At 45.2% G+C, this 144,179-nt stretch overlaps 1 protein-coding gene across 1 annotated transcript; it reads right to left on the bottom strand.

Moving 5' to 3' along the window:
- Positions 1 to 76,884: 76,884 nt before the first annotated feature.
- Positions 76,885 to 116,145, bottom strand: ZFP64 (ZFP64 zinc finger protein). The gene is made up of 6 exons (XM_075347845.1): positions 116,008 to 116,145; positions 106,527 to 106,760; positions 99,377 to 99,529; positions 95,118 to 95,180; positions 92,372 to 92,623; positions 76,885 to 78,598 (listed from the first exon to the last, which is right to left on the bottom strand). The coding sequence occupies exons 1-6, from the start codon at positions 116,069 to 116,071 to the stop codon at positions 77,361 to 77,363; spliced, it is 2,004 nt and encodes a 667-aa protein (XP_075203960.1). The 5' UTR covers positions 116,072 to 116,145; the 3' UTR covers positions 76,885 to 77,360.
- Positions 116,146 to 144,179: the final 28,034 nt, after the last annotated feature.

The following is a 144,179-nucleotide window of genomic DNA, read 5'->3' as shown; positions in this document are numbered from 1 at the left end:
TGCAACTTGGCTAGATGGGAACCTACACTTGGTGAGTTTTGGACAATGCAGAATTTCTGCACATATTATGTAAATTAGGTTACTTGCCCTTATTTATTGTGTTTCTTTTATCGCATTTTTGTCTCAATTTGGTATGTCATTTTTTAAAACAAAGATCAGTAAGGCTATGTGCGCACGTTGCATAATTACATGCAGTTACGCTGCGCTTTATAGCGCAGCGTAACTGTATGCGTCCCCTGCATAGTCTATGAAGATTATGCAGGGGCCGTGCGCACGTGGCGTCTTAGAGCGCAGCGCTTCGGCTGCTGCCTGAAGTGCGCGTTCTAAGAAGTAACATGTCGCTTCTTCCGTGCGCTTTGCCGGCAGCTCCTGCTCTGTCTATGGCAGGAGCTGCAGGCAGAGGGCATGGAATCGGCTTTTTTTTTCACTACAGACATTTTCTGCAGCGATTTGAAGCGCACGTGTGCTCTTCAGATCGCTGCAGAAATTTCTGCAGTGACTGTAAGCAACGTGCGCACATAGCCTAATGGATGATTCTGCGCTGCTCAGCTCCAATAAGGTCCAGGACATCAGGATCATAAAATGTGGTTTATTGTCAATGCGTTTCAGTCAATCTGACTCCTTCCTCAGGACAACCACATGTATAAACCTTTTTATAACCAGATTGTTTGTGTATACTGCTGCAGCTATTATATGAGCATTTTACCTCTCTACCTTTAAGGTGGCTTTACACACTGCAACATCGCAAACGACATCGCTGTAACGTCACCGGTTTTGTGACGTAATAGCGACCTCCCCAGCGACATTGCAGTGTGTGAAACACATCAGCGACCTGGCCCCTGCTGTGAAGTTGCTGATCGCTACAAATCGTTCAGGACCATTTTTTGGTCCTTTGTTTCCCGCTGTGCAGCAAAGTCTCAGTGTGTAAAGGGGACTTAAAACACTGGAAACGAGTGATGTGTCACAATATCTGTCAATCACTATTCTCTGTCAGTCGGTCTCTCCCTCTCGGTCTCTATTCTCTCTCTGTCGGTCCGTCACTATCTCTGTCCCTCTCTCACAGTCTGTCGGTCATTTTCCCCTCCTCTCTCATACTCACCGATCCCCGGCGCGGCGCTGCACGGCATTCAGACTGCTGCGGCGGCTTTTACTATTTTGAAAAAGCCGGACGCTCATTAAACAATTTCGTATTCCCTACTTTCCCCGCCCACCGGCGCCTATGATTGGTTGCAGTGAGACACGCCCCCACGATGAGTGACAGGTGTCTCACTGCACCCAATCACAGCAGCCGGTGGGTGTGTCTATACTGTGCAGTGAAATAAATAATTAAATAATTAAAAAAAACGGTGTGCGGTCCCCCAAATTTTAATACCAGCCAGATAAAGCCATACGGCTGAAGGCTGGTATTCTCAGGATGGGGAGCTCCAGGTTATGGGGAGCCCCCCAGCCTAACAATATCAGTCAGCAGCCGCCCAGAATTGCAGCATACATTATATGCGACAGTTCTGGGACTGTACCCGGCTCTTCCCAATTTGCCCTGGTGCGTTGGTAAATCGGGGTAATAAGGAGTTATTGGCAGCCCATAGCTGCCACTAAATCCTAGATTAATCATGTCAGGCGTCTCCCCGAGAAACCTTCCATGATTAATCTGTAAATTACAGTAAATAAACACACACCCGAAAAAATCCTTTATTAGAAATAAAAAACACAAACAAATTCCCTCATCACCAATTTAATCAGCCCCAAAAAGCCCTCCATGTCCGGCGTAATCCACGGACCTCCAGCGTCGCATCCAGCGCTGCTGCATGGAGGTGACAGGAGCAGCAGAAGACACCGCCACTCCTGTCAGCTCCACGCAGCTAATGAAGACAGCCGCGCGATCGGCTGAGCTGTCACTGAGGTTACCCGCTGTCACTGGATCCAGCGGTGGATCCAGCGGTGGATGCAGCGGTGGCCGCGGGTAACCTCAGTGACAGCTCAGCTGATCGCGCTACTCACCGCCGCTCCGGTCAGCTCCACACAGCAACTGTGGTGAGTAGCGCGATAAGCTGAGCTGTCACTGAGGTTACCCGCTGTCACTGGATCCAGCGGTGGATCCAGTGGTGGATGCAGCGGTGGCCGCGGGTAACCTCAGTGACAGCTCAGCTGATCGCGCTACTCACCGCCGCTCCGGTCAGCTCCACGCAGCAACTGAGGTGAGTAGCGCGATCAGCTGAGCTGTCACTGAGGTTACCCGCGGCCACCGCTGCATCCACCGCTGGATCCAGTGACATTTTTAATGATACCATTTTTGTGTAGCTGCGATGTTTTGATTGCCTGTTATTGCATTTTAAAAAATGTTGTAGTGACCAAAAACAGTAATTTTAGTGTGTGGAATTTTTTTCTTGCTTCGCCGTGTACAGATCAGATTAATTGATGTTATATTTTGAAAGATCAGCATTTCTGAACTCGGTGATATTATTTTTAATGGGGCAAAAGGGGGGTGGTTTGAACTTTTCGTTTTTACATTTTTTAAAACTTTTTTTACATTTTTATTTATTTTACTAGTCCGTCTAGCAGACTTTATCACTGCAGTGTCCGATGGCCTGTGCATTTCTGCTGATCAGAGCAGCATTGCTCTGATCAGGAAAAATGCTGCTTTCCTGTGGGTGTTGGTGCTCGGTTGGCTTGCACAGGAAGTGAGTCATGTCAGCATCAGGGGTTCTCCGCCGACCATGCACTACTATGGTATGTTGTGATCACGGGGCCACGGATGCCAGCAGGAAAAGGCGTGATTCATGACGCAACAATTTAAATCGTGCAGTTAGTGTTTGACAGCTCAATTTAAGGGGTTAACAGGCACAATTGGATCTCTGATCCATCTGCGCCTGTTAGCCACACATCTGCTGATCAGATCAGCAGACAAGTGTGGGGATTACTTCAGGCTCGCTACCGGAGCCAACGGCAATCGGAGGGAGGCGAACAATGACGTACCAGTATATCCTTGGTCATTAAGGGGATAAGTATGAGATTTCTATAAATCCCATAGCCTTTTCTTGAACTATAACATACTACGTTTTTCATGCTGCAAAAATACGCAGTGTCAAAAACTCACCAAAAACTCCTGAGCCTAAAGGTCTAAATTCTCCTGTCTGTTTTTAATGTTCGCCATTATGGATGGAGTTTGGGGGTTTCCAGATGTTTCAGGCCGATTCACCTTCACTTTTTAAAAAGTTGCAAAATTTTTTGCATTAATGTACTTCAGTCTCTCCCAGTGGAGTGATTTAATGTACGTCTGACTTTTTGATGGAAAAGTTTTGACATTTTAGTGGAACATGCAATTTTGTTCTGTTTAAATATTGCAAAAAAAGTTAAAAGGAAAAAGAACATGAACTTTATGAAGAATTTGGTGCAAAAAAATCCATTAACAAATAGCAGGAGACAACTATAGAAAAGTGACTTGTCAGCAATTAAGTGATGAATCCAGACCCATAGTTTTATGGACTTATATTATGAAACGCTAGCTGAGACTTGAAGACAAATTGACTGGGGGGAATAGAAAATAGAAAACAAGACAAAACCACACGTCCCCACCTATAGATAAATTCTCAGTAACTTGTGCGGAAAACTCATATGTGATCGGTATAAGAGCACAGTGCTGCGATTTGACCCCCGATTACAAGAAACCAGACCCCAATGTTCTCCTGTGTTCGTAGAAAGTCACCAGCTTGTGTGTAAATCATATTCTATGCACAGGGGCGGACGTATCATTGGTGCAACGAGGCCCTAGAGGTTGGGGGTCCATTACCACTTCCAAAGCAGGCGGAATTGTGAATTTTCATGAGTTATTGGACTGAAAATGGCCCATATATTGTTCTTGCACAGAGACCCTTTTCTGCCGGTGTCCGCCAGTGTCTATTCACACCATATTACCAGTCGTTCTAATCGCATATGTTCTGTTCATTCAGGCATCCGATTTTCTCACGTAAGAGAAAAATGTACCAATTATTCAGATCAAACTTTAATCAGAGTTTAATCAGATTGTGCTTCGAGTGTCTTCAGTTTTTATCATATGTGAAGGGAAAAAAAAGTTTCTCCACCTTCTCTATTCTAACAGTCTACAAAAATCAGAGAAAATGTGGATGTCATCCGGATGTGGACAGATTTTATTCACCAAGACATAGACTTGCAATATCAACATGTGGATCAAAATCAGACACGACTGTGATTTTCCGCCAAACTGTGAGATCCGTGAAACACACTGACATGTATGGCCCCATAGACTATCACAGGTACGAGTGCTATCCATCAAAACCACGGACAACAGTTGTATGTAAAAAATGGACGTCTGATCGAGCACTAAAATTCTGAGCTTTTGTTATATAGATTGTCGGATTTTCTCTTAGATTGTGTAATCTTTTAGTGAAGAGCTGATTTTTCTTGTCTTTTATTGTACATATGTCTCATTTCTGTCAGGTCATTTAATATGTTACATAATATATCATCACTTAAATAAAAATAAATAATTTTAATAACAATGTTTTATCTGAGACTTTTGCCTCCTATTTTCCATACATCCCTATTACATCTGAATGCAGGGATCCGAAAACTATATTATTATTATGATTATTACTGTAGTATTATTATTCTAATTATGATTATTATGATTATTATTAGTAGTAGTACATTTTGAAAAATCCACCACATAACAATTCACAAATCTATTACCAACTTTTTCTGGCGGTTGTTTCGCACAAATAAAAGCAAAGAGAGCACCACCTAGTGGCTGCAATAAGTAATGTCCTATTTCTCTTTATACACTGAACAAAAATATAAATGTAACACTTTTGTTTTTGCTTAAATTTTTCAAGAGCTGAACTCAATTTTATTATTTTACCTGGGAAAAACATGGAATCTGAAGGGGTTGTCTTAGTAATGGACAACCCCTTTAAGATCAGATGGAATCAACAGTGGATTTACATTTGGAGTTTGCTACTTAAGGCCGCTTTACATGCGTCGATTTATCAGGCGACCGCATGTGCGACGTGACATGCCCAGATCGTATTTACGATTTGCCGGTATCACTTATTGGTCGCTTATTTGCTGTCACACGTAACGATTTCAAAATCGACTCATCAGCGATCAACGATATATTGTTGGACCCAGGCGGTCGTTTGAATGTTGTTCGATGTTGGCAGGGTGTCAAACGGAGCAATATGTTGGCTGCTTCCCCAAAACGAAAAATTTTTTAAAAATGAACGACGTGTCAACGATCCACGATTTTGATACTATTTGCGATTGTTCAGAGTCGCTTGTAGGTGTCACACGCAACGACGTCGCAAAACGATGCCGGATGTGCGTCACGAACCCCGATGACATATCTCCAGATAAATCGACGCGTGTAATAGGCCCTTTAGTTAAAGGGAACCTTTCAGCATATTTTTATAAAAGGAAATAGTGATATGCCTACGTTGGCTTGTTCATCTTTAAACTGAAGATCCTTCTTAATGATATTGGCTGTACAGTATGTTTGAGGTCTTTGTTCTGATTCAGAATAAATTTGGAGCCAATCAAGACGCCTCCCTGATGGTATGACATGATAGATAAGTATCAGCCTGTATTTCTCAGCATTGAGGACACAAAGAATTGGGTAACGATGAGGATGGTACTTGGACGGCTTCTTCCAGCACATTGATACTCCTCAGCCCGAATTACATATGGCTTCTACACCAGAAATCTCATTACTTGTGTCAGCTTCGTACTTAAAAGGGATTATTTTTATTGAGACACAAGCAGATATACATTCATACCATTGCTGCCATGTGTATAAACAGGCTGACAGGTCTCCTTTAAAACAAAATTACAAAACTGGTGTAAACATCCTCTAAGTAAAAAACAATCTCCACAGTTATAAAGTTTAGTCTATACTATAGAAACCTCAGCGCAGGGTGACGTGGGTGACTGGATTCGTTTTTGGCCTGGTTTCTGCACATAAAGTCTCGTATGAACCACATATCACACCTCAGATCTGTTATGGTGATAATATGTTTCTGCATAATATTCTCAGAAATGTCACAGCAATTAATATTAATATTGCACTCTGGTTTTATACCAATATCCTGAGCACATGAACTAAAGAAGCATTACACAAAATCGCACCAGGGGTGCATATACAGTTAGGTCCAGAAATATTTGGACAGTGACACAAGTTTTGTTATTTTAGCTGTTTACAAAAACATGTTCAGAAATACAATTGTATATATAATATGGGCTGAAAGTGCACACTCCCAGCTGCAATATGAGAGTTTTCACATCCAAATCGGAGAAAGGGTTTAGGAATCATAGCTCTGTAATGCATAGCCTCCTCTTTTTCAAGGGACCAAAAGTAATTGGACAAGGGACTCTAAGGGCTGCAATTAACTCTGAAGGCGTCTCCCTCGTTAACCTGTAATCAATGAAGTAGTTAAAAGGTCTGGGGTTGATTACAGGTGTGTGGTTTTGCATTTGGAAGCTGTTGCTGTGACCAGACAACATGCGGTCTAAGGAACTCTCAATTGAGGTGAAGCAGAACATCCTGAGGCTGAAAAAAAAGAAAAAATCCATCAGAGAGATAGCAGACATGCTTGGAGTAGCAAAATCAACAGTCGGGTACATTCTGAGAAAAAAGGAATTGACTGGTGAGCTTGGGAACTCAAAAAGGCCTGGGCGTCCACGGATGACAACAGTGGTGGATGATCGCCGCATACTTTCTTTGGTGAAGAAGAACCCGTTCACAACATCAACTGAAGTCCAGAACACTCTCAGTGAAGTAGGTGTATCTGTCTCTAAGTCAACAGTAAAGAGAAGACTCCATGAAAGTAAATACAAAGGGTTCACATCTAGATGCAAACCATTCATCAATTCCAAAAATAGACAGGCCAGAGTTAAATTTGCTGAAAAACACCTCATGAAGCCAGCTCAGTTCTGGAAAAGTATTCTATGGACAGATGAGACAAAGATCAACCTGTACCAGAATGATGGGAAGAAAAAAGTTTGGAGAAGAAAGGGAACGGCACATGATCCAAGGCACACCACATCCTCTGTAAAACATGGTGGAGGCAACGTGATGGCATGGGCATGCATGGCTTTCAATGGCACTGGGTCACTTGTGTTTATTGATGACATAACAACAGACAAGAGTAGCCGGATGAATTCTGAAGTGTACCGGGATATACTTTCAGCCCAGATTCAACCAAATGCCGCAAAGTTGATCGGACGGCGCTTCATAGTACAGATGGACAATGACCCCAAGCATACAGCCAAAGCTACCCAGGAGTTCATGAGTGCAAAAAAGTGGAACATTCTGCAATGGCCAAGTCAATCACCAGATCTTAACCCAATTGAGCATGCATTTCACTTGCTCAAATCCAGACTTAAGACGGAAAGACCCACAAACAAGCAAGACCTGAAGGCTGCGGCTGTAAAGGCCTGGCAAAGCATTAAGAAGGAGGAAACCCAGCGTTTGGTGATGTCCATGGGTTCCAGACTTAAGGCAGTGATTGCCTCCAAAGGATTCGCAACAAAATATTGAAAATAAAAATATTTTGTTTGGGTTTGGTTTATTTGTCCAATTACTTTTGACCTCCTAAAATGTGGAGTGTTTGTAAAGAAATGTGTACAATTCCTACAATTTCTATCAGATATTTTTGTTCAAACCTTCAAATTAAACGTTACAATCTGCACTTGAATTCTGTTGTAGAGGTTTCATTTCAAATCCAATGTGGTGGCATGCAGAGCCCAACTCGCGAAAATTGTGTCACTGTCCAAATATTTCTGGACCTAACTTTACAGTAGCTTGGTGGATTATTCTGCTGGTATCGGGGGTTTGACTTTAGTTTATTGAGTATGTTGGTCATTAGTGGGTAAAAAATGGTTTACATTACAGGAGGGCAGAATGATTATAAAATAGATGTTCATAATGACAACACATGGGCATTAAAGGGAACCTGTCAGGTGCAATATGCACACAGAACCACGAGCAGTTCTGGGTGCATATTGCTAATCCCTGCCTAAGTATTTCTATAGATCCTTTATTATATGCTTATGAGGCCAGGGACTAGTCACAAGGGCATTAATTCTTGCATTCATTCTGCCCTCTTAGCATGTTAGCACGCCCCTGTGGGCATGCTGTGAAGCCGAGAGGTTACCTTCAGAATACAGCAGGCCAGAAATGAGGAACGAGATCAAACTACGGCTAAATGCTGATAGGTCAGGAACTACCTGAACTCAGTTTGCCTAACAGAAAGACACCAGGAAGAACTAGAGAGAGAGTGTAGATTACAAAGTGCAATAAGGACCTGTCTCTGGACCAGCACACCAATTAACAATCTTAGTTATATGTCTATCCCCTTCCCTTCCTCTCATACATATGAACAAACAGTAAAGTACCCCGTGGTGAAACACCAGCTAGAAGCAATACAACCATAGTTGAAGTTCAGTTCTGCAGCAGTGACTGCAGCGTATTTTAATCGTTTTGATTCCAAAATCACTACCACACGAGTGTACACACTTGTCCGCTAAAACAGAAAGATATGTGTGGGGCCTGAGCTCAGGACTTACAGTACTAAGGGATGGATCCAGGGAGGTTTCCAGTACAAAGGGGAAGTCTGGGCAACTTTCTGCTCCACAGCAGGTCCCTATGGCATCGGCAATCGCAAGGACAGGTCACCTCAGGGCAGAGTCTGCAGTCAGGTTGAAATTGCCTCAGGAACGAATCTTCTCAGGGCAGTAGTCGCAGTCCAGTAGAAACTCGCGAAAATTGTGTCACTGTCCAAATATTTCTGGACCTAACTGTATACATGAGACTCACAGATATAAGTATATCCCTATAAACAAGGTATCGTAGTGGTTTTAGAGAGTGCTTACCCTCCAAGAAAGTGATAGATATCAGCCAACACCTCCTGAGTTGTGAGTAAAGCATAAAGCATTGAGGGATAAGGGCTAAAGACTTAAAGAATAACTAAACTTTTTTATGTACGGTAATTATTAATCAGTCTTTGTAAAGTTATAAATCTTATTAATTTACTCCAATATCTTATTTTGTTTCCTTTTTCTCAAACTCCATGGTGAAAGTGCTGTTTGAGCTGCCTTGTTCGTGAACTTAGTAGCTGATTTGAACTGCAAAAATCTGTACTCCGGTGTGAGCATTTCTGCTTCCCTTCCCTATGCTCAGACATTATTAATAAATAGTGATGCGTGAACATTACCATGCTCGGGTGCTCAGTACTTGTAATGAGCAGTTGATGCTCGGATGGACGAGACTCGAGTACCTGAGTATAATGTACGTCAATGGGAAATCCTCTGGAAAAATGCTCGAGTTCCCCATTGAATTCCATTATACTTGTGAATTCGAGTCACACCCATTCGAGCAACAATTGCTTGTTAACAGTACAGAACACCTAATCACTAATCACTATTTATAAACAGTCCCTGTCTGAACATAAGGAAAGGAAAGAGAGAAGCCCAAAATGGTGTTTGGATATCAGCTAGAACTGCAGTTCAAAACAGCTACTCTGAGTGCATGAACAAGGCAGCTCAAACAGCACTTTCAGCATAGAATTTGAGAGAAAATGAACTCAGAAAATGTAAAGAATTATACTATAAATATTCTTAATTTGACAAATAAGAATATTTAAAAAAATAAAAAGTTTAGTTACTCTGTAAAGTATCAAGTTGAAAGTATGACGAAGATATAGGCAGAACAGTTAAAGGGAACCTGTCAGGTGCAATGTGCACCCCGACCCAAGAGCAATTCTGGGTGCATATTTCTAATTCCTACCTAGTAGTCACAGCCTATACTAGCATGTAAAGAGATCTTTAGAAAGATTATTTCTAAATATCCTTCATGATATGCTAATGAGCACAGAAGTTGGTCGCAAGGGCATAATTTCCCCCTACTAGTCTGCCCTCTTAGCATGTTAGCACTATGAGATGGCTGCTGATCCAGCTGCAGTGTCTCCTCCCAGCCTCCAGAGGGGTGTCTGCACAGCTCCAGTGTCTCCTTCGGTCCACCAGAGGTATGTCTGCATGATCTGGGAAAAGGATCCTGTGAGGGACCAGTGAGAGGAAGAGAGCGGGAAGAGAGAGGAAGATCCAGAAATGAGGTGGCCGTCTTCCTCGTGCTCTGGTCTGGATACCTGGAGTGAAAGCGACAGCCTGCCGATTGCCGTGTGAGCAGAGGGCACACAGCTGCGTGTGAGCATTTATAAACTGCTGCCAGAGAGAGAACTGAGATCGTAGCAGTTGCCCTGGTGTCCTCAGCCGTGCTACTGGACTGTGACTACTGCCTTGAGTTGATCTGTTCCTAAGGCTTTCTACTGGACTGCGACTACTGCCCTGAGAAGATTCGTTCCTGAGGCAATTTCAACCTGACTGCAGACTCTGCCCTGAGGTGACCTGTCCTTGCGATTGCCGATGCCATAGGGACCTGCTGTGGAGCAGAAAGTTGCCCAGACTTCCCCTTTGTACTGGAAACCTCCCTGGATCCATCCCTTAGTACTGTAAGTCCTGAGCTCAGGCCCCACACATATCTTTCTGTTTTAGCGGACAAGTGTGTACACTCGTGTGGTAGTGATTTTGGAATCAAAACGATTAAAATACGCTGCAGTCACTGCTGCAGAACTGAACTTCAACTATGGTTGTATTGCTTCTAGCTGGTGTTTCACCACGGGGTACTTTACTGTTTGTTCATATGTATGAGAGGAAGGGAAGGGGATAGACATATAACTAAGATTGTTAATTGGTGTGCTGGTCCAGAGACAGGTCCTTATTGCACTTTGTAATCTACACTCTCTCTCTAGTTCTTCCTGGTGTCTTTCTGTTAGGCAAACTGAGTTCAGGTAGTTCCTGACCTATCAGCATTTAGCCGTAGTTTGATCTCGTTCCTCATTTCTGGCCTGCTGTATTCTGAAGGTAACCTCTCGGCTTCACAGCATGCCCACAGGGGCGTGCTAACATGCTAAGAGGGCAGAATGAATGCAAGAATTAATGCCCTTGTGACTAGTCCCTGGCCTCATAAGCATATAATAAAGGATCTCTAGAAATACTTAGGCAGGGATTAGCAATATGCACCCAGAACTGCTCGTGGTTCTGTGTGCATATTGCACCTGACAGGTTCCCTTTAAAGCCCATGTGTTGTCATTATGAACATCTATTTTATAATCATTCTGCCCTCCTGTAATGTAAACCATTTTTTACCCACTAATTACCAACATACTCAATAAACTAAAGTCAAACCCCCGATACCAGCAGAATAATCCACCAAGCTACTGTACAGTTAGGTCCAGAAATATTTGGACAGTGACACAATTTTCGCGAGTTGGGCTCTGCATGCCACCACATTGGATTTGAAATGAAACCTCTACAACAGAATTCAAGTGCAGATTGTAACGTTTAATTTGAAGGTTTGAACAAAAATATCTGATAGAAATTGTAGGAATTGTACACATTTCTTTACAAACACTCCACATTTTAGGAGGTCAAAAGTAATTGGACAAATAAACCAAACCCAAACAAAATATTTTTATTTTCAATATTTTGTTGCGAATCCTTTGGAGGCAATCACTGCCTTAAGTCTGGAACCCATGGACATCACCAAACGCTGGGTTTCCTCCTTCTTAATGCTTTGCCAGGCCTTTACAGCCGCAGCCTTCAGGTCTTGCTTGTTTGTGGGTCTTTCTGTCTTAAGTCTGGATTTGAGCAAGTGAAATGCATGCTCAATTGGGTTAAGATCTGGTGATTGACTTGGCCATTGCAGAATGTTCCACTTTTTTGCACTCATGAACTCCTGGGTAGCTTTGGCTGTATGCTTGGGGTCATTGTCCATCTGTACTATGAAGCGCCGTCCGATCAACTTTGCGGCATTTGGCTGAATCTGGGCTGAAAGTATATCCCGGTACACTTCAGAATTCATCTGGCTACTCTTGTCAGCTGTTATGTCATCAATAAACACAAGTGACCCAGTGCCATTGAAAGCCATGCATGCCCATGCCGTCACGTTGCCTCCACCATGTTTTACAGAGGATGTGGTGTGCCTTGGATCATGTGCCGTTCCCTTTCTTCTCCAAACTTTTTTCTTCCCATCATTCTGGTACAGGTTGATCTTGGTCTCATCTGTCCATAGAATACTTTTCCAGAACTGAGCTGGCTTCATGAGGTGTTTTTCAGCAAATTTAACTCTGGCCTGTCTATTTTTGGAATTGATGAATGGTTTGCATCTAGATGTGAACCCTTTGTATTTACTTTCATGGAGTCTTCTCTTTACTGTTGACTTAGAGACAGATACACCTACTTCACTGAGAGTGTTCTGGACTTCAGTTGATGTTGTGAACGGGTTCTTCTTCACCAAAGAAAGTATGCGGCGATCATCCACCACTGTTGTCATCCGTGGACGCCCAGGCCTTTTTGAGTTCCCAAGCTCACCAGTTAATTCCTTTTTTCTCAGAATGTACCCGACTGTTGATTTTGCTACTCCAAGCATGTCTGCTATCTCTCTGATGGATTTTTTCTTTTTTTTCAGCCTCAGGATGTTCTGCTTCATCTCATTTGAGAGTTCCTTAGACCGCATGTTGTCTGGTCACAGCAACAGCTTCCAAATGCAAAACCACACACCTGTAATCAACCCCAGACCTTTTAACTACGTCATTGATTACAGGTTAACGAGGGAGACGCCTTCAGAGTTAATTGCAGCCCTTAGAGTCCCTTGTCCAATTACTTTTGGTCCCTTGAAAAAGAGAAGGCTATGCATTACAGAGCTATGATTCCTAAAACCTTTCTCCGATTTGGATGTGAAAACTCTCATATTGCAGCTGGGAGTGTGCACTTTCAGCCCATATTATATATAGAATTGTATTTCTGAACATGTTTTTGTAAACAGCTAAAATAACAAAACTTGTGTCACTGTCCAAATATTTCTGGACCTAACTGTATATGGAGGACTCCTCCACATATGATGTCAAGGGAGAGAAGGAACGTAAGGAAGAAAGGAGCGCTCGGCCGTGTGTCCCTCTGTATGAAGGAGTCAAGGGAGATAGATGTCAGACAAGCGGTCATTAGCCTGACAGTTATCTGATGTGTATGAGGGGGGCTTTATTTTTTTTTTGAGCTTGTGCCGATACACAGTAGCCAATCTGAAAAAGCAGAGCTCCAGTGTAAGGCCAGAATCACACTTGCCAGTGCCTCGCGTGTAACTCGCGTGAGTCTCTCATTGCATCACCCGGCATGGCCGCACACTCTCCTGACAGGAGCGGGTCGGTTGCATGTATCTCTATGCAGCTCAGACGCTCCTGTATGCATAGTGTGCGGCCATGCCGGGTTCTACCATGAGAGACTCACGCGAGTTACACGCGATGCACTAGCAAGTGTGATTCTGGCCTTAAGCATAGGACCAAAGTTCAGACTCTTAATAAACAATGCATGTAAGCTGAAATCACTAATAATAACTGTGCCTTAAAGGAAGTTTGATATTTTCATGTTGCAAAACCCTTGGTATCAGTGATATGTCATTTACCGCTACTTGCTCTAGTTTTGATAAAAATCACAGTTTTATCAGCAGGATATTGTCACTAGAGGACTAGAAAACCTGCTCCCATGTAGTCCTCCACATTCATGAGCTCTGTATAAAGGACCCCACTGCTGATTGGCAGTTTTCTGCCTATTCACTGTGTACACAAAAACTTGACAATCAGTAGTGTGGGCAGGGTTGTACAGAGCTCAGCATTCAAAGAACTGTTATATCTAACGAAGAGAAAACTATGATTTTATTAAAACTTCAACAATCAGCCGAATAAGTGATACATTGCTGAAATCAGGGTCTCTGCCCTGATTATCATGCTGGGGTAGCAAAAACCTGGTGACGGATTCCCTTTAATAAAGCAAAGTTCAAAAACTGATTAGCGCCCCCCCCAGAGCTGCTGTAAGGTACCTCACCCTTCTATGCATCCTGCTCTGAACGCAACAATGGCAAGAATCCAGAAATAGCTGTCTATAGACAGGTGAAGAACAGACTGTGTACAACTGATGATGACATTTTTTTTGGTAAATGATTTTTAATGGCTATTAGGGGTTGGACAAGGGTAGTGCAATGATCAGTGGGGCCAGATGCCATGATGTCCTCACGTCAGCAGTGTCCCTGAGCGTCACTCCACTATGTCAGTCTGCCCAGCATCACTTCTGGAATATTGGACTGCGGCAGCTATATTTCTTATTTTACGGCCATTTATTGGATACAAAAGTGCAGCCAGATACTTTATCCTAACTCTTGCTCTGTCACAGTCGCACGATTTACATGGAGCGTGAAACCGGACAATCCTGAGAATAGCTCATGAGGCCATTATTACTGAAAGCTAATCAATGGCACGCTGGATGGAGAGCACTTTACAGACGCTCATCGCTGCAGAATAGTTTTGTTAGCAGTTTTGCCAGAATAACGAAATCCTATTGGAACGGTAATTGTTGATAGGAATGATATAATACAAAGTATTTGATTTTATCTTCGCTAATTAATGCCCCAACACATGACGCAAAGCTGAATGAATGGTGTTTGCTATTACGTATGCTAAAATTACACTAATCCCTCAGATCAGAGATGTTGTGAATTTACCTTTTATTTAGATTTAGGGACATTCTCTTGTAATATACTACTAAAGTTGTTTTTTTTTTACATGGGGCAATAATTTCCCTAATGATCAACTACAATCATTGCCCGGTCTAGCGATAAAACAATGAACAATAAGTTACTAGATCACATCTCTTATAGTGACATAAAACCATCATTCATCGTCAGCACATCCCCTTATATAAACAGGTATTTGCCTTTCACTGGCAATATAAACCATAAAAGAGAGGGCAATTTAAAGCATTTATATATATATATATATATATATATATATATATATATGTATATATATATATATATATATATATATATATAGTATATAAATATATATATATGTATATATATATATATATATATTAAGCTCAGTGTATGTATGTGTGTATGTTTGTATGTATATATATGTGTGTGTGTGTGTCCGCTAAAGGAATTTGCACGAAATTTTGCACAGACACCCCATGTGACTCAGGGAACGTCATAGAGTATGTTTTGAAGGGAAAATTTAACACCGCGCTTTACAGTTTCTCTCCAAAATCCTGCCTCCATTAAACTGAATAGAGGTGGGAGCTACAGGCTATTAATAGCAACTGTTAGTGGTTGCTATAGGAACAAAATAAACTGTTAGTATAAGAAGCTTATGTGTGAGGTAATATGATGTCGGTGGGGAGACGGATAGAGAGAGACAGAAAGAGACAGACAGAGAGAGACAGATGGGGAAAGAGACAGATGGGGAAAGAGACAGCCCTGGAAAGAGACAGCCCTGGAAAGAGACAGCTCTGGAAAGAGACAGACGGGCAAAGAGACAGACGGGCAAAGAGAAAGACGGGCAAAGAGACAGACAGGCAAAGAGACAGACCTGGAAAGAGACAGACGGGGAAAGAGACAGACGAGGAAAGAGACAGACGGGGAAAGAGACAGACCTGGAAAGAGACAGACAAAGACAGATGGGGAAAGAGAGAAACAGACAGACACACACATAGAGACAGACACAGAGATAGAGACAGACAGACTGATACAAATACAGACAGAGAGATAGAAACAGACAGACACAGACAGACAATGAAAGACACAGACAGAGAGACAGACAGACAGCGACACACAGACAGAGACTGTGAGAGAGACAGAGAGACAGTTACTATCCCGGGCAACGCCCGGGTACTACAGCTAATAAATATATATATATATATATATATATATATATATATATATATATATATATATATATATATATATATTGTAGAGATACAGCTCCTTCAGTTGCATTTTGAGGCAGGCACAGGGACCAGTTTCAGTAAAACACTCGGGCTGGTTTATTTAGACATCACTCATGAACCATCCAGGATAACCAAACCAAACAACAGCCTTTTCCGACACAAAGTAAAAATATGACAGCAAATAGTCCATACAACAGTGCGGGTTTACCCACTCTGGTTAATATCCAGCTCTCATTCCTTAGCAAGCAAAAAAACAACTCTGGAGATCTGCACACCTCCACACACAGACACCTAATGAATCCACCTGGATTTTCTTATGTCCACCATACCATGCCTTGGGATGGGCATATGTGAGCAGCCAATCTCACACATCTCTCTGACTGCTCATAAACCCAGCCCTTGTAAGCCCTATTAACCTTCTCAGTTCTATAGGTACTGGAGCTAGCTTCCAAGCTTATATCATCAAGGATAACCACCTCTGTGATACATACCTCCCCTCCATAACAAATATCCAAAAAACTGACCCGCACATCCAACAAATGTGAACAGGTGCTAGCCGAAAAAACATAGCAACTATAAAATGCATACAGGTGTGTGGCGCCCCTGACCTGGTCAGGCACCACTGAGTACTGCACCCATGCTGGGAACAGTACAACACAGGTAATCCAGAAGGCTGACCGGGGTGTGGTACACAGGCGCATAGTGATCAGGTCTCACACATGTACCCATGAGAGGACCCCTGGGGATCCCAGGAGGGGGAAAAGCCTTAACCTTCACTGGAATAGTGGAGGGGGCCAAAAGCCTCCATCTCCTCTCAAGGGGTGTGGTAAGAGAGTCTGGTTGCTAGGTGGCGTAGGCAAGAACAGGAGAGGAGGGGCAGTGAGCCAGAGCAGTGTAGAGTCCAGGGAGCTCGAGTGAGGAGCAGATCCCTGGGGCTGTGCAGTCTGACAGCGCCCGCGCAGTGGCTACTGACGGGGGAGAACGGTCACCTAGGAGTGCTACCCGAAACCCATCTCCAGCTAGAGAGAGAGCACAGAGTGGGAAGTAAGGAGACTGCTAGGGAGAACCAGGCCCAAACGGGCGGCAGATCCCGAAGCGGAGATAGATCCAGCTTTCTTTTGCTAAACCTGCCGGTGTGGGGCTCTCAAAGCCCACACCACAACACCACAAAAGCCGCAGCCACGTAGCCACAGTTAGGGCCCATAGCTCACAGGAGGCAAGCAGCTGGAGTGAGCTGGTCCAGGCCACAAGCAAACGGCAAACGAAGGGGAGTGAGGCTTCAGCAACTTCCCTGGGTGACCCCCATAGGGACTAAAAGTCGGGGTCACCCCAAACCACCAAGGGCTAAGGAAGGCGAGTTGGTAGTCACCATCAGAAGTCAGCCTGAAGGATACCTGGTTCCCGCCTGGTTCATCCCAGCTACGCCCGGGTTACTCACCCTGCCACCTGAAGTGAGTAAAAACCCTGAAAGACATTCTGCCTGTGTGGAGTTATTCTGCGCCTTGTGGTTCTACGCACCTACACAGGGCCCTGGGGCTTGCCTCACTCTCAGGAGGCTATTCCAACTAACTGCACTCACCATCAGCCCCAGGCGTCCCTCAACCTGCAGTGGCGGTCCCCCCCACTGACCGCAATACTGAGAGTGGCGTCACGACAAGAAGAAGATCTCCTACCTGTGACCAGAGACAGCCGAGTGGAGTCCCTGAAGGTAATGCACCGACACAACACCTGTGGGGCTTCACATCTGGCGTCACGAACAGGATAAGGACTAGACCTGTTTAGACAGGTGACCATGTGCCTGGGCGGTCCGCTTGAAAAATTGGAAGCGCCGCCATATTGCCACCATGAAAAGCGCGCTGAAAAACAACAGCAGCCCGCGCTGGAAGAAGTTACCGCCCACGAAGAGGTGTGGCTACCCAGAGATCCCCTGCAGAGTTCTGACCTCGCAAGTGAAGAGAGCGGAGGCGTCCAGAGACGTCGGGACAGAAAGGGAGCCAGAAGCCTGCTGCTGGGAGAGGAACTGCTGAAAGAGGCAGATTGGAGGAAAGGTCTGGGGAAGTAGATGGCCCAGATCTGGTTACCAAAAGGACCGGTGACCTGCCTCCTGAAAGGGTTTGGGTGGGTTAACGGACTTGTGGGTGGAGGGTGGTGATGTATGGTACCTGGTGCTTTTAAAATGTTTTACATGTTTTAATGTTTTATGCATTTTTAAAATGTTGTCTTGCAGCCCGAGGACGTGCTGGTGATAACTAAGGGGGAATGTGGCGCCCCTGACCTGGTCAGGCACCACTGAGTACTGCACCCATGCTGGGAACAGTACAACACAGGTAATCCAGAAGGCTGACCGGGGTGTGGTACACAGGCGCATAGTGATCAGGTCTCACACATGTACCCATGAGAGGACCCCTGGGGATCCCAGGAGGGGGAAAAGCCTTCACCTTCACTGGAATAGTGGAGGGGGCCAAAAGCCTCCATCTCCTCTCAAGGGGTGTGGTAAGAGAGTCTGGTTGCTAGGTGGCGTAGGCAAGAACAGGAGAGGAGGGGCAGTGAGCCAGAGCAGTGTAGAGTCCAGGGAGCTCGAGTGAGGAGCAGATCCCTGGGGCTGTGCAGTCTGACAGCGCCCGCGCAGTGGCTACTGACGGGGGAGAACGGTCACCTAGGAGTGCTACCCGAAACCCATCTCCAGCTAGAGAGAGAGCACAGAGTGGGAAGTAAGGAGACTGCTAGGGAGAACCAGGCCCAAACGGGCGGCAGATCCCGAAGCGGAGATAGATCCAGCTTTCTTTTGCTAAACCTGCCGGTGTGGGGCTCTCAAAGCCCACACCACAACACCACAAAAGCCGCAGCCACGTAGCCACAGTTAGGGCCCATAGCTCACAGGAGGCAAGCAGCTGGAGTGAGCTGGTCCAGGCCACAGGCAAACGAAGGGGAGTGAGGCTTCAGCAACTTCCCTGGGTGACCCCCATAGGGACTAAAAGTCGGGGTCACCCCAAACCACCAAGGGCTAAGGAAGGCGAGTTGGTAGTCACCATCAGAAGTCAGCCTGAAGGATACCTGGTTCCCGCCTGGTTCATCCCAGCTACGCCCGGGTTACTCACCCTGCCACCTGAAGTGAGTAAAAACCCTGAAAGACATTCTGCCTGTGTGGAGTTATTCTGCGCCTTGTGGTTCTACGCACCTACACAGGGCCCTGGGGCTTGCCTCACTCTCAGGAGGCTATTCCAACTAACTGCACTCACCATCAGCCCCAGGCGTCCCTCAACCTGCAGTGGCGGTCCCCCCCACTGACCGCAATACTGAGAGTGGCGTCACGACAAGAAGAAGATCTCCTACCTGTGACAGATCCAGCTGCGTGGAGTCCCTGAAGGTAATGCACCGACACAACACCTGTGGGGCTTCACAGGTGCACATTGAAAAGCCAAAAATGTACAAGGGAAAATATGGCACTGCATTACTGCAAAAGAGAGATATTTAGTTTATGTATTGCCCAATGCATGTAAGCCCGGAAACCAACGGCAAGGTATATCTATGTAATCCGGGAACCTAACTTAAATGCCACTATCTAGGTTAAAAACATCCGTATCTGGTCAAAATGCCATCATACCACACCTTGGGATGGGCATATGTGAGCAGCCAATCCCATACATCTCTCTGACTGCTCATAAACCCAGCCCTTGTAAGCCCCATTAATCTTCTCAGTTCTATACATACTGGAGCTAGCTTCCAAGCTTATATCACTAAGGATAACCACCTCCATAACATGTCCGGATGCCATCTTAGAATATCTATATATATAATTGCCTTATTCTGTCTGTCTGTCTGTCTTGCTCCAAAATTGTGTCCTTACGGTCCTGCAGCGGCGGAACACACACACATGCACACACATAACAACAGACACACACACACATCAGATCACACTCACTCTCACACACACCTCACACACACATCACATCGCATCCACGTCCTGCAGCGGTGGAACACACACACACGCACACACATAACAACAGACACACACACACACATCAGATCACACTCACTCTCACACACACCTCACACACACATCAGATCGCATCCACACACTCACAACTTCCAGTGATATCGCTTGCTTCTTGGCGGCGATACTGTGCGTGCAGTGACCTTCCAGGACCTGCCAGAAGATCATATGGCCAGAAGCATGTGGTATCTCCGGATGTTGTGAGTGTGAGCGCGTATGTGCAATATCGTCAATGTGTGTGTGTGCGTGTATGCGATCGGGTGTGTGCATGTATATGGGGATGGAGCACGATGGGGAATGCGCAGCATGGGGGATGGAGCACGATGGGGAGTGAGCAGCATGGGGGATGGAGCACGTTTGGGAGTGCGCAGCATGGGGGATGGAGCACGTTTGGGAGTGCGCAACATGGGGGATGGAGCACGATGGGGAATGCGCAGCATGGGGGATGGAGCACGATGGGGAGTGCGCAGCATGGGGGATGGAGTACGATGGGGAATGCGCAGCATGGGGGATGGAGCACGATGTGGAGTGCGCAGCATGGGGGATGGAGCACAATGGGGAGTGTGCAGCATGGGGGATGGAGCATGATGGGGGGTGCGCAGCATGGGAGATTGAGCACGATGGGGGGTGCGCAGCATGGGGGATGGAGCACGATGGGGGGTGCGCAGCATGGGGGATGGAGCACGATGGGGGGTGCGCAGCACGGGGGATGGAGCACGATGGGGAGTGAGCAGCATGGGGGATGGAGCACGTTTGGGAGTGCGCAGCATGGGGGATGGAGCACGATGGGGAATGCGTAGCATGGGGGATGGAGCACAATGGGGAGTGCGCAGCATGGGGGATGGAGTACGATAGGGAATGCGCAGCATGGGGGATGGAGCACGATGGGGAGTGCGCAGCATGGGGGATGGAGCACAATGGGGAGTGTGCAGCATGGGGGATGGAGCATGATGGGGGGTGCACAGCATGGGAGATTGAGCACGATGGGGGGTGCGCAGCATGGGGGATGGAGCACGATGGGGGGTGCGCAGCATGGGGGATTGAGCACGATGGGGGGTGCGCAGCATGGGGGATGGAACACGATGGGGGGTGCACACCTCCCCCCAAAACACACACACACACACCGCCACACACGCACTGCACAACACACCACACACACACTGGGAACCACAAACACCGCCCTACACAGACACCCACACACACAGACAACGCCGCACACACACAACACCCAACACACAAACACCGCGGCACACACAAATATACGCACATGCCGCACAACACACACATTGCACAAAACATACCTCCCACCAAAACACACACACACACACCCCACACCCACACAAACCGCGCAACACACACACAACGCTACAGACACACAGCGCTCTACAAACAACGCAACACACACAACGCAACACACAAACAACACCGCTCTCACCCCCCGCCACACACAGACAACACCCATAACATGTACAGCGCTCTACACAAACACTTGGTAACTACACACAACAACATCTATATATATATATATATATATATATATATATATATAACAAAAATCATACATTAACTACACAATACGTAAATTCTAGAATACCCGATGCGTAGAATCGGGCCACCTTCTAGTATATATATATATATATATATATATATATATATATATTTTTGAAATAAAGGTTGTAGACCAGGTCACCTGTCTGAGCTCGAGCCCCGGCGTCCTTGTTCTCCTTATTGCACGGACCCGAAGTGGGAGACTTCCAAGATATGTAGAGCAAGCTGAAGATGGATCCAGCAAGGCAGAATGACTCCAAAGGGCAACAAAAGTTTTTTTTTTTTGTTTTTTTCTCTGACTTTATTATCTAAGAATAAAAAATTCCAGAGCTCTTGACAAGTTGTTAAGCGCAAGGTATATGCAGTATGGACTACGCGTTTCGGCGGACGCAGCCGCCTTCTTCACGGTCCCAAGACAAAACTTATCTAATGTGTGAGTGTGTGTGTATATGTGTGTATGCTATCTGATGTGTGTGTGTGTGTGTGTATGTTATCTGATGTGAGTCTGTGTGTATATGTGTGTATGCTATTTGATGTGTGAATGTCTGTCTATATGAGTGTATTCTATCTGATATGTGAGTGTGTGTGTATATGTGATTATGCTATCTGATGTGTTAATGTGTGTTCTGATGTATGTGTGTTGGCCAGATGCAGGGGTGGGCGATGTGCTGGGAGATCTGGGAGCCATACAGACACCCGGAGCTGGTAAGTATGATAATCTTGGGAAGGGGGGAGTCTGCTTTTTGTGGGGGGTAAACTTACCTCAAACCATGTCTCCTCGAGAATAAGACACCCCCCTGAAAATAAGACCTAGTGCTTTTTTTTGGGCAAAAAAAAAATATAACACAGTGTCTTATTTTCTGGGAAACAGGGTAGACAAGGATCAGTGATAATAGATGTGGCAGTGCCTAATGACAGTAACATCAGAAAGAAGGAATATGAGCTGGAGAAATACCAGGGCCTTAAAGAACAACTGGAGAAGATGTGGAAGGTGAAGGTAACAGTGATTCCAGTGGTGATAGGAGCACTTGGGGCAGTGACGCCTGAGTTGGAAAAATGGCTGCAACAAATTCCAGGAGCAATATCTCAACACACTGTCCAGAAAAGCGCAGTGCTGGGAATAACTAAGATCCTGCGAAGAACCCTCAAACTCCTAGGCCTCTGGTAGAAAGGACAAAATAACCACCCACAGGGGGTGAGAAGGTAATTTTATATATATATATACTAGCTGTAACAACTGGCGTTGGCCAGGTTAGTAACTGTCTCTCTGTTTTTCTTCCAGTCTCTGTCTCTCTCTCTATCTGTGTCTGTCTGTCTCTCTCTCTTTGTCTCTTTCCCTATCTGTCTCTATCTCTTTCCCTGTCTGTCTCTTTCCCTGTCTGTATCTCTTTCCCTGTCTGTCTCTTTCCCTGTCTGTTTCTTTCTCGGGCTTTCCCTGTCTGTCTCTTTCCCTATCTCTTTGTATGTCTGTCTTTTTGTCTGTGTCTGTCTGTCTCTTTGTCTTTCTGACTCTGCCTGTCTGTCTGTCTCTTTCCCTGTCTCAGTCTGTCTCTGTCAGTCTGTCAGTCTGTCTCTTTCCCTGGCTGCATTGTGACATGCCAACATTCCATTCAAGGGCGTGGCTGAGCATTCTTCTTAAGTTTTGGCTGCATTGTGGCTCCCAGCTCCATCAACTTTAATGGAGGCAGGTTTTTTGGCAAATAACTGTAAAGCGCGGGGTAAAAAATTCCCGTCAAAACATAGTCTATGGCGTTCCCTGAGTCACGTAGGGTGTCTGCACAAAATTTTGTGATTTTACATGCGATAATAAATAATAATAATAATCTTTATTTCTATAGCGCCAACATATTCCGCAGCGCTTTACAATTCAGGAGGCTCATATACATATCATATACATAAACATATACAAACAAGTAACAATTATAGAAGATACAATATTTAAAAGGAAAAATGGCAACCCTGCTCGTGAGAGCTTACAACCTACAATGAGATGGGGGGAGGGGAAAGGTACAAGTGCTTATTTACAATGACAATCCAGCCATCTCATGGGGGATAGATAATGGCTTCCTGGACCAGTTGGCCAGAGCCTTGAGATGCATTTGGGTGCCATGGAGTTTGACGTGGGGTTATGTTCTGAGAAGTTGTAGAGGGATTAGGTGACATTAGTTTGGCTAGGGAGTGTGATAGGCCACCCTAAAAAGATGCGTTTTTAGGGAGTGTCTGAAGCTGAGTAAGTTGTGATTTGTCCTAACTTCTTGGGGTAGAGCGTTCCAGAGGTTTGGTGCAGCTCGGAAGAAGTGCGATGGTGTGAATTCCTTTAGCGGACATACATACATACATACATACACTCAGTTTTATATAATAGACTAGCTGTAGTACCCGGGTGTTGCCCGGGATAGTAACTGTCTCTCTGTCTCTCTCCCAATCTCTGTCTGTGTGTCGCTGTCTGTCTCTCTGTCTCTTTCGTTGTCTTTCTGTCTCTTTTTATCTTGTGTCTGTCTCTATGTGTGTGTCTGTCTGTCTCTTTCCCCGAGCTGTCTGTCTCTTTCCAGGGCTCTCTCTTTCCAGGGCTGTCTCTTTCCCCGTCTGTCTCTTTCCCTGTCTGTCTGTCTCTGTCTTTTTCTGTCTCTCTATCCGTCTCACCACCGACATCTTTTTACCTCACACATAAGCTTCTTATATTAACAGTTTATTTTGTTCCTATAGCAACCACTGACAGCTCTGCTACACGCAGGTGACAGGAGCAGCAGAAGACACCGCCGCTCCTGTCACTTCCACGCAGCTAATGAGGTGAGTAGCGCGAATTACAAAAGTAATGGCATCCCACACCCTCTCCGACGCACGTTTCGCACTTGTAGCGCTTCTTCCAGGAGTGAAAGAAGGAAGAAGCACTACAATTGCGAAACGTGCGTCGGAGAGGGTGTGGGACGCCATTACTTTTGTCTATTGTTCCCCTGTAGGTATTTTTGTTATTATTGTTTTCCCTTTGGTTCATTCTAGCCATTGTATTTTTATAACTACACACTAGTCTTAATAATTGTACTTCTAATTCATATATATACCATTATAATTTTCTGTATACGGGGTGATTTCTATATTATTTTTTGATCTGGTGTTCCCAATATAATAATTCTTTGATATATTTACCCTTTTTGAAGGGCCTGTTTTCTTGAGACATCCTGTCTATTTTTTAATGTTTTATAATTAATAAAAGTTATTTTTTATGCAAATTGTATTTATTGTTGGTGATTTACATTTTAGTGTTTCTATTCCTAATATTGATATATATTTTTGGTGTTGATGTGTATAAATACAAGACAAAAAAGGGGGACCTGCCGCATACTGTGAAAAACCAAAATAATTTCTACCTAACAAATTATAAATGGAGGTATTTGGAATATTATAATATATATATATAAATATATCTATCTATCTATATATATATATATATATATATATATATATATATTAATTGTTAATGGAAAAAATCAAAATAAGATACAAACATTAATAATAATGAATATATAAATGCACACTTGCTATATCATCGATCCGCACTTCATACAGGCAATTCATCTGCTTATGTAAAAGGACCTTTACTGTTAAAAGGTTGCAGTAAATTACAATGTAAGCGGTGTATTGTTAGCGAGAAGTCATTGATTCACTGACACACTTCTAGGGTCCACATTGTTGAAGCTGGTGATAGATATAGAACAGTGTATTCAGCTAACAACTAATATGTCTACACAGCACAAAATAAACCTAACTTTACTGATGAGATATTTCTGGTAAAAAAAGATGCATTCTTAAAATTGGTAAATAAATAATGACATCACTAGTAGAACATACAAGATGTAACTCAGGATCAGTACAGGATAACTAACGTAATGTATGTACACAGTGACTCCACCAGCAGAATAGTGAGTGCAGCTCTGGAGTATAATACAGGATGTAACTCAGGATCAGTACAGGATAACTAACGTAATGTATGTACACAGTGAGTCCACCAGCAGAATAGTGAGTGCAGCTCTGGAGTATAATACAAGATGTAACTCAGGATTAGTACAGGATAAGTAATGTAATGTATGTACACAGTGAGTCCACCAGCAGAATAGTCAGTGCAGCTCTGGAGTATAATACAAGATGTAACTCAGGATCAGTACAGGATAAGTAATGTAATGTATGTACACAGTGAGTCCACCAGCAGAATAGTGAGTGCAGCTCTGGAGTATAGTATATGCTGTAACTCATGATCAGTACAGGATAAATAATGTAATGTGTGTACACAGTGACTGCACCAGCAGAATAGTGAGTGCAGCTCTGGAGTATAATACAAGATGTAACTCAGGATCAGTACAGGATAACTAACGTAATGTATATACACAGTGAGTCCACCAGCAGAATAGTGAGTGCAGCTCTGGAGTATAGTATATGCTGCAACTCATGATCAGTACAGGATAAGTAATGTAATGTGTGTACACACTGACTGCACCAGCAGAATAGTGAGTGCAGCTCTGAAGTATAATACAAAGGTAAACACTAACTTTAATATTGTGCCTTTTTGAACTGCTAATCTTATCTGGATTAGAGAGCCATTCTGCCATGTATTTTCACAGTAAGTGTATCAGCTTCTTCAAGTGTAATAAATTTATTTTTAGAGTATATGTGTGGCACCCCAGAGGCCCAGTCGCCACAGGGTATTGCATCTGATTTAAGGTGCAATACTCACCCCGAGTAAGGAAGAGGTTAAACACTGGTTTTCACTTACACAACACACACAGTTTAGGTACTTTCCCAGTTAGCAGCCAGACACTAAAACTAGGCTAAAGGTGGTCACCATAACAACGTTTTTTTTCTAGCCACCAGTGAGTCATCATGAAGGTGGGGACAGCACAGGGAAAGTGAGAGAGCACACAGCTTTTACCTCAGAATAGTCTGGGACAAGAACAACACGATCGCAGGAGAGAGTGCTTTAGAGCTTCTCCTGTTAGAACCGGCCCAACTGGAAGAAACAGAAGTTTACCGGGTGAGCTGGAGAGACAGAGGAACAACACGGTAGCTAGAGGTAGAGTTCAATAGCTCCTTCAGTACCAGCGCAGTTAGGGTGCAGAACCCTAAAAGTGACGTACACTTGAGGTTGCGCCACCAGAATCTGCATGACAGGGGGATTGTATGTCCCTCTGGCCCCCACATGTTCCTGAAGCGCAGCGGCACATAGGGTGCGGAGTCGTGATCAAGGTCAGGCTCCAACACGGACTCGCGTCTGCTGCACACAGGACGGGAGATAACATTACAAGAACACCAGGGTCCGCAAGTAACATCCACATTAAAGCGCACAGAAAGGAAGGTCTCTCAGTTTACAACACCGGAGGTAGCTTGTGAACTACCCAGCAATGACTGGGGCCCATCACGGCGGAAATCAGCAGTCTTAGGGTGACGACAGTACTGTGAGTAAAAAGAACTTTGACCGCAGCCACCTTTGTCATTCCGTTATTGCCGACGCAAATGGCTACTAACACCACCATCATCCTCCCTGAGGCCTAGCTTCACCTGTGGGATGCTAAACTATCCTAGCTGCAACACCATCCGCCCCAGAGGACAACGACTGCAGTGGCGGCTAATCACTGGCCGCATACCGCAGGTGGCGTCACGAGACAACTCCCAACATCCTCCACCACCCATCCTCATCCTTCCCTTTTATTGTACACCTTGGGGCCATGAAGCCGGGCAGGGCCACCAGTGACATCTCAGACCCGACATCACCGGACCGGCGACGAGTATGTTTAACCCCTATCTCGTGGGTGCTACATAGGTAGTTTGTATTGTGCAATACATGGTGAATCCAAAATCAGAGCAGGTCCTGTGTAAGCACTGAACAAGCATGAAGTGGTGGGAGGATTCAGCGCTGTAGTAGTCTTCATCAGAAAGTGAATCAGGAGCAGACACTCCAGTTTATAATACGTCCCAGTACTTTTCAGCTGACATGGGGAGGTATGAATGAGAGCTGGCATTATGACTAGAGTTGAGCGCGGTTCGTGGTTCGTGGTTCTCCAGTTCTAGGCTCGAGTGATTTTGGGGCATGTTCTAGATCGAACTAGAACTCGAGCTTTTTGCAAAAGCTCGATAGTTCTAGAAACGTTCGAGAACGGTTCTAGCAGCCAAAAAACAGCTAAATCTTAGCTTGGTTTCTGCTGTAATAGTGTAAGTCACTCTGTGAATCAAACTATTATGACATTTCAGTGTATAGTGTGCGTGAACAGCGCCTTCAGATCACTGCTGTTTCTATAATGGCGATCGCCATTTTTTTTTTTTTTTTCTTGTCTTCCGTCCCTAAGCGCGCGCGTCTTGTGGGGCTGGCCAGCATGTCAGCCAATCACAGACACACACACACCTAAGTGGACTTTGAGGCAGAGAAGCAACGGCATGTGTGATAGGATCTGCATGTCACATGTCCCTGCATTATAAAACCGGACATTTTCTTCACGAACGCCATTATCTGCCTTCTGCGTCTTTGGTGTCAGACATCACTGTCGCAGTTCCGTCCTTTGTCCTATCGCCGATACAGCTGTATGCGCTGCATACACAGCGTTAGACAGCTTAGGGAGAGCACATTCTAGCAGTCCTTTTAAGGGCTCGTACCGGCAGGGTCAGAGAGCCATAGGTGACAGGTCCTGCAAACAGCAACAGCGTCTGTGTAGCCCAGGTCAGGGATTTCCTCCCTGCATTTCACCATTAGGAGGGAATAGAAAGGCAGGCTTCCATTCCTCTACCCAGAGCACCACAATCCTGCCACTGTACCCTCTTGTCCTCTGCACACTCCAACTCATTCTAACTAAGCCATTATACTAGCAAACACTCAGTGTACCTAGTGGCATCCTATACGTGGCTATTGGACTTTGCTATAGTCCCACTAGGGCCAAGACATTTGCAGAGCGCATCTGCCTGCGTTGCACACTCCAACAAATTATAACGAAGCCATTATACTAGCAAACACTCAGTGTACCTAGTGGCATCCTATACGTGGCTATTGGACTTTGCTATAGTCCCACTAGTGCCAAGACATTTGCAGAGCACATCTGCCTGCATTGCACACTCCAAGTTTTTTAAACTAAGCAATTTTACTAGCAAACACTCAGTGTACCTAGTGGCATCCTATACGTGGCTATTGGACTTTGCTATAGTCCCACTAGTGCAAAGACATTAGCAGAGCACATCTGCCTGCATTGCACACTCCAAGTTTTTTAAACTCAGCCATTATACTAGCAAACACACAGTGTACCTAGTGGCATCCTATACGTGGCTATTGGACTTTGCTTTAGTCCCACTAGTGCCAAGACATTTGCAGAGCGCATCTGCCTGCGTTGCACACTCCAACTAATTATAACGAAGCCATTATACTAGCAAACACTCAGTGTACCTAGTGGCATCCTATACGTGGCTATTGGACTTTGCTATAGTCCCACTAGTGCCAAGACATTTGCAGAGCGCATCTGCCTGCGTTGCACACTCCAACTAATTATAACGAAGCCATTATACTAGCACACACTCAGTGTACCTAGTGGCATCCTATACGTGGCTATTGGACTTTGCTATAGTCCCACTAGTGCCAAGACATTTGCAGAGCGCATCTGCCTGCGTTGCACACTACAACAAATTATAACGAAGCCATTATACTAGCAAACACTCAGTGTACCTAGTGGCATCCTATACGTGGCTATTGGACTTTGCTATAGTCCCACTAGTGCCAAGACATTTGCAGAGCGCATCTGCCTGCGTTGCACACTCCAACTAATTATAACGAAGCCATTATACTAGCAAACACTCAGTGTACCTAGTGGCATCCTATACGTGGCTATTGGACTTTGCTATAGTCCCACTAGTGCCAAGACATTTGCAGAGCGCATCTGCCTGCGTTGCACACTCCAACTAATTATAACGAAGCCATTATACTAGCACACACTCAGTTTACCTAGTGGCATCCTATACGTGGCTATTGGACTTTGCTATAGTCCCACTAGTGCCAAGACATTTGCAGAGCGCATCTGCCTGCGTTGCACACTACAACAAATTATAACGAAGCCATTATACTAGCAAACACTCAGTGTACCTAGTGGCATCCTATACGTGGCTATTGGACTTTGCTATAGTCCCACTAGTGCCAAGACATTTGCAGAGCGCATCTGCCTGCGTTGCACACTCCAACTAATTATAACGAAGCCATTATACTAGCACACACTCAGTGTACCTAGTGGCATCCTATACGTGGCTATTGGACTTTGCTATAGTCCCACTAGGGCCAAGACATTTGCAGAGCACATCTGCCTGCATTGCACACTCCAAGTTTTTTAAACTAAGCAATTTTACTAGCAAACACTCAGTGTACCTAGTGGCATCCTATACGTGGCTATTGGACTTTGCTATAGTCCCACTAGTGCAAAGACATTAGCAGAGCACATCTGCCTGCATTGCACACTCCAAGTTTTTTAAACTCAGCCATTATACTAGCAAACACTCAGTGTACCTAGTGGCATCCTATACGTGGCTATTGGACTTTGCTATAGTCCCACTAGTGCAAAGACATTAGCAGAGCACATCTGCCTGCATTGCACACTCCAAGTTTTTTAAACTCAGCCATTATACTAGCAAACACTCAGTGTACCTAGTGGCATCCTATACGTGGCTATTGGACTTTGCTATAGTCCCTCTAGTGCCAAGACATTTGCAGAGCGCATCTGCCTGCGTTGCACACTCCAACTAATTATAACGAAGCCATTATACTAGCACACACTCAGTGTACCTAGTGGCATCCTATACGTGGCTATTGGACTTTGCTATAGTCCCACTAGTGCCAAGACATTTGCAGAGCGCATCTGCCTGCGTTGCACACTCCAACTAATTATAACGAAGCCATTATACTAGCAAACACTCAGTGTACCTAGTGGCATCCTATACGTGGCTATTGGACTTTGCTATAGTCCCACTAGTGCAAAGACATTAGCAGAGCACATCTGCCTGCATTGCACACTCCAAGTTTTTTAAACTCAGCCATTATACTAGCAAACACTCTGTACCTAGTGGCATCCTATACGTGGCTATTGGACTTTGCTATAGTCCCACTAGGGCCAAGACATTTGCAGAGCGCATCTGCCTGCGTTGCACACTCCAACAAATTATAACGAAGCCATTATACTAGCAAACACTCAGTGTACCTAGTGGCATCCTATACGTGGCTATTGGACTTTGCTATAGTCCCACTAGTGCCAAGACATTTGCAGAGCACATCTGCCTGCATTACACACTCCAAGTTTTTTAAACTAAGCAATTTTACTAGCAAACACTCAGTGTACCTAGTGGCATCCTATACGTGGCTATTGGACTTTGCTATAGTCCCACTAGTGCAAAGACATTAGCAGAGCACATCTGCCTGCATTGCACACTCCAAGTTTTTTAAACTCAGCCATTATACTAGCAAACACACAGTGTACCTAGTGGCATCCTATACGTGGCTATTGGACTTTGCTTTAGTCCCACTAGTGCCAAGACATTTGCAGAGCGCATCTGCCTGCGTTGCACACTCCAACTAATTATAACGAAGCCATTATACTAGCACACACTCAGTGTACCTAGTGGCATCCTATACGTGGCTATTGGACTTTGCTATAGTCCCACTAGTGCCAAGACATTTGCAGAGCGCATCTGCCTGCGTTGCACACTACAACAAATTATAACGAAGCCATTATACTAGCAAACACTCAGTGTACCTAGTGGCATCCTATACGTGGCTATTGGACTTTGCTATAGTCCCACTAGTGCCAAGACATTTGCAGAGCGCATCTGCCTGCGTTGCACACTCCAACTAATTATAACGAAGCCATTATACTAGCAAACACTCAGTGTACCTAGTGGCATCCTATACGTGGCTATTGGACTTTGCTATAGTCCCACTAGTGCCAAGACATTTGCAGAGCGCATCTGCCTGCGTTGCACACTCCAACTAATTATAACGAAGCCATTATACTAGCACACACTCAGTGTACCTAGTGGCATCCTATACGTGGCTATTGGACTTTGCTATAGTCCCACTAGTGCCAAGACATTTGCAGAGCGCATCTGCCTGCGTTGCACACTACAACAAATTATAACGAAGCCATTATACTAGCAAACACTCAGTGTACCTAGTGGCATCCTATACGTGGCTATTGGACTTTGCTATAGTCCCACTAGTGCCAAGACATTTGCAGAGCGCATCTGCCTGCGTTGCACACTCCAACTAATTATAACGAAGCCATTATACTAGCACACACTCAGTGTACCTAGTGGCATCCTATACGTGGCTATTGGACTTTGCTATAGTCCCACTAGGGCCAAGACATTTGCAGAGCACATCTGCCTGCATTGCACACTCCAAGTTTTTTAAACTAAGCAATTTTACTAGCAAACACTCAGTGTACCTAGTGGCATCCTATACGTGGCTATTGGACTTTGCTATAGTCCCACTAGTGCAAAGACATTAGCAGAGCACATCTGCCTGCATTGCACACTCCAAGTTTTTTAAACTCAGCCATTATACTAGCAAACACTCAGTGTACCTAGTGGCATCCTATACGTGGCTATTGGACTTTGCTATAGTCCCACTAGTGCAAAGACATTAGCAGAGCACATCTGCCTGCATTGCACACTCCAAGTTTTTTAAACTCAGCCATTATACTAGCAAACACTCAGTGTACCTAGTGGCATCCTATACGTGGCTATTGGACTTTGCTATAGTCCCTCTAGTGCCAAGACATTTGCAGAGCGCATCTGCCTGCGTTGCACACTCCAACTAATTATAACGAAGCCATTATACTAGCACACACTCAGTGTACCTAGTGGCATCCTATACGTGGCTATTGGACTTTGCTATAGTCCCACTAGTGCCAAGACATTTGCAGAGCGCATCTGCCTGCGTTGCACACTCCAACTAATTATAACGAAGCCATTATACTAGCAAACACTCAGTGTACCTAGTGGCATCCTATACGTGGCTATTGGACTTTGCTATAGTCCCACTAGTGCCAAGACATTTGCAGAGCGCATCTGCCTGCGTTGCACACTCCAACTAATTATAACGAAGCCATTATACTAGCACACACTCAGTGTACCTAGTGGCATCCTATACGTGGCTATTGGACTTTGCTATAGTCCCTCTAGTGCCAAGACATTTGCAGAGCGCATCTGCCTGCGTTGCACACTCCAACTAATTATAATGAAGCCATTATACTAGCACACACTCAGTGTACCTAGTGGCATCCTATACGTGGCTATTGGACTTTGCTATAGTCCCACTAGTGCCAAGACATTTGCAGAGCGCATCTGCCTGCGTTGCACACTCCAACTAATTATAACGAAGCCATTATACTAGCAAACACTCAGTGTACCTAGTGGCATCCTATACGTGGCTATTGGACTTTGCTATAGTCCCACTAGTGCCAAGACATTTGCAGAGCGCATCTGCCTGCGTTGCACACTCCAACTAATTATAACGAAGCCATTATACTAGCAAACACTCAGTGTACCTAGTGGCATCCTATACGTGGCTATTGGACTTTGCTATAGTCCCACTAGTGCCAAGACATTTGCAGAGCGCATCTGCCTGCGTTGCACACTCCAACTAATTATAACGAAGCCATTATACTAGCACACACTCAGGGTACTTAGTGGCATCCTATACGTGGCTATTGGACTTTGCTATAGTCCCTCTAGTGCCAAGACATTTGCAGAGCGCATCTGCCTGCGTTGCACACTCCAACTAATTATAACGAAGCCATTATACTAGCACACACTCAGTGTACCTAGTGGCATCCTATACGTGGCTATTGGACTTTGCTATAGTCCCTCTAGTGCCAAGACATTTGCAGAGCGCATCTGCCTGCGTTGCACACTCCAACTAATTATAACGAAGCCATTATACTAGCAAACACTCAGTGTACCTAGTGGCATCCTATACGTGGCTATTGGACTTTGCTATAGTCCCACTAGTGCCAAGACATTTGCAGAGCGCATCTGCCTGCGTTGCACACTCCAACTAATTATAACGAAGCCATTATACTAGCACACACTCAGTGTACCTAGTGGCATCCTATACGTGGCTATTGGACTTTGCTATAGTCCCACTAGTGCCAAGACATTTGCAGAGCGCATCTGCCTGCGTTGCACACTCCAACTAATTATAACGAAGCCATTATACTAGCACACACTCAGTGTATCTAGTGGCATCCTATACGTGGCTATTGGACTTTGCTATAGTCCCACTAGTGCCAAGACATTTGCAGAGCGCTCTGCCTGCGTTGCACACTCCAACTAATTATAACGAAGCCATTATACTAGCAAACACTCAGTGTACCTAGTGGCATCCTATACGTGGCTATTGGACTTTGCTATAGTCCCACTAGTGCCAAGACATTTGCAGAGCGCATCTGCCTGCGTTGCACACTCCAACTAATTATAACGAAGCCATTATACTAGCACAACACTCAGTGTACCTAGTGGCATCCTATACGTGGCTATTGGACTTTGCTATAGTCCCTCTAGTGCCAAGACATTTGCAGAGCGCATCTGCCTGCGTTGCACACTCCAACTAATTATAACGAAGCCATTATACTAGCACACACTCAGTGTACCTAGTGGCATCCTATACGTGGCTATTGGACTTTGCTATAGTCCCACTAGTGCCAAGACATTTGCAGAGCGCATCTGCCTGCGTTGCACACTCCAACTAATTATAACGAAGCCATTATACTAGCAAACACTCAGTGTACCTAGTGGCATCCTATACGTGGCTATTGGACTTTGCTATAGTCCCACTAGTGCCAAGACATTTGCAGAGCGCATCTGCCTGCGTTGCACACTCCAACTAATTATAACGAAGCCATTATACTAGCAAACACTCAGTGTACCTAGTGGCATCCTATACGTGGCTATTGGACTTTGCTATAGTCCCACTAGTGCCAAGACATTTGCAGAGCGCATCTGCCTGCGTTGCACACTCCAACTAATTATAACGAAGCCATTATACTAGCACACACTCAGTGTACCTAGTGGCATCCTATACGTGGCTATTGGACTTTGCTATAGTCCCTCTAGTGCCAAGACATTTGCAGAGCGCATCTGCCTGCGTTGCACACTCCAACTAATTATAACGAAGCCATTATACTAGCACACACTCAGTGTACCTAGTGGCATCCTATACGTGGCTATTGGACTTTGCTATAGTCCCTCTAGTGCCAAGACATTTGCAGAGCGCATCTGCCTGCGTTGCACACTCCAACTAATTATAACGAAGCCATTATACTAGCAAACACTCAGTGTACCTAGTGGCATCCTATACGTGGCTATTGGACTTTGCTATAGTCCCACTAGTGCCAAGACATTTGCAGAGCGCATCTGCCTGCGTTGCACACTCCAACTAATTATAACGAAGCCATTATACTAGCACACACTCAGTGTACCTAGTGGCATCCTATACGTGGCTATTGGACTTTGCTATAGTCCCCACTAGTGCCAAGACATTTGCAGAGCGCATCTGCCTGCGTTGCACACTCCAACTAATTATAACGAAGCCATTATACTAGCACACACTCAGTGTACCTAGTGGCATCCTATACGTGGCTATTGGACTTTGCTATAGTCCCACTAGTGCCAAGACATTTGCAGAGCGCATCTGCCTGCGTTGCACACTCCAACTAATTATAACGAAGCCATTATACTAGCACACACTCAGTGTACCTAGTGGCATCCTATACGTGGCTATTGGACTTTGCTATAGTCCCACTAGTGCCAAGACATTTGCAGAGCGCATCTGCCTGCGTTGCACACTCCAACTAATTATAACGAAGCCATTATACTAGCAAACACTCAGTGTACCTAGTGGCATCCTATACGTGGCTATTGGACTTTGCTATAGTCCCACTAGTGCCAAGACATTTGCAGAGCGCATCTGCCTGCGTTGCACACTCCAACTAATTATAACGAAGCCATTATACTAGCACACACTCAGTGTACCTAGTGGCATCCTATACGTGGCTATTGGACTTTGCTATAGTCCCTCTAGTTGCCAAGACATTTGCAGAGCGCATCTGCCTGCGTTGCACACTCCAACTAATTATAACGAAGCCATTATACTAGCACACACTCAGTGTACCTAGTGGCATCCTATACGTGGCTATTGGACTTTGCTATAGTCCCACTAGTGCCAAGACATTTGCAGAGCGCATCTGCCTGCGTTGCACACTCCAACTAATTATAACGAAGCCATTATACTAGCAAACACTCAGTGTACCTAGTGGCATCCTATACGTGGCTATTGGACTTTGCTATAGTCCCACTAGTGCCAAGACATTTGCAGAGCGCATCTGCCTGCGTTGCACACTCCAACTAATTATAACGAAGCCATTATACTAGCAAACACTCAGTGTACCTAGTGGCATCCTATACGTGGCTATTGGACTTTGCTATAGTCCCACTAGTGCCAAGACATTTGCAGAGCGCATCTGCCTGCGTTGCACACTCCAACTAATTATAACGAAGCCATTATACTAGCACACACTCAGTGTACCTAGTGGCATCCTATACGTGGCTATTGACTTTGCTATAGTCCCTCTAGTGCCAAGACATTTGCAGAGCGCATCTGCCTGCGTTGCACACTCCAACTAATTATAACGAAGCCATTATACTAGCACACACTCAGTGTACCTAGTGGCATCCTATACGTGGCTATTGGACTTTGCTATAGTCCCTCTAGTGCCAAGACATTTGCAGAGCGCATCTGCCTGCGTTGCACACTCCAACTAATTATAACGAAGCCATTATACTAGCAAACACTCAGTGTACCTAGTGGCATCCTATACGTGGCTATTGGACTTTGCTATAGTCCCACTAGTGCCAAGACATTTGCAGAGCGCATCTGCCTGCGTTGCACACTCCAACTAATTATAACGAAGCCATTATACTAGCACACACTCAGTGTACCTAGTGGCATCCTATACGTGGCTATTGGACTTTGCTATAGTCCCACTAGTGCCAAGACATTTGCAGAGCGCATCTGCCTGCGTTGCACACTCCAACTAATTATAACGAAGCCATTATACTAGCACACATTCAGTGTACCTAGTGGCATCCTATACGTGGCTATTGGACTTTGCTATAGTCCCACTAGTGCCAAGACATTTGCAGAGCGCATCTGCCTGCGTTGCACACTCCAACTAATTATAACAAAGCCATTATACTAGCACACACTCAGTGTACCTAGTGGCATCCTATACGTGGCTATTGGACTTTGCTGTAGTCCCACTAGGGCCAAGACATTTGCAGAGCACATCTGCCTGCATTGCACACTCCAAGTTTTTTAAACTAAGCAATTTTACTAGCAAACACTCAGTGTACCTAGTGGCATCCTATACGTGGCTATTGGACTTTGCTATAGTCCCACTAGTGCAAAGACATTAGCAGAGCACATCTGCCTGCATTGCACACTCCAAGTTTTTTAAACTCAGCCATTATACTAGCAAACACTCAGTGTACCTAGTGGCATCCTATACGTGGCTATTGGACTTTGCTATAGTCCCACTAGTGCAAAGACATTAGCAGAGCACATCTGCCTGCATTGCACACTCCAAGTTTTTTAAACTCAGCCATTATACTAGCAAACACTCAGTGTACCTAGTGGCATCCTATACGTGGCTATTGGACTTTGCTATAGTCCCACTAGTGCCAAGACATTTGCAGAGCGCATCTGCCTGCGTTGCACACTCCAACTAATTATAACGAAGCCATTATACTAGCACACACTCAGTGTACCTAGTGGCATCCTATACGTGGCTATTGGACTTTGCTATAGTCCCACTAGTGCCAAGACATTTGCAGAGCGCATCTGCCTGCGTTGCACATTCCAACTAATTATAACGAAGCCATTATACTAGCAAACACTCAGTGTACCTAGTGGCATCCTATACGTGGCTATTGGACTTTGCTATAGTCCCACTAGTGCCAAGACATTTGCAGAGCGCATCTGCCTGCGTTGCACACTCCAACTAATTATAACGAAGCCATTATACTAGCACACACTCAGTGTACCTAGTGGCATCCTATACGTGGCTATTGGACTTTGCTATAGTCCCTCTAGTGCCAAGACATTTGCAGAGCGCATCTGCCTGCGTTGCACACTCCAACTAATTATAACGAAGCCATTATACTAGCACACACTCAGTGTACCTAGTGGCATCCTATACGTGGCTATTGACTTTGCTATAGTCCCACTAGTGCCAAGACATTTGCAGAGCGCATCTGCCTGCGTTGCACACTCCAACTAATTATAACGAAGCCATTATACTAGCAAACACTCAGTGTACCTAGTGGCATCCTATACGTGGCTATTGGACTTTGCTATAGTCCCACTAGTGCTAAGACATTTGCAGAGCGCATCTGCCTGCGTTGCACACTCCAACTAATTATAACGAAGCCATTATACTAGCAAACACTCAGTGTACCTAGTGGCATCCTATACGTGGCTATTGGACTTTGCTATAGTCCCACTAGTGCCAAGACATTTGCAGAGCGCATCTGCCTGCGTTGCACACTCCAACTAATTATAACGAAGCCATTATACTAGCACACACTCAGTGTACCTAGTGGCATCCTATACGTGGCTATTGGACTTTGCTATAGTCCCTCTAGTGCCAAGACATTTGCAGAGCGCATCTGCCTGCGTTGCACACTCCAACTAATTATAACGAAGCCATTATACTAGCACACACTCAGTGTACCTAGTGGCATCCTATACGTGGCTATTGGACTTTGCTATAGTCCCTCTAGTGCCAAGACATTTGCAGAGCGCATCTGCCTGCGTTGCACACTCCAACTAATTATAACGAAGCCATTATACTAGCAAACACTCAGTGTACCTAGTGGCATCCTATACGTGGCTATTGGACTTTGCTATAGTCCCCACTAGTGCCAAGACATTTGCAGAGCGCATCTGCCTGCGTTGCACACTCCAACTAATTATAACGAAGCCATTATACTAGCACACACTCAGTGTACCTAGTGGCATCCTATACGTGGCTATTGGACTTTGCTATAGTCCCACTAGTGCCAAGACATTTGCAGAGCGCATCTGCCTGCGTTGCACACTCCAACTAATTATAACGAAGCCATTATACTAGCACACACTCAGTGTACCTAGTGGCATCCTATACGTGGCTATTGGACTTTGCTATAGTCCCACTAGTGCCAAGACATTTGCAGAGCGCATCTGCCTGCGTTGCACACTCCAACTAATTATAACGAAGCCATTATACTAGCACACACAGTGTACCTAGTGGCATCCTATACGTGGCTATTGGACTTTGCTATAGTCCCACTAGTGCCAAGACATTTGCAGAGCGCATCTGCCTGCGTTGCACAGTACAACAAATTATAACGAAGCCATTATACTAGCAAACACTCAGTGTACCTAGTGGCATCCTATACGTGGCTATTGGACTTTGCTATAGTCCCACTAGTGCCAAGACATTTGCAGAGCGCATCTGCCTGCGTTGCACACTCCAACTAATTATAACGAAGCCATTATACTAGCACACACTCAGTGTACCTAGTGGCATCCTATACGTGGCTATTGGACTTTGCTATAGTCCCACTAGTGCCAAGACATTTGCAGAGCGCATCTGCCTGCGTTGCACACTACAACAAATTATAACGAAGCCATTATACTAGCAAACACTCAGTGTACCTAGTGGCATCCTATACGTGGCTATTGGACTTTGCTATAGTCCCACTAGTGCCAAGACATTTGCAGAGCGCATCTGCCTGCGTTGCACACTCCAACTAATTATAACGAAGCCATTATACTAGCACACACTCAGTGTACCTAGTGGCATCCTATACGTGGCTATTGGACTTTGCTATAGTCCCACTAGTGCCAAGACATTTGCAGAGCGCATCTGCCTGCGTTGCACACTCCAACTAATTATAACGAAGCCATTATACTAGCACACACTCAGTGTACCTAGTGGCATCCTATACGTGGCTATTGGACTTTGCTATAGTCCCACTAGTGCCAAGACATTTGCAGAGCGCATCTGCCTGCGTTGCACACTCCAACTAATTATAACGAAGCCATTATACTAGCACACACTCAGTGTACCTAGTGGCATCCTATACGTGGCTATTGGACTTTGCTATAGTCCCACTAGTGCCAAGACATTTGCAGAGCGCATCTGCCTGCGTTGCACACTCCAACTAATTATAACGAAGCCATTATACTAGCAAACACTCAGTGTACCTAGTGGCATCCTATACGTGGCTATTGGACTTTGCTATAGTCCCACTAGTGCCAAGACATTTGCAGAGCGCATCTGCCTGCGTTGCACACTCCAACTAATTATAACGAAGCCATTATACTAGCACACACTCAGTGTACCTAGTGGCATCCTATACGTGGCTATTGGACTTTGCTATAGTCCCTCTAGTGCCAAGACATTTGCAGAGCGCATCTGCCTGCGTTGCACACTCCAACTAATTATAACGAAGCCATTATACTAGCACACACTCAGTGTACCTAGTGGCATCCTATACGTAGCTATTGGACTTTGCTATAGTCCCACTAGTGCCAAGACATTTGCAGAGCGCATCTGCCTGCGTTGCACACTCCAACTAATTATAACGAAGCCATTATACTAGCAAACACTCAGTGTACCTAGTGGCATCCTATACGTGGCTATTGGACTTTGCTATAGTCCCACTAGTGCCAAGACATTTGCAGAGCGCATCTGCCTGCGTTGCACACTCCAACTAATTATAACGAAGCCATTATACTAGCAAACACTCAGTGTACCTAGTGGCATCCTATACGTGGCTATTGGACTTTGCTATAGTCCCACTAGTGCCAAGACATTTGCAGAGCGCATCTGCCTGCGTTGCACACTCCAACTAATTATAACGAAGCCATTATACTAGCACACACTCAGTGTACCTAGTGGCATCCTATACGTGGCTATTGGACTTTGCTATAGTCCCTCTAGTGCCAAGACATTTGCAGAGCGCATCTGCCTGCGTTGCACACTCCAACTAATTATAACGAAGCCATTATACTAGCACACACTCAGTGTACCTAGTGGCATCCTATACGTGGCTATTGGACTTTGCTATAGTCCCTCTAGTGCCAAGACATTTGCAGAGCGCATCTGCCTGCGTTGCACACTCCAACTAATTATAACGAAGCCATTATACTAGCAAACACTCAGTGTACCTAGTGGCATCCTATACGTGGCTATTGGACTTTGCTATAGTCCCACTAGTGCCAAGACATTTGCAGAGCGCATCTGCCTGCGTTGCACACTCCAACTAATTATAACGAAGCCATTATACTAGCACACACTCAGTGTACCTAGTGGCATCCTATACGTGGCTATTGGACTTTGCTATAGTCCCACTAGTGCCAAGACATTTGCAGAGCGCATCTGCCTGCGTTGCACACTCCAACTAATTATAACGAAGCCATTATACTAGCACACACTCAGTGTACCTAGTGGCATCCTATACGTGGCTATTGGACTTTGCTATAGTCCCACTAGTGCCAAGACATTTGCAGAGCGCATCTGCCTGCGTTGCACACTCCAACTAATTATAACGAAGCCATTATACTAGCACACACAGTGTACCTAGTGGCATCCTATACGTGGCTATTGGACTTTGCTATAGTCCCACTAGTGCCAAGACATTTGCAGAGCGCATCTGCCTGCGTTGCACAGTACAACAAATTATAACGAAGCCATTATACTAGCAAACACTCAGTGTACCTAGTGGCATCCTATACGTGGCTATTGGACTTTGCTATAGTCCCACTAGTGCCAAGACATTTGCAGAGCGCATCTGCCTGCGTTGCACACTCCAACTAATTATAACGAAGCCATTATACTAGCACACACTCAGTGTACCTAGTGGCATCCTATACGTGGCTATTGGACTTTGCTATAGTCCCACTAGTGCCAAGACATTTGCAGAGCGCATCTGCCTGCGTTGCACACTACAACAAATTATAACGAAGCCATTATACTAGCAAACACTCAGTGTACCTAGTGGCATCCTATACGTGGCTATTGGACTTTGCTATAGTCCCACTAGTGCCAAGACATTTGCAGAGCGCATCTGCCTGCGTTGCACACTCCAACTAATTATAACGAAGCCATTATACTAGCACACACTCAGTGTACCTAGTGGCATCCTATACGTGGCTATTGGACTTTGCTATAGTCCCACTAGTGCCAATACATTTGCAGAGCGCATCTGCCTGCGTTGCACACTCCAACTAATTATAACGAAGCCATTATACTAGCACACACTCAGTGTACCTAGTGGCATCCTATACGTGGCTATTGGACTTTGCTATAGTCCCACTAGTGCCAAGACATTTGCAGAGCGCATCTGCCTGCGTTGCACACTCCAACTAATTATAACGAAGCCATTATACTAGCACACACTCAGTGTACCTAGTGGCATCCTATACGTGGCTATTGGACTTTGCTATAGTCCCACTAGTGCCAAGACATTTGCAGAGCGCATCTGCCTGCGTTGCACACTCCAACTAATTATAACGAAGCCATTATACTAGCACACACTCAGTGTACCTAGTGGCATCCTATACGTGGCTATTGGACTTTGCTATAGTCCCACTAGTGCCAAGACATTTGCAGAGCGCATCTGCCTGCGTTGCACACTCCAACTAATTATAACGAAGCCATTATACTAGCACACACTCAGTGTACCTAGTGGCATCCTATACGTGGCTATTGGACTTTGCTATAGTCCCACTAGTGCCAAGACATTTGCAGAGCGCATCTGCCTGCGTTGCACACTACAACAAATTATAACGAAGCCATTATACTAGCAAACACTCAGTGTACCTAGTGGCATCCTATACGTGGCTATTGGACTTTGCTATAGTCCCACTAGTGCCAAGACATTTGCAGAGCGCATCTGCCTGAGCGCATCTGCCTGCGTTGCACACTCCAACTAATTATAACGAAGCCATTATACTAGCAAACACTCAGTGTACCTAGTGGCATCCTATACGTGGCTATTGGACTTTGCTATAGTCCCACTAGTGCCAAGACATTTGCAGAGCGCATCTGCCTGCGTTGCACACTCCAACTAATTATAACGAAGCCATTATACTAGCAAACACTCAGTGTACCTAGTGGCATCCTATACGTGGCTATTGGACTTTGCTATAGTCCCACTAGTGCCAAGACATTTGCAGAGCGCATCTGCCTGCGTTGCACACTCCAACTAATTATAACGAAGCCATTATACTAGCACACACTCAGTGTACCTAGCGGCATCCTATACGTGGCTATTGGACTTTGCTATAGTCCCACTAGTGCCAAGACATTTGCAGAGCGCATCTGCCTGCGTTGCACACTCCAACTAATTATAACGAAGCCATTATACTAGCACACACTCAGTGTACCTAGTGGCATCCTATACGTGGCTATTGGACTTTGCTATAGTCCCACTAGTGCCAAGACATTTGCAGAGCGCATCTGCCTGCGTTGCACACTACAACAAATTATAACGAAGCCATTATACTAGCAAACACTCAGTGTACCTAGTGGCATCCTATACGTGGCTATTGGACTTTGCTATAGTCCCACTAGTGCCAAGACATTTGCAGAGCGCATCTGCCTGCGTTGCACACTCCAACTAATTATAACGAAGCCATTATACTAGCACACACTCAGTGTACCTAGTGGCATCCTATACGTGGCTATTGGACTTTGCTATAGTCCCACTAGTGCCAAGACATTTGCAGAGCGCATCTGCCTGCGTTGCACACTACAACAAATTATAACGAAGCCATTATACTAGCAAACACTCAGTGTACCTAGTGGCATCCTATACGTGGCTATTGGACTTTGCTATAGTCCCACTAGTGCCAAGACATTTGCAGCACGTCTGCCTGCGTTGCACACTCCAACGAATTATAACTAAGTTACATTGTCAGGGATATTTATTCTTTATTATTCTGCTGTTAATAAAGCTAGACCACCACTGCAATCTTCACCACCTCTCAATTTTTACTACCACATTTTCAGTCCACAATCTTGTCGCAATCAACATGAGTGGCAAAATGACAGATGCTGGTGGAAAGGGGAAGAGGCGTGGTGGAAAAGGCAAAAAATGTTTTGTCAGTGGGGAAGGTGGCAAAGCTCCATTATCATCTGCTGAAGATAGACCATCTACTAGCAAAAGTAAGATGTCTACTACTTATTGTGGACAATCCGATGTGCTCCCTTTTTTACGGACACGAACAAGAGGAACAAAGGTAGATGATGGGCAAAAAAGGAAAATGCTTGAATGGATCTCAAGTGGTCCAACAAGTGCCCTCTCAGCCACTTCAAGTACCGCATCCAAAAAACACCATTCCTCTGAGTTGTCATCCCAATCACACTTGATTTCTCCCAGCTCTGAAGTCTCCATCAGCCCTGCACAGTATGGTGGAACTGAGATGGCTGAGTCTGCAGAGCTGTTCAGTCACACTATAGCCTGGGAATCAGAGGTCTGCTCCCAAGCTACAGTGAGTACAGAACAGGAAATGGTCTGCAGTGATGCCCAGAACCTTTGTGACTCAGATTCAGGCCGTGAGGACCAAGTTTCTGAGCATAATGTTGACCCTTTGTCACAAACTGTAACACCTGTGGTTATAGACAATGAGGAACATACTGATGAAGATGAGACGCAGATACCCGATTGGGATGACAACTTAAATATTCGGTCAGGGCAAGAAGAGGCTCGGTCTGAGGGGGAGGGGAGTGCAAACACAACAATTGATGATGACGTTCTAGATCCCACCTACTGTCAACCCCCAGTCAGGCACTCGAGGAGGTCAACAGAGGCGGTGGAGGAGGATGCAACCGACGACGAAGTTACCTTGCGCCTTCCTGGACAGAGTCGGAGCACTGGTAGCACGTCTACAACTGCATCCTCAGCCACCACTCTGCCTATGAGCATTATTCGGGGTGGATCAACAGGTCGCATGGCCTCTAAGCCTTGCCTAGCCTGGGCCTTTTTTCACATCGAAAAAGATCGCCCAACTCATGTGATATGTAACATTTGTCATGATTCTGTTAGTAGAGGTCAAAACCTCAGCAGTTTGACAACTTCTTCCATGAATCGTCACATGAATAAATATCATAAGTCCCGGTGGGAAGCTCACCGTGCTGCAATGCCGGCTAGCGGAGCGAACCATCCACCGCCCGCCCCTTCCAGTGCATCCGCGCGCTCTTCATCTTCTAGGACTGTGGGGACAGCTGTCACACCTGTTTTTCCACGCAAAACTTCCACCACTGTAACCGCAACAGGCAGTTTGCTTGTAAGGTCGTCAGTTGGTTTGGAAGGGGAAACAAGTGAGTGTGTACAGCTCTCTCAGACATCGATAGCACCAACGTTGGATGAAGGCAACATCATGTCTCCGCCTGCACTTTCCTCACAAACCTGCATTTTTCCAGGGACACCCTACTCAACACCGTCTACACACAGCAGCCAGATCTCTGTCCCTCAGATGTGGTCAAATAAAAGGCCACTTCCTCCGACCCATGACAAAGCTAAGAGGTTGACTCTATCCCTCTGTAAGCTGTTGGCTACCGAAATGCTGCCTTTCCGCCTAGTGGACACACAGGATTTTAGAGACCTTATGTCTGTCGCTGTGCCCCAGTACCAGATGCCTAGTCGCCACTACTTCTCTAAGAAAGGTGTGCCCGCGCTACACCAGCATGTCGCACACAACATCACCGCTTCCTTGAGAAACTCTGTGTGTGAACGGGTGCATTTCACCACCGATACTTGGACCAGTAAGCATGGACAGGGACGTTACATGTCGCTGACTGGGCACTGGGTAACTATGGTGATAGATGGTGAAGGGTCTGCTGCACAAGTCTTGCCGTCCCCACGACTTGTGTGTCAATCCTCTTTCTGTCCAAGTTCCGCCACAGCTTCTGCATCCTCCACCTCATCTGGGTCCTCCACCTCCGCCCCAAGCCTGCCTGGTCAGGCCACCAGCGTTCTCACTGCGCAGAAGGAATCACGCACGCCTCATTACTATGCTGGCAGCCGAGCGCAACGGCATCAGGCGGTCTTTAGCTTGACATGTCTTGGTAATAAGAGTCACACAGCTGAGGAGTTGTGGTCAGCTCTGCGGTCCGAGTTTAATAAATGGTTGTCTCCACTCAACCTGCAGCCTGGTAAGGCCGTGTGCGACAATGCTGCAAACCTGGGTGCGGCCCTTCGCCTGGGCAAGGTGACACACGTACCTTGTATGGCTCACGTGTTGAACCTTGTCGTGCAGCAATTTTTAACACACTATCCCGGCCTAGATGGCCTTCTGAACAGGGCACGAAAACTGTCTGCTCACTTCCGGCGTTCAAGCGCCGCAGCTGAGCGACTTGCATCGCTCCAGAAGTCTTTCGGCCTGCCGGTTCATCGCCTGAAATGCGATGTGGCGACACGCTGGAATTCAACTCTACACATGTTACAGCGACTGTGGCAGCACCGCAGAGCCCTGGTGCAATACGTCATGACGTATAGCCTGGGCCAACGAGATGCAGAGGTGGGGCAGATCACCCTGATGGAGTGGTCTCAGATCAAGGACCTATGCACCCTTCTGCACAGTTTCGACATGGCGACGAATATGTTTAGCTCTGACAATGCCATTATCAGCATGACGATTCCAGTCATTTACATGCTGGAGCACACGCTAAACACTATTCGGAGTCAGGGGGTGGGACAACATGAAGGGGAGGAACTACAGGAGGATTCATATGTGCAAGGGACAACAACATCACCAAGATCCAGACGTTCATCATCACCAACGCAGCAGGCATGGGACCATGGGGAACAGGGATCGACAAGGGCGCATAGTAGCAGGCGAAATGTTGAGCAAGGTGCAGGAGAACATGAAGAAATGGAGGACGAACTGTTCATGGACATGGAAGACTCAGCGGATGAGGGAGACCTTGGTCAAATTTCAGTTGAAAGAGGTTGGGGGGAGATGTCAGAGGAAGAAAGAACGGTTAGCACCTCTATGCCACAAACACAGCGTGGACTTGGTCCGCATGGCTGCGCAAGACACATGAGTGCCTTCTTGTTGCACTACCTCCAACATGACAGTCGTATTGTCAAAATTAGAAGTGATGATGACTACTGGATTGCCACACTATTAGATCCCCGGTACAAGTCCAAATTTTGTGACATAATTCCAGCCATAGAAAGGGACGCACGTATGCAGGAGTATCAGCAGAAGCTGTTACTCGATCTTAGCTCGGCTTTTCCACCAAACAACCGTGCAGGTGCAGGGAGGGAATCTCCCAGTTGTAACTTGACAAACATGGGACGGTCTCGTCATCTTCACCAGTCTACCCGTACCAGTAGGACCGTATCTGGTGCCGGTAACAGCAATTTTATGGAATCTTTTCATAATTTTTTTAGACCCTCTTTTGCAAGGCCACCAGAGACAACAAGTCTGACACATACTCAACGGCTGGAGAGGATGATACAGGAGTATCTCCAAATGAACATCGATGCCATGACTGTGCAACTGGAGCCTTGCTCCTTTTGGGCTTCAAACATAGAAAAATGGCCAGAGCTCTCCAGTTACGCCTTGGAGATTTTGTCGTGTCCAGCTGCCAGCGTTGTCTCTGAACGTGTATTCAGTGCTGCTGGGTGTGTGCTGACAGATAAGCGCACGCGTCTGTCCAGTGACAATGTGGACAGACTGACGTTCATCAAAATGAACAAGTCATGGATCCAGAAGGAATTTACTACCCCTGTGTCATCCTGGGGAGAGTAAATGCTTGTGGATTTGGAATGTGCTTGATGCAAATCAAAACATCCTGTTTGCAACTAGGGCCCAAGTGCTGCCACTGATGGGGTGGGTGTCTGTGTGGCCCAATTTTTGGAAAAAAGGGAGACTCCGCTTGGAGTAACCCTTGCTTGCTGTGTTTTTAAAAGAAGCCAAGATGAACAGAGCTGGGATCAGGAAAGACTTTGCTACCTACCCCGGTGTCATCCTGGGGACGGATAAGAATGGCGTATTTTTGAATGTGCTTGATGCAAATCTAGCTGTGAAGTGTACAACTGGGGCACAACTGCTGCCACTGAAGGGGTGGGTGTGTGTGGGCCCAATTTTTGGAAAAAAGGGAGACTCCGCTTGGAGTAACCCTTGCTTGCTGTGTTTTTAAAAGAAGCCAAGATGAACAGAGCTGGGATCAGGAAAGACTTTGCTACCTACCCCGGTGTCATCCTGGGGACGGATAAGAATGGCGTATTTTTGAATGTGCTTGATGCAAATCTAGCTGTGAAGTGTACAACTGGGGCACAACTGCTGCCACTGAAGGGGTGGGTGTGTGTGGGCCCAATTTTTGGAAAAAAGGGAGACTCCGCTTGGAGTAACCCTTGCTTGCTGTGTTTTTAAAAGAAGCCAAGATGAACAGAGCTGGGATCAGGAAAGACTTTGCTACCTACCCCGGTGTCATCCTGGGGACGGATAAGAATGGCGTATTTTTGAATGTGCTTGATGCAAATCAAAACATCCTGTTTGCAACTAGGGCCCAAGTGCTGCCACTGATGGGGTGGGTGTCTGTGTGGCCCAATTTTTGGAAAAAAAGGGAGACTCCGCTTGGAGTAACCCTTGCTTACATTGTTTTTAAAAGAAGCCAAGATGAACAAGTCATGGATCAGCAAAGACTTTATCTACGTACCCCGGTGTCATCCTGGGGACGGATAAGAATGGCGTATTTTTGAATGTGCTTGATGCAAATCAAAACATCCTGTTTGCAACTAGGGCCCAAGTGCTGCCACTGATGGGGTGGGTGTCTGTGTGGCCCAATTTTTGGAAAAAAGGGAGACTCCGCTTGGAGTAACCCTTGCTTGCTGTGTTTTTAAAAGAAGCCAAGATGAACAGAGCTGGGATCAGGAAAGACTTTGCTACCTACCCCGGTGTCATCCTGGGGACGGATAAGAATGGCGTATTTTTGAATGTGCTTGATGCAAATCTAGCTGTGAAGTGTACAACTGGGGCACAACTGCTGCCACTGAAGGGGTGGGTGTGTGTGGGCCCAATTTTTGGAAAAAAGGGAGACTCCGCTTGGAGTAACCCTTGCTTGCTGTGTTTTTAAAAGAAGCCAAGATGAACAGAGCTGGGATCAGGAAAGACTTTGCTACCTACCCCGGTGTCATCCTGGGGACGGATAAGAATGGCGTATTTTTGAATGTGCTTGATGCAAATCAAAACATCCTGTTTGCAACTAGGGCCCAAGTGCTGCCACTGATGGGGTGGGTGTCTGTGTGGCCCAATTTTTGGAAAAAAAGGGAGACTCCGCTTGGAGTAACCCTTGCTTACATTGTTTTTAAAAGAAGCCAAGATGAACAAGTCATGGATCAGCAAAGACTTTATCTACGTACCCCGGTGTCATCCTGGGGACGGATAAGAATGGCGTATTTTTGAATGTGCTTGATGCAAATCAAAACATCCTGTTTGCAACTAGGGCCCAAGTGCTGCCACTGATGGGGTGGGTGTCTGTGTGGCCCAATTTTTGGAAAAAAGAGAGACTCCGCTTGGAGTAACCCTTGCTTGCTGTGTTTTTAAAAGAAGCCAAGATGAACAGAGCTGGGATCAGGAAAGACTTTGCTACCTACCCCGGTGTCATCCTGGGGACGGATAAGAATGGCGTATTTTTGAATGTGCTTGATGCAAATCTAGCTGTGAAGTGTACAACTGGGGCACAACTGCTGCCACTGAAGGGGTGGGTGTGTGTGGGCCCAATTTTTGGAAAAAAGGGAGACTCCGCTTGGAGTAACCCTTGCTTGCTGTGTTTTTAAAAGAAGCCAAGATGAACAGAGCTGGGATCAGGAAAGACTTTGCTACCTACCCCGGTGTCATCCTGGGGACGGATAAGAATGGCGTATTTTTGAATGTGCTTGATGCAAATCAAAACATCCTGTTTGCAACTAGGGCCCAAGTGCTGCCACTGATGGGGTGGGTGTCTGTGTGGCCCAATTTTTGGAAAAAAAGGGAGACTCCGCTTGGAGTAACCCTTGCTTACATTGTTTTTAAAAGAAGCCAAGATGAACAAGTCATGGATCAGCAAAGACTTTATCTACGTACCCCGGTGTCATCCTGGGGACGGATAAGAATGGCGTATTTTTGAATGTGCTTGATGCAAATCAAAACATCCTGTTTGCAACTAGGGCCCAAGTGCTGCCACTGATGGGGTGGGTGTCTGTGTGGCCCAATTTTTGGAAAAAAGGGAGACTCCGCTTGGAGTAACCCTTGCTTGCTGTGTTTTTAAAAGAAGCCAAGATGAACAGAGCTGGGATCAGGAAAGACTTTGCTACCTACCCCGGTGTCATCCTGGGGACGGATAAGAATGGCGTATTTTTGAATGTGCTTGATGCAAATCTAGCTGTGAAGTGTACAACTGGGGCACAACTGCTGCCACTGAAGGGGTGGGTGTGTGTGGGCCCAATTTTTGGAAAAAAGGGAGACTCCGCTTGGAGTAACCCTTGCTTGCTGTGTTTTTAAAAGAAGCCAAGATGAACAGAGCTGGGATCAGGAAAGACTTTGCTACCTACCCCGGTGTCATCCTGGGGACGGATAAGAATGGCGTATTTTTGAATGTGCTTGATGCAAATCAAAACATCCTGTTTGCAACTAGGGCCCAAGTGCTGCCACTGATGGGGTGGGTGTCTGTGTGGCCCAATTTTTGGAAAAAAAGGGAGACTCCGCTTGGAGTAACCCTTGCTTACATTGTTTTTAAAAGAAGCCAAGATGAACAAGTCATGGATCAGCAAAGACTTTATCTACGTACCCCGGTGTCATCCTGGGGACGGATAAGAATGGCGTATTTTTGAATGTGCTTGATGCAAATCAAAACATCCTGTTTGCAACTAGGGCCCAAGTGCTGCCACTGATGGGGTGGGTGTCTGTGTGGCCCAATTTTTGGAAAAAAGGGAGACTCCGCTTGGAGTAACCCTTGCTTGCTGTGTTTTTAAAAGAAGCCAAGATGAACAGAGCTGGGATCAGGAAAGACTTTGCTACCTACCCCGGTGTCATCCTGGGGACGGATAAGAATGGCGTATTTTTGAATGTGCTTGATGCAAATCTAGCTGTGAAGTGTACAACTGGGGCACAACTGCTGCCACTGAAGGGGTGGGTGTGTGTGGGCCCAATTTTTGGAAAAAAGGGAGACTCCGCTTGGAGTAACCCTTGCTTGCTGTGTTTTTAAAAGAAGCCAAGATGAACAGAGCTGGGATCAGGAAAGACTTTGCTACCTACCCCGGTGTCATCCTGGGGACGGATAAGAATGGCGTATTTTTGAATGTGCTTGATGCAAATCAAAACATCCTGTTTGCAACTAGGGCCCAAGTGCTGCCACTGATGGGGTGGGTGTCTGTGTGGCCCAATTTTTGGAAAAAAAGGGAGACTCCGCTTGGAGTAACCCTTGCTTACATTGTTTTTAAAAGAAGCCAAGATGAACAAGTCATGGATCAGCAAAGACTTTATCTACGTACCCCGGTGTCATCCTGGGGACGGATAAGAATGGCGTATTTTTGAATGTGCTTGATGCAAATCAAAACATCCTGTTTGCAACTAGGGCCCAAGTGCTGCCACTGATGGGGTGGGTGTCTGTGTGGCCCAATTTTTGGAAAAAAGGGAGACTCCGCTTGGAGTAACCCTTGCTTGCTGTGTTTTTAAAAGAAGCCAAGATGAACAGAGCTGGGATCAGGAAAGACTTTGCTACCTACCCCGGTGTCATCCTGGGGACGGATAAGAATGGCGTATTTTTGAATGTGCTTGATGCAAATCTAGCTGTGAAGTGTACAACTGGGGCACAACTGCTGCCACTGAAGGGGTGGGTGTGTGTGGGCCCAATTTTTGGAAAAAAGGGAGACTCCGCTTGGAGTAACCCTTGCTTGCTGTGTTTTTAAAAGAAGCCAAGATGAACAGAGCTGGGATCAGGAAAGACTTTGCTACCTACCCCGGTGTCATCCTGGGGACGGATAAGAATGGCGTATTTTTGAATGTGCTTGATGCAAATCAAAACATCCTGTTTGCAACTAGGGCCCAAGTGCTGCCACTGATGGGGTGGGTGTCTGTGTGGCCCAATTTTTGGAAAAAAAGGGAGACTCCGCTTGGAGTAACCCTTGCTTACATTGTTTTTAAAAGAAGCCAAGATGAACAAGTCATGGATCAGCAAAGACTTTATCTACGTACCCCGGTGTCATCCTGGGGACGGATAAGAATGGCGTATTTTTGAATGTGCTTGATGCAAATCAAAACATCCTGTTTGCAACTAGGGCCCAAGTGCTGCCACTGATGGGGTGGGTGTCTGTGTGGCCCAATTTTTGGAAAAAAGGGAGACTCCGCTTGGAGTAACCCTTGCTTGCTGTGTTTTTAAAAGAAGCCAAGATGAACAGAGCTGGGATCAGGAAAGACTTTGCTACCTACCCCGGTGTCATCCTGGGGACGGATAAGAATGGCGTATTTTTGAATGTGCTTGATGCAAATCTAGCTGTGAAGTGTACAACTGTGGCACAACTGCTGCCACTGAAGGGGTGGGTGTGTGTGGGCCCAATTTTTGGAAAAAAGGGAGACTCCGCTTGGAGTAACCCTTGCTTGCTGTGTTTTTAAAAGAAGCCAAGATGAACAGAGCTGGGATCAGGAAAGACTTTGCTACCTACCCCGGTGTCATCCTGGGGACGGATAAGAATGGCGTATTTTTGAATGTGCTTGATGCAAATCAAAACATCCTGTTTGCAACTAGGGCCCAAGTGCTGCCACTGATGGGGTGGGTGTCTGTGTGGCCCAATTTTTGGAAAAAAAGGGAGACTCCGCTTGGAGTAACCCTTGCTTACATTGTTTTTAAAAGAAGCCAAGATGAACAAGTCATGGATCAGCAAAGACTTTATCTACGTACCCCGGTGTCATCCTGGGGACGGATAAGAATGGCGTATTTTTGAATGTGCTTGATGCAAATCAAAACATCCTGTTTGCAACTAGGGCCCAAGTGCTGCCACTGATGGGGTGGGTGTCTGTGTGGCCCAATTTTTGGAAAAAAGGGAGACTCCGCTTGGAGTAACCCTTGCTTGCTGTGTTTTTAAAAGAAGCCAAGATGAACAGAGCTGGGATCAGGAAAGACTTTGCTACCTACCCCGGTGTCATCCTGGGGACGGATAAGAATGGCGTATTTTTGAATGTGCTTGATGCAAATCTAGCTGTGAAGTGTACAACTGGGGCACAACTGCTGCCACTGAAGGGGTGGGTGTGTGTGGGCCCAATTTTTGGAAAAAAGGGAGACTCCGCTTGGAGTAACCCTTGCTTGCTGTGTTTTTAAAAGAAGCCAAGATGAACAGAGCTGGGATCAGGAAAGACTTTGCTACCTACCCCGGTGTCATCCTGAGGACGGATAAGAATGGCGTATTTTTGAATGTGCTTGATGCAAATCAAAACATCCTGTTTGCAACTAGGGCCCAAGTGCTGCCACTGATGGGGTGGGTGTCTGTGTGGCCCAATTTTTGGAAAAAAAGGGAGACTCCGCTTGGAGTAACCCTTGCTTACATTGTTTTTAAAAGAAGCCAAGATGAACAAGTCATGGATCAGCAAAGACTTTATCTACGTACCCCGGTGTCATCCTGGGGACGGATAAGAATGGCGTATTTTTGAATGTGCTTGATGCAAATGTAGCTGTGAAGTGTACAACTAGGGCACAACTGCTGCCACTGATGGGGTAGGTGTGTGTGGGGCCCAATTTTTGGAAAAAAGGGAGACTCCGCTTGGAGTAACCCTTGATTGCTGTGTTTTTTATAAATGATCCAAGCTGCACAGAGCTGGGATCAGGAAAGACTTAGCTACCTACCCCGGTGTCATCCTGGGGACGGTTAATTATGGCGTATTTTTGAATGTGCTTGATGCAAATCTAGCTGTGAAGTGTACAACTGGGGCACAAGTGCTGCCACTGAAGGGGTGGGTGTGTGTGTGGCCCAATTTTTGGAAAAAAGGGAGACTCCGCTTGGAGTCACCTTGCGGTGTTTTACATGATTTTAGAAGGGCGTGCCATGCCTATATCTGTGTGTCCTCCTCTTTTTCCTTGTCCAGCTGTTTTGTTTTCGCATGAGTATATGTCCTTGTCACTTTCCAATGTGTTTGAGTTGTTTGTCACCTTTAGGACACCTTTGAGGGTGTTTTCTAGGTGTTTTTCTGTGTTTGTGATTGCCTGCCATTGTTTCCTATGCAGTTCGAGTTCGGTTCGTCGAACGTTCGACGAACCGAACTCGAACGGGAGGTCCGTTCGGCGAACCAACCTCGAGCCGAACCGCGACCGGTTCGCTCATCTCTAATTATGACAAGGAAACAAGAGACATTATTATTTTGACCTGCAGGTCACGGAGCTCAGCTCTGTCATCTTATCTCAGGGTGGCGGCTAATTGAAGCAGGGACACAGAAAACACTTATTCTATTTTGTTTTATTTGGTATTTTTTTCATAACTAAATGTAAAATTGTATTTACTGAAAGGTCTGTGCTCGGGGAATTTCATAGTTGTCATTAGACACAGAAAAAATGCAGCATAAAAATATACATTTTTTTGTAATGGAGACTTTAGGAATCTCATTCACTTTGTTGGGACAGTAAAACGCCGGGTTTTATTGCAGCATAAACAGACGTGAAAAGTACGACGAAACACGTAAGAACAAGCCCATAAAGCTCTAATGCTGTATGCACCAATGGCTTAAGGAAACCCTCCTTTTTCGGAAAGTTTTTGGAGTTTTTCTTTTCGCGAAGTTTTTCCTGAGTGAATTTCAATTTATTTTGGAAGAATTTTTATTTTTGGACTAAGGCATTCTTTACAGCCTTGGAATATGTGTCAATCGGGATTTCATTGAAAGAATTAACATGCACTTTCTTTTTTTTCCACCAGGGATTTTTCAAAATTTCTTAAAGGAAAAGAAAAAAAAAATATCAGAAAACTCTTGAAATGAACAGAAAAAGGATTTTAAAATTGCCATAATTATTGTATCATCTATAACTGTTGCTTGCTTGTACATGGACCTCTGAATTGTAAAGCGCTATGGAATATTTTGGTGCTATATAAATAAAGATTATTATTATTTAAATTAATTAGAATGTTCTAAAAGTTTTTAAGAAGGATTTTGGAGAAAATCTGCTCTGAAAAACTCAACATACTCTGTGTGAATAAAGTTCTATGGAGCTGAACATGGACTTTTCTCTCATTATGAACATGACGTGAAAGCTACATTAATAGTTACCGTACATTTTTAAAAGACAATTGTCCTTCTAGTTCACGAATGTGAAACTCAAATACACAGAGGGCCAAAATTAAAAACTTGGACAAAGTCGAGGTCCAACCTAGTCGTGGGGCCCACATAATCCTTTATAGAGAATAATGGGCCCCACATAGCTCTCCATACAGAATAATGGGCCCCACATAACCTGCCATACAGAATAATGGACACCACATAGTCTTCCATGCAAAATAATGGGCCCCATATAATCCTCCATACAGATTAATGGGCCTCATATAGTCCTCCATACAGAATAATGGGCCCAACATAGTTCTCCATACAGAATGAGTCCAACATAGCGTTCCATATAGAATGGGCCCCATATTGTCATATAAACAGAATAATGGGCTTCACATAGCCTCCTATATAGAATAATGGGCACCACATAGCCCTCTATATAAAATAATGGGCCCTACATAGCCCTCCATACAGAATAATGGACCCCACATAGCCCTCTATACAAAATAACGGACCCCACATAGCTCTCCATACAGAATAATGGGCACCACATAGTCCTCCATACAGAAAAATGGGTGCTACCTAGTCCTCCATACAGAATAATGGAAGCTACAGACACTGTGTGCAGAATTATTAGGCAAATGAGTATTTTGATCACATGATACTTTTTATACATGTTGTCCTACTCCAAGCTGTATAGGCTTGAGAGCCAGCTACCAATTAAGTAAATAAGGTAATGTGCATCTCTGTAATGAGGAGGGGTGTGGTGTAATGAAATCAACACCCTATACAAGGTGTGCTTCATTATTAAGCAACTTCCTTTCCTTTGGCAAAATGGGTCAGAAGAGAGATTTGACAGGCTCTGAAAAGTCCAAAATTGTGAGATGTCTTGCAGAGGGATGCAGCAGTCTTGAAATTGCCAAACTTTTGAAGCGTGATCACTGAACAATCAAGCGTTTCATGACAAGTAGCCAACAGGGTCGCAAGAAGTGTGTTGGGCAAAAAAGGCGCAAAATAATTGCCCATTGTGACGACCCAGACTAGTCGGGTCGTCCCAGGTAGTCACACACAACACCACACCCCCTCCCGATTAGGTGACATCAGTCAAACTAAAAACCTTGTCACCACCCTCCAGGTTTGATGTCCACACCAGGGGGGCGGAGCCAGGCGGTTGGCTCCACCCACCGAGGAGTTCACAGTCCTGGAGGCGGGAAAACACACGGAGTCTAGTTCAAGTACAAGTGTAGAGCAGTCAAGTTCCCTGTGTCCAGGCTGCCAAGAGACTACCAGGCGGCTGGGTCGGAGCCCAGTCACCATTGGCAAGGAGGCAGACGGTGGTGGCCGCCTGCAGGAGACCGGGAAGATGACCGGTGGAACCGTAAGGGACCGGGACAGGGTAGTGGCTCGCCAGAACCGAACCGGGGAGCCAACTGGATACCGGAGCACCAGGCAGGGTACTCAGACCCAGTACAAAGCCCTGAACCGACAGGGCCGAGTCAAAAAAACTGATTGCAGACTGGACTTAAGGACCTATCCCACACAAGCCCCGTTAGAAGACAACAGCCCAACCATACAGGGTATAGCCACCCCCAAGGCATAGAGACCCAAAGGGCCAGCGTCTGCGGGCAAACGGGATCCTACGGCATATACAAGTCGGGGAGCGGACTACCGGTGTCTAGGCATAGGAGTCAAACATTTACACAGAGGTACAGGAGAAAGGCGGAAACCACCAACCTATTCTGGGAGAAGCTGCAGCCGGCTGTGGGCCCCGTTCATCACTCCATTTGGTTTACCAGAGACTCCAGTGTCTTGTGTCAGAGTGAGTACACCAGTGCCATCAGGCACCGCACCGCACTGCACCGCAACACTTCACCCTGCACCCCGGCCTTCGCCTACCGGGCCCCGGGACCAACACCCCCTACCCACGGAGGGGTCAACACCTAGCTGTGTCATTACACCGCTCCCGGGAGCCCCCATACATTTACCGCAGCGGTGGTGTCTACAATCACCACAACCCGTGGGTGGCGTCACGAACTAACATCCCAAATCAAACCACCGCGGTCCTGGCCGTGGAACTCCTCACCCAAATCCCCAAGTGTAGCGCCAACTCCCTTGCAGAGCGACGTGACCCCCGGGTCCGTGAGAGGCTCGAGCCACCACCCGCAGTACGAGCACGGATCCGAGCGGCTCGGCAGTCGCAGCCGAGCCCGCGGGGCGGTACACCATGAATTGAGGAAAATCAAGCGTGAAGGTGCCAAGATGCCATTTGCCACCAGTTTGGCCATATTTAAGAGCTGCAACGTTACTGGAGTATCAAAAAGCACAAGGTGTGCCATACTCCGGGACATGGCCAAGGTAAGGAAGGCTGAAAAACGACCACCTTTGAACAAAAAACGTAAGATAAAACGTCGAGACTGGGCCAAGAAATATCTTAAGACTGATTTTTCAAAGGTTTTATGGACTGATGAAGTGAGAGTAACTCTTGATGGGCCAGAGGCTGGATCAGTAAAGGGCAGAGAGCTTCACTCCGACTCAAACGCCAGCAAGGTGGAGGTGGGGTACTGGTATGGACCTTTTCAGGTTGAGGATGGAGTAAAGCTCAACTCCCAGACCTACTGCCAGTTTCTGGAAGACAACTTCTTCAAGCTGTGGTACAGGAAGAAGTCAGTATCGTTCAAGAAAAACATGATTTTCATGCAGGGCAATGCTCCATCACATGCATCCAACTACTCCAAAGCGTGGCTGGCCAGTAAAGGTCTAAAAGATTAAAAAATAATGACATGGCCCCCTTGTTCACCTGATCTGAACCCCATAGAGAACCTGTGGTCCCTCATAAAATCTGACATCTACAGGGAGGGAAAACAGTACACCTCTCGGAACAATGTCTGGAGGCTGTGGTGGCTGCTGCACACAATGTTGATCGTAAACAGATCAAGCAACTGACAGAATCTATGGATGGTAGGCTGTTGAGTGTCATCATAAAGAAAGGTGGCTATATTGGTCACTCATTTTTTGGGGTTTTTTTTTGCATGTCAGAAATGTTTATTTCTAAATTTTGTACAGTTATATTGGTTTACCTGGTGAAAATAAACAAGTGAGATGCGAATATATTTGGTTTTTATTAAGTTGCCTAATAATTCTGCACAGTAATAGTTACCTGCACAAACTTATATCCTCCTAAGATAGCCAATCTAAAAAAAACCCTACTGCAACTTCCAAAAATATTAAGCTTTGATATTTATGAGTCTTTTTGGTGGCACGGTGGCTCAGTGGTTAGCACTGCAGTCTTGCAGCACTGGGGTCCTGGGTTCAAATCCCACTTAGGACACCATCTGCAAGGAGTTTGTATGTTCTCCCCGTGTTTGCGTGGGTTTCCTCCGGGTACTCCGGTTTCTTCCCACACTCCAAAGACATACAGATAGGGACTCTAGATTATGAGCCCCAATGGGGACAGTGTTGCCAATGTATGTAAAACACTGTGGAATTAATAGCGCTATATAAATGAATACAATTATTATTATTATTGAGAACATAGTTGTTGATCAATAATAAAAAAAATCCTCTAAAATACAACTTGCCCAATAATCCTGCACACAGTGTAGTCATGCATACAGAATAATGTGCCCCCATAGCGTTTCATATAGAATTGCCCCCATTGACTTCTCCATACAGAATAATGGACCCAACATAGCCCTCTATATAAAATAATGCACGCCACATAACACTGTAAGGAGAAGACTATGGGCCCCATATAGTCCTCCATACAGAATAATGGGCCCCACATAGTCCTCCATACAGAATAATGGGCCCCATATAGTCCTCCATACAGAATAATGGGCCCCACATAGTCCTCCGTACATAATAATGTGACATACATATTGTATGTTGGGCCCCACATATAGTTCTCCATAAAGTATTATGGGCCCCACATACTGTCCCCCATATAGTATTATGGGCCACACATAACCCTCCGTATAGAATAATGTGCCCCACATATAGTATGGGCCCCACATATTAGTTCTCCATATAGTATTAGTTGTCCCACATGAAAAAGATAACAAATAATCCCCTCTCCTCTTTCCCCTGCTGCTCCGGTCTCGAGCGCTCTGAAGCTCTTTATTGCTCAGCACAGCAAGCGCGAAATGGTGACATCATCATTCCCTCTGGGCTGAGATGTCAGACGTGGAGTGATGGAGGAGTGAGTGGACAGCTCTCATCTTCCGTCATTGCTTTCAACTGTATTGCCATAAACGCCCGGCATGGCAGGCCAAATGAAGTCAGGCTCTGGGACAGATTTAGCCAGAGGGCCAGAGTTTGACATCTTTGGTATAGTTCAACCGACAAATGGGAAATAACATAGGGGAGGGACACATCCACACCACAACGCATGACCCAGAAGAGCGAATCCTTCCCTCCTGATCACAGTTGTCGACCCACTGGACCAAACATTTAGGAAAGATCTTGACACATTCTTATAGCTGTGGTCTCCAGGCTTGATACCAAAACCTGTTGGATATTCTACTGCCGTCATATGGTTATGAATCTGATCCCACCACGCTAGGTGCAGCTGTCAGGTTAAGTTGAGATCTCTTTTCGGAACATCTGGAGAACCACAAGTTGGAGATAACGCCTGTAAAGCCTGAGTATGGCTGCCAGTTTACACTGGGAAATGACTGTTTAAGGTAAGGGTGTGCTGGGATTTGTAGTCATATGTTGGATATCACAGCGGTAATATAGGAAAGCTCTTGTTTACCATCTAATAAGTATATTTTATAACTAAATATACTGAACACTTTATTCCCATCCTGCAGAACTACCTCCGGGACATTATAATGTAGAGTAACAATAATATAATTTAATATTTTTAAACCAAAAACAGGATGAATTTCATTGTAAAAATAGCTGCTGGTGTTCCTGATTAGCAGGCATCGCATCTGACGAGAGCCTCACAATGACCCCTTTATGGCTAGAATTAGTAATGCTGTGCAGTGGCAGCAGTGACATCTCCAGACAGGCCACGCATTGCTGCAAAATAATTACATTTGTTAAAGAAAAAAAAAATGTTAAACAGAAAATCTGTCTCCCCTCATCTCACTAGGAAAGATTTCTCTCTTTCATAAGATTGGACTAACCATACGTCTTATCTTTCCTGTTCATCTGAAATAGAAGCCAAGGACCAGTGCGCCGCGGCTGCCTTCATAATGACTAAAATCTACCGGTTTCCTATTTTAGGGTAAACAATTCTTTGCTTTAGAAGACGATAAAAATTTAGATAAAAGGAGCTTAAAACAATTGTCAGTTGCTGCGTCTCGGGAGGAAAGTGAGGCGAGTCGTTCTGGAGGTTACGCTGCCTTTTATCTGATATTAAACAAGCACACGTGGTTTGCAGTCTCGTAGATCAGGAACAGACTGAATGAGGGTGTATACACACACATCACCACAATGCAGCCCCCGCTGAATAAATACTCTCTAATTTTCCATAATGTGGTCTCTGGTAGAAGCAATTTTGAGATGATATCAACTAACACTTTAGCATTAATAACAGTGAGGGCAGGCTCAGACGGACATATTTTCAGTCCAACAAAACATGGTATCGCACTCAGACCACTGTTTTTCTATGGGGCTGCGCACATGTTCGATTTTTTTCCTCAGATCAACTGCGTCCAAGAAAAGAAAAAACGCAGCATGAGTTGGATCCGATTATCGAATCACACTCGGTAATGCAAGTCAATGGATCCGTTGATTTATCAGACTGAGCTTGGATGACATACGAGTGCAGCTCAATTTTCGAAGACTAACAGATTATAGAAATGGAGAAATAGATTTTTCTCCTCATCGGAGAAAATACGATCACGCGCTGATGAACACGGTTCACACTCAGATCACACACAGCGCACACACACTAATGAACTCAGACCACATGCGGATCATACACTAAAGCCTGCTTTACACGTTGCAATTTCGCATACAATATCCTATGCGATTTGCAACGCCTCCATCGTATGTGTGGCACGTTCAATTTGTTGAATGTGCCACACAAACGACACACACATGTCACACATACTTACCCGTCCATACGACCTCGATGTGGGTGGCGAACGTCCACTTGCTGAAGTGGGAGGGACGTTCGGCGTCACAGCGACGTCACGCGGCAGCTGGCCAATAGAAGCGGAGGGGCGGAGATGAGCGGGACTTAAACATCCCGCCCACCTCCTTCCTTCCGCATTGTCAGCCAGAAGCTGCAGGACGCAGGTAAGATCTGTTCATCGTTCCCGGGGTGTCACACACTGCGATGTGTGCTACCTCGGGAACATTGAACAACCTGACGTTCAATTTTAGAGAAAGGTACGATGTGTATGCGATGAACGGATTTTCGTTCAATCGCAATCGCACGTACCTGTCACACCCTGCAATGTACCTTACAATGCCGGATGTGCGTCACTTACGACGTGACCCCGCCGACACATTGTAAGATACATTGCAGTGTGTACAGCGGGCTTTAGGAACTTTGATCTCATGTGAATCATACAATTATGAACTCAGATCACACGCGGATCATACACTTATGAATTCAGTTCATATGTGGATAATACACTTATGAACTCGGATCATATGTGGATCATACACTTATGAACTCGGATCACACGAGAATCATACACTTATGAACTCGGATCATACTGTATATGGATCATACACTAAAGAACTCGGATCATACACGTAGGAACTTGGATCTCATGTGGATCATACACTTATGAACTCGGATCACACGTGGATCATACACTTATGAATTCAGGTCATATGTGGATCATACACTTATGAACTCGGATCACACGAGAATCATACACTTATGAACTCGGATCATATATGGATCATACACTAATGAACTCGGATCACACGCGGATCATACACGTAGGAACTTGGATCTTATGTGGATCATACACTTATGAACTCAGATCACACGTGGATCATACACTTATGAACTCAGATCTCACGTGGATCATACACTTATGAACTCAGATCACACGTGGATCATACACTTATGAACTCAGATCATATGTGGATCATACACTTAGGCTATGTGCCCACGTTGTGTCGAGGTAGTTGCAGTTCTAAACGCACCCTTTGGCAGAAATGGTATTTGCCAAAGTTGATTTTGACCACAAAAACGCTATAAATACGCTTGCGTTTTTACCGCGTTTTAGCCGCGTTTTTCCGCGACTTACATGCTTTTTCATTGCTTAAAATCAGATGCGTTTTGATGAAAAATACACTGCTAAATAAAGTTTTAACATTCAAACACTATGAAAAAATGGGAAAAAAATGATAAATATCAAGATTATAATCATAAACAAAATAGCTGATTTTATTAAAATGATAAATGTTTGTTAATATTTATGTATAAAATAAAGTTAAATTAATGTTTTTCTTAATTTAAATTGAAGGACTGTGTGTGTGTGTAAAGGGACATATCATGTCTTTAATATAATGTCAAAAACGCAGGAAATAAATTGACAAAAACGCTTGTTTTCTGCATCCAAAAAGCATGTAAAACGCTAGGATTTTGATGTAGAATGCATTTTGCATCTTCTCATTGACTCTAATGTTATCAAAACTCAGCTCAAATGGCAAAAACAATTGACATGTTGCTTCTTTAAACGCTGAGTTTTTGCCCAAAAATATGCAAATTAAAAGCAGCGTTTTGAACAGCAAAGTGCGCACAAGAAATCCCCATTTCCCATAGACTTTGCTTGGAAATCAAAACGCGTGCATTTTGGCATTAAAACTCTGCAGTTCAAAACGCTGCAGAAACGCATGAAAAAACGCAACGTGCGCACATAGCCTTATGAATTCAGATCATATGCGGATGATACACTTATGAACTCGGATCACACCAGATCACACATTGATGAACTCGGTTCACACGAGGATCACAGTGTGGTTTGCATAACCGATTCTCTTGGATGAGAGCATAGATGGAAGTCTGCATCTAGCCTAATAATAACTGATCTGTGGGACCCCGGGTATGACATTGGGTAGACAATCATCCAGAAACTCCTGGATAGTCCAAAAATGGCACTTTTATCACTGTACACAAAAATAAAAAAATTGATGCGTTCATGATTATTTGGCAGCTTGAGCAACTCGTACAGATTATTATGGCCTTATCAATTTACAGTTCGCTATCAGCTAATGGCTCTATATCAGAATTACGGTAGGTGCTGTAGACAGATCTTGTGAAACAATCTTTACAATTTAGGTTATGTTCACATGAAGCATTATTTTTTTTTTGCAGCCCAAACCTGCTCTCATGGCAGTATAAACACTGCATTCAAAACCCAGGTTTTTCAGTGTTTTGCTCCTTTTTTGTGCTTTTTTTTCAGCAGCCAAAATCTGCTCTCTGTGCAGGTTTTACTGCTTTTTTTTCTACATTTTTGTGGATTAATTGTGTAATTTGCCAGAAGTAAACCTTTCATAAAATTATTTTTTTAAACCACAGCAAAAAAAACCATTTTTTTGTTCTTTCTTATTGCGTTCTATGGGTGAAAAAATTGACATGCTGCAGATTTCTAAAACACTGCAGTTTTCAAATTCAGTCAGAAAAAAAACAAAATAAACAAGTGTGTGGATGAGGTTTCAGAAATCTCATAGCTTTTGCTGGTATTGTAAAAAGTTCCTTCGTTTCTGCAGAAAAAAAACGCCGCAAAAAAACTGCTTCATGTGAACATAGCCTTATCATCATTTTCAAATCTGTCCATAAAAACGTTGTCTGTGATTTTTTTGATAAGCTGCACAGAAATAACTTGTCCAAAATTTAGTTCCCAGTTCTTGCCTGAATATGCTTGGTTACTGTCCATGGTGGGACAGATACATGAGCGTTATTAATAATTGGGACTGAGCAATTTTTCTTATTAATGAGACTTTGATCTGAAGACATCTCCTCCTCCTCCCGAGTGCTGTCCATTGACGGATTTCATCCAAATCTGGGATCAAAATTCTACATATCTCCACGATTTTGCGAAAAATCACAGATTTCTGAAAGCTCTCATTCATCATTATAAGTAAAAGTACTACAGGTAAAAAACAGGTTTGTATGTTTTCTCCGTGTTTGTGTGTGTGGGTTTCCTCCGGGTTCTCCAGTGTCCTCCCACACTCCAAAGACTGATAGGGGACAGTGATGATGGTGATGTCTGTACAGCGCTGTGGAATTAATAGTGCTATATAAAGGAGTAAAATAAATCATAAAAAAATAAACAAATAGCACTGATATACAAAAAACTACACATGAGCCCTGAGTCCTATAGTGATGTCTATGGAAAAAGAAAAAATGTACATAGAGCAAGTTGTGTTTAAAGGGAACCTGTCACCAGATTTGGGGCGTATAAGCTGTGGCCACCACCACTGGGCTCTAATGCCTGCTTTACACGCTTCAATAGATCTTTCAATCCGTCGTCGGGGTCAAGTTGTGAGTGACGCACATCCGGCATCGTTCGTGACGTATTTGCATGTGACACCTACGTGCGATCAAGATTGAACGAAAATACGGTGATCGCATACACGTCGTTTATTCCTCATACATTGGACATTTTGTTGTATGAACCTAGTCAATTGAAACGTGTGACATCCCTCATACGATTGTGATGTCTGAGGCTATGTGCGCAGGTGTGCGCTCTGCACCGCAGCTTAAAGGTCCGCTTCAGAGCGCAGCTGAAAAGCTGCGTTCTGAAGCGCCTCACAATGTCTGTCATTCACTAATCTCAGTCAGTCGGTCACTATCTCTGTCCCTCTCTCTCTGTCCATATCAGTTTATCCCTCTTATCCCCTCTCTCATACTCACCGATCTCCGGCGCTGCGCTGCACGGCGTTCACACTGCTCCAGCGGCTTTTACTATTTTGAAAAAGCCGGCCGCTCATTAAACAATCTCGTATTCCCTGCTTACCCCGCCCACCAGCGCCTATGATTGGTTGCAGTGAGACACGCCCTCACGCTGAGTGATAGGTGTCTCACTGCACCCAATCACAGCAGCCGGTGGGCGTGTCTATACTGTGCAGTGAAATAAATAATTAAATAATTAAAAAAAACGGCGTGCGGTCCCCCCCAATTTTAAAACCAGCCAGATAAAGCCACACGGCTGAAGGCTGGTATTCTCAGGATGGGGAGCTCCACGTTATGGTGAGCCCCCCAGCCTAACAATATCAGCCAGCAGCCGCCCAGAATTGCCGCATACATTAGATGCGACAGTTCTGGGACTGTACCCGGCTCTTCCCGATTTGCCCTGGTGCTTTGGCAAATCGGGGTAATAAGGAGTTATTGGCAGACCATAGCTGCCACTTAATCCTAGATTAATCATGTCAGGCGTCTCTCCGAGATACCTTCCATGATTAATCTGTAAGTGACAGTAAATAAACACACACACACGAAAAAATCCTTTATTAGAAATAAAAAACACAAACATATACCCTGGTTCACCACTTTAATAAGCCCGAAAAAGCCCTCCATGTCCGGCGTAATCCAGGATGGTCCAGCGTCGCTTCCAGCTCTACTGCATGGAGGTGAGCGGAGCTGCAGAAGACACCGCCGCTCCTGTCAGCTCCACGCAGCTAATGAAGGGAATAGCGCGATCAGCTGCGCTGTCACTGAGGTTACCCGCTGTCACTGGATACAGCGGTGGCAGCGGGTAACCTCAGTGACAGCTCAGCTGATCGCGCGGCTGTCTTCAGTTGCTGCGTGGAGCTGACAGGAGCGGCTGTGTCTTCTGCAAGCATGCTTGCTTTTTGCCTTTTGCTACTTCTCATTGACTTTAATGTTAGCAAAACGCAGCCCAAATGGCAAAAACAATTGACATGCTGCTTCTTTGAACGCAGAGTTTTTGCCACAAATTATGCAAATTAAACGCAGCGTTTGGAAACGCAAAGTGTGGACTAGAAATCACCATTTTCCATTGACTTTGCTGGGAAATCAAAAAGCATGCCTTTTGGCATGAATACGCTGCTGATCAAAACGGACCTAAAAAGCAGCTGAAACGCAAAGTGCGGACACAGCCTTATTCTCATGCAAAACCGGAGATACAATGTGATATCTATAAGGACACCAGCAGTTTATTTTAAGAATTCTGGAGTAAAAAACTGCTTAATGTCAGCAAAAATTGTGTGCAGCCTGAAGATGTGCAACATTGTTGCAACTTTTGGTATTTTTTGTGCCGATCCAGGCCAGCTCCATTCACTTTTTGAAAAGTGGAGCTCAGGTGGTATAGGACATGGCCTACGGCATCATTTACAATTCTAATGTGTAAATTATGACAAATTTACTGCAGCCTCTCGATAAATTTGGTGCAACTTACTCCAGTACTGCCTTAAAGGGAATCTATCACCAGGTTTGTGCCACCTAATCTGAGAGCAGCATAACGTAGGAGCAGAGATCCTGATTCCAGCGATGTGTCACTAAAGGCCGCTTTACACGCTGCGATGTCGTTACCAATATCGCTAGCGTGCGTACCCGCCATCGTTTGTGCGTCACGGGCAAATCGCTGCCCGTGGCGCACAAAAGCGTGCGGACCCGTCACACTACTTACCTGCCTAGCGACGTCGCTGTGTCCGGCGAACAGCCTCCTTTCTAAGGGGGCAGTTCATTCGGCGTCACAGCGATGTCACTAAGCGGGCGCCCAATAGAAGCGGAGGGGCGGAGATGAGCGGGACGAACATGCCGCCCACCTCCTTCCTTCCTCATTGCGGGCGGCCGCAGGTAAGGTGAGATTCCTCGCTCCTGCGGTGTCACACATAGCGATGTGTGCTTCCGCAGGAACAACGAACAACATCATACACGCAGCAGCAATGATAATTGAGAATAGGGGAGCATGTCAACAAATAGCGATTTTGCACGTTTTTGCGACGATTTAAAATCGCTCAAAGGTGTCACACGCAAAGACATCGCTAAAGAGGCCTGATCTGTGTCAGAAATTCCGCTTGAGCAATGTCGTAGCGTGTAAAGCGGCCTTTACTGTGCTGCTTAGTGTAATTTTGATAAAATCACTGTATAATCAGCAGTAGATTATCATTACAGGACTACTTGGTGTGCTGCCAGGTAGTCTAGCATATTCATGAGCTCTGTATTAGGGTACGCTCACACGAGCGTGAAAATCGGACGAGTGCAATGCGAGAAATTCTCGCATTGCACTCTGACCAATGTTAGGCAATGAGGTTGAGCTGTTGGTCAGCTTTTCTCGCATCGAGATTTTGGATGCGAGAAAAGCGGCAGCATGCTGCGATTGTCTGCGAGAGCCGTATCTCTCGCACCCATTCAAGTGAATGGATGCGAGAGATACATCGGACTGCACTCGGATGTTATCCCAGTGCAGTGCGATCTACGCACAGGCTGACAGTGGAGGAGATGGGAGTATTAACCCCTCCCTCTCCTCCGCAGCGCCTGCACTCAGCTTCACAGCTGTGACCCGATCGCAAGATCGGGTTACAGTCGCATGACACCCGGCTCACGCTTGCAGCAGAGCCTGAGCCGGGGGACATTAGCATATCGCATCCGATGCTCTCGCATCGGATGCCATACGCTCGTGTGAGTCCAGCCTAACTGCTAGATCTGCAGCAGAGAAAACACTGATTTTCTCAAAAAATAGCATACAGCTGAGTAAGTGACACATCCCTGGAATCAGGGTCTATGTTTCTACATTATGCTGCGCTAAGATGGGGGAGCAAAAACCTGGTGACGGATTCCCTTTAAGATTAGAGAATAATGCCCGTCATAATGAATCAAGGCAGCTGTGTTTCTGGTCACTTTTGGGCTTTTATGATAAGGAGATTTTCATCTGACAGTGGCTACAGTAAGGACATATTCATGGTATCCCTCCACCATGGGACCTATGGTAATAAAAGCATATCTTGCATATAGTACTTTATTTGCATAGTGAGGCCAGTGTGCTGTGTTTCCAATACAGTTCAATAAACAGTAAGCAGATGGATGTCAGCCAACAAAGGACCAAAAGGACACTCTTGTATGGTAAATGGACACCTATGGTAATGTTAAAGGGGTAGTCCAGGATTACAGTGTAAGTCTGCACTCTATGGCTATGTGCCCACGGGACAACGTACCCGCGGATTTTGCAGCGGAAAACCTGTGAATTTATCTGGATTTTCTAGATAAATCCACAGGTTCTAGCAAGTACAGACACTCCCCATGTTATCCTAAGAGATTTGGGGAGCGCTGTATCAATGCTGCGGTATGTGCGGCTGCGGAATATGCTGCGGAATATGCTGTGGATGTCTCGCAGCTGCACTGCATGTCAATTATTCATGTGTAAATATCTGTGGAATTCCCGGCCCTCCACTATGGAGATACAGGGCAGAAATTCCGCATGTATTTCCACACTTGTCCCGCAGGTTTACCACAACAAAAATGCTCAGAACCCACAGCAGTGGATGGCTGCGAATTCCGGGGAGCAGCTGCGGGAAACCTGCGGAAAAATCCATGGGTACATTATCCCGTGGGCACATAGCCTAAGTGCCTGCAAACTTGTGAATGCTCACATCGTGCGCAGTGTGCATGCTGTCAGGATTCTCTGGCGACGGGAGCATGCAGGTGCGTGACTGCAAGTATGTGATTTCCATACATACAGTCAAGTGCCAACTAGATGTGTGCAAGGATATTGAGAGAGGCTGGACGCTTCTAGTTGGAATGTGGCTGGAATAAAGTGAATCGCAGAATTGCAGTAACATGACCACCGGTTACGGATACCGTAGAATCCTGACAGCATGCACACTGCGCGTTATGTGAGGATGCACAAGATTGGTGAAAAATATAGCTCATGTATATAGGCAGATTAAGTCTCTGAACAAGATCCAAATTGTATGGAGATACAGAACACAAGTCCTGTCCTATATGGAGCGCACCTGCAGGGCCAGGACTCGGGTCACCGCACGCTCCTGAAACATTAGACACTTACACGCAGTGAGTGCAGAGCCTCCGACCCTCTTATCTGTTCATAGAAGCAGGTCAGAAGGGGTTTCAGCTGAAATTAGCTAATCTGACCACTAATCCTTTAAACCTATCACCACCATTAGCTCTGTAACTTCGCAGAACTCCGGCTTTGGCACACTGGAGCAGATTTATCAATGCGTCGCATTGGACTATTACAAGAAGGGATAGAAAATAATATATTTATTCTCCTGCCATGTTTTCTCTCCACGTCTTATTAGGCTTCACCTTCGGTCAGTGACTCCTGCACAGCCGCATTGTCTTTTGATTTACCGCTCATGAGATCCATAGGCTGCCAGCATCTCTCCTACATGCTTTACACTACAGCTCTGCCTTTTCAGATCTCCTGCTGCGTATAAGCACAAGTTCAGCAGGAAGTCACAGTACACGGAGAGTTCATTTCCAGAAACATAAGTAAAAAAAAAAAAGAAAATTATAGGCTATGAAAAAAAACTAGGAGGCAAAATGAAGAAATGAAAGATTGATTGGAGGAGCCCGTCTCCAACTATTTGTATCGAGTCTTAAAAATTAGTCTTTCGCGGTGAAGATATTAGTTGATGCGTTAAATCTTTGTGTCTTGCGCCACCTGCCTGCCACTCTGCTAACTGCAGTTTATTACTGGACTGTTCACTTCATTTATAAAAGATTTTATACTTAGCAGTGTTTAAGGGTACAGTACTTGTCCACCATGAGCTGTACTCACATTTTTTGATGCTGTGTATTTTTGCTGTGTCAGAAACGGAGCATTTTACAGTACAAGCACCGTGGATGGGATTAATAGAAATCTCCTGCCCACTGGGCTTTTTTTACGCTGCGTAAACTCACTTGTGCTACGTATTTCCAAGCCGCGGCATGTCAATTTCTCTTGCGGGTACGCTGAGTCTTCTGTGCGGAATTCCCCCATAGACTTGCATTAAATTCCGCAGATAAAGAATGCTCATGTGGTTTTAGTGAGTTTACACATTAAAAACGCATGTAATTGACACCCAATGATGTCGATACCAATAGTTTTCAAAAACAAAACAGCTATATTTAAATGATGACACAACAAACAGACCAAAAAATGCAACGTCGAATACGCACAAAAAATAAAAAAGCTATTTAAAAAATGCAAGTAAACAAGTGCAGAGATGGTGCAGAAATACTGCAGCATCAAAAACTCAATGGTGACTAATCGTGGGAACGTAGCATACTAAGGGTACCGTCTCACTAAACGACGTACCAGCGATTCCGACCACGATATGACCATGTCAGGATCGCTGGTGCGTCGCTACATGGTCGCTGGTGAGCTGTCAATCAGGCAGATCTCACCAGTGACCAGTGACCAGCCCCCAGCCAGCAGCGACGCGTGGAAGCGATGCTGCGCTTGGTAACTAAGGTAAATATCGGGTAACTAAGCAAAATGCTTTGCTTGGTTACCAGATATTTACCTTGGTTACCAGCGCACACCGCTTAGCGCTGGCTCCCTGCACTCGTAGCCAGAGTACACATCGGGTTAATAAGCAAACCGCTTTGCTTATAGTTACCCGATGTGTACTCTGGCTACGTGTGCAGGGAGACGGCACTGGCATCCTGGGAGCGGCGGACGCTAGTAACCAAGGTAAATATCGGGAAACCAAGCTAAGTGCTTCTCTTAGTTACCCAATGTTTACCATGGTTACCAGTGTCCGCAGCTTCCAGACGCCGGCTCCCTGCACATTCAGATCATTGCTCTCTCGCTGTCAAACACAGCGATGTGTGCTTCACAGCGGGAGAGCAACGTCCAAAAAATGAGCCAGCACTGTGTGTAACGAGCAGCGATCTCACAGCAGGGGCCAGATCTCTGCTCAGTGTCACACACAGCGAGATCGCTAATGAGGTCACTGGTACGTCACAAAAAACGTGACTCAGTAGCGATCTCGCTAGCGATCTCGCTATGTGAGAAGTACCCCTAAGACATAGGCTTTACAGCTTTAGATAAACATGTTGTAATGCTAGTCAAATGTTCCAGGGTCAGGTTCCAGGACAGCATGTCAAGATTATAGGGATAAACAGAGGTGTGGTCAGGTCACGGTCCAGAGTCAGAATACCGGGAGGGAAGCAGATCAGAGCAGAGGAACAAAGCAAAAAGAATGGTCAAAATCAATTCTCAGAGCACAGATACAAGAAGCCAACTAGCACAACTGAGCAGAAGAGTAAGACTGGCAGTGATCTGGGACTGACTGCTGAGATAAATGGCTGGGCAATCAGACTGAGTAGGGCACACCTGGAAAACCCAGAACTCCCCAGGGGCGGACATATCATTGGTGAATTCTGCGCAGCTACACAGTGGCACAAGAGGTTAGGATAAGTTCACACTTCCGTTGCTTTGCTTCAGTCAGGTCTGTCATTGCGATGCAACAATGGATCCGTCGTTTTTTAGATGTCAACTGACACAACGGATGTGTTATTTCACAGTATTCCACTCACAGGAATCCTGTGAAAAAACTGATCTGTTGCGTCCGTTACATCCGCTGTGCGTCTGTTTTTTGATGGATCCGTCGTGATCCGTTTGTGTTTGAGACAGCCTAATGGGTGTGCCAAAAATGCTGGGCATGCTCAGCACTGGATTCCGTATTGTGACGGATTACGGCGGAAATCCAGCACCATAGACATCCATTATAGCTTTTGACGGATGGTGACGGACACCTGCGGAGTCTGTTTTATTGCCTCTCCAAAAAAATTTTACATTCAGCATTGCGCCCACCTGACGGTCAGTCACTAAACGACTAATCCGTCACGCGGCGGATGCAACGCAATCCGTCGCTAATATAAATCTATGAGGAAAAAACGGATTTCTGCAAAATATTTTGCAGGGTGCCGTAATTCCTCAAGGTGACGATTGCGACGGAAGTAAAAGAATGGAAGTGTGAACTTAGCATTAGGGGGCCCATTTTTACCTCCAAAATAGGTGGAATTTTGCATTTTGATGAACTCTTGGGCTGAAAAGCGCCCATATACTGTTCTTCTACAGGGGCTTTTTTCGGCTTTTCTGTGTCTGCCAGTGGTTTACCATATATGATACTGGAAAATAGGAAAAAATTCTAAGTGCAATAAATATTTAAATACAATGCTGCCAAGTTTTTTTTTTTATATCAGTGGCATACATACTATGGTAAAATCACCCAGAATCTATAGTGCAGCAAAATCATCTATTGCGTCCAAGATGCACAGGAGGAATCGTGACAGTACCCCCTCTTCTATGGAGGCCCATCAGACCCCCAGTATACCTTCGATGGAAGAACCGGAACCCAGGATCTCTACTCGGGTCTGTAGCCCTTCCAATGAATGAGATACTTGAGGGAATTACAGAGTTTCCAAGAATCAACAATTCTTTGTACTTTGTATTCTAAACTGTCATTGATAAAAACCAGAGGATGCAGGGAAGAGGGAGACAAAACCATAGGAACAAACTACTTTACAAGTATTTTATGGAATACATTTGGGATGCAAAAAGATGGAGGAAGTTTTAGTCTAAAGGTCATTGGATTATCTGCCTCCAAAATCTCATACAGGCCAATACATTTAGGATCGAACTTCATTGATGGCACCTTCAGCTTATCTCCTACTTTGAAGACGGGACCTGCAGAATTTTTCAAATAATTTCTTGGGTTGCACACTACATGTAATCCTGCTGTTGTTACCCTCAGTGTGCGCCGTTCAAACACTGCAAGTGGAACGCACAGGGCTGAGTACCAAGCGAACTTGAGCACAGCATCGCTCACGCGAGTGAAGTCCGCACATAATACATCTGAACCCAGAACATGGACCTTGATTTTTTAAGTTGTTCGGTTTGAAAATCGAACCTCAGGTTCCTTCATCTCTACCTCTGACCCCAATAAATGACAGCATTGTTTATATGCAGCCATGGAAATCCCAATACCAACCCCGCAGGTAAGTTATCCAAAACATAGCAGGAGATGGACTCAGAGTGCAGTGTACCCACTTTAAGTATGAATTCCACCATTACCAGCTCAACAAGGTTCTGGAGTAAAGATGTCCTGTCAATGGCAACAATTTGAATGGGTCCTTCCAACTTGACTGTCCCTAATCTTAATCTCAAAACCTGTCCTTTATCGATGAAGCTGGCTGCAGACCCATAAGCAATGAAAACGGATGTGGATAACAACCAATCCTAGAAAAATAGTTCCACATTCTGCAGTACTTTATCTGAGGAGTAAAAAGGTACTTGGAAGTCTGGGTGACCTCCTCGACAATCACCCAGACAATCACCCAGACTTAGGTGTTTCCCGATGGCTTTCTTGGTTGAGAGCAGTGCTTGAGAAAATGCCCCCTGCAACTACAATAAAAGCAGAGTCCGAGAATTCCAGAGTTTCACGTACCTTCTTACCTTGTTTTAGAGGAGCTCCTAATTTACGCAATATATGGATTAGAGCTGATAAAGGGTCTTCTCTTCATGTTCCCAAACAAGCAATCAAAAAAGGGAACTTTTAAGTTGTCTAAATGCGCATAACCAATCCTTCATCATTTCCTTACCAATGGACATACTATAGGTGAACTACGGTTTCAAGTCCTGGAACAAGTGGCTATCAACAAGAGGGAAAGTAAACAAATCAAACAGCTCAAATATAGGGAGGATTTCTGGATCCATCATCTCCAGAGTCCAATCCAAGGATGCTGGCCTTTAGGGCAGAGTGGCAAAGAAAAAGCCATATCTGAGACTGGCTAATAAAAGGAAAAGATTAATATGGACAAAAGAACACAGACATTGGACAGAGGAAAATTGGAAAAAAGTGTTATGGACAGACTAATCGAAGTTTGTGGTGTTTGGATCACACAGAAAAACATTTGTGAGATGCAGAACTACTGAAAAGATGCTGGAAGAGTGCCTGATGCCATCTGTCAATCATGGTGGAGGTAATGAGATGGTATGGGGTTGCTTTGGTGCTGGTAAAGTGGGAGATTTGTACAATGTAAAAGGGATTTTGAATAAGGAAGGCTATCCCTCCATTTTGCAACGACATGCCATACCCTGTGGACAGCGCTTGATTGGAGCCAATTTCATCCTACAACAGGACAATGACCCAAAGCACACCTCCAAATAATGCATGAACTATTTGGGGAAGAAGCAGGTAGCTGGTATTCTATCTGCAATGGAGTGGCCAGCCCAGTCACCAGATCTCAACCCTATTGAGCTGTTGTGGGAGCAGCTTGACTGTATGGTGCGCAAAAAGTGACCATCAAGCCAATCCAACTTGTGGGAGGGGCTTCTGGAAGCATGGGGTGAAATATCTCCAGATCACCTCAGCAAAGTAACAGCTAGAATGCCAAAGGTCTGCAAAGCTGGAATTGCTGCAAAAGGAGCATTCTGTGACGAAAGCAAAGTGTGAAGGAGAAAAATATTATTTCAAGTAAAAATCATTTCTAACCTCGTCAATGTCTGAACTATATTTTCTATTCATTATGCAACTCATTTGATAAATAAAAGTATGAATTTTCATGGAAAAGACAAAATTGTCTGGTGACCCTAAACTTTTGAACTGTAGTGTACTTGTATGGAGGTGCTCCTGGTACAGAGAATAGGTTCTGCCTAGCGACAGGAGGACAATAGGCAGTAAACAATTAAGTTCTGTGGGTCGCCCACAGGAGGAGCCAGCTGCAGAAAACCATTTGACTCTATCCTGGTTTAGTCAGTAGTAGTCAGAGGGTAGAAAGCTGTACTAGTGGGTAGTATCGGGGTAGAAGAGTGCGCAAACCTGTCAACTGGAATATATGGTATATAGGAGGGCTATGTGGGTGCTCATACTGTATATAGAGAGCTATGTGGGGGCTCATACTGTGTATAAGGAGAGTATTTGGGGGCTCATACTGTATATAGATGGATATGTGGGGGCTCATACTGTGTATATGAGTATAAGGAGACTATTTAAGGGGACTGTGTGTGTGTGATCATACTGTACATAGTATGTGGCAGCACAGTGGCTCAGTGGGTAGCACTGCAGTCTTACAATGCTTAAGTGCTGAGTTGATATGCCATTAACGACAACATCTGCAAGGAGTTTGTATGTTCTTCCCATGTTTGTATGGGTTTCCACCGGGTTTTCCGGTTTCCTACCACACTCCAAAGACATATTGATAGGGAATTTAAATTGTAAGCCCCAATGGAGACAGTGACAATCACATCTGTAAAGCACTGTGGAATTAATAGTGCTATATAAGTGAGTAAACTAAATATAGAGGCTTTGTAGAGCTCATACTGTATATAAGGAGACTTTGGGTGCTCATACCATATATGTGGGGGCTGTATGGGATATTATACTGTACAGTATATAGAGGGCTGTATGTGGACTCATACTGTATATAGGGGAAAATTAATTGGCCACCCCGGCTCTACAGTAATCGAAGGTAGGAAAAGCAAACAGTCTTCAGGCCCCCATATACAATAGACCTCTGATATCGGTGGGATTAGTAGAATGTATATGAGGGACGCCTGTCTCTCCTTAGACAGATGAGGTCGAGAGACTAAGGGGTACTTTGCACACTACGACATCACAAGCCGATGCTTGCGATGCCGAGCGCGATTGTCCCCGCCCCTGTCGCAGCAGTGATATCTTGTGATTGCTGCCGTAGCGAACATTATCGCTACGGCAGCTTCACATGCACTCACCTGCCCTGCGACGTCGCTCTGGCCGGCGACCCACCTCCTTCCTAAGGTGGCGGGTCGTACGGCGTCACAGCGACGTCACACGGCAGGCGGCCAATAGAAGCGGAGGGGCGGAGATGAGCAGGACGTAAACATCCCGCCCCCCTTGTTCCTTCTGCATAGCCGGCGTGAGCCGCAGGACGCAGGTAAGCTGATGTTCCTTGCTCCTGCGGCTTCTCACACCGCGATGTTTGCAGCCGCAGGAGAACGAGGAACAATATCGTACCGTCGCGGAAGCGCAATTAGGACAATTTTGGACACTACACCGATGATACGATTACGATGCTTTTGCGCTCGTTAATCATATAAAAAAGGATTTACACACTACGACATGGACTGCGACGCCGGATGTGCGTCACTTTCGATTTGACCCCACCGACATCGCAGCTGCGATGTCGTAGTGTGCAAAGTACCCCTAAGAGGTGGATCCAGCTTGTTGGGCTTCATTAATTGATCCTTATAATTCTCCTTGGTGATAAGGTGTAGATGGAGGAGTCTGGTAGCAGCTTTCATATAGAGAACACCGGAGCGACCGGCCAAGAGTTCCTATAGATAGGGGAGTCAGTAGAGAATACTGTTGATAGTTAGGCCAACAGCTACTGTATCTATTTTGGATGGGGGTCTTTACAGATGTCATAACTTTAATACCAAGTGAAAATGGTACCAATTGTACTAAATTTATCCAAACAGTACATGTAAGGCCTCTTTCACACGTACGTGCCTCCGGTACGTGTTTGGCAGTTTTCTTACGTACCGGAGACACGTACACACGTAGACCTATGGATTCCTATGGTTTTGGACACACGTAAGTATTTGTGAACGGAACGTGTGTCCGTTCCGTACTTACGTGTGTCCGTGTGTTTCTCACGCCGACATGTCCGTTTTTCTCCGGCATCACAGGTGTCACACGGAACAAAAACGTGTCACACGGAATGCTAACGGACCACACGGATGTGTTCCGTGTGACACGCACTGAAGAAAGGACGTGTCTGTGAGAAAAAAAAACCTTTACTCACATTCTCCAGCCCTGCAGTCTCTGCCGCTGCTGTCACTTGCTGCCGACCGCCGCTCATTATTCTCATTGAATATTGACTTCACTGCAGCCGGGAGCAGCAGCAGCGGGAAGTCGGCAGGAAAAGTTCCCGTTCTCCGTGTGTTATCACGGATAACACATGGAGAACACACGTGTGCGATACACACGGCACACCGAGTGCAAAATGCAACTCTGACACGTCCGTGAAAAAAGTGCGTGTTTTTCAGGGACGTGTGAAATAGGCCTAACATAGTAAGTTTGGCACAACCCATCAGAAACTTTATATGCTCTTTCTTCTTCACTATGCCAACTTATGACTGGTGGATATTGATACAAAGAAATGGTGCTCATCTTAATAAAACACCTGCATTCTAAATGCTCCCCATTTTTTAGCCAGTGTTCAAAACTAAGTAGGTGGAAAAACTCTCATACACATCCTAAATTTGGTTTATGCCATATATTACGCATCTCGCACAGTTTTAAACATAATCAGTATATTTTCTCACTTGATTCCTCATTAATAATTCTGTTCCCATGAACAGACCTATAACAAACCTGACGCCATTTTTTTATGCTTCATGTAACACAACACATGTATGACGGAACCTGCTGCACGTAACAGATGTCACTTTTAATTTTTCAGTTTGCCAATAGGTTATAGATGTTACTTAGAAGTGATCGCCTCTGGAGCGGCTTGTGTGTTGGTGTAAGCTGGTCGGAGGCAGTGGGGTCATATGCATGTTAGGGTTTGAACTTGGTAAAGGCATTTGTGTGGTCACTCCAGTTTACCCAGTACATTGACCGCTTAGATGATCAGCTTTCTGCTCCACAAAGAACAAATAACATGAGCGTGTAATCCACACTCTGGTGACCTTGTACATAGAACATAATGTGCCAGTGCAAAGTTTTTAGGTAATAGTCTCTGTCCTTCTGTCAGTCAGGTATGGCATCCGCAGGGCACAAAATATCAGGACTTTCATCGTCGTGGACGATTATGTACTTTTCTTTGGATGAGTCTGCCGGATGGGATGGATAATGCGGGGAGGACGTAGAGTTTGGTGCACCAGAGTCCCCATCTGCCACCCTAACTACAGTCACGTTAACCGACTCCTCTTGAATTAAGACATTGAGTCCCTCCAGGTCGGAGCAGGTCATGCCTGCAGCATTAATAAAGTTCGGGTTGGCTGGGGATCCCTGACTGTGATTTGCATCATTCCCTATCAGTTCCTCATTTATCGGGTCACCATCGGCCTGCACTGGTGAGACAGGTATGGCCATTTCTAAGTCAGTACTTTGAGAGGCCCTCATTGGAGGAGATGCCATTAAACTAACGCGACTCAACATCTGGAGCTGGTTGTTAGTCACCTTCCTTTCTGGATTGGAGGTATTCTCCAAACAAGTCTCTGTATGGTCTTTGTCTGGAAGCCTTTGCACTACATTCACTTTCCCCGTTATGAACGTCGTTTCTGGATTGGCCTTGGAAGGGCTCTCTGCCATCTGATTGCCACTCTCTCTCGATGGATCGATTGAAAGCTGCAGCACAGACAAGGATTGGGTCTTCTGTATAATATACTCATTGTGTTGTTTCTTGTGACTGCGCAGAGAGTCCTCTCTGACAAATGAAGCCTCACAGAGGTCACATTTGAAGGTTTTCTTGGCTTCCACCTTGTTATTTTTCCGTGCTGTTGACTGCCTTTGAAAACTTCCTTCTGTCTTTTGTGGATCAGACTTTTCTTTGATTTGGTCTCCATGGACTTTTTTAATGTGGGTAGTCAGGTTGCTGCGCTGCTTTGTGTCAAATTTGCAGAAGTGGCATTTAAATGGTCGGTCATTAGAGTGAATCCGTTCATGGACCTTTAGGGCTGCTCTACTGGAGCAGGAATAGCTGCACTCAAGGCATTTCACTGGTTGCTCCGGTAAATGAGAACGTAAATGTTGTCGTAGATCGGCTTTGCTGCCACAATGAAACTCACAATGATTACACTTAAATGTACTCTCAGTGTTATGTTTCATCCGTATGTGGGACTTCAAATTCCCCTTCATTGCACAATAGAAATCACAGAACTCACAACGGTATGGCTTCTCCCCTGTGTGGACTCGCATGTGTCTCTTCAAGTCAGAGTTGATCTTAAACTTGGAGTTACAGAGAATACAGTGGAAAGGTGCATCTCCTAGAACAGAAGAGAACAGAAGAGAGGAGTGTGCAAAACATGTTAATTCAAAAACTGAAAACAACATTTTGGAATATATTGTACACTAGCTGTAATACCTGGGCATTGCCCAGGATAGTAACGGTTTCTTTGTCTCTCTCCCAGTCTCTGTCTGTTTGTGTCTGTCTCTGTCTGACTGTCTCTGTCTGTCTGTCTCTGTGTGTCTGTCTGTGTGTTTGTCTCTGTTTGTGTCTGTCTGTCTCTGTGTGTCTGTCTCTCTTTCTGAGTCTGTCTCTGTCCGTGTCTGTCTCTGTCTGTCTCTATCCATGTGAATCTCTGTCTCTATGTCTGTCGGTCTGTGTCTATTTCTCTGTCTCTGTATCAGTCTTTGTCTGTCTCTATCTCTGTCTCTCTCTAGCTCTGTGTCTGTCTGTCAGTCTCGTTCCCCGTCTGTCTCGTTCCCCATCTGTCTCGTTCCCCGTCTCTCTCTTTCCCCGTCTCTCTCTTTCCCCGTCTCTCGCTTTCCCCGTCTCTCGCTTTCCCCGTCTCTCTCTTTCCCCGTCTCTCTCTTTCCCCGTCTCTCTCTTTCCCCGTCTCTCTCTTTCCCCGTCTGTCTGTGTCTGTCTGTCTGTGTCTCTTTAACTGTCTGTCTCTCTCTGCCTGTCTCTTTCCCTGTCTGCCTCTTACTCTATCTGTGTCTGTCTGTCTGTCTCTTTCTGTCTCTCTCTACACATCTCTTTCCCTGTCTGTCTCTGTCTGCCTCTCTCTCTTTCCTTGTCTGTCTCTTTCCCTGTCTGTCTGTGTCTGTCTGTCTGTGTCTGTCTGCCACTGTCTCTTTGACTGTCTGTCTCTCTCTGCCTGTCTCTGTCTTTCCCTGTCTGCCTCGTACTCTGTCTGTGTCTATGTCTGTCTCTTTCTGTCTCTCTCTATCTGTCTCTTTCCCTGTCTGTTTCTGTCTGTCTCTGTCTCTTTGACTGTCTGTCTCTCTCTCTTTCCCTGTCTGCGTCTTACTCTGTCTGTGCCTATGTCTGTCTGTCTCTCTCTGTTTCTCTACCGACATCTTATTACCTCACACATAAGCTTGTTATACTATGTGTCTTTCATTCCTATTGCAACCACTAACAGCTGCTATTAATAACCTATAGCTTGTAACTCCATTGACTTTAATGGAGGCAGGTTTGTTGGAGAGTAACTGTAAAGCGCAGGGTTAAATTTTCCCGTCAAAACATAGTCTGTGATGTTCCGTGAGTCACATGGAGTGTCTGTGCAAAATTTCGTGATTGTAAATGCCACGGTGCAGATTCCTTTAGCGGACATACACACATACATACATATGGTACATACATACATACATACATAAATACATATATACATACATGCAGCTTTATATTTTAGATTGGCGATGCATTTTTAGAATACCCATTGTGTAATTTATACAAGTTCAATGACAATCAGCAGAATACAAGAGGCACTCTGTCGTTTTAATAAGGCTAGCATTAACCCCTTCACCCCCTCAGCCTTTCACCTTCCTAACCAGGGTAAATTTTACAATTCTGACCAGTGTCACTTATCTATATATATAATTGCCTTATTCTGTCTGTCTGGCTGTCTTGCTCCAAAATTGTGTCCTTACGGTGACAAACAGCGGATTGGCCGCTGGGCTCGCCATGGCCCCGCCCCCCTGCACGGATTGGTCGCTCGGCCTGGACCCGCCCCCTCATGCATTGGACGCTCGCCCCAAACAGCGGATTGGCAGCTGGGCTCGGCATGGCCCCTCCCCCACACACGGATTAGCCGCTCGGCCTGGACCCGCCCCCTCACTCGCCCCAAACAGCGGATTGGCCGCTGGGCTCGCCATGGCCCCGCCCCCCTGCACAGATTGGCCGCTCGGCCTGGACCCGCCCCCTCATGCATTGGACGCTCGCCCCAAACAGCGGATTGGCAGCTGGGCTCGGCATGGCCCCTCCCCCACACACGGATTAGCCGCTCGGTCTGGACCCGCCCCCTCACTCGCCCCAAACAGCGGATTGGCCGCTGGGCTCGCCATGGCCCCGCCCCCCTGCACGGATTGGCCGCTCGGCCTGGACCCGCCCCCTCATGCATTGGACGCTCGCCCCAAACAGCGGATTGGCAGCTGGGCTCAGCATGGCCCCTCCCCCACACACGGATTAGCCGCTCAGCCTGGACCCGCCCCCTCACTCGCCCCAAACAGCGGATTGGCCGCTGGGCTCACCATGGCCCCGCCCCCCCCACGGATTGGACGCTCGCCCCAAACAGCGGATTCGACGCTGGGCTCGGTATGGCCCCGCCCCCACACACGGATTAGCCGCTCGGCCTGGACCCGCCACTCGCCCTGGACCAGCCCCCTCACGCATTGGACGCTCGCCCCAAACAGCGGATTGGCCGCTGGGCTCGGCATGGCCCCGCCCCCACACACGGATTAGCCGCTCGGCCTGGACCCGCCGCTCACCATGGCCCCGCCCCCTCACGCATTGGACATTCGCCCCAAACAGCGGATTGGCCGCTGGGCTCGCCATGGCCCCGCCCCCACACACGGATTAGCCGTACTGTAGAATAATAGCCGTGAGTGCTGTACCCCCGGGAGCCCACACCAGCGTACGCCGGTAACCCAGCCGACACATACCCTCGCATTGCTGGGGTTGCCGGCATACGCTGGTGTGGGCTCCCGTGCGAGCGGGGGGAGGGGTATGCTGGTAACCATGGTACACATCGAGTAATATTGTGTAGCATGGTTACCAGCGTACAACGGCTCCCAGGTGAGCACATCAAGGTCCTGCAGCGGCGGAACACACACACACGCACACACATAACAACAGACACACACACACACATCAGATCACACTCACTCTCACACACACCTCACACACACATCAGATCGCATCCACACACTCACAACTTCCAGTGATATCGCTTGCTTCTCGGCGGCGATACTGTGCGTGCAGTGACCTTCCAGGACCTGCCAGAAGATCACATGGCCAGAAGCATGTGGTATCTCCGGATGTTGTGAGTGTGAGCGCAATATCGTCAATGTGTGTGTGCGTGTATGCGATCGGGTGTATGCGTGTATGGGGATGGAGCACGATGGGGAGTGCGCAGCATGGGGGATGGAGCACGATGGGGAGTGCGCAGCATGGGGGATGGAGCACGTTTGGGAGTGCGCAGCATGGGGGATGGAGCACGTTTGGGAGTGCGCAGCATGGGGGATGGAGCACAATGGGGAGTGCGCAGCATGGGGGATGGAGCACAATGGGGAGTGCGCAGCATGGGGGATGGAGCACGATGGGGAGTGCGCAGCATGGGGATGGAGCACGTTTGGGAGTGCGCAGCATGGGGGATCGAGCACGATGGGGAATGCGCAGCATGGGGGATGGAGCACGATGGGGAGTGCGCAGCATGGGGGATGGAGCACAATGGGGAGTGCGCAGCATGGGGGATGGAGCACGATGGAGGGTGCGCAGCATGGGGGATGGAGCACGATGGGGGGTGCGCAGCATGGGGGATGGAGCACAATGGGGGGTGCGCAGCATGGGGGATGGAGCACGATGGGGGGTGCGCAGCATGGGGGATGGAGCACGAAGGGGGGTGCGCAGCATGGGGGATGGAGCACGATGGGGGGTGCGCAGCATGGGGGATGGAGCACGATGGGGGGTGCGCAGCATGGGGGATGGAGCACGATGGGGGGGTGCACACCTCCCCCCAAAACACACACACACCGCCACACACGCACTGCACAACACACCACACACACACTGGGAACCACAAACACCGCCCTGCACAGACATCCACACACACAGACAACGCCGCACACACACAACACCCAACACACAAACACCGCGGCACACACAAATATACGCACATACCGCACAACACACACATTGCACAAAACATACCTCCCACCAAAACACACACACACACCCACACAAACCGCGCAACACACACACACAACGCTACAGACACACAGCGCTCCAAAAACAACGCAACACACACAATGCAACACACAAACAACACCGCTCTCACCTCCGCCACACCCAGACAACACCCAGAACATGTACAGCGCCCTACACAAACACTTGGTAACTACAGACAACATCTATCTATATAGATAACAAAAATAATACATTAACTACACAATACGTAAATTCTAGAATACCCGATGCGTAGAATCGGGCCACCTTCTAGTGAAGTAATAACTCTGGAACGCTTCAATATATTCCAGTGATTCTGAGAATGTTTTTTTGTGACATATAGTTTTTCATGTAAGTGGTGAAGTTAGGTCGATATAATTTAAGCTTATTGATGAAAATAACAGATATTTTACGCAATATTTGGAAATTTTGCAATTTTCAAATTTTGAATTTTTCTGCCTGTAAACCAGAGAGATATGTCACACAACATAGGTAATAAATAACATTTCCCACATGTCTATGTTACATCAGCATCATTTTTTAAACAATTACTTTTTGTTAGGGAGTTAGAAGGGTTAAACGTTCATCAGCAATTTCCCATTTGTTCAACAAAATTTACAAAACCATTTCTTTAGGGACCACATCACATTTGAAGTGACTTTGAGGGATCTATGTGACAGAAAATACAAAAAGTGACACCATTCTAAAAACGGCACCCCTCACACTGCTCAAGGCCACATTGAAGAAGTTTATTATTAACCCTTTAGGTGCTTCACAGGGACTAAAGCAAAATGGAAGGAAGGAATGAAAATTTTCCCTTTTTTCCCACAAAAATATTGTTCTTGCCACAAATTTTTACATGTTCACAGGGGTAACAGGACAAAATAGACAATAAAATTTGTTGGGTATGTTTTCCTGAGTACGATGATACCCCACATGTGGTGGAAAACTGCTGTTTGTGCGCACGGCAGGGCTTGGAAGGGAAGGATCATTTGACTTTTGGAGTACAAAATTGACTGGAATAGACAGCAGATGCCATGTTGTGTTTGCAGAGTTCCTGATGAGATTAAATAGTGGAAACCCCCCACAAAAAAACCATTTTGGAAACTTCACCACTTAAGGAATTTATTGGAGTGGAGATTTTGCAGGACTACTTTAGGGTGTCACATTGGAAGAGCCGCTGATGTGCCAATATAGAAGACCCCCCCATATAAGTGACCCCGTTTACAAAATAGACTCATCAATGAATTCATCCAAGGAGCAGTGAGCATATTGACTCCACAGGAGTGTCACAGAATTTTATTACATTGGACAGTGAAGAAGAAATAATTACATTTTTACCACAACAATTTTGTTTTAGCCATAGATTTTTCTATTTTCACACAGGAAAATGGGCAAAATTTGACACAATTTCTGCTGAACGTTGCAATACCCCACACTTGGCTGCACAGTACTGCTTAGCCACACAGCGAGACTTGCTAGGGAAGGAAGGAGTGCTATTTGACTCTTGGGAGCACAGATTTTCCTAGAATAGTTGCAGACTCCAAACACAGAGACCCTATAGGGGGCTTTACACGGTAGCGATATCGCTAGCAATTTGTAGCGATAGCGAGCGTGTAAGTACCCGCCCCCGTCGTGCATGCGATTGTTTGTGATCGCTGCCGTAGCGAACATTATCGCTACGGCAGCGTCACACATACTTATCTGGTCGTCGTCGTCGTCGCTGTGACTGCCGAATAATCCCTCCTTCAAGGGGGAGGGACGTTTGGCATCACAGCGACGTCACCGCAACGTCACTAAGCGGCCGGCCAATCAAAGCGGAGGGGCGGAGATGAGCAGGACATAACATCCCGCCCACCTCCTTCCTTCCTCATTGTGACCGGCGGCAGGTAAGGAGACGTTTCTCGCTCCTGCGGTGTCACACATAGCGATGTGTGCTGCCGCATGAGCGATGAACCACCTGGATAAACAACCCTTACCGATTTTTGAGTTTGGGACGACCTCTCCATGGTGAACGGTTTTCAGCATTTTTGAGGTCGCTTAAGGTCGCTGGTCAGTGTCACACGCTGCGATATCGCTAATGACGCCGGATGTACGTCACTAATAACTTGACCGCGACGACCAAACATTAACGATATCGTAGCGTGTAAAGCCCCCTTAAGTGCCAGAAAAGCACAATTTTCCCCAACTGACCCTATTTTGAAATGACACCCTACTGTGAATTTATCTACAGGTGTATTGACAATGTTGATTCCATGGATGTTCTCAAGAAACAAGTAGCAATAGATGGTGCTGAGTGAAAATTGCAAATCTGCCATTGCAGTGCGCATCTATTATGTCCTTAGGATAGGTCATCAATGCCTGATCAGCCCTGGGTCCAACACCCAGCACCCCAGCCGATCATGTTTTCGGTTGCTGGAAATGGTCAGTTCCGGAGCGGCCCCATTTTCTGATAGTGGCCATGGCTCGATACTGCAAATCCGCCTCCTATTCAAATCAATAGGAGGCGGATGTGCAGGACTCGGCCACGGCGACTATCAGAAGACTGAACGGTTCCAGAACTGAGCATTTCCGGCTACCTGCTGCCGCCGCTGCCACTGGGGACAGCTGTTCAATGTCACTGTCAGACCCCAGACAATTAAACAATGATGACCCATCTTAATCCTCTTTCACACCTCCGCGTAAAACACACGTTTCACGGTCTGTGGTGTAGGTGTGTATATGTATACATGTGTCATGTGTCCGTGTGTGTGTTCTACTTGTGCTGTCCCTATGCTATCCGTCTGACATCCAGATAGCATATGTGTATGCATGTGTGTGTTCTACTTGTGCTGTCCCTGTGCAATCTGTCTGACATCCAGATAGCACACGGACAGCATGAGATGGTATACTTACGTACTTGTCCCCACAGCTGTTGTCTTTGGCGCTTCTATTACTTCCGAGTCCATGGTCAGTGCAGTGAATATGCAATGAGCATAATCATTGGGCCGGAAGTAACAGCAGAGGCCGAGACAGCAGCGCCGGAGACAGGCAAGTATAAATATTCTTTAGTTTTATGTCACCTTTGTTTTCTCTGGTATGTGTAACAGTGTTGTCACATGGATCACAAAAGAGTGCGGTCCTTGTGACATCAGTGCTGCCGGATAAAAGTGGATATGTCGCCATGTGGAGCACACAGACACGTGTCTGTGTCTCCAGTACGTGTGAAAATGGACATCATAAGTACCGGAGAAATGGATGTGTGAAGGAGGCCTTAAGGACAGGCCATCAATGTTAATTAAAGTAGTGGACAATCACTTTTAAAAAAAATACCAATTTTTCTATTTTCAGAGTGGCTATTGGGGCTTTTTTAGGCTCTAACTACCTGTTCTTTCAGGAAGAGTTTAGAGCAGTTTCCTTATCAGAGGCAGGATTATAATGACTTATAAGATAGGGTCAGGGTCGTAACGACCGCGGTCGCAGAGGTCGCCACTGCGACCGGGCACGCAGGGTTATAGGGGCCCAGCAACCGCTCTGCAGAGACGGCTCCTCTCTGTAAGAGAGGAGATGCGCTGTGTAGTGGCCGACCACCAGGGGGCTGGCCTGTGAGTCAGGGGGGCCCGGTGTCAGTAGAGGGGCCCCTGATCTGCGGCAGAACAGAAGTGCTCCTGCACAGAAGAAGTTATCCATCCTTCCAGGACCTGCGATGATGTCATGCCCATGTGACTGTGTGGGAGGAGCCACAGGTTTGCCGGGCAGAAAGCAAAGATACTGATTCCTGAAGGAGATTTGGACACATGACTGGTAATGAGAAAATAGGGGACATGAGGGGGAGGGGGCTGCAGGGTGAGTGACATGTGAGGGCTGGGACTCTGACAGAAGGATGTGAAGGGGTGCAGAGTGTTTGAGAGAGGGGTAAGTTGAGGTACAGGCAGGGTGAGATATATGGGGCACATATGGGGGTGTAGTGTGTGTGATATGGGGGGTGCAGGCTGCATGGGGAGCAGGGTGTGTGAGATATGGGGGCAGGGGCGTAACTACCGAGGTCGGAAGGAGAAGAGAGGTACTTGTTTTTTTATCTTGCTGGCTGCATGACACATGGAGGCCCTGGGGCGGCTGGCTGCATGACACATGGAGGCCCTGGGGCGGCTGGCTGCATGATACATGAAGGCCCTGGGGCGGCTGGCTGCATGACACATGGAGGCCCTGGGGCGGCTGGCTGCATGACACATGGAGGCCCTGGGGCGGCTGGCTGCACGACACATGGAGGCCCTGGGGCGGCTGGCTGCATGACACATGGAGGCCCTGGGGCGGCTGGCTGCATGACACATGGAGACCCTGGGGCGGCTGGCTGCATGACACATGGAGGCCGGGAGGGGCCTGGCTGCATGACACATGGAGGTCTATGGGACTGCATAATAAACATGAAGGACACCTTATACATGGACTATAGGGGTGTATTATACATTGAGGAGTATGGGGCTGCATAATACAATACATGAAGATTTATGGGGCTGCATTATAATACATATAGGACTATGGGGGCTGCATTATAATATATGGAGGACTATGGAGACTACCTTACACATGGACTATGGGGGTGCGTTATAAAACATGGAGGACTATGTGGTGCAGTATAAAATATGGAGAACTATGGGGTCAATTATAATATACGAAGGACTATGGTAAATGCATTATATTACATGGAGGACTATGGGGGTGCATTCTAATAAATGAAGGGTTATGTGGGACCCTTTTTTATACTATATGGAAGGCTATGTGGGGGCCATTATAGTATTTGGATAACTATATATGGGGGGGGGAAGATACAAGCATGGGATGGAAATATCTTGTGCTGAGGGAAAAAGGCTCCCTTCCTCAGCACCCAGCTTTGCCATGTTCTGCTGTACATCTTCTCTCAGTACCCAGATTTCCCATGTATGGCAGAGCATGAGAAAGCTGGGTGCCAAAGACAAGCTGGATATCAGAACATAGGAAAGCTGTGTGCTAATAGAGGGATTTCAGATCATGGGAAACCTGAGTGCTGAGGGTAAAAGCCAAGTGTCAGCGTCATTATCCTGTACCCTGAGTGTCAGTGTCATTATCCCGTACTCTAAGTGTTGGTGTACATGGAGGGGGGGGCCCCGGTCCAAATTTTGCACCAGGGCCCATCAAACTCTAGTTACGCCACTGGATAGGGTCATAGTGACCTTTGAATGCTTGAATATAAAACTACAGTCAGGGTCTGTTCATTGTGGCTATGTACATGTCACTTCCTGAAACAACAGGATGATAAAGTCTAAACAAGCCGAAGTGGTCAGTGTGAAAATTGCTAGATTTCTATTGTTTATTTTTAATATTTATTGTGATACAACATTGCAAAAAATTAAGAAAAAAAATAATTTAACACAAAAAAACTGAATTAAACAATAAGTAACTTTGTGATGACACAGTCACTTTACGAAGAACAAGTCTCATGATCTTGTGCCAAAGGCCCAATGAAATTGAGCCTCAGTGCTAAATCATGTCTATATTCTAGAATTACCCCAGTTCTAAAACTTACATGTTCACCCATTGCTCATATTGAATACTAGGAATATTTTTTCTTTAGCTACATTGCTTAGATAATTATAGTTGGCGCAAATCAATTCGCACAACCCGGTCCATCAGCCACAAAAGTAATCTGTGTTAATAGAATGGGAACTCTGAGAACTGCCCCTTACTAAATGGCATCCGCGGCTCTCATTTTCATTAGTTGGCCTAGAATGACATCACATATGTGTTACGCCACAATGATGATGTCAAGTCATCCAAGACCGCTAATCAAAAAATAAAAAAAAAAAAAGAGTCGGGGATGCCGTCAGGTAAGAGGCAGTTCTTATAGCTCCAGTGACCACAGATTAATGGTGTGGCTCATGGACCAGGTTATGCAAATCGATTTGCACCAACTTTAGAGATGATGATTGGGCAGATCTACAGACTGATAAGCCAATGCCAGATGTGTATGACAGTGGCTACATAGAGAGCCGGGCTATCATAGCTGTGGCCCCGACGTGGAGAAAACCATCTATTAGCCTACCTGCCCACCATAAAAGATTAATTTATAAGGTACTGTGCTTGGGGAGACGACCTTCTCCAGTCCAGGGAATTTGGTGAGCAGTTTGAATCTGACATTAATTGGGTTTCGTTATTTTTGGCGGCGTAAACTCTTAAACTCCCCGCAGGCCCCGCTGCTGTATAACTGATGGCTGTTTTCATCCGGCGCTCTCCTTTATATACATTCAAAGTGCATTTAATTAAGATATCAGTAGGAGACCAATTTGTTGTTTTCCTTTATATTTTAACTTTTTTTTTTTCTTCCTGAAATGTATTCATCTAATAATGAAGAATATCTCAGTCCTGTAAACAGTGCGCTGCATTCGGGGGATGTTCTGCTGAATTTCACACTTAATCGCACTAAAAGCTTCGCTATGCAGATCAGGCGCACATCAATATGCATTTAGATTATTATCCTCCTCAGATTGGGGGGTAGATATAAATGTATATATGTGCCATCTAAGTGGTTTACTTCCCCTACAAAAAAAAGCTGAAAAATTTGGATGAACGATTTCTGCAATGTTAAATGCAATTTCTTCTAATAGTTTAACTCTTTCTATACTGCAGCTTTTATATTAGTTTGCAAGAGACAAAACTTGTTCTCAAGAATAAGTGTATGAGTTTCAGTTCAATAAGCTGGATCATGTGATAGTGGGTACAGGGCATCTACTGAAATTATCATTTTGGGGGGATGAACTACCACATCCATCAATGGACTTCATGTACATACATGATGCAGATATAGTTGAACACAATTGTGGAACAGGTAGTCATCAGCTCTCTGGCGCAAGCAAATTAGCCATGTGCTGGAGGCAATGTCAGTGGAGCAGGGTGCTGGCACGTCATCCCACGGCCCAGCGTGATGAGCTCATCACTCTGCGACCTTATCACACTACTGCAGGTAACAGCCATTTAGGTGGCGAGGATGTGGCAGCCGGCGGGGACAGGTAAGCACTCTGTGAGCTGAAGACAGAAGCAGTATAATCGCCGAGGGTGGTGGGAGGGGCCCGCCGACCCCAGTCCCTGCCTTGCTTCAGCTAGATGTCCATAGGAGGGCGCACGTCCAGCTGAAATGCATTGCGGCTCATAGAGGACGCCCCGTGATGCTCCCCCTCCTGGGTTTCTGACTAGCGGGATTGGATAAACCCCCACCAATAGGTGGCCATCCATCCATCAGATCCGTCTCTAGCCTGTTACCCAATCTGGAAAAAGGGGCAAAGAAATGTGTGTGTTTTAAATGGTGTTGTTTGGTGTTTATCGGCACTGGTCTCCCAGGAGCCCCGGAGAAGTACTGCACCTGTAACTGGATATGACCCGCCCCAGGACCGTGGGGTACTCGGTTTCGGCCGTTGGATAATGGTATTATGTCACGGGGGCCTGTGCCCAGTCCCATGGCCCTGGTGGTCACTGAAAGTCAGTAAATAATAATAAAAAAATAAAAATTAAATAAATAATAATAAAAAATGTAAAAAAAAAAAAGGATTTTTTGACGGCACCTACGGTTCCAGTATGGTTACTGGGGCTGCAGGTCAGACCTCTGGGGTGATGGTTAGGCAGCCAGTTGTTTACGCTTCCCATAGCTGAAGCGGGATCCCCAGGGCAGATTTTGAAGCCTTACACAAATATGGCAGTTTTTCTTCACAGCCTTTTCAGCTGTCATTTTAGTGCAGCAGCCTATGGCTCCTCAGATGAAATAAATAAAGTGCGTCACACCATTTCATTAACTCTGACCAGGTTTTACTTGCAGGTGTTATTAAAAAGGGGTTCAGTTTCTGATGTGACAGTTTTTGGGTAATCCGAGAGCAGTTCAGGATCTCTACGCCAGGTTAATTGTGTGGCCTCCCTGCTGAGCTGTGTCTCTCCTTGGTAATAGGCTGCCTGTAGCTATACCTTGACCCTCTCTCATCTCACTGTCTTCACCTGTATGGCAGGCGGCGGGAGCTTCTCTAAGGGGCACTGCTGTACTCACTGCGGTCCCTAAGCCCTGTAAAGCGGTTTTGCCTTCTGGTGCTGCTGCGGCCGGGAGATCTGTAGACTCCCTGGCCTCCGGTCTTTATTGCTGGGCAGATTAGATCCCTCACAATCTCGGACGCCGGTGTCCGGTAATCACCGCTGTTCCTCGGGGATGAACCGATCTGGCTCCACCTCCCCGGTCACTCCTCTTTTGCCTCAGTCTGTCACACAGCTACTCGTGCGGGCTAAGCACAGCCCTCTCCATTTTGATGTCTTCCCTCTCCTCGCTCGAGCTCAACTCCAACTGTCAACTGTATGTCTGACTCCGCCTCCAAACCTGGATTTAAAGGGGACTTCACCTGAACTCGGCTTGTAGAGCTCCCCCTCCAGGCTTGGAGTGGAAGTGTTGTTTGAGGGATTACCTGATGTGGAGATCCTTCCCTGCCCCAGGTACAGGTATATTTGTGGCAACTGAACCCTGGAGTGCCACAGATACAGTACCCTGTGGCACCTGACACCTCAGGGGGTCCACATATGCACACACACAGACATGTTTTTCCAAGAGTGGCAGTGAGACTGTAAAAGGTTTGAGGGGTGGAGGCGGAGCTGGGGTGGTGCCTGGGTGGAGTCTCAAGGGGGCCTGAAAATTTTGCCAATATGGGGTTCTGAAATTCCTAGCGGCAGTCCTGCAGCTAGGCCTCCCTGATCTTCAATGAATAAATCAGCAGGGTGACACATGGCTGTGACTGCTCCATTCAGCATCTATGGGACTGATGAAGATAGCTGAAAACAGGAAGCTCTCTGTCCAGCAATCCCACAGACATGAATGGAGCAGCAGTCATGTGCAACCATACAGTTCCTCTCAATCGCAGCCACAGTGAAAAGGGTCAAAGGATCACGCCACCGTCACATGATCAATAAGGTCCTCAATCATCAGCCATTTTCCACTTATCCTCTGTACTGGTAATATATGTATCTCATGGGGAGCCCCTTAGCTGCTGACATTTAAATTTTAAATAACAATTCCCTAAAATAAACTGTCATTTCAGGAGAACTTGCAGCAGAATGTCTACGTTGGCCTCTAGCTCCTTCCTCCTCCATAGAACTTTTGAGCACCAATTGTCATCTCCTATCTCAGTAATGGCAGAGTCTGTATTCACTGAGAACAGATTTTATAAATTTTACCCATGAATTGAGAGTTTTGGCAATGGAAGATCAGTTCATAAGGAGAAAGAAGCGGATTTCTCTAATAAGATACTGTAAGATGGCTGCTGAAGATGTAGTCAATGGGAGGTATGTATCACAGTGGCGGTTATCCTCTATGATGTAAGCCCGGATGCAAGCTCTAGTACACTCACTACTAAGAAAGTTCTTAGGGCGTGTCAGGGTCGGGTTTTAGGAGCAGCCAGAGAGATAGGTGGGTCTGCTACTCACATACCTCCACCAGTGAGTGTGGTACATGTCTGAAAATGGAGACTGTTTGATTAACTCATGTTCTGTGTGTGGAGGGTGAAACTCCTCCTGTGGGACTGTGGTGTGAAATCCTTTGCAGGCGAACCCTGCAGAGACATATACAAACTATTTACTTTCTGCTTATTATTTTGGGCAGCAAAAGGCAGTTTTTGTTTCTGGACTTAAATAAAAACCTCAAAACCGCAACCGCACTAGTCAGAACACGACAATACATTATAAAGTTTCTTACTTTCAAACGTACTGTTGATTTCTGAAAACGTTTTTACAACAACTGTTAAAATTTAAGCTGCTGTCTACTATGTACTGAAAAGTATCTTGAAGGTAGAGGATCCAATTGGATCTCCACAGTTTCCGTAGAGCCTGTTACCTGTATGTGAGCGCAGATGCACGGTCAGCTGGCTGGAGTTGCGGCTGGCGTATGGGCAGATCTGACACTTGAAGGGGCGCTCGTCGGTGTGAATACGCTGGTGTTTGCAGAGGCTGCTACTGTCTGCCGCACTGTAGTCACACTCCTTACATTTATAGGGCTTCTCTCCGGTGTGTGATCGCATGTGCGTCTTCAGCTTATCCTTCCGGCTGAAGCACTTCCCGCATGTCTCACACTTGTGTGGTTTGTCTCCTGGTGGCAAATGAGAAATATAATGAAATGAGAGATTTACAGAAATTTTTCTAAATATTTATTACTTTATTTGCCTTTGTAAGCAGGAGATTGCTGATCACTGAGCAGGCAGCAGTGAGGACATCACATAGTCAAGAAGTACATATTACACATGGGCCCAGATTTATAATTTGTGGGTTTTTTAATCTCTACTTTTTTGTCTTGTGGCATTTATTGGCATTTTTTGCACCAAATTCTTCAAAAGAGCGCACCTGATTTATGAACTATTATTTTATTGTCTGTGTCCTGTTTTGCAACTTCTTAGAGCAAAAAGTCACACGTTTCGCAAAAAGACCCAGAATTTGTGCAAACATAATTATAATTAGTGTCCATAACATCACTCCAGTTGGTATTTGGAGTATATTTACACCAAAGTTTGTGACTTTTTAAAAAGTTGCAAATGAGGAATCAGCTGAAGACATCTGCAAACCCTGAACTCTATTCACAATAAAGAGTATTTAAAAAAAGGCAAACCTGTATAAAATAGACTTTAAAAAAGCTGCAAATTAAAAAAATTAAGCACAAATGAAAAATGAGGAAAAAACTCCAAAAACTAGGCAACAAAATGCAATAATGAATCAGGTCCATTGTCTACCATTACAGCACCCCAATCAGCAGGATTTTCCTATATACCCAAAAACCCGTGCTATACTGCCGCTATCAGGCTGATTCCATATATACCTTTAGTTGTCAGCTAGGACGTATAGGTTTTGAAACACAAGCAAGCAAAGTTTGTGAAATGTACAGCTTTTTGATTGACAGCAGCTGCAGAGCACCTAAATGCTGGGGTGGGTTTTGATAGTGACTCCCACCCCCCTGCCTGTTGTTCCTCCCCCTATCTTTTATTTATGCTAATTCCATTATAGAACCCTTTTACTACTTGTTGTGGCTAGAAGGACCTGTGCTGATGTCATACCCATGTGACCAGAAGAGGCGGAGCTTCAGCCAACATAGCTGATACCAGAAAGCAACATTATTTTTCTCTTGGTTGAAGCCCTGCCCCTTCTGGTCACATGGGTATGACATCAGCAAGGTCCTTCTAACCACTTTGATTTAGCCACAACCATTAGTAAAATGTTTCTATAATGGAATTAGCATAAATAACAGATAGGGGGAGGACAGACAAGCAGGGGGCAGAAATCACTATCAAAACCCACCCCAGCTATTAGCTGATCGGCAGCTGCTGCCACTCAAAAAGCTGCTCATTTTACAAACTTTACTTGCTTGTGTTTCACAACCTATACATCTGAGCTGATAACTAAAGGGATGTATAGAATCAGCCTGATAGTGCCAGTACAGCACTGGCTTTAGGTTATATAGGAAATTCCTGGTGCGCTTTAAAACGGCATATGTTCAAGAATGAGCCAGCAGCGAGATGGAAATTCCTGGTGTTTTTCTTCTATATAGATGGATTTCTCCTACTTATACAAGCAAGAAAAGTGATGATATAGATATGTGAGGCTATATAATGTAGGGAAGTTACAGTGTCCTGTACTTGGCAGCCATTGGATTGATTTGTGGACTCAGTGTAGAGGGGAACAAGCATTTTTTGTCTAGAGATAGCAGTCAGATGGCTCTTCGAAAAGTCAATAATGTTTTTTTGGTGCATAGAATTAGGAGATGTCTTCCAACTCAACAATAATACATATTTAGGGCTGAACATGAATGAGATTTCTGTTATTGTCTGCAGTCAATTAGGAAAATTGGTGGCCCTGGTCAAATCATGCCATCATCTTGGGCACAGTCTCATTGCGCACCGATTATTATGGTCTACAGTGTTGCAGCCATTCACTAGGAGCAGCAGTGGAGACTCAGAAACGGACCCGAGGTGGGTGAGTAAAGCACAGTTTATTGTGTTTTTTGTTTGTTTTTTTTAAAACTACACTGGTAAGAAGGGTTTTTGAACCTGGAAAACCCCTGAAAAAGCTCATTCACATTTATGTTTTATGAATTCTTTTTAATGATATGTTTGCAGGGGTAATCATATGTTTTTATTCACAATCCCTAGATTGTTAAATGTGCCTTTTTATGCCCTTTTCTTGTGGCTCTAGGTCTGCATAAGCAGTATTTGTAGCCCATAGAAGTCAATCGGCTGAATAGATTGTATTCCTGTTACATTACAAATACAGTAAAAAAAAGTTTTTAAAAAAGTTAATTGTTTAACAATTACAAAACAAAAATTGGATTCAACAGAACACAAGTGGAAACAAAAATGAATACAAAACTGAATGAAGTGTTAGAAAACGATTTGTATTTTACATTGCAAATGTGAATAAACCCTAAGGCTACGTTTACACCATGCGGTTATTGTTCTGCCCGATTTTCACAAAATAGCAGCAAAACACAGAGGTTTTATACAGTGTGATAGCATGTGATGACACCCTGGGGTCAAACAAGTCCAGTGTTAGAATAAAAGATAAATGAAGGTTTGTCTGACCTCATTCTTCACAAATACCTGTATGGGTCCTCAAGTGACGCTCCATGTCTTTCATTCCATAGGCGGTCTTGAACTGACAGCCTATATTTAGAAAAGTTAAAAGGAAAATATGTATACATTAATTTATCAGCTATTTCTTATAATTATTATATATATATATATATATATATATATATATATATATGGAAACAATGGGATGGATCCAGCAAAAACTTCGGAAATCCGGGCGGCAGTAAAAAAGTTTTGTACACTTTATTGAGTAAAATTGAAAAAATAATACAGAGCTCATGGCATATAATATGTGCAAGACACGCACTAACATGAACTACGCGTTTTGCTGGTACTAGCCGCTTTCCTCATTGTCCAAGCTGAAGTTTTTTGCTGGATCCGTCCCATTGTTTCCATTTATCTTTGGATGTTCTCCCAGTCAACACAGAAGGAACCAGGAGGACTCAGTATTGTTAGAGCCCTGGCAGGTGAGCTGGTCTATAATCTGTTTTTTTTTGCTATAATATATATATATATATATATATTATATATATACATACATATATATACACACTGCCTTGCAAAAGTATTCGGCCCCCTTGAATTCTTCAACCTTTTCCCTCATTTCAGGCTTTAAACATAAAGATAAAAAAATAAAATTTTATGGTGAAGAATCAACAAGTGGGACACAATTGTGAAGTTGAATGAAATTTATTGCTTATTTTAAATTTTTGTACAAAATAAATATCTGAAAATTGGGAAGTACAATATTATTTGACCCCTTTACTTTCAGTGCATCTAACTCACTCCAGAAATTCATTGAGGATCTCTGAATGATCCAATGTTGTCCTAAATGACTGATGATGATAAATATAATCCACCTGTGTGTAATGTAGTCTCCGTATAAATTCACCTGCTCTGTGATAGTCTCAGTGTTCTGTTTAAAGCAGAGAGAGCATCATGAAGACCAAGGAACACAACAGGCAGGTCCGTGATACTGTTGTGGAGAAGTTTGAAGCTGGATTTGGTTGCAAAAAGATTTCCACAACTTTAAACATCCCAAGAAGCACTGTGCAAGCGATCATATTGAAATGGAAGGAGTATCATACCACTACAAATCTACCAGGACCTGGCCGTCCCTCAAAAATTTTATGTCAAACAAGGAGAAGACTGATCAGAGATGCAGCAAAGAGGCCCAGGATCACTCTGGATGAACTGCAGAGATCTACAGCTGAGGTGGGAGAGTCTGTCCATAGGACAACAATCAGTCGTACACTGCACAAATCTGGCCTTTATGGAAGAGGGGCAAGAAGAAAGCCATTTCTCAAAGATATCCATAAAAAAGTGTTGTTTAAAGTTTGCCACAAGCCACCTGAGAGACACACCAAACATGTGGAAGAAGGTGCTCTGGTCAGATGAAACCAAAATCGAACTTTTTGGGCACAATAACAAACGATATGTTTGGCGTAAAAGCTACACAGCTCATCACCCCAAACACACCACCCCCACTGTCAAACATGGTGGTGGCAGCATCATGGTTTGGGCCTGCTTTGCTTCAGTAGGGATAGGGAAGATGGTTAAAATTGATGGGAAGATGGATGGAGCCAAATACAGAACCATTCTTGAAGAAAACCTGTTGGAGTCTGCAAAAGACCTGAGACTGGGATGGAGATTTGTCTTCCAACAAGACAATGATCCCAAACATAAAGCAAAATCTACAATGGACTGGTTCACAAATAAACATATCCAGGTGTTAGAATGGCCAAGTCAAAGACCAGACCTGAATCCAATCGAGAATATGTGGAAAGAGCTGAAAACTACTGTTCACAAACGCTCTCCATCCAACCTCACTCAGCTCCAGCTGTTTGCAAAGGAGGAATGGGCAAGAATTTCAGTCTCTCGATGTGCAAAACTGATAGAGACATACCCCAAGCGACTGCAGCTGTAATCACAGCAAAAGGTGGCGCTACAAAGTATTAACTTACAGGGGATGAATAATATTGCACGCCCCACTTTTCAGTTTTTTATTTATTACAAAAATTTAAAATAAGCAATAAATTTCATTCAACTTCACAATTGTGTCCCACTTGTTGCTGATTCTTCACCATAAAATTAAAATTTTTTATCTTTATGTTTGAAGCCTGAAATGTGGGGAAAGGTTAAAGAATTCAAGGGGGTCGAAAACTTTCGCAAGGCAGTATACTACGAAAACGTTTTCTGATTCTGAAGATCCTATACTGAACAATATATAAATGTAACACTTTTGTTTTTGCTCCCATTTATCATGAGCTGAACTCAAAGATCTAAGACTTTTTCTATGTATATAAATGGCCTCTTTCTGTCAAATAACATTCACAAATTTGTCTAAGGCCTCTTTCACACGTCCGTGAAAAACCACACACGTTTTGCACAGACATGTAAAAGGTGCGTATTGCCCTCCTGTGCTGTGATTTTGGCACACGAATGCTCGCTGTGTGCTATCCGTGATAGTACACGGAGAACATGAACTTTCTACTCACCTGTCCCTGGCGCTGCTGTCCGTGGTGCTGATGTCTTCTGCTCTGCGGTCTTCGGCCCTGCTGACTCCCCGCTGCTGCCGCTTCTGGTCCTCGGTGCAGTGAATATGCGATGAGAATAATGAGTGGGGGTCGGAAGCAAGTGACAGCAGCGCCGAAGACAGCAGCGCTGGAGAAGGTGAGTGTAGAAATTCATGTTCACAGAAACATGGTTTTCCATGGTACTGGTCACACTGATGTCACACAGATCACATCCATGCGGTCCGTGTGACACCCATGCTGCCAGAGAAAAATGTCTGTGTGGAGCACATGGACACATGTATGCTCCACATGGACACATGGTCCATGTGAAAACACGCACACGTATGCAGACCTATTGATTTTAATGGGTCTACGTGTGTCAGTGCCTCCGGTACGTGTGAAAACGGACCTCACACGTACCGGACACACAAATGTGTGAAGGGGGCCTAAATCTGTGTTAGTGAGCGCTTCTCCTTTGCCGAGATAATCCATCCACCTCACAGGTGCGGCATATCAAGATGCTGATTATACAGCATGATTATTGCACAGGTGTGCCTTAGTCTGGCCAGAATAAAAGGCCACTCTAAAATGTGCTAAAATGTTACTAGTGATTACCCTTTAAGGGTACGTTCACATCTCCATGTTTAGTGCTGGATTTTACTCCATGAAGGGTGAAATCTGCTCTGAAAATCCACAGTATTAATTAACACACAACGGGTTTACAGAGTACTGATCGTTTTATTTGTTATATCAACTTGTGTATCTGATCGGTGGTTGTCCGGGTCCTGAGATCCGCACTGACCACTCCAAAAATCTGATTAGCAGGCAAGAGCACTGAACACTTACATAAAGGGGCACACAGAGCGGTGTATGGGCCTAATATAAAGTATATGATTCTTTGCTCCACTCTGTGAGTTGGATATTTTCTATCAAGCCCATTAACTGCTCTGAGCACATGCTTATGCTCGGCACTTCTGCTGCAGAACGTTTTTGTTTTTTTTTTGTGGGAAACGATCGGTGGGAATTCCAGGACTCAGACAAAGGCTGGATTCACATGATAGTATGTCATCCAATACAAGTGCATTGGATGTATATGCTAATGACCCTCGGCTCACGCTGGCAGCACAGCACAGCGTGATGCAACTGTGATCCGATCCTGCAATCTGATCACAGCTGTGGAACAGAGGGAAGGAGCTGCTGTGGAGGGGGAGGGATTAATCTCTTAATCCCCTCCATTGTCAGCTGATGCGATTATCGCACTGCACTCAGATGTCATCCGAGTGCAGTCCGATGTTCCACTCGCACCCATAGACTTGTATGGGTGCAAGTGATGGGAGACTCGCAGACAATGCTGCGACTTTTCACTCTTCCAGAATATGGATGAGAAAAAAGCTGACCATCTGCTCCCCGTCATTGAATAACATTGGTCCAAGTGTAACGCAAGATTTTCTCGCATTGCACTCGTTCCAGTCATACGCTCATGTGAGTGTGCCCTAACACCCATCTGCTGCACATGTTAGAAAGAGACTAGATATTGCAGGAAAAGAATAAAACGATAGGTAAAATCTGCTCCACATGTTTTCATAGCAGATGTTTTTCACAAAGTGTGGATGAGATTTTGCTGCTACTGTATTACAATGTGGATTTTATGACTGCAGATTCAGACTTCAATTCTACAGCACGTTTGCCATTTCTGATCTATCCTAAGCTAAAAAATAAAAAACCAACCCTCTGAATATTATCCCCCATCACCTGGGTAGTGGCAGCTTTGCTTCTTCTGGGATAAGGAAGCTGACGCTTTTCTGGAGCGACACTTTGCGGCTATGGTGATGTTCTGGGACGGGGGACCTTCGCTCGGCAAAAAGGTTTGATATCCGTGTTCAAAGACAAATTCTGGAGCAGAAACTGAAAAATAAATAAAAATATAAAAGTCACAAGATTTACTGGAACTATCGGCAAACCTCTAGTACATCCGCGCTCCCCCAGATGGTCCCATCTAGTACTGCACCTTCTCAACATTCAACATTTGGGTTCAGTGAGCCCTCAACTTACCCGATTTCTTATAAATGACCCTTAAACAAAATTCCACTAAAAAAACAAACATTTTTCTTCCCTACAAAGTGGCACGGGGCGGCAGCTGTGGGCAAGGTAGTTGTCTGTCACGTCCTGGCAAGTTGGGAGTCCTGGCTGGGTGTAAGGATTTTTGCTATGGAAGTGATACGCCTTTGCAGGTTGCATGATGCCAGCCGTTTCAGCTGGCCAGGACCAGATATTAATGAATTCAATGAGTAAGACCAACAGTCCTTAAATGGGATATCCAGGACTTTAACAAAAAAAAAATTTGCCTAAGCACTAACAGGCAGGTAGTTGCTATCTAACTACCTGTTGTGCCCGGCAACATTCTTTGCTAGCACAGAGCGGTCACAGACCGCCCCCTGCCTGCGATACAGTAGTTTGATCGACAGAGCAGAGAATCCTTTTCCGCTCTGCTTTGTAGGCAAGGTGGGTCAGCAGACGTCGTGCCGATTGATAGCCGTCTCCCCACTTCGTCTACAGGGAAAAGCGAATAAGAAGCTGCTACAGTGTTGGTGCGATGTCAGCTGAATCACCGGCAGGAGCTATCTGTGACCACTCTATGCTGGTGAAGAACGGCGCCAAGCACAATATATACAGTTAGGTCCAGAAATATTTGGACAGTGACACAAGTTTTGTTATTTTAGCTGTTTACAAAAACATGTTCAGAAATACAATTATATATGTAATATGGGCTGAAAGTGCACACTCCCAGCTGCAATATGAGAGTTTTCACATCCAAATCGGAGAAAGGGTTTAGGAATCATAGCTCTGTAATGCATAGCCTCCTCTTTTTCAAGGGACCAAAAGTAATTGGACAAGGGACTCTAACGGCTGCAATTAACTCTGAAGGCGTCTCCCTCGTTAACCTGTAATCAATGAAGTAGTTAAAAGGTCTGGGGTTAATTACAGGTGTGTGGTTTTGCATTTGGAAGCTGTTGCTGTGACCAGACAACATGCGGTCTAAGGAACTCTCAATTGAGGTGAAGCAGAACATCCTGAGGCTGAAAAAAAAGAAAAAATCCATCAGAGAGATAGCAGACATGCTTGGAGTAGCAAAATCAACAGTCGGGTACATTCTGAGAAAAAGGAATTGACTGGTGAGCTTGGGAACTAAACAAGGCCTGGGCGTCAACGGATGACAACAGTGGTGGATGATCGCCGCATACTTTCTTTGGTGAAGAAGAACCCGTTCACAACATCAACTGAAGTCCAGAACACTCTCAGTGAAGTAGGTGTATCTGTCTCTAAGTCAACAGTAAAGAGAAGACTCCATGAAAGTAAACACAAAGGGTTCACATCTAGATGCAAACCATTCATCAATTCCAAAAATAGACAGGCCAGAGTTAAATTTGCTGAAAAACACCTCATGAAGCCAGCTCAGTTCTGGAAAAGTATTCTATGGACAGATGAGACAAAGATCAACCTGTACCAGAATGATGGGAAGAAAAAAGTTTGGAGAAGAAAGGGAACGGCACATGATCCAAGGCACACCACATCCTCTGTAAAACATGGTGGAGGCAACGTGATGGCATGGGCATGCATGGCTTTCAATGGCACTGGGTCACTTGTGTTTATTGATGACATAACAGCAGAAAAGAGTAGCCGGATGAATTCTGAAGTGTACCGGGATATACTTTCAGCCCAGATTCAGCCAAATGCCGCAAAGTTGATCGGACGGCGCTTCATAGTACAGATGGACAATGACCCCAAGCATACAGCCAAAGCTACCCAGGAGTTCATGAGTGCAAAAAAGTGGAACATTCTGCAATGGCCAAGTCAATCACCAGATCTTAACCCAATTGAGTATGCATTTCACTTGCTCAAATCCAGACTTAAGACGGAAAGACCCACAAACAAGCAAGACCTGAAGACTGCGGCTGTAAAGGCCTGGCAAAGCATTAAGAAGGAGGAAACCCAGCGTTTGGTGATGTCCATGGGTTCCAGACTTAAGTCGGTGATTGCCTCCAAAGGATTCGCAACAAAATATTGAAAATAAAAATATTTTGTTTGGGTTTGGTTTATTTGTCCAATTACTTTTGACCTCCTAAAATGTGGAGTGTTTGTAAAGAAATGTGTACAATTCCTACAATTTCTATCAGATATTTTTGTTCAAACCTTCAAATTAAACGTTACAATCTGCACTTGAATTCTGTTGTAGAGGTTTCATTTCAAATCCAATGTGGTGGCATGCAGAGCCCAACACACGAAAATTGTGTCACTGTCCAAATATTTCTGGACCTAACTGTATGTTTGTTTTTTAAAGTCCTAGATACCCTTTAATAAATAGTGCTTTACTCGTCATCAGACACTTGGTGATAACTATATACAACAAATAGCGTGTACATAGCTTCTCATACTTTTCCTCTTCTTTAACACAGAGCATCTCTACACATAGTTTCATTACTTCTTCAACTTCTCTTACTCCTGACTCCACTAGTCTCAATTCCTTCACATCAACCCAGCTCAGCACTACAGTCTTGTTAGTGAGAGTCATCTTCTCCATCCGCGGTTCCACATCTTACACTCCTTAGAAGAGTTTTCTTTGCCAATATGGCCGACACTTAGCTTCTAGCTTGTGGACGCTTATGGAACACCTGCCGGGGGCACTCACTTCGTCTCACTTTCTTTGTATTGTCATGGCCTGTTACCTCTCTGAGTTGTAAACTTGGGGCCAACGCTGGGCGTCCTATCCCAGGACCCATCTCCAGTCAATCACTCTGTACTTTGGTCAATTCGCTCACTTGGTACTCCGAATCACGCTATCCACTTCCTCGGTCTCCACTCACACTAGGGACACCCACGTCATGTGGCTCTACCCAATAGTCCAACCTTTGGTCAATCACTACTGCCCTATCCAACCTCCTGACAGTAAATAGTCACTGACCCTTCACTCTAGCCCTTCCAAACCCTAGGCTGGTCCTAACCATTAAAGGGGGATTTACACGCTACGATATCAGTGCCGATATCGCTAGCGTGCGTACCCACTCCCATCGTTTGTGTGACACGGGCATATCGCTGCCCGTTGCGAACAAAATCGCACACCCCGTCACACGCACTTACCTTCCCTGCGACGTTGCTCTGGCCGGCGATCCGCCTCCTTTCTAAGGGGGCAGGTCGTGCGGCATCTACTGCGGCAGCGACTTTCACACGGCAAGCGTCCAATAGAAGCAGAGGGGAGGAGATGAGCGGGACGTAACATCCCGCCCACCTCCTTCCTTCCGCATAGCCGGTGGAGGCAGGTAAGGAGATGTTCCTCGCTCCTGTGGTGTCACACACAGCGATGTGTGCTGCCGCAGGAACGAGGAACAACATCGCTAATGAGAGGTAAACGATTTTTTTGTTTTAGGACGATCTCTCCGCGGCAAACGATTTTGGCCGCTTTTGCAATCGTTTTAGGTTGTACAAAAGTGTCACACGCTGCGATATCGTTAATGACGCCGGATGTGCGTCACTAACGACGTGACCCCGACGATAAAACATTAATGATAACGTAGCGTGTAAAGCCCCCTTAACTCCATTTTACCCTGTTGTCAAGCAAAACACATTTAGGCTGTGTGCACACGATGCGTTTTTTACCGCGGAAACGCTGCGTTTTGAACCGCAGCGTTTCAGTGGCAAATTGCATGCGTTCAGCTTTCCCAGCAAAGTGTATGGGAAAGCTGAAAAATCAGTGCACATGCTGCGTTTCTTTCCGCAGCGTTTTGGATGCCAAAAATCGGTGCGGAAAGAAAAGCAGCATGTCACTTCTTTTGTGCGTTGTGGCTGCGTTCTCTCCCCCATTGAAATCAATGATGTGGGGTCAGAACGCAGCCACAACGCATGGACCTGCTTTTTTGTTGCGGTCCGCGGCCTTTGTCGGCACGCCAGAACGCAGGCATTTACCTGGAAGTGAGGTCAAGAGGCTTCCTGTTGACCTCACTTCCTGGCAAAGCCCCCGGTGTCGCCAAAGTGCCCGCCCCGACCCCCGACCCCCCTCCCGAAAATCCAACATGGCCGCGCGCACAGTAGCGCACCGGCCGCCCTGCTCCTATGATTTCTGTCGCATGTGCAATAACACATGCGACAGAAAACTGTTCCCCAGGCCCTGCCCGTTCACCCCCTATTCCCCCCGGTGTCATACATACCTGTTCGGTCGCAGCGCTGATCCCCTGCGGCCCCCTCCTCCTTCACAGTGCACGCTGGCCGGTCACATGAGCAGAGCAGCTGACAGCCAGCACAGTGTTCAGTGTGAGCTGTGCTGGCTGCTCGCACTCTGCAGCTGTGACCCGGGGAGAGTGGGTGCAGATTTTTGCACCCACTCTCCTCAAATGGAGGGTCTGCCCTCCTAGAAAATGGGGGATACGTTTCCTGAACGTGCCCCCATATTCTAGAAGGTCCAGAGGCGACGTGGGACATCCATATGGATTTCTGCGGACCCATTTTTTTTTATTAAATTGGAGAACAAGGGAATGATTTGGGGAGTGTTTTTTCTAATAAAACATTTTTTGTTGTCTTTTTTTGCTTTTGTTTACTGTCAATTAGTTATGTCGGGTGTCTGATAGACGCCGTGACATCACTAATTGCTGGGCTTGATGCCAGGTGACATTACACATCTGGTATCAACCCCATTTATTACCCCGTTAGCCAACGCACCAGGGCGCGGGATGAGTTGGGGCGAAGCGCCAGGATTGGCGCATCTAATGGATGCGCCACTTCTGGGGCGGCTGCGGCCTGCTATTTTTAGGCTGGGAAGAGTCCAATAACCATGGCTCTTCCCACCCTGAGAATACCAGACCCCAGCTGTCAGCTTCACCTTGGCTGGTGATCTAATTTGGGGGGACCCCACGTTATTTTTTTTTTATTCTTTATTTATAAATAAAAAAAAAAACATGGGGAGCCCTCCAAATTGATCACCAGCCAAGATGAAGCTGCCAGCTGTGGTTTGCAGGCTACAGCTGTCTGCTTTACCCTGACTGGTTATCAAAAATAGGGGGGACCCCACGCCATTTTTTTCATTTTTTTTTTTTTTTTTTTTTATTGGATAAATACTAAGCTAGGCACCCTTTAGTGCCACATGAAAGGTACTAAAGGTGCCAGCTTATAATATGCAGGCGGGGGTAGGACGTTCTATATATTTGACATCCCTTCATCCATTGACGCTTTTTAGGCTGTGTGTCCACAATCAGGGTTTGCAGCGTTATGGGCGCTGAGTGTTTTCCCTGCGTCCATAACGCTGCGTTGTGCAGTAGAAGCACAGTGGAAGGATTTTTGGAGATCCCATGCCCACTGTGCTTCTTTTCTCCGCAGCATAAACTGACCGGTAGCGTGGCTTCCCGAGCCTCAGCATGTCAATTTATGCTGCGGAGACGAGAGTGTTCTCTGCAGGTAGCATAGAGCTCCACAGCAGCCTGAACCCAAATCGTGGGCATGGGCAGCTGCAGGAAGGCTGGCACTGTGTACTAGACGCCGTGTCGCTGGATCATGGCCACATAGCCTTAGGCCCCTTTCACACGTCAGTGATTCTGGGACGTTTGTGCTTTTTTTTAAACGTACCAGAATCACTGACATACGCAGACCCATTATAATGAATGGGTCTGCTCACACATCAGTGATTTTTCACTGCACGTGTCTCCATGCGGCGTACCCGCGTGTGCGTGATTGCCGCACGGAGACATGTCCATTTTTTTCTGGCATCACTGATGTCCCACGGACCACGCAGTGGTGTGATCCGTGAAACACGTGCCAGAAAAAAACGTGCTTTTAAAATAAAAAACATTTTAACTCACCCGGCTCCAGCGATGTCCTCTGCAGCCCGTCCTCCCTGTTCCTTCTGTGCCGGCTCATTATTGTCGCGCATATTCATGATGCACGACACAGCCGACCCGGAAGCAGCTGCTGCGGGGGTCACCGCCGGCCGGATGCTGCACCGCGGGAGCGATCAGCACCATGGAGAGCGGGAGCGGGTGCAGGTGAGTTAATCTCTAAGTGCAATCACGGGCCACGGAGAACGGAGCCCGGATTGCACTTAGACAACCCACGTGTGCCGTGATTCACGGCACACGGAGGGACATGTGCGTGTTTTACACGCCAGTGAAAAACGTCAGTGTTTTTCACTGACATGTGAAGCGGGCCTAAAAGTGAGAATATTGTTGCTAGAGCAACATTTTGGGTGAAGTAGCTGTGGATTCAAAATGCTTAATATACTCCTGAATAAAATCCTTGATGGGTGCAGATTCCAAAATGGGGTCACTTGTGGGGGTTTTCTGACGTATAGGTACCTAAGGGGCTTGGTGCGCGAAGTTTATTTCAACTTTTCCAAAATTCAAATGGTGCTCCTTCCATTCCAAGCCCTCCCATTTATCCAAACAGAATGTGGAGAAGGAAATGACATCACAGGTTTTTTTTTCCAAAGGTCTGTGTTCAACCAACTTTATTATCACTGACAAGTCTTAAAAAACGCACCTAAAAAAACGCATGAAAAACGCATGAAAAACGCATGAAAAACGCATGAAAAACGCATGCGTTTTCGATGCGTTGTTTCTCAAAAAGCATTGTTTACAATTCTCCCCTCTGCCAGAGGGTGCGTTTTTTTCCGCGCGGATAAAAAAGCAACGTGTGCACATACCCTTAAACATTACTAACGCATGTCATGGTTCACTTTACAATAACAACATCACCAGTGTCCTCAAGGGAAAATGTGGGCAGTATGTCCATATTCGCACAAGTAGAACGTATCGAAACAATCGTGTAATGGGAATGACAAAGATTCTGTGGTGAAACGGACCTCAATCTTGCATTCCCCCCTCCTTATTATCAGAGAATCCCATCTTTGGGTGGGTTGGCTTACCAGTGATAGTCTGTGTCTCTGAGGTGATGGTCCGTGCCGCTGTCTGAGATGGATTTACTGTTTCCGCCGATACAAACTGTACAGTGCTCGCTCCTCCCGTGGTGGCGCTGGTAAGGTGGCAGCCACTTTGCTTGTGTGCCACAAAAGCATCCAAATTATTGAATTGGGTCTTGCAGAGGCCACAGATGTGTATGTCAGCCATGAGTTCCACCAGCACTGTGGCACCTCCTGAAACTGGATATGATAGAAAAGCCATTACTACATCTACTAATCAGACATGACCTGACTGCTGGTGGTAAAGTCTAGAATCTTATTATTGCGTAATACATTCAGTAAGGGATTGTTCACACGTTGCCTTTTTAACAGGGAAAAACACAGCATTTTTACAGAACTAGCAAAGTGAATGAGTTTTCTAAATCTCATGCACACATTACTTATTTTTTTCATTGACGATTTGAACCATTAAATCCTTTTTTTTTTTCCCAAATCTGCATTATGTCAGTTATTTCAGCATTTTTCACCCATTCAAATGAATGGGGAAAAAAAATAGAAATTCATAAAAAATACTCAATATTACATTTTGTCTCTCCAGCCAAGACACTGATGTTTGGCGCAGAAAACTCTGCTGGAAATACTCAATGTGTGGACATAGGCCAATATGTTATTATAGGACTGTACTGACCAGTAAAATCTCCTGCACCACTCACTTGCCCCTTTAGTAGCCACAATGACAGTTCAGGGAATATGTGGAGCCAGAAATCCGGCATAGGATCCCCACCTCCAATGGAAGCCTATGCCTAGGTCTTTCTAGATGCTGCTGGCCGATTATCACCTGAGTAAAACTTCATAATTGTTCCTGATCTTTGCTGTGTGATCATCCTGTCAATTGGCCAAAAATATGCAAATGCTCCATTCTTCGCTCATATTTTATATGGCCTGTCATTCTTTAGCACATCTAAACTGGTATGGTGTAGTGAGAATATAGAAATCAATATTTTTGATCGCACCATTTACTTATGCATAAAACGGCTGAATATAAAGTGCCTTACAAAAGTATTCAGCCCCCTTTAAATTTTTCAACCTTTTCCCACATTTCAGGCTTCAAACATAAAAATACAAATTTTAATATTGTGGTGAAGAATCAACAAGTGGGACCCAATTGTGAAGTTGAACGAAATTTATTGCTTATTTTAAACTTTAAAAAAAAATAAATAACTGAAAAGTGGGGTGTGCAATATTATTCATTCCCTTTACTTTCAGTGCAGCAAACTCGCTCCAGAAGTTCATTGAGGATGTCTGAATGATCCAATGTTGTCCTAAATGACTGATGATGATAAATATAAGCCACCTGTGCGTAATCAAGTCTCCGTATAAATGCACCTGCTCTGTGATAGCCTCAGTGTTCTGTTTAAAGCACAGAGAGCATCATGAAGACCAAGGAACACAACAGGCAGGTCCATGATACTGTTGTGGAAAGGTTTAAAGCCAGATTTGGTTACAAAAAGCTTTCCACAACTTTACACATTCCAAGAAGCACTGTGCAAGCGATCATATTGAAATGGAAGGAGTATCATACCACTGCAAATCTACCAAGACTTGGACATCCCTCAAAACTTTCATCTCAAACAAGGAGAAGACTGATCAGAGATGCAGCCAAGAGACCCAGGATCACTCTAGATGAACTGCAGAGATCTACAGCTGAGGTGGGAGAGTCTGTCCATAGGACAACAATCAGTCGTACACTGCACAAATCTGCCTTTATGGAAGAGTGGCAAGAAGAAAGCCATTTCTCAAAGATATCCATGAAAAGTGTCGTTTAAAGTTTGCCACAAGCCACCTGGGAGACACACCAAACATGTGGAAGAAGGTGCTCTGGTCAGATGAAACCAAAATCGAACTTTTTGGGCATAATGCCAAACGATATCTTTAGTGTAAAATCAACACAGCTCATCACCCTTTAACACACCATCCCCATTGTCAAACCTGGTGGTGGCATGGTTTGGGCCTGCTTTTCTTCAGCAGGGACAGGGAAGATGATTAAAATTGATGGAAAGATGAATGGAGCCAAATACAGGACCAATCTTGAAGAAAACCTGTTGGAGTCTGCAAAAGACCTGAGACTGGGACGGAGATTTGTCTTCCAACAAGACAATGACCCCAAACATAAAGCAAAATCTACAATGGAATGGTTCACAAATAAACGTATCCAGGTGTTAGAATGGCAAAGTCAAAGACCAGACCTGAACCCAATCATGAATCTGTGGAAAGGGCTGAAAACTGCTGTTCACAAACACTCTCCATCCAACCTCACTCAGCTCCAGCTGTTTGCAAAGGAAGAATGGGCAAGAATTTCAGTCTCTCGATGTGCAAAACTGATAGAGACATACCCCAAGTGACCTGCAGCTGTAATTGCAGCAAAAGGTGGCGCTACAAAGTATTAACTTAAAGGGGACAAATAATATTGCACGCCCCAATTTTCAGTTTATTATTTTTTATAAAACTTTAAAATAATCAATACAGTTTGTTCAACTTCACAATTGTGTCCCACTTGTTGTTGATTCTTCACCATAAAATTTACATTTTACCTTTATGTTTGAAGCCTGAAATGTGGGAAAAGGTTGAAAAATTCAAAGGGGCCGAATACATTCGCAAGGCACTGTAAATGGAAGCATAAGGCTATGTGCCCACGCTACAGGATTTATCGCGGATTTGACGCGGATTTTGACGCGGATTAAGGCTATGTGTCCACAGTAAAAGGTCCCTGCGGATTTTTTTGCCTGAAAATCCGCAACTTTCGCGGCAAATCCGCACCCGCGGATTTGCCGCGGATTTACCGCGGATTTACCGCGGATTTGCCGCGGATTTTGATGCGGATTTTATTTTTTTTTTTTTCCCCATTCAAAACAGAAAATCCGCACCAAATCCGCACCAAACAATTGACATGCTGCAGTTTGTTCCGCATCAAAATCCGCGGCAAAATCCGCAGCGGAAAAATCCGCAGCATGGGCACAGCATTTCCAAAATGCCATTGAAATGGCTGGGGAGTAGCTGTGCTGCAGATTTTCGGCAAATCCGCGCTAAATCCGCGTCAAAATCCGCGTCAAATCCGCGATAAATCCTGTAGCGTGGGCACATAGCCTTAGCGCGGATTTGCCGAAAATCTGCAGCACAGCTACTCCCCAGCCATTTCAATGGCATTTTGGAAATGCTGTGCCCATGCTGCGGATTTTTCCGCTGCGGATTTTGCCGCGGATTTTGATGCGGAACAAACTGCAGCATGTCAATTGTTTGGTGCGGATTTGGTGCGGATTTTCTGTTTTGAATGGGGAAAAAAAAAAAAATAAAATCCGCATCAAAATCCGCGGCAAATCCGCGGTAAATCCGCGGTAAATCCGCGGCAAATCCGCGGGTGCGGATTTGCCGCGAAAGTTGCGGATTTTCAGGCAAAAAAATCCGCAGGGACCTTTTACTGTGGACACATAGCCTAAGGCTGTGTGCACCCGTTGCAGATTTGTTGCGTTTTTTTTCTGTTTTTTTTATGTGCAGATTTGTCGCAAAACCTGAAGGGTTTCAGCAAATGCAAAGTGAATGAGAATTCTGAAGTCTCATGCACATGTTGAGTATTTTCTCCTTGCAGATTTGGTGCAGATTTAAATCTGCAGCATGTTTATTCTTTCAGTGTTTTTAATGCAGATTTCACCCATACTAATGAATAGGAGAAATCTGTATCAAAAACGCAAGGTAAAAATGTATCAAAAACGCATGGTTTATGCTGCTGCTGCTTATTCCTGCCAAGAGATGCAGAAATTTCTACACCAAGTACATTCACATACCCTAATGAGCACAGACTGACAGGCTATACTGTGCATCTTCTAGTCACCTGACCGCTGCAGCTAATCACAAGCTGCAGCGGTCTTCAGACTTCTGAATGGAGCAAATATTGATTGCAGACCTGGCGCAGACCTCCAGAGCAGCCCACTCTAAGGTTAGTATGTCTCCAGGCCTGAACTTTTTCTTTATTGGACAACCCTTTAATGGCCTTTATGGTCAGATTATCTGCCTGTGTCATGGGGTTTGTAAGGCCAGATAGATATTACATTGCCAAGTCAGATGCAACTATTGGCAAACCTAGTGTGTGGTAACAATGTGTCTCATCAGTAAGATGCTGGGGGACAAAGCTTTATAAGGGGACATACACATATTTTGGGGGCTGGTAAACCATCTCATGTATATGGGGGCATACTGACAGCATATGTTGGGAAACAGAAGATCACTCATCATCAGAAATGGCTTATCTTCCTTTCCTTATTAATTCAATATGGCTGCTTAGTGAGCGAAGCATGCACATGTATGGAAAGCCGCCATCTAATGTGCGTGGTCCACTTATAGGGGTATTAACATTTTATTTATTTGTGACAATATGTTTAATACAATTGGATCCCAGCTCTGAGATCAGCTTCTATCTGCAAAATGGAGGCACCCCGACCCCTATACTACTCGGTGATTCAGCTGCCATAAGTGGAAACGTGAATCTCTCTCCTTTCACTTCTATAGAAGCTTTGAAATCAGGTGACGACACCTATACCCATCAGAAATGTTCCCTTTGGATAAGCCAAAAATGTCTAAGATGATAACTTCTCTCATAAATGGTATTTAACTGGAGATTACTTCTGTGTTTTGTCAGGGCAGATCATGATGTAAAAGGCAGAACAAAGAAAGGGTTAAACAACACCATGTTGCCACAAAATCCAGTCCAAATCTTGTTAAAAGGAGTGATTAAAGAGGACCAACCACCAGGATTTTGCTATATGAAGTAAAGGCAGTGCCATACTGGCACTAGGATGCTGATTGCAGACATACCTGTTGTAGAAAGATCGGATGCTTGGTTGCTGAAATATCTGTAATCAAAGGCCTTTGTGGGTCAGGTCCTCGCTGTAAAGTCCTCCTCCAGTGTCCTCTATGACGTGCCCCCTTTTCTTTACTGGAATATAACACCAGTTGTTGGCGGTGTCTGCGCATTGACACACTTAAACCTGCTTTACACCTTACGATATCACATACGATATCATATGCGATCGTACCCACCCCCATCGTATGTGCGGCACGTTCAATTTGTTGACCGTGTTGCACAAACGATTATTTCCCATCACACGTACTTACCTTCCATACAACCTCGATGTGGGCGGCGAACGTCCACTTCCTGGAGTGGGAGGGACGTTCGGCGTCACAGCGACGTCACGCGGCAGCCGGCCAATAGAAGCAGAGGGGCAGAGATGAGCGGGACGTAAACATCCCGCCCACCTCCTTCCTTCCGCATTGCCCGCCGCGGGAGCCGCGGGAGGCAAGTAAGATCTGTTCATCGTTCCCGGGGTGTCACACACTGCGATGTGTGCTACCTCGGGAACATTGAACAACCCGACGTGCAGTTTTAAGGAAATGAACGACGTGTATGCAATGAACGGTTTTACGCTCAATCACAAATCGCACGTAGCTGTCACACGCTACAACACCACTAACGATGCCGGATGTCCGTCACTTACGGCGTGACCCCATCGTAAGATTTGTTGTAGCGTGTAAAGCCCACTTAATTCTGCCTTCATTAAAATGGCGTCGGAGTTCACGCATGTGAGTACCGTGATCTCAAGAGCCATTTTTATTGAAGACACTGCAGTAAAGACTATACCTCTTATAGTATTCACTGCAGTATCTTCAATAAATGGTGGTCACGGTTTGTGCATGCGCAGACTCCAGCGCCATTTTACTGTGTCAATGCGCATGGGCCGCCAACAACTGCAATGGCAGCGCGATATTCAAATAAAGAAAAGGGGGCACGTCATAGAGGACACTGGAATAGGACTTTAATAGGACCGACCCCAAAGACCGCCCCCATTGCACCTGTTAATCAAAGTGCACTGCATTTATACAACTTTGATGAAGATATTTCAGCAACCAAGCATCCGATCTTTCTACAACAGGTATGCCTGGATTCAGCATCTTAGTGCCTGTATGGCACTGCCTTTACTTCATATAGCAAAATCCTGGTGGTTGGTTCCCTTTAAAGACAATTTAAAGCGATGTAATCAGGCCTCAGTTTGTGCAGTCTATTAAACAGGATTACTGATTATTTAATTTGTGCCTTTTTTAAAGTAAATTTTCTTTGTTTTGTCTGTTTTTTTTGTTCAGCATTATGGTGGTGGATTTTCATTAGCCAGATGTTTTAGCCTAATTCATCATTTGCAACTTTCCAAAACATCGTACAGTTTTTGGGCCATTGAAAACTCCACTATCCAGTACCAAAGTGGAGAACATAAGCCCCGATCCATCAACTGCATTTTGTTTTAAGTCACTTTTATTTTTTGTCTTATTGCATAAACTTTTGTCTAAACTATGTAGGATATTACAAAAAGATCTGGATAAGATGTCAGAATGGGCAGATACTTGGCAAATGAGATTTAATGTTGATAAATTTAGAGTAATGCACCTAGGATGGAGTAATCCTATAGCTGCATATACATTAAATGGAAGTAAACTCGGGACTACAGAACAGGAGAAGGACTTGGGTATTCTCATTACAAATAAGCTGAGCAGCAGCACTCAATGTCAGGAAGCAGCTGCAAAAGCAAACAAGATTCTAGGGTGTATAAAAAGAGAGATTAGATCCCGTGATCCCAACGTATTATTACCCCTCTATAAATCACTTGTAAGGCCACATCTGGAATATGGGATCTAGTTTTGGGCTCCACATTTTAAAAAGGACATTCTGAAGTAAAAGGGGGCTTTACACGCTACGATATCGTTAATGTTTTATTGTCGGGGTCACATTGTTAGTGACGCACATCCGGCGTCATTAACAATATCGCAGCGTGTGACACTGACCAGCAACATTAGGCGACCTCAAAAATGGTGAAAATCGTTCACCATGGAGAGGTCGTCCCAAACTCAAAAATCGGTAAGGGTTGTTTAGCGTTGTGGTTCATCGCTCCTGTGGCAGCACACATCGCTATGTGTGACACCGCATGAGCGAGGAACATCTCCTTACCTGCCGCCGGCCCCAATGCGGAAGAGGTGGGCGGGATGTTTACATCACGCTCAGCTCCGCCCCTCCGCTTTGATTGGCCGGCCACTGTGTGACGTTGCGGTGACGTCGCTGTGATGCCGAATGTCCCTCCCCCTTGAAGGAGGGATTGTTCGGCAGTCACAGCGACGCCGCCGACCAGGTAAGTATGTGTGACGCTGCGTAGCGATAATGTTCGCTACGGCAGCGATCACAAACAATCGCATGAGCGACGGGGGCGGGTACTTACACGGTCGCTATCGCTACAAATTGCTAGCGATATCGCTACCGTGTAAAGCCCCCTTTAGAGTCAGTTCAAGGGCGGGCAACTAGACTACTACAAGAAATGGAAGGCCTCCCATATAATGAGAGGCTAGAAAAGTTGGGTTTGTAAAGCTTAGAAAAAAAAAGACGTCTCAAGGAGATCTCATTTATATGTATAAATACATGTGTGGTCAATATAAAGGACTGGCACATGACTTATTCCTTCCAAAGACAATACAAAAGACCAGGAGGCACTCACTGTGGGTGGAAGAAAAGCGATTCCGGCTGAATAGGAAAGGGTTCTTTACAGTTAGAGCAGTCAGACTGTGGAATGCCCTACCGCAAGATGTAGTAATGGCAGATACTATAACAGAAATGCTGATTTTTGTTGATTACAGATGATTTTGTGTCAAAAAATGTATAATTGGTGAAGAAAGGTTGAACTAAATGGACCTAGCTCTATGTAAGGATGCACTCATTGCTGTTTTTCGGCACCAAATTCTACAAAATGGTGCACATGAATTTTGCACAAAGTAAAAACAATGAGTTTGTCTATTTAACCTTTTTGTGACTTTTTTTGCACAAAAAGTCACAAATAGTTGCAATAATTGTTATTATATTGGAGAAGACAGGGGGACGATTAGAGAAAATAAGCACAGAAAAATGTGGGACTTTTTAAAAAATAAAAATAAAAAAAGTAGCAAATGATGAAATAGGTGAAAATATCTGTAAAGACTATTCCTTGCCCTCAATGTCAAACTAATAAAAAAATAATAATATATATAATAAAAAATATATATATAATAATAAAAAAATAAAAAATAATATACATATAATAATAAAAAAATAAAGGAAAACACATTAAAAACTGACAAAAAAAAAGTAGCAAATGATGAAATAGGTGAAAAGATCTGTAAAGACTATTCCTCGCCCACAATGTCAAACTAATAACAAAATAAAAAAAATAATAATATATATAATAAAAAAATAAAAAATATATGTATAAATAATAAAAAAATAAAAAATAATATATATAATAATAAAAAAAATAAAGGAAAACACATTAAAAACGGACAAACACAAAAAAAGTAGCAAATGATGAAATAGGTGAAAAGATCTGTAAAGACTATTCCTCGCCCACAATGTCAAACTAATAACAAAATAAAAAAAATAATAATATATATAATAAAAAAATAAAAAATATATATATAAATAATAAAAAAATAAAAAATAATATATATAATAATAAAAAAAATAAAGGAAAACACATTAAAAACGGACAAACACAAAAAAAGTAGCAAATGATGAAATAGGTGAAAAGATCTGTAAAGACTATTCCTCGCCCTCAATGTCAAACTAATAAAAAAAATTAAAAAATACTACATATAATAAAAAAATAAAAATATATAAAAAAATAAAAAATTATATAATAAAAAAATATTTTATATATAATAAAAAAATAAAATATATATATATAATAAAAAAAAGGAAAACACATTAAAAACTGACAAACACAAATGGAAAAATGAATGTGATACGTAAAACAAAAAAAAAAAAAATAGACAATAAAAGTGAAAAAATAAATATGAATCGTCCTCAAATCTAATTTTATTTTTGCACAATTGAAGGCGAAAACAGGATTTTTTTAAGGATCACGCAACATTTTTGCTCTAAGAAAAATAAGGGGAAAAAAGGGTAAAAACACATTTGCGTCTTGTTTATCTTTTGCAAAATGGGCAACTTTTAATGCTAAAAAATTGCAAAAAGACTTGGTGCAAAATGTATGGATCGTGTGCGCTGTTTTGAGGAATTTGGAGCAAAAAAAAAAAAAAATGACAATAAAAACAAGAAAAAAAAGGAAGTGACTTAGGAAAACAAAGTACAAATGATGACTCTGCTTTTATTATCGGACAGAACCGATGACATATTAGGAAATCCACAGCTAAACTTCAGTCAGACGCACACACACTGTATCTGGCCCATATCCTCCCCCATATCCTCCCCCCATATCCTCCCCCCACTGCACCCTGGGAGCTGCCTGGGTACATTGTATCAGTCTGGAGCATTTCTTCCTTATAACTGCAGCCATGTTCCAGGGTTACCCACTTAACACTTTGTGCCCCGAGAGGCGCCCTGGAACCTGCACGCTCACCCACTACTCACACTGCACAGTGGGAAATCCCTCGGCGGCTGCGCTGGGGTTCATGGCCGCCCCAGGGGGTATCATAGGGGGGCGTCAGGGGGCTATAGAGCCGCACATAGCTGTTATTAATGCTACATGCTAGATCCTACAGCGTGAAGGACCTGCGATGATGTAGGATCATGTGATCTGTCACATGGGTGGGAGGGCTCGGGCTGCTGCTGATACACGTGTTTGTGCGGTGTGAGGGGATTTTGCTGTAGTTTATGAGGAGGATTTTGGAAAGTTTTCTTTCAGTTTCTGTTCCAAAAACAATACAAAAAAACAAACAAACCAGTGTGAACACTGGCCAATACTTGTGTGTAACAGCGGCCTGTGAGACTGCATACAGCACAGCTGTGCTTGTATACGAGGGACTGGCAGGGTCGGCCTGGGGGCCACGGCAGGAGACGACTCTAGGGGCCACAATACAGCTATCTGTAAACACTGTTAGCTGCTATACCCGTCATAGTGGAGCATTGTGTGCACTGAGCGTTTTTTGCGCCGTTTTTCTGTGCATTTTTGTGCGTTTTTGGCCTTAAAACTGCATGACTTGCTTCCCCAGCAAAGGCTATGAGTTTTCATTTTTTGCTGTCCGCACACAACTTTTTTTTTTTTTTTGCTGCGTTTTTTAGCTAAAAACAAAAATGGACATGTCAATTCTTTTTTGTGTTTTAATAGGCCATGTGCTCACTAGAAAGTTCCTTTTTCTTTAGAAAAAAACGGACGCTCTTAAAGAATCCCGCACCCGCGGTAAAAAAAAACGCACTAAAACCGCAACGAAATCCACATGTTTTACCACGGTTTGCCGCGGATTTTGCTGTGGATTTGCCGCAGATTTACCTCGGATTTTCCGCAAGTTGGTTCCCGCGGATTTTTACCATTATCTATGGGAAAAACTGCAGGTACCTGCAGAAAAGAAGTGACATACTCATTAATTCCGCAGCGGAAAATCCACGAGTAAATCCGCGGGTATAAAAAAACGCAGTGTGCGCACAGCATTTTTTAAAACCCATAGGATTTGCTGGGGAATGACTGCAGCAATGTTAGACACATTTTCTGCAGCAATTCCGTGGCAAAATCCGCGGTAAATCCGCAACGTGCGCACATAGTCTTAGGCCCTGTGTACACACTGTGTTTTTACCCTCGTTTTTGCTGCAGAAATTTCTTGAGAAAATGGTTGTAACCTTTCTGCAGACATTCCCCAGCAAAACCTATGGAAATTAAAATAGCTGTGCCCACACTGCGTTTTTTTCTCAAGAACATTCTTTCTGCAGAATTTCTTGAGAAAAAGAATGAGCATGTCACTTTTTTCTGCAGGTACCTGCATTTTTTGCCACAGATAATGATATAAAACCGCAGGGACCAACATGCGGAAAAAACGCACCAAAAATGTATCAAAACGCGATAAAAACACATGCGTTATTGGTGCGTTTTTTTAACGCAAGTGCTCTAATCTTTCAGACTCTCAAGAAATTTCTTGAGAAAAATCCTTTTTCTAACTGTGTTTTTCACCCATGCAATGCATTGGAAAAACGCAGTGATGAAAAACGCAGCCAAAAACGCACCGAAACGTGGTAAAAAACGCATGTGTTTTTTCCCGCTGCATTTTTGATGCTGGTGCGTTTTTGCGGACAAAAACGCACAAAAACGCAGCGTCAAAACAACGCTGTGTGCACACATAACATTAGGCTATGTTCACACTGCATCTTTTCTAACCACAAAGATGCAACGTTTTTGGCACCAAAAAACGCACCAGCTGCAAAAACGCATGCGGTTTTACCGCATTTTTCCCAATGCATTTTTTACGGCAAATCTATTGACTAGAAGGGCTCAAAAACGCTGGAAAAACGCAAATAGAATTGACATGCTGCATCTTCAAAAACACAGCCAAAAGAAGATGGCCAATGTGGACAGCAAAATAGAAATCCCATAGAGTTTGCTGAGAGAAGGAAATGCATGCATTTAGGTGCAGCTTTGCAACCTAAAAAATGCACCAAAAATGCAGTTAAAGATGCAGCGTGTGAACATAACCTAAAACACAGGCAGCTCCTGCACATCTACTGTGCTGACAATAAGGCTATGTGCCCACGCTGCGGATTTACCGCGGATTTTGCCGCGGATTTGCCGAAAATCTGCAGCAGCGGCACTTCCAAGCCATTCCAATGGCATTTTGGAAATGCTGTGCCCATGCTGCGGATTTTTCCGCGGCGGATTTGCCGCGGATTTTGATCCGGAAAAATCTGCAGCATGTCAATTATTGTTGCGGATTTTGTTGCAGATTTTTCCCATGCAAGTCAATGCAAGGTGTAAAATCCGCAAGAAATCCGCAGGTTTGTTCCCACAGGCTCTTTTTCCTGCGGATTTGGTGCGGATCTCGCAAACAAATCCGCAGGAAGTGATGTAGGATAGTTCAGGAAGAGGAAGTTTCACCATTTTGTAGTGTAGAGTAGTGGCAGTGTAGTCGTGTTGTGTCCGGACTCTGGATTGGCAGCTAAAAGCAGCTAGTTACAGGCTGCTTGCTTTTAGCTGGCAAAACAGGATCCCAGCTCTTTTTTCACAATTCTTTTTAAAAAAAAAAAAAATGTGCTCCGCTGTATTTTCACTGTCCAGCCCGATGCAAGCAAGCAACTGAGGGCTATGCTTCTCAGCGGGATAAGGCTAAAGCATTCTCTGCCCCTCCCGCTGAGAAAAACAGTCCTCAGCTGCCCCTGAAAATGGCGGCTCCATTGTGAAGCGCCATTCTCAGGTGCTGTACCGAGGCTCATCCAGCTGCCCTGATGCATTTGGCTGGCTGGGTAATATAACGGGGTTACTGCCAGTTTTCTGCAAACTGGCACTAAGCCCGAGGTTCATAATGTCATGCCTGTGTAGACACGGCCATTATGAACCTCCGTTTGGTAATAAAGAAAAGAAAACACTTTTTTAAAAATTTTATTTGAAAGAAAAACACACATACATCCCTGATTCCCATCTTTATTACTCCCTGAATCCCCCGACGATAATCCATGACAGCTCCGATGTGCACCCGGCTGACCCGGGCACTGACGTCAGCCGGTGACAGCAGCCGTCAGTGTATTATTAAATGCTGCACAGCTCTCTTCCGTCTGCTGGGACCGGCTGACGTCCGTGCCCGGGTCACATGAGTGCACATCGGAGCCCGGCACATCAGCTGGTCAGTGTGCAGTCAGCTGACCCGCCTGCGCTCGCGAATTAAGTCAGCTGACGATGTGCAGTCATGTGACCCGGGCACGGACGTCAGCCGGTCCCAGCAGCCGTCAGTGTACGAGATGCTGCAAAGCTCTCTTCCGTCTGCTGGGACCGGCTGACGTCCGTGCCCGGGTCAGATGAGTGCACATCGGCCGACTATTCAGCTGTCGATGTGCACTCAGATGACCCGCCCGCGCTCGCGAATTAAGTCAGCTGACCGGCTGACTTCTGTGCCCGGGTCAGCTGATGCTGTGAAGTCAGCTGACCCGAGCTCAGCTATGAACTGAGCTGACCCGGCCAGTGAGTTCTGCCGCTCCCAGCAGCCGGCAGAGAGCTTTCCTGTGATATTGTCCTGGATTAACCTCTAAGGCTTGGGAGTAATAAAGATGGCACTCAGGGATGTGTGTGTGTTTTTCTTTCAATTAAAATTTTTAATAAAGGTGTTGTGTTTTCTTTTTTCCCAAACGGAGGTTCATAATGGCCGTGTCTACACAGGCATGACATTATGAACCTCGGGCTTAGTGCCAGTTTGCAGAAAACTGGCATTAACCCCGTTATATTACCCAGCCAGCCAAATGCATCAGGGCAGCTGGATGAGCCTCGGTACAGCACCTGAGAATGGCGCTTCACAACGGAGCCGCCATTTTCAGGGGCAGCTGAGGACTGTTTTTCTCAGCGGGAGGGGCAGAGAATGCTTCAGCCTTATCCCGCTGAGAAGCACAGCCCTCAGTTGCTCGCTTGCATCGGGCTGGACAGTGAAAATACAGCGGAGCACATTTTTTTTTTTTTTAAATAACAGTGAAAGGGAACATGGGACCACATTTTTTGGCTATAAGCTGCGGCCACCACCACTGGGTTATTATATACAGCCTGTTAGAATGTAAGAGCCCAGTGGTGTTGGCCGCAGCTTTTCTGTATAAGCACACTGTGAGACTGCTAACAAAATGGATAATGGAGAAGAAAGGAGGGTTGGGACAGGAAATGACACAAAGAGACTTTTTTTTGCCTTCAAAACAGTCAAAGCTTTATTCAGAAACACATTGGACAAAATCCGCATCAAAATCCGCAACGAAATCCGCGTCAAATCCGCATCAAATCCGCGTCAAATCCGCATCTATGCTAAGGTGCGGATTCTGGGGGAAAGCTGCGGATTTTGAGGCAGAAAAATCCGCAGGTACATTCTACCGTGGACACATAGCCTAACTCTGATGTGCTATGACAGTAGTTTATATTAACCCTTAATGACAGAGCCAAGTTTGATCTCAATGCCCAGTCCAAATTTTAGAAATCTGACCAGTGTCACTTTAAGGTCGGGGGCACTAGTGCGATCCTGTCATGACACTCGGCTCACGCTGGCAGCACAGCAGGAGCCGAGTGTCATGGGAGTGTCACTGCGACTGAGGTGCGATCTTGCGATCGGACTTCAGCTGCGGGGGGCAGGCCGGCTCTGAGGAGGGCGGGCCGGCACTGAGAAGGGGCGGGAGGGATTTATCTCCCTCTCTCCTCCGTAGTCGGCTATTGCCATTCTCGCTCTGCACTCGCGGTACACCGGTATCCCCAGTCTCCTGGAACTCGCTGCCTCAAAACGTCAGACAATCTACTACACTTGCAAACTTCAAACAGAACTGGAAAACTCATCTGTTCAGAAATGCCTATAACCTTCAATAACCCCACTGCTTCACGACCACCACCACAACAGCCGCCCCACCACCGTGCGGAGCTGCCGGCCAACCTACACCCCACCTACTGTCTCCTCCCAAAATCCTATAGAATGTAAGCCCGCAAGGGCAGGGTCCTCTTCCCTCTGTACTAGTCTGTCTATTGTAACTTCTATATTTATTCTGTATGTAACCTCTTCTCATGTACAGCACCATGGAATCAATGGTGTTCTATAAATATTATTAATAATAATAATAATAATAATAATAATAATAAAATACCGCGAGTGCAGTGCGATCTTTCTCTCGCACCATAGACTTGAATGGGTGCGAGAGAAAGAGTCTCGCATTACAGTCGCAGCATGCTACGATTGTTTTCTCGGTCTGATTAGGGCTGAGAAAATAATCGCTCATGTGTGCTGGCACATAGAGTAATATTGGTCCGAGTGGGATGCGATGTTTTATCGCATTCCACTCGCTCCGATTTTCACGCCGTGTGTCTTAGGCCTTAGAGGTTATAACTCTGGAATGCTTCAGCAGATCCCAGTGATTCTGGCATCGATTTTCATGACATAATGTACTTCATGATAACAGTAAATTTAGGACAATTTTTTGGCAAAGTCTAGCAGTGAAATGTATATACGCGCTGTCATGATTTTCACTTACCGCCGCCCCCACCGGAAGTCACGTGAGTGATCACGTGACTTTCAGTGGTTGCCATGGTAGCACAGGGTCATGTGATGACGCCTGCAGCTATGACGAGTCACTTTCGTTTTCACTCGGCCTGCAGGCCAGTGAAGCAGGAAGTGACCGTATCTGCTGTATAGCTGTGATCAGCAGATAGTGCAGAGCGATCGGATTGCTGATCGCTATAGCCCCCTAGGGGGACTAGTAAAATAAAAATAAAAAAAGTAAAAAGTTTTAAAAAATTAAAAAAACCTAACCCCTTTCACCCCATTGAAAATTAAAGGGTTAAAAAAAATAAATATACACATATTTGGTATCGCCGTGTTCAGAAATGCCCGATCTATCAAAATATAAAATCATTTAATCTGATTGGTAAACGGCGTAGTGGCAAAAAAATTCCAAACGTCAAAATTATGTTTTTTGGTCGCCGCAAGTTTTACACAAAATGCAATAACAGGCGATCAAAACGTAGCATCTGAGCAAAAACGGTAACATTAGAAATGTCAGCTCGAGACGCAAAAAATAAGCCGTCACTGAGCCATAGATCCCAAAAAATGAGAACGCTATGGGTTTCGGAAAATGGCGCAAAACGTACGCCACTTTTATTTGACAAGCTTGTGATTTTTTTTAACCCCTTAGATACAAACAATTTGAATATTGGTGACAGTGCCCTCATGGTGACGACTGATGTTGAGGCCTTGTACTCCTCAATCAGACACAATAACGGCATTGAAGCAACCAAATTCTTCCTGGAATCTAGTAATTTGGACTCTCAATTGATCCAATTGATTCTCACTCTACTAGAATTTATTCTTTGTCATAACTGTTTTATGTTCAAAAATGAAATCTTTTTGCAAGCACAGGGAACAGCTATGGGGGCTTCGTGTGCCCCTTCCTATGCAAATTTATTTTTGGGGGCATGGGAGAGATGCATCTTTCAGACTGAGCCGGATGAGTCTGTGTGCCTGGTCCAGAATTGGATCAGGTACATAGACGACATCTGGTTCATCTGGGAAGGCAGTGTACGTGAATTGGATAGCTTCATGGATCGCCTTAATCGGAACAATAAAAATATTTTTTTGACTTACAAATTCGGCCGCACAGTCGAGTTTTTGGATGTTCTGATACAGGCATCCCCTTGTGGTGACCTGAGCACCAATATATTTAGGAAAAAAACCTCCACAAATACGCTATTACATGCATCCTTCTGTCATCTCCCATCTACAATAAAGAGCATTCCAATCTCGCAATTTTTGCGAACAAAGAGAATTTGTTCCACACATGAGACCTTCCAGGCTCAGGCCGATGATCTCTCCAATCGATTTCTAGCTAGAGGATATAGCAGAAGGTGTATACGTAAAGGTCTTGGGAGGGCAAATAGCACCCCCAGAAATCAAATGCTATATTCATCTCGTGATAGGGCAAGTAAAGAACAACCGGTGAGATTGATAACAACATATAATAATAAGTGGAATGACTTTTTGTCAATCCTTAGGAAACACTGGAATGTGCTGTTGGTAGACCCAGTATTGAAGAAATGTCTTTCAGATTGACCTTTAGTAACAGCCAAACGCGCCAAAAACTTGAAAGATCTATTGGTGAAGAGTCACTACACGGGTTCCGGTAGAGAAATAAAATCTAAGTTATCCCCCGGTTTTATTCCCTGTGGGATGCGTAAGGGCTGCCTAAATATGATTCGTGCAAAGACCGAAATTCAAAAGAATTTGATATTAGAAAACACCTGACTTGTACATCCAAAAATGTTGTGTATCAAGCCCAATGTGGGTGCGATAAATACTACTTACGACTTACGACTAGGGAATTAAAAATCTGTGTACGTGAGCACGTGCGAGATATCGAAAAATCTAAAGAGGCCCGTGAAAGTGAACACCTTAAGACCTTACCTAGGCATTACAAGCAATTTCACAATTCCGGTGTCCCTTCGAATTAGGGCTAATTATCAAATTCAGATTGACTCTAGAGGTGGTGACATAGGTGCAATGTTAGGTAGATTGGAAAGTAAATGGATTTACATGCTCAATACAGTGGCACCAATTGGCCTAAATGAACATTTTGGTTTTAGTTCATTCTTATAAGTAGGGATGTAGATAGATAAAATGGCGTGTTTTACTCTTTAACCTTAAGTTTTTTAAGTGTTTTTAATTTAGGTTAAGCAAATAGCACTAATCGATGAGGAGCAAATCATATGTATACAGTTGGTTTTCTTCCTTCCCCTGGTTTTCTTTAGGCCCTGTCCTCCCCTAGGCCCCTTGTTCCACTGCTATTTCTAACCTTCCAATGTCCTGTTATATGATGAATTGAATATTAATACTTTGTTTTTTCTTTTTTTATAAGATGGTATCATTTAATTTCATTATTGAGGCTATTTACATCACTCAGCAGCAATTTCGACATGCTAGGATCCAATCTGTGGAAATGGCTCTACAAAACTTCAATCAAAGAACAAGAATTTTATGGAAAGCTTCCTTATATGGACATTATAATATTTTAAATATAGGATCTATTACAAATATAATGTTATACATTGGGTGTAGCCCTGTTATCAGTCGTGTTTAAGTATTTTTTTTACATTATTATTAATACCGTATGTGCGTCATAATCTTCATCATATTTGTAACATAACTGAGGACTATGGGCCATTGAGCGCATGCTGGGCTGTAGCCGGTGGTGTCTTCTCTCTTATCCTGGTCAAAGCATCGCGTTGCCGGCCCCACGTCCCATCGGCGCTTGATGCCGGTTGGGTGGGCTGCCGGTTGCGTGGTGTTGACCGCGATGGGGCGATGACCATAACCAGCGAGCTCGGTCGAGCATGCGCCGAAATAGTATGTCCATATTATAAAATGTTGGGATGCATATATGGAAATTAGGGGTTCTTTCGGGGTGACGGGGTAGGAACAATATCATTGGTGACCAAGTAATTTAAAATATGTGCTGATGGTTGAATCTTCAGTGTTTAAAATAATGGGAATTATTAAGGGGGTTTTTCTTGCATCCTTTTAACCTGGATATATGCTTTAGTTCACAAATTTAATTATATAAGAACAAGGTGTAGGGAGGTGAAAGTTAATATGGGAGCAGGTATAGTGTAGCGGCGGTGGCCAGTTTTGGACCTGGTGGTGTTGGTTCCGATGGGCTGTGGACAGGGGAACCTTGGCCTGCATGCCATTTCACAAGGTTTTTTACCCGTCTTCATCTATCAGGGGGAGTGCAACAGATGGGCAGAACTAATCCTTAAATGGCTAGTATTATAAAGTTACGCTTTGATATACGCCCTGTGTAACAAGTTATCGCCCTTACGAACAGCCTACATGAATTACAGCATAGCTAATTAGTTGCGAGTAGGAATCATGTTTTTTGATGATTACATATTGCATTTTTCACTATATAAACCTGTGGGGCTGAGTTGCGTTATGTAAACTGAGGATATGACATGCCTTACGGGTCTGACCGTAAAGTAATCTATGTTTACTGGCATTACGCTGCTGTCTCCATAGCTACAGCTTCCTCTACGCCTGTAATACTTATATATGTTCTGAGGATTTCGATAGCGTAGGGCAATGACAATCAGAGACGAGTTCTTGGTACAAGATATTTTATAATATGTAACCACGGTAGATACACAACGGAAAACACAGCGGTACAAAGACACAAAATACCTTCCCGAAACGGAGCGAAGGGAATTCCCGGGGCCACGCACCGGACTCCCCCAGGGAGACCACCAGAGCGAACCCCTATACAGGGACTGTCCGGCAATCACCCCGGAAGGCCTAAATGCGCAGCAGCCGGGACACAAGGGGCAAGCGGTAAAAGTCCAGGTGTGTCCGTACGGGATGATTGTCCAGAGTGGTTACGAACCAGAGAGAACCGGGCAGGGTGCTGACCGAAGATGGCAGAAGGAATCCGGGCACAGCCTTGAGAAAACGGGTAGGGTCCAGAGTCGGTCCGGTCGGTAGTCTTTAGGAGGATCCAAAGGTAATCAGGATTAGCAGCAGCAAAGCAGGAGCACACAGCAAGCAGTATACTCAGGCACTGGACTAGGCTTAGAGGCGGCCTTTTAAGCAGCTGGACAGGAAGTAGGGCAACAGAACAGTAAACTCCATGTTAACCGAGGGCAAGCTCATTCAAAAGAGAACTGGAAAACCTGGAAACCTGACAACGCCTATGTTTTACGTCACCATCTCCATTACGGGAGCGTGAGTGGACTGAATTACTAATATGCGCTCCAAAAGCAGGAAGTGATGCACTTCCTGTTCCGGGTTGAGCCGTAATTGCGGTTCAAGGACGGGAGGTGACACACTATCCTGTTCCGGATGTGACCAGGTCCCGCCCCTTCTCCCGGTCACGTCATTGCTCCCCGCGGCATTTAAACCCCGCAATCGATTCAGTGCACTACACGTTCCTTGAGGAAGAAGGTGAAACGCGCGACAGTACGGTCTGGGGGTTACCTTACGGACAGCACATACTGGTTAGTATCCTTGACTTATGGCTGCACTGTTAATGTTACTATTAATTGTTGAGATCTAGAGAGGTATATAAATAGATGTCATTCTGGGTGGCTACTAAAGAGAAGGCTCTACCTCTCTCACTGTGAGGATATGTTAATAAACTAGCCCTGCCCATATAGCCTATAGGAACTTTTCATTATTGTTACTTGAGCTCTGTCCTTATTGTAACTCCCTTGTTGTGCACGTCTTGCTTGTATTATTTTAATCATATGTGTTTAAATTATGTTTAAATTATGTTTAATAAAAATCATGGTTTTATTGGAAGTATGCCACTTTGTCGTTGTATTACACACCCTTAGATACAAGTAAACCTATACATGTTTGGTGTCTACAAACTCGCACTGACTTCAGGCATCATACCCACACATCAGTTTTCCATATAGTGAACACGGTGAATAAAACATCCCAAAAACTATTGTGCCATCACACTTTTTTTGCAGTTTTTCCACACTTGGAATTTTTTTGCTGTTTTCCAGTACACCATATGGTAAAACTTATGGTTTCATTTAAAAGTACAACTTGTCCTGCAAAAAACAAGCCCTCATATGGCAAGATTGATGGAAAAATAAAAAAGTTACGGCACTCGGAAGAAGGAGAGCAAAAAGCAAAAACGGAAAGTGCCCGGGGGCTGAAGGGGTTAAGTAAAGAGAAAAATTGTCCCCTAAGGCGATAGCAAATTGGCTCCCAGTCCCCCAATATCATGGCTCTTCTTCTCTACTGTGCTTCACCAGATTCACTTTTAGGCCGGAGTCACACTTACGAGTGACTCACACTTACGAATGACTCACGTGTAATACGCGTGAGTCTTGCATTGCATCACCCGACATGGCCTGCTGCTCTCGGGGCAAGAGCGTCTCAGCTGCATAGAAATACATGCAGCTACACACTCCTGTCCGGAGAGTGTGCAACCGTGTCGGGTGATGCAATGCGAGACTCGCGCGTATTACACATGAGTCGCTCGTAATTGTGACTCCGGCCTTAGCCTTTGAACTGGTCACATAAGAGTAAGGTGCCAGATGGCGGTAGTCGCAGGACAGGCCATATTTCTTGCCTTCCTTTTTTCCTAGGTTAGGCCTTGTGCACACGTTGCTTCATTTTTGCCTGCAGTTTCGGTTACAGAAAAAAAAAAGCAGCATCTCACTTCATTTCTGCGGTTTTCCCTGTGTTTTGCTATTCACAATGTTTAAAAAATGCAGGGGCAAAAACACATCAAAATGTGGCATAAACGCACAGAAAATGCGGCAAAAACACATGCATATTTTTATGCTTTTTTCCAGCCACAGGGTGTGTTTTTCTGCCAGAAGGTGCGTTTCTCACTAGAAAAACAAAACTGCATTGTGTGCACATACCCTTACAACTCACTCCAGGATTTTCTTTTAGTTTCCAGCTGATTTATCTCCTTTTAAGTCTGTCATTTATACTCCGACCATCCTGGTTCTTCTTCCCACAGCTGAACGTTACATCTGTATCCCCATTTGGAGGAAAAATGGATGCTTACCCTAGCACCAAATACGAGCTGTTGGCTCCAGTCGTTCAGGGCTTGGCTGTATGTGTGTGGAGACTCAAACTGCCAATCATAGGCTTGATCCAGGGTTCGGGTCAAACGCGAGCCTGTGGAGCTAGGTTCTTTTGCTGCTGGCGAACTGAGCCTCGATGCAACCACTCATCTCTACTCATGACTAGCTATGAGTACTGAGCACTCAAGCGTGGTAGTGCTCCCTCATCAATAGTAATGACCCTTGACTCAAATCTGATCAGAACATGAGCCAAGTGTCAGTTTACTGTGATCTGATTCTCTTGCATGACAGAATCGCATAACAGGCACAGACAAGAAGACATAAAACTTAATTTATCCATTTTCTCCATTGTCTGATGACATCCGTGTGAAGTCCAGTGTTTTACAGGCACCCATAGACTTGATCCAATACACACTGCCAATTGAAGCATGCTGCAATTTTTTGGGGGATGAGAAAATAAAGCTCTGATCGGCACAGACCCATAGTAACGTGTTTTTCCAAAAATAAGCCCTAGCAGGGATTTTTAGCATTTTTGGAGCAAGGCTTAATATAAGCCCTACCCCGAAAATAATCCTTAGTCGCGGTTCAATAATGAAGTCTTCGTGCAGCTAAAAAAGTTAAAGATGCTACAGGACACTTCATTATAGATAGCGGGACACCCCGTAATCATACTCCCCAGACACAGAGGCAAGATCTGCAGTGATCGCACCCCCGCACACATCAGATCTCACACACAATCACACATCAGTTCGCTCACACACACACTCACCACATCCAGCGATATCGATTTTTTTCTTCCCGGCAAGATCCTGAAACGGAGTGCTGTGGAGTGTGTGATCTGATGTGTGCGTATGCGATCTGATCGGTGATTGTGTGTGTGATCTGATGTGTGTGTGTTCTGATGTGTGTGTGTGTGTGTCGGCCAGAAGCAGGGGAGGACAGCATGAGAGGGCCCGTCGGAGATCACAGGGAGGACCTGGGTGCGACGCAGATGCCCGGGGTATGGTAAGTATGAGTCTCTTGGGAAGGGTGGGGTCTCCTTTTTTTAGGGGGTAAAACCCAACCATGTTTCTAAAAGAATATGTCCTACTCCAAAAATAAGCCCTAGCGCTTATTTTGGGGCAAAAAAAGTATAAGACAGTGTCTTATTTTTGGAAAAACAAGGTATAACATTAGGCCAAGTGCTATCCAATAAAATATGATGCCCCACGTCCGTATTATATGCTAATGTGAGCACAGCCGATGTGGTAACCTGGCTCCTCACTTCATCTCTCCCTCATGGGTTATACAAATACTCTCTGAATTGTAAAGTGCTGCAATATATATTTGTTAGGTTCACACAGTGTGCAATATGACATACAGCATAAACCTTCTGTCTTCCAAATAAGCAGACAGTTTTCTGTAGTCTAACTTGTTTATTAGTCAACAGGTAATAATGCGGTAAAATGATGGAATACAAACAGCACAGATAAGTACTGAGTACATAATGTACACAACTATGACATTTATATTAATAGAGGAAGTGCACTACAAAATGGAGACTGAACATGTGACACATGAATTCATAACAGACACAATGTGTAATGGCTGCTATGCAACTAACAGACACAATCTCCCTATGTTACGGGGGGACCGGCAGATTAGGACCAGGGGGTATATATCCCAATCGCCAGTCGGGGCCCACCGTGCTCCAGATGGTAATGGAGCTGCTGGCACCCTGTGGGTTAAGCGGAGACTATAGAGCTGGATGGCTCTGAGATAACTCAAGGAACTGGTCACGTGTGTAGGGACACGTCAGACCGGACGACAACCCAGTTAGCGTTTCGGTGGAGCGGACGCTACTCGACCATGTGTGTAACAACACGTTAGGCCGGATAGTAACCAGTTAGCGTTGACCGAGAAGACCGCTTTGAGAGCGCCCTGTCAGCCACGTGTGTAAGACACGTCAGGCCGAGCGGTCCTCCGATTAGCGTTTCTGGCCACCACTCGACTGGCCACGTGTGTAAAGGACACGTCAGACCAGGTAGTCACACCAGTAGCATTTTGACTGGGAAGCCGAGGAGGATAATAAGGTTCACACACCCAATCCAGGAACACCCTGTTAACTTCACAGGGGTTCTGGGGTGCGCTGTCCGTGCGCGTAGAGGGCACAACCGGACAGGTGGTGCAGCAGGTACACTGTCCGTGTGCATAGAGGGCACTCTCGGACAGGTGACGCAACAGGTATTCTGTCCGTGTGCAGGTGACGCCGCAGTCCAGTTAACGCCACTGGACTGCTCTAGCACAACAGGAACGGTAGCAAGGAAGCACGGCGCCTGACCCTCATGTGCTGAGCCACGAATCTTGGCGTGACAGGCACCGTTCGCCTAGCCCTACCTACCGCTTCCAACAAGGCTTATGCCACCAAGAACTCTAAATGAAGACTGCGCACCTCCATGTTGTCTCCAACCCCTTTTATAACCTGGGTCCGCCCCAAACCCAGGGTGGAACCACTAAGGTCCAATAGCAGAGTGCCATGTCATCAGTGACGTCACATGCGACCTATCCGTAACCGCCATGTCATTGATGACCTCATGACAGCCACGCCCCAAACACTTCACCAGTCATCGTCTGACGACCAATGGTGAGGTGCCAGATCATAGGGGCGGGCCTCTGCGAGCCAGTCCGGAGTTGCCACATCATCAGGACACCTGACACCCTCTGCCCTATCAGGGCCTGCCACCTCACGGACATGCTCAGTGAGGTCCTTACCGGACCTAGCCTCTGATGCACTAAGTGCCTGAGCATGCTCAGTAGCCTGAGCAACAGGCTCAGAAAGCAGACTATCAGTTTGAGCATGCTCAGTAGGCACATCCCAGAACTTAGACACAGCACGAAGTCCAAGTACCTGTGCAAAGAGGCTGTTAGGGTTAATTGTGGGAGCATGCTCAGTAGCCTGAACTGAGGACTTAGTCTCAGACATAACACAATCAGGCTGAGCATGCTCACTAGGCAAAACACCGGGCTTAGACTCTGGCTGGGGTAAATAGGCGCACGCATGCGCCCTAGCCGCCTCTCCACACTTAGACGTGGTGGAAGGAACAGCCAACTGGACGACCCGAGGCACGGCCAAGAACGGCAGCCGGCGCCTGGGCGCAACAGGAACCGCAGCAGGCTGCTTGCGGCTATGGCGGCGCCGGTTTGTAACACCCTATGTAATCACTGCTATACAACTTAATAACAGTTCTGAACATTATGATGTCACAAACAGAAGTAATTCTCTCACCAGATATGCTTTAACAAGGATAATGGAATTTTAGGTAAGAGCAATGCAGGAGGACACACATACACATGTTCCCAGAGATGAATACTGTCCTAAAACGGCTGCTACTACCCAGAATGCCTAGGTATCTCCTATAGTGCATTAGGACAATCTTACAAAGGAAATAATAAACACTACAGATAACCACCACTAGATGATGCTCTAACAAAATTTAACTTCACTACAAGGCTGTTAGCAATTATGTGTGGCAATTATGAATTTTACATCTGCTTTTAAACTTGAATGGGCAGAACAATGTTGGCACTATAGAAATAATAAAAAAAATCTTATTAATCTAAGAGGTGGACAGTCAAAGGGAAATTTATCATGTGGGGATTATATGGTGTCAGTAATTTCTCTTTCCTTCTTCTCCGCAGCTGTTATCCGATCATATGATCGGATCACAGTATAATCATACTTGGCTCACGTTCGCAACAGAACCTGAGCCGAAAGTTATTAGCATATCGCATCCTATGCTCTCACATCAGAAGTGATACGCTAGTGGAACCAAGGCCTTAATGTACAGTACAGACAAAAAGTTTGGACACAACCTTCTCATCTCTAGAACAACTATTAAGAGGAGACTTTGTGCAGCAGGCCTTCATGGTAAAATAGCTGCTAGGAAACCACTGCTAAGGACAGGCAACAAGCAGAAGAGACTTGTTTGGGCTAAAGAACACAAGGAATGGACATTAGACCAGTGGAAATCTGTGCTTTGGTCTGATGAGTCCAAATTTGAGATCTTTGGATCCAACCACCGTGTTTTTGTAGAAAAGGTGAACGGATGGACTCTACATGGCTGGTTCCCACCGTGAAGCATGGAGGAGGAGGTGTGATGGTGTGGGGGTGCTTTGCTGGTGACACTGTTGGGGATTTATTCAAAATTGAAGGCATACTGAACCAGCATGGCTACCACAGCATCTTGCAGCAACGTGCTATTCCATCCGGTTTGTGTTTAGTTGGACCATCATTTATTTTTCAACAGGACAATGACCCCAAACACACCTCCAGGCTGTGTAAGGGCTATTTGACTAAGAAGAAGAGTGATGGGGTGCTACTCCAGATGACCTGGCCTCCACAGTCACCAGACCTGAACCCAATCGAGATGGTTTGGGGTGAGCTGGACCGCAGAGTGAAGGCAGAAGGGCCGACTAGTGCTAAGCATCTCTGGGAACTCCTTCAAGACTGTTGGAAGACCACCTCTTGAAGCTCATCAAGAGAATGCCAAGAGTGTGCAAAGCAGTAATCAAAGCAAAAGGTGGCTACTTTGAAAAACCTAGAATATAAGACATATTTTCAGTTGTTTCACACTTTTTTAAGTATTTCATTCCACATGTTGACATTCATAGTTTTGATGTCTTCATTGTGAATCTACAATCTTCAAAGTCCTGAAAATAAAGAAAACTCTTTGAATGAGAAGGTGTGTCCAAACTTTTGGTCTGTACTGTATATCTAGCTATAGGATTACTCCGTCCTAGGTGCATTACTCTACATTTATTAACATTAAACCTTATTTGCCAAGCATTTTTTAAGACTAGCCTATCAACTCACCTCCCTCATCTAATCTAGTCCCATTCTGCCCTTTACAAAATTTTCTTCCAATTCTGGTCCTTAGTATCATCACCCTCCATGTTCTTTTTTTATACTCTGTATCTGTACTTGTATAAACTCTGTCTGGTGACCGGTTCATGCAGCATTATTTGAATCCCCTATTATTATACTGATGGCTGGACCATATATAACAAGCATTATTTTTTTATTTACGTTTTGTGCCTCCCCTATTTCCTTAGACTGTAGGCCCTCACCCCTTTTGGTATCTGTTGAATTTTGTTATTTTGTATTGTCTGATATTGTCTGTATATGTCCCCTCTGTCTCCTATAAATAGTAATGTGCTGCGGATAATGTTTGGCACCATATAAATAAAAAATATTATTTTTAATATTATATTACTATCTTGTAGCCAATTCCTTACCCGTCTGCATATAGTTTCCCCTAGTCCCTGCCTCTGGAGCTTCAGTACAAGACTGTTATGTGGCACAGTAGCAAACGCGTTTGCAAAGTCCAAATAAATCACATCAGCTGCATTACCAATATCCAGATTGTCACTTACCTCTTCATAGAACCCAACATGTTGGTTTGACATGACTTTTCTTTCATGAATCCATGCTGTATGTCAGTTATATTTGTCAGTTATATTTGTGAGAGGGTGAGAGTATGTTAGTGACCTTTTATCCACTGTGAACTGCTGCAAAACACTTATTTACTGTTCACTGTATGCATTGTTACTGACCAGCCACAAGAGGACGCTGTTTTGTATCTGCATTCGACTGTTTGGTTACTATGGCAACATCTCAACTGACTTCACTGGACTTGGAGACCTGAGGAGGTGCTGTGTGTGAGCTGAAGGGAAAGCGAGAGGTGTGCTTAACGAAAAGGAGCCGCCGCAGAAACACTTAAGTGAATTGTAAGAAGATTCGTTTTGGAGTTTAGTGAGGAGGACTGTGACGCGTGTGAGCAGCATCCTGTGCCGGAGATCACCATTCTGCAGTTGCTGGTTATACTGGTCACCGTAAGAGGATCTCCAAGTCTCTTATTATGGCAGCTGGACACCATAGTACCCGGGTACAGTAGGCTGGGCCCAGGGCTGCATGCACACTACACTTTATGTTTTGGTTCCAAAACACATATCTGTTCTGCTTAGGCTGACTATATACACAGTAAGACTTGCCGGTACTGCTGTGTCAGTTGACAGTTACATTTAAACTCTTAAAGGGACAGCAACACACGTTTGCATTGACTGTTGCACTATAAGGCTATGTGCGCACTAGAGATGTGAAGTTTCTCGAGAAAATCTTCTCGAGAAACTTCTGGGAGTGAAGATTTGCTGAACTCCGGAAAAAATCCGCGGCAAAACCGCATGCGGATTTGCCGCGGATTTGCCGCGGAATTGCCGCGAAATTGCCGCGATTTTCCCGCGGGTGGTTCCCTGCGGATTTTTGCAGGCTGTACTGCAGAAATCCGCGGGATACCTGCGGATTTAATGGACATGTTCATTTTCTCAAGAAAGTTTCTCGAGAAATTTCCGCACCGAAACTTTCTTGAGAAAAATCCGCACCAGTGCGCACAGCTTTTTTTTTTTCTCATAGAATTTCATGGGAAATGTCTGCACAAAGATTGCAGACATTTCTCAAGAAATTTCCGCGGCAAATCCGCGGGTAAATCCGCGGGTATTTTCCTCTAGTGCGCACATAGCCTAAGATTTCCAGGACTGTGTTGCTGAGCTGTGTGGTTTGCCTTCCCACTTTTACATCTGTCTTCTCTGTGTGGCTTCAGCAATTAAGGATATTCAGGGGGTTTATGGGATTTGTTTATGTTTAGGTGGATAAGTTGTGAACTCTTGTGCTGCACCTCTGGTAGGGCGTGTTCCCACACAATTACTCCTGCTTCCCAGAGGGATTAATAGGTATTAGGCTACTGTTCAGACAGTTCCTTGGTTAGGCAAAGGTTTGTGAAAAGGCGACATGAATCGCTGTTATGGGTGGCGCAGCACAGGGGCTTCAGGCCCTAACCAGGCCACTCCAGGACCGTGAATTGCTTCTTACAGAGCCAATCCTTAGTTGACCTTGCTGTGTTTTTTGGGTCATTGTCATGCTGGAAGACCCAGCCACAATCCATCTTCAATGGACTTACTGAGGGAAAAGTTCTATTTTGGTCTCATCAAACCACATGACCTTCTCCCATGCCACCTCTGGATCATCAAGATGGTCATTGGCGAACTTCTAATGGGTCTGGATATATGCTACTGTGACGCCCTGGCCTATCAGGTCGTCACAAGGGTGCCATGCAATCTGCCCTTCTGCATGGTACCCGCTCCTCGTTGGTTACGGGTCCTGTCCCTTTGGTGTTGCTAAGAACAGGTATACACAAATCCTGAGGAACACACTGAACCACACCCACCAAACACCCATTGGGCGGCCTGAGGGGAATAGGGCCACCCAGATGGTGGAAGTAGGGCCAGAAGTGTCAGAGTAGTCATAGAATGTCAGTGAGCTATGACAGGACAAGGTCACGCTGCAGTGCTGGGCTCCTGTACCCGTCCCAGGTGCCAGACGTTGGCCTGGAAGGAGCTGGAACCCCGGTCGCAGGGGGTAGTGACAGGGGGCACGGTACTGCCACGGAGGGCAGACCGGCGGCCTTGTGCTACAACCAGGCAGGGGCCAGGGTACGGCGGGGTACGCGGACCCTAGGCTGGGAAGGAGCTTTATGCAGCCCAGTAATTCACCCGACGAGGACAGAATCTTCACAAACCGTTCTCCACCCGCTCCAAAATCGGGGTACTAGCACAACGATCCAGAAAATCCCAAGTGTGAACCCTGAGCGCAAGCTCACCCTGCTAGCCACGCAGGTGAGCGGGACCTGAGTAGTTTCAGGCGAAAGGGATCCACACAGAGGAAAATACAGTGCCAAAGGACAAGGCTTCAGACCAACCAGCAACACCGAAAGGGCACTGACCCAGTGTGCTCACCCATAGGTTGCAAGGCATTCAGGACTTTGGTTTACCCGGTGTCAGTGTCAGCATCTCTGGACCCTGTGAGTACATTGTGCCGTACTACTCCCGACGGGTCCCTAGCAAACCATCACCGAGCCCCGGGACACCATTACCCTGCCCACGGAGGGGTTAACATCACAAGCTGCCATCCCATCACTCCCGAGCGCTCTCCCCCAAACGCAGCAGCGGTGGTATCCCGCCTTACCACGACCCATGGGTGGCGTCATGAACACTATCCAATCCTTTCACCCCCTTTTGTAAATATCTTTTCCCCCTTTTTCATTTCGAGTGGCCGCGCGATCCCGACTCGGGTCCGGAGACCCCTCGAGCCACTGCGGATCCGGATCCGAGCAGCCCGTTGGCTGTCGCGGGGCGGCACACTAGCTTGAGCAGGGTGACCTTGCATGCCCTGAAGGATTTTAATCCTTGACAGTGTAGTGTGTTACTAAAGATAATCTTTGAGACTGTGGCCAGCTCTCTTCAGATCATTGAGAACCATCACAGAAGTGGAGCTAAATATATAAAGTGAAATTCACCAACAGAGTAGGGTGAATAGAAAATGTTCACAAAACACAGTACATACCACGCACAGGTAGCTGGGTCAGGACGATAGAAGGGAACAAGTGCCGTTCCAATCAACAAGTTGGCACAATAGGTACAAGTAAGAGTAAAAATACTGAATTACATCACCTGAGAATATTGTCCTGCCGTGACCCTCACACTCCTGAGGACATTTTCTATTCACCCTACTCTGTTGGTGAATTTCACTTTATATATTTAGCTCCACTTCTGTGATGGTTGCCCCCTCAAGGGGTGGGACTTGCACTAGCAGGATCCTGGTGGGTGCCATGCACTGGTAGCTTTTGGGTCGAGGCTATGGAGGGGTAACATTTGACTGTATTCTGTTGTTAATGGAACGTGTTGTTGCTGCGCTCTGATAAAGTTCTGCACATGGTGATTTTTTACACACATGTACTGCTTTTTTAGTGGAGATCCACTTGCATAGCAAATTAATTATTGTAATGTGCAGTGCCTGTCTATGGGTTGCAGCAACGCACTTGGTTTTCCTTCATACAATCTCAAATTGTGCTGGCACAGGTGTATATTCTTTAACCTGTTAAAATAGTCTCATTTCATGTTTCTGTCCGTGTCCCTCTTTGTATTCGGTGCCTTTTGCTTGTTTTTAAATATTTAATGAATATTAATAAAGGTGTTTTTTTACTGTGTTTTTGTGTCACTCCTTCAATGTGGGCATCCATTGATGTCCATGGTTGTATCTGAATACGTTATATGGAGTGCTTTATTGCTACTATCTAGGACATGAGGTTGTTACAGAACCTAGCATTTGCCATGACAAAATTTGACCACACCCCTAAACAAATCCCAAGCCACACCCATTTGCCATTTTTTCTACCCTGGCAGGAGATGTCAGAGGGGTGGTAGCAGTATGGCTAATTCAGTAGACGTCCAAGACTGCAGGCCGTAGACCTAAATCCAGGACTGTCCCGTTGTATCCAGGATCATTGGGACTACAGATGAGTGAATCGATTCACAGGACTATGGTCCAGGCCAGTGGTACTTGGCGGAAAAATTGTTTTTCTTTTTTTCTTTTTTTTTTTTGCAGTTCTTTTTTTCTTCACCTCTAGCATACATGCAAATACAAGTGCATCTCAATAAATTAGAATATCATCAAAAAGTTAATTTATTTCAGTAATTCAATACAAAAATGGAAATGCATATATTATATAGAGTCATTACACACAGAGGGATCTATTTCAAGTGTTTATTTCTGTTAATGTTGATGATTATGGCTTACAGACAATGAACACCCAAAAGTCATTATCTCAGAAAATTAGATTATTATATAAGACCGCTTGAAAAAATGATTTTACACTCAGAAATGTTGGCGCCTACTGAAAAGTCTATACAGTAAATGCCTCAATAGTTGGTCAGGGCTCCTTTTGCATGAATTACTGGATCAATTCGGCGTGGCATGGAGGCGATCAGCCTGTGGCACTGTTGAAGTGTTATGGAAGTCCAGGTTGCTTTGATAGCAGCCTTCAGCTCGTCTGCATTGTTGGGTCTGGTGTCTCTCATCTTTCTCTTGACAATTCCCCACAGATTCTCTATGGGGTTTAGGTCAGGTGAGTTTGCTGGCCAATCAAGCACAGTGATACTCTGGTTATTAAACCAGGTATTGGTACTTTTGGCAGTGTGGACAGGTGCCAAGTGCTGCTGGAAAATGAAATTTCCATCTCCAAAAAGCTTGTCGACAGAGAGAAGCATGAAGTGCTCTAAAATTTCCAGGTAGATGGCTGCGCTGACTTTAGTCTTGATAAAACACAGTGGCCCTACACCAGCAGATGACATGGCTCCCCAAACCATCACTGATTGTGGAAACTTCACACTAGACCTCAAGCAGCTTGGATTGTGGCCTCTCCTCTCTTCCTCCAGACTCTAGGACCGTGATTTCCAAATGAAATGCAAAATTTACTTTCATCTGAAAACAACACCTTGGACAACTAAGTAACAGTCCAATTATTTTTATCCTTGGCCCAGGTAAGACGTTTCTGGCGTTGTCTATTGGTCATGAGTGGCTTGACTTAAGGAATGCAACAGTTGTAGCCCATGTCCTGGATATGTCTGTGTGTGGTGGCTCTTGAAGCACTGACTCCAGCAGCAGTCCACTCCTTGTGAATCTCCCCCAAGTTTTGGAATGGCTTTTTCTTAACAATCCTATCAAGGCTGCTGTTATCCCTGTTGATTGAGCACATTTTTCTACTACTCTTTTTCTTTCCACTCAACTTTTCATTAATACTGTATGCTTGGATGCACCACTCCTTTTGAAGTGTGTCAATGACTGCCTTGTGGACATCTGTCAAGTCAGCAGTCTTCCCCATGATTGTGTATCCTATTGAACCAAACTATGGGACCATTTTAAATGATTAGGAAGCCTTTGCAGGTATTTTATGATAATTATTCTAATTTTCTGAGATAGTGACTTTTGGGTTTTCATTGGCTGTAAGCCATAATCATCAACATTAACAGAAATAAACACTTGAAATAGATCACTCTGTGTGTAATGACTCTATATAATATATGTGTTTCCCTTTTTGTATTGAATTACTGAATAAACTAACTTTTTGATTATATTCTAATTTATTAAGATGCACTTGTAGATATACACTATATGTTCAGATGTATATCTATGTACCTGTATAATCTGCTTCTGTGTTTTCTGCTACAATACAGCTCAAGATCATCAAATCCTCCTATCTCTCTCAGGCCCGTTTCACACGTCAGTGAAAAACACAGACGTTTTTCACTGGCGTGTAAAACACGCACATGTCCCTGCGTGTGCCGTGAATCACGGCACACGTGGGTTGTCTAAGTGCAATCTGGGCTCCGTTCTCCGTGGCCCGTGATTGCACTTAGAAATCAACTCACCTGTGCCCGCTCCCGCTGTCCATGGTGCTGATCGCTCCCGCGGTGCAGCATCCGGCCGGCGCTGACCCTCGCAGCAGCTGCTTCCGGGTCGGCTGTATCGTGCATCATTAATATGCGCGACAGTAATGAGCCGGCTTAGAAGCAGCAGGCTGCACGGGCTGCAGAGAGCGCGGCTGAAGCCGGGTGAGTAAAAATGTTTATTATTTTAAATGCACGTTTTTTTCTGGCACGTGTTTCACGGATCACACCACTGCGTGGTCCGTGGGACATCAGTGATGCCAGAAAAAAATGGACATGTCTCCGTGCGGCAATCACGCACACGCGGGTACGCCGCACGGAGACACGTGCAGTGAAAAATCACTGACGTGTGAGCAGACCCATTCATTATAATGGGTCTGCGTATGTCAGTGATTCTGGTACGTTTAAAAAAAAAGCACAAACGTACCAGAATCACTGACGTGTGAAAGGGGCCTCAGTGTGAGCAATGGCTCTTTGGTAGAGCTGTTATGTATGAATGGAGAGATCATGAGGAGACAAGAATTGTTAATTTATGCTCATGCAGTGCGATGCCGGCCTTGACCTGAGGAGAAGGAGCTATAGAGCCAGCAAGGAGACAGGAGAGCAAGTCAGGACAAAAGCCCTGACTGCCGGGACTGCAGGACTGAACCCTCAAATCGGGACAATCCCTCGGAATACAGGAGAGTTGTGAGCTATGTACACTGACTCCCTGCACCTTCATACATTGTCCATGCAGAAAGCGTAGCCACTAGCCTGCTTCAGATCCTCTATAGCCAGAGTTTTCTTTACCCTGAGGATTCACATTTTAGTGCCAGGAGCTTTTTTTCCTGAGGATTGAATGACACTATGATGACCAGGCTGAGTTATTTAGTCAGGGACAGCATATACGTAATACCGCAGAATAAAAGCCGACAGTAAAGGGCTTTTTGTAGTTTTCTAATTGTAGTTGTATTTTATAACATTCATTTTTAAAATCCTTTTAATGTTTCAGACTCTTATTTACTGAGCAATTATCTTCTGCATTTGTAAACCAATCTGTAGGAAAAAAATGTTTTTATATATATGAAGCATAATAAGTTCTGAGAGGGGGTCATTAAAAGTTCTCCTGTTGTAGAATGGAAGCTTTATTATATTGTCATATAAAAGTAACAGGTATGATTGCAGAGAAAGTCACAGACGCCATTGATGTTTATGGAAAGCTTTAATACGTAAAGCTCAATTTCTTGTATAATGAGAAATTTTGCAACTTTGTCGTAGACTTTGTGTATCACTTTCAGCAACAATTTTACGTTTTTGTTTTCTACTTGCTGCCAGTTAAAGAATCTGTAAAAAAAAACAAAACAAAAATGTACACCCCAAATCGCATATGTGGGCATGAAGATCTTTGAAAGCTAAAACAATTGACACCTTTATGTTTTCTATCTGTTGCTACCTTTCTTAAAAATCTACTTTTTGCTTTATATGTTAGTGAGTCATTAAGTGCTCTGAGCATGACAGAGCACTTCCCAAGCCTTTTCCTCCCAAGATTGTTTCCCAGCCCAGCACCAACCTCTTTAGCTTACTTGATATATCACTGTCCATGTGACATTAGCCACCAGGCGCATGACAAACAGACACTGATCAATGAATCAAGGTAAAAGGTTGGGGCTATGTGTATTAAGTGCTCTGTCATGTGCAAAGCACATAACATCTCACTTGCATATTGATTAAAACGCTGGTTTCTCTGGAATGCAGCAACAGATAGAAGATATAAAGTTGTCAACTGAATTAGCTTTCAAAGACCTGCACACTCATAAATGTGGTTTGGGGATTGATCTTACTGACAGAGTTCCTTTAAAGGGAACATTTAGAAGCTAAATAACTGACACCATACACAGAAAAGCCTAGGCAAGCCTGGCATTCCTACCGTACTTTGTCTACGAGATAGCTGCTGCCACAATTATCTGGCAGCAGCTTGTCTTCCTGAAAATCAAACCTCTGGAGAATCTGGGATCAGACGGTCACAACGCCTTATTGCTCGCAGGTCCACTACTTGTATTTGAAAAAAATCTACTTGCTTTTAGTGCTGTAGGGGTTAGGGACTCTTTTCTATCTGGCTGTCCTTTAGTTATATTCCCAGGTACAGCTCTTTTGTAACCAGTCCCCTTGGCTATAAAATGTCACATGTCTTACCATCTAACTCCGGTTATAGAATCTTCACTCTTATGCTGACCACTAGTCTCCATAAGAAGTGAGGAGTCGTGACCACTGCAGCCGTGGTGTTTAGCTGCATTGAAGGACCTAGGACTGTTTTCCTTTTGTGTATATTATCCCTCTGTCTGTCTCTTTTCCTTTGTGTTGTACTATTGCAGTGGTGAGACTAGTGCTCTCGCCGGCCGTCTCACTAGCCAGGGTGAGTTCAGGGCAAGCAAGGGCCTAGGCACATGTTCAGTGATGGGGTAAGAACCCGTTTAGGAAGTGCAGGGATCAGTCCCCTGGTGAGTGGCACGAGGTGACCCCACTCCCCTCTCACTAGCGCCAGGGCTTACCATTGTATTATGCTTTCTGTCTTCCGTGTGTCTTGCGGCGCTTGCTGGGTGTTCCCTTATACCTTTCAGAACTCCGGTAGTCACTGCATGACATTGGGTCATTGAATTCCAACCTCCTGACTCTTAAGGCTGCTTTACATGCTACGACATCGCTAGCAATTGCTAGCGATGTCGAGCGCGAAGGCACCCGCCCCCATCGTACATGCGATATCGTGTGATCACTGCCGTAGCGAACATTATCGCTACAGCAGCGTAACATGCACATACCTGCTCTGCGACGTCGCTGTGACCGGCGAACCGCTTCCTTTCTAAGGGGGCGGTTCGTTCACCATCACAGCGACGTCACAGCAGTGTCACCGAACTGCCGCCCAATAGAAGCGGAGGGGCGGAGATGAGCGGGACGTAACATCCCGCCCACCTCCTTCCTTCCTCATTGCGGCCGGCAGCAGGTAAGGTGAGGCTCCTTGTTCCTGCGGTGTCACACATAGCGATGTGTGCTGCCGCAGGAGCGACGAACTACTTCGTACACCGAGCAGCAGAGATATTCGAGAATAGAGGGGCATGTCACCGATGAGCGATTTTGACCGTTTTTGCGACAATTCCAAATCGCTCATAGGTGTCACACGCAAAGACATCGCTAAAGCGACCGGATGTGCGTCACAAATTCCGTGACCCCAACTAGATCACTTGAGCGATGTCGCAGAGTGTAAAGCGGCTTTTATCCTTATGTCTCTCAACATAATCTTTCGGGGAACAGTCAGGAGACCCTCATACACATTAAATGGTCTCATATTCCTGTTGAAATCCATGGGATTGGGTGACTTTGATCTGTGTATATGGGCATTAGAGGGGGTGTTGGGTCAAAAGATATTGACATAAATTTGTGGGAGTCCCCTCCGCCTCGGCACCCTCTCCTGGATGAAAGTATTCCATGCGCCGCTGTCAGATATTCCAGAACTGTCCCTATTCAAGAAAAACTTTAAAACACTTCTTTCCCCCCTCTCAAACACATAATGTGTGAACAAGCCCTAAATCTTCAATATTAACCTGCAGCTGTAAATGAACACTAAGCAGCCCATGATCTGTGTATTGGAGATTATTCAGTCCATCGTCTACTCCCTTGTACATTATATTCATCGCCATGAATCATTTCTATTTATGGATTAGTTTACAAAGGGATTTCTTAGTTAAGCTGTGAGACCTGTAGTAATAAATACCTCCTCAGTCGATTCTTCCATATGGGTGGTAGAATGATTAGCTGATATTAATAACTGATATTACGCTGCCACATGCGGCCCACACTACTCCCGGCATCTCAGAAGATAAATCGCACCTTAATAAGCTTCATTATTTTGTTGCATTCCATGTTATGATTTTATCCGCGATCACCCCTGGGAGAAGAATACTGACGGATGAAAAAGTTTTCTGTACTAGAGTAATTAAAAATATACCGGCAGGTTAGATTCTAGGACACCTGCACATGTGTCATTTTACCAAAATTTTGAGTAAAAGCCTGGTCTACTGCCCTCTTCCCACACAAGCTACCGTATTTTGCATAATCTGTATAAGACACACCGGATTATAAGGTACACCCCAAGTTTAGAGGAAAAAAAAAAGGTCCATTTTACAATCCGGTGATGTTTTACTGGGGAGGGCTGTCAGTGGTGGTGGAGCGGGGTCATGGAATAGGGCGCTGCTGCAGGCGCTGCGACGGGTGTCCCAGATGCTGGCTGTTGGCACTGTGAGTGAGGCAGACAAGATCCTGAAACTGTCAGTGGTGCAGGTTTCAAAGAAATGGAGCCAGGAGTCGATGCATGCGCAGATTGAGCGATCGGCTCAATGACAAGCTGAGATCTCATCTGCACACGCTCCACCTCCGGACGCCATTTTCCTACTAGCTGGGAGATCAAGGGGCTGGAGGCGGCTCATGCTCAGAAGAGATCTTGAGCCGAGAGCTCCATCAGTGCACGCGCAGACTCTGGGTGCCATTATTTGAACCCCGCACCGCCGCTATTTTCAAGCTGGCCCCTACCAGTGCCTCACCGCCCTCAACCGTATACAGTTCAGTCTCTGATAGACAGCGGCAGCAGGTAGCGTCATGGATCTGTTTGGTATGGATGGAAGGATACAGCAGCAGCAACTGGCGTGGATACTTGTAGGGGCTGGTATCATGGTAGCCGGCCGGTGTGGATGATCGTGCAGCAGATTAGGATAACGCTGAAACACGCACACGAGTCAGCAGCAGAATGTAGCACAATGACAGCAGCAGCGACAGCAGCACTAAGGACCTGAGAACTAGCAACGTAACTAACTCACTGCCCAGGCACCTCCCTTTAGGAATGGTGCCTTAAATATCTGACTCCTCTCAGCTGACCTAAGAGGAACTTACAGGTCAGGGCGCACTGGCCCTTCAAGAAAATGGGCGTGGCCACGCGCACCCTACAGGCATTCCCAGGAGACCTGTGTGGTGTGTGCAGGGCCAGGGAGACAGCAGCATGATCCGAGGATGGAATGGCCATTGCAGGGCGCGCGGGACGCTGGTATGGGCGTTACACCAGTCATCTGAACAGCCCTATTAAACAACATTGGTCTGAGTTCTGTCAGTTTTTTCACCGACAGCACTCGGACTAAAAATACGGTTATGTTAAAACAGCCATAGTGTAATCAATGGGATTGATAAAACTGATTATTAGCGGATTTTAACTACATCTTGC

The sequence above is a fragment of the Anomaloglossus baeobatrachus genome, chromosome 5 (assembly GCF_048569485.1).
Source record: "Anomaloglossus baeobatrachus isolate aAnoBae1 chromosome 5, aAnoBae1.hap1, whole genome shotgun sequence".
NCBI lineage: Eukaryota > Metazoa > Chordata > Amphibia > Anura > Aromobatidae > Anomaloglossus > Anomaloglossus baeobatrachus.
The sequence above is the reverse complement of the archived record's forward strand: the minus strand, read 5'-3'. Positions and strand labels throughout refer to the sequence as shown.

What these genes read in the sequence shown, in the direction of transcription:
- ZFP64 (XM_075347845.1), bottom strand. Translation starts at nt 116,071, where the DNA reads ATGATACCCCCTGGGGCGGCCATGAACCCCAGCGCAGCCGCCGAGGGA. An exon ending in GGGATTTCCCACTGTGCAGT is followed by an intron (nt 106,761 to 116,007) that starts GTGAGTAGTGGG and finishes TATCATATCCAG; the next exon opens with TTTCAGGAGGTGCCACAGTG. An exon ending in TCACTTGAGGACCCATACAG is followed by an intron (nt 92,624 to 95,117) that starts GTATTTGTGAAG and finishes ATTTGCCACCAG; the next exon opens with GAGACAAACCACACAAGTGT.